The 113,623-nt window shown below is 50.7% G+C and overlaps 3 protein-coding genes across 4 annotated transcripts; all 3 read left to right on the top strand.

Annotated features, from left to right (window-relative positions):
• Positions 1-54,705: 54,705 nt before the first annotated feature.
• LOC308186578 (ubiquitin carboxyl-terminal hydrolase 42-like) lies at positions 54,706-68,550 on the top strand (the record flags this gene model as incomplete). Its single annotated transcript, XM_080608705.1, has 12 exons — positions 54,706-54,784; positions 54,945-55,047; positions 55,211-55,278; positions 55,435-55,505; positions 56,040-56,122; positions 57,352-57,463; positions 57,824-57,964; positions 58,158-58,258; positions 59,764-59,821; positions 60,613-60,707; positions 61,036-61,190; positions 68,483-68,550. 12 exons carry the CDS (start codon positions 54,706-54,708, stop codon positions 68,548-68,550), a joined length of 1,134 nt encoding a protein of 377 aa, XP_080464831.1.
• A 4,657-nt stretch (positions 68,551-73,207) lies between these two features.
• On the top strand, positions 73,208-80,948 carry LOC308186577 (ubiquitin carboxyl-terminal hydrolase 42-like). The gene is made up of 12 exons (XM_080608704.1): positions 73,208-73,688; positions 74,540-74,777; positions 75,485-75,685; positions 76,773-76,883; positions 77,044-77,146; positions 77,310-77,377; positions 77,534-77,604; positions 78,139-78,214; positions 79,227-79,257; positions 79,451-79,562; positions 79,882-80,022; positions 80,863-80,948. Exons 1-12 carry the CDS (start codon positions 73,221-73,223, stop codon positions 80,887-80,889), a joined length of 1,647 nt encoding a protein of 548 aa, XP_080464830.1. The 5' UTR covers positions 73,208-73,220; the 3' UTR covers positions 80,890-80,948.
• Positions 80,949-87,109: 6,161 nt separating this feature from the next.
• Positions 87,110-103,099, top strand: LOC308186576 (ubiquitin carboxyl-terminal hydrolase 42-like). 2 transcript variants are annotated; one of them, XM_080608703.1, is made up of 11 exons: positions 89,256-89,766; positions 90,247-90,484; positions 91,190-91,390; positions 92,476-92,586; positions 92,747-92,849; positions 93,013-93,080; positions 93,237-93,307; positions 93,842-93,924; positions 95,157-95,268; positions 95,588-95,728; positions 96,067-103,099. In XM_080608703.1, the coding sequence occupies exons 1-11, from the start codon at positions 89,761-89,763 to the stop codon at positions 96,145-96,147; spliced, it is 1,215 nt and encodes a 404-aa protein (XP_080464829.1). In that variant the 5' UTR covers positions 89,256-89,760; the 3' UTR covers positions 96,148-103,099. The 2 variants fall into 2 exon arrangements, 1 of the variants encoding a protein (XP_080464829.1); XR_013944116.1 differs by lacking the exons at positions 95,588-95,728; positions 96,067-103,099 and having other exon boundaries at positions 87,110-89,395; positions 92,747-93,681; positions 95,157-95,193.
• Positions 103,100-113,623: the final 10,524 nt, after the last annotated feature.

The raw sequence follows: 113,623 nt of genomic DNA, 5'->3' as shown, positions 1-113,623 counted from the left end.
TCCAGAGAGTGCACTAGCACCACTGGGGATGCAGTGCCGTGAGTCCAGAGTGTGCACTGTCACCACTGGGGATGCAGTGCAGTGAGTCCAGAGAGTGCACTGGCACCACTGGGGATGCAGTGCTGTGAGTCCAGAGAGTGCACTGGCAGCACTGGGGGTGCAGTGCAGTGAGTCCAGAGAGTGCACGGGCACCAGTGGGGTCACTTCAGTGAGTCCAGAGAGTGCACTGGCACCACTGGGGATGCACTGCCGTGAGTCCAGAGAGCGCACTGGCACCACTGGGGATGCCGTGCAGTGAGTCCAGAGAGTGTACTGGCACCACCGGGGATGCAGTGCCGTGAGTCCAGAGAGTGCACTGGCACCACTGGGGATGCAGTGCAGTGAGTCCAGAGAGTGCACTGGCACCACTGGGGATGCACTGCAGTGAGACCAGAGATTGCACTGGTACGATTGGGGATGCACTGCAGTGAGTCCAGAGAGTGCACTGGCACCAGTGGGGATGCAGTGCAGTGAGTCCAGAGAGTGCACTGGCACCACTGGGGATGCAGTGCAGTGACTCAAGAGAGCGCACTGGCACCACTAGGGATGCAGTGCAGTGAGTCCAGAGAGTTCACTGGCACCACTGGGGATGCAGTGCAGTGAGTGCAGAGAGTGCACTGGCCCTACTGGGGATGTAGTGCAGTGAGTCCACAGAGGGCACTGGCACCACTTGGGATGCACTGCAGTGAGTCCAGAGATTGCCCCGGCACCACTGGGGATGCAGTGCAGTGAGTCCAGAGAGTGCAGTGGCACCACTCGGGATGCACTGCAGTGAGTCCAAAGAGTGCACTGGCACCATTGGGGATGCACCCCGGCAAGTCCAGAGAGTGCACTGGCACCACAGGGGATGCAGTGCAGTGAGTCCAGAGAGTGCACTGGCACCACTGGGGATGCAGTGCAGTGAGTCCAGAGAGTGCACTGGCACCACTGGGGATGCAGTGCCGTGAGTCCAGAGAGTGCACTGGCACCAGTGGGGATGCAGTGCAGTGAGTCCAGAGAGTGCACGGGCACCACTGGGGATGCAGTGCGGTGAGTCCAGAGAGTGCACTGGCACCACTGGGGATGCAGTGCAGTGAGTCCAGAGTGTGCACTGGCACCACTGGGGATGCAGTGCAGTGAGTCCAGAGAGTGCACTGGCACCACTGGGGATGCACCCCGGTGAGTCCAGAGAGTGCACTGGCACCACTGGGGATGCACCCCGGCAAGTCCAGAGAGTGCACTGTCACCACTGGGGATGCAGTGCAGTGAGTCCAGAGAGTGCACTGGCCCCACTGGGCATGCAGTGCAGTGAGTCCACAGAGGGCACTGGCACCACTGGGGATGCAGTGCAGTGAGTCCAGAGAGTGCCCAGGCACTACTGGGGATGCAGTGCAGTGAGTCCAGAGAGTGCAGAGACACCACTGGGGATGCAGTGCAGTGAGTCCAGAGAGTGTACTGGCACCATTGGGGATGCACTGCAGTGAGTCCAGAGAGTGCACTGGCAATAGTGGAGATGCAGTGCAGTGAGTCCAGAGAGTGCACTGTCAGCACTGGGGATGCAGTGCAGTGAGTCCAGAGAGTGCACTGGCACCATTGGGGATGAACTGCAGTGAGTCCAGAGAGTACCCTGGCACTATTGGGGATGCAGTGCAGTGAGTCCAGAGAGTACACTGGCACCACTGGGGATGCAGTGCCTTGAGTCCAGAGTGTGCACTGGCACCACTGGGGATGCAGTGCAGTGAGTCCACAGAGTGCAGTGGCACCACTGGGGATGCAGTGAAGTGAGTCCAGAGAGTGCACTGGCACCACTGGGGATGCACCCCGGTGAGTCCAGAGAGTGCACTGGCACCACTGGGGATGCAGTGCAGTGAGTCCAGAGAGTGCACTGGTACGATTGGGGATGCAGTGCAGTGAGTCCAGAGATTGCACTGGCACCGCTGGGGATGCAATGCAGTGAGTCCAGAGAGTGCACTGGCACCACTGGGGATGCACTTCAGTGACTCAAGAGAGTGCACTGGCACCACTGGCGATGCAGTGCAATGAGTCCAGAGAGTGCACTGGCACCACTGGGGATGCAGTGCAGTGAGCTCAGAGAGTGCACTGGCACCACTGGGGATGCAGTGCAGTGAGTCCAGAGAGTGCACTGGCACCACTGGGGATGCAGTGCAGTGAGTCCAGAGAGTGCAGTAGCACCACTGGGGATGCACTGCAGTGAGTCCAGAGAGTGCACTGGCACCACTGGGGATGCAGTGCGGTGAGTCCAGAGAGTGCACTGGCACCACTGGGGATGCAGTGCAGTGAGTCCAGAGAGGTCAGTGGCACCACTGGGTATGCAGTGCAGTGAGTCCAGAGAGTGCACTGGCACCACTGGGGATGCAGTGCAGTGACTCCAGAGTGTGCACTGGCACCACTGGGGATGCACCCCGGCAAGTCCAGAGAGTGCACTGGCACCACTGGGGATGCAGTGCAGTGAGTCCAGAGAGTGCACTGGCACCACTGGCGATGCAGTGCAGTGACTCAAGAGAGTGCACTGGAACCACTGGGGATGCAGTGCAGTGAGTCCAGAGAGTTCACTGGCACCACTGGGGATGCAGTGCAGTGAGTCCATAGAGTGCATTGGCACCACTGGGGATGCAGTGCAGTGAGTCCAGAGAGTGCAGTGGCACCACTGGGTATGAAGTGCAGTGAGTCCAGAGAGTGCACTGGCACCACTGGGGATGCAGTGCAGTGACTCCAGAGTGTGCACTGGCACCACTGGGGATGCACCCCGGCAAGTCCAGAGAGTGCACTGGCACCACTGGGGATGCAGTGCAGTGAGTCCAGAGAGTGCACTGGCACCACTGGCGATGCAGTGCAGTGACTCAAGAGAGTGCACTGGAACCACTGGGGATGCAGTGCAGTGAGTCCAGAGAGTTCACTGGCACCACTGGGGATGCAGTGCAGTGAGTCCATAGAGTGCATTGGCACCACTGGGGATGCAGTGCAGTGAGTCCAGAGAGTGCAGTGGCACCACTGGGGATGCAGAGCAGTGAGTCCAAAAAGTGCACTGGCACCATTGGGGATGCAGTGCAGTGAGTCCAGAGAGTGCACTTGCACCACTAGGGATGCAGTGCAGTGAGTCCAGAGAGTGCTCTGGTACCACTGGGGATGCAGTGCAGTGAGCTCAGAGAGTGCACTGGCACCACTGGTGATGCAGTGCAGTGAGTCCAGAGAGTGCACTGGCACCACTGGGGATGCACTGCAGTGAGTCCAGAGAGTGCACGGGCACCACTGGGGATGCAGTGCGGTGAGTCCAGAGAGTGCACTGGCACCACTGGGGATGCAGTGCCGTGAGTCCAGAGAGTGCACTGGCACCACTGGGGATGCAGTGCAGTGAGTCCAGAGAGTGCACTGGCACCACTGGGGATGCACCCCGGTGAGTCCAGAGAGTGCACTGGCACCACTGGGGATGCACCCCGGCAAGTCCAGAGAGTGCACTGTCACCACTGGGGATGCAGTGCAGTGAGTCCAGAGAGTGCACTGGCCCCACTGGGCATGCAGTGCAGTGAGTCCACAGAGGGCACTGGCACCACTGGGGATGCAGTGCAGTGAGTCCAGAGAGTGCCCAGGCACTACTGGGGATGCAGTGCAGTGAGTCCAGAGAGTGCAGTGACACCACTGGGGATGCAGTGCAGTGAGTCCAGAGAGTGTACTGGCACCATTGGGGATGCACTGCAGTGAGTCCAGAGAGTGCACTGGCAATAGTGGAGATGCAGTGCAGTGAGTCCAGAGAGTGCACTGGCACCATTGGGGATGAACTGCAGTGAGTCCAGAGAGTGCACTTGTACCACTGGGGATGCACTGCAGTGAGTCCAGAGAGTGCACTGGCACCACTGGGGATGCAATGCAGTGAGTCCAGAGAGTGCACTGGCACCAGTGGGGATGCACTGCAGTGAGTCCAGAGAGTGCACTGGCACCACTGGGGATGCAGTGCGGTGAGTCCAGAGAGTGCACTGGCACCACTGGTGGTGCAGTGCAGTGAGTCCAGAGAGGTCACTGGCACCACTGGGGATGCAGTGCAGTGAGTCCAGAGAGTGCACTGGCACCACTGGGGATGCACTGCAGTGAGTCCAGAGAGATTGCACTGGTACGATTGGGGATGCAGTGCAGTGAGTCCAGAGAGTGCACTGGCACCACTGGGGATGCAGTGCAGTGAGTCCAGAGAGTGCACTGGCACCACTGGGGATGCAGTGCAGTGACTCAAGAGAGTGCACTGGCACCACTAGGGATGCAGTGCAGTGAGTCCAGTGAGTTCACTGGCACCACTGGGGATGCAGTGCAGTGAGTGCAGAGAGTGCACTGGCCCTACTGGGGATGTAGTGCAGTGAGTCCACAGAGGGCACTGGCACCACTGGGGATGCACTGCAGTGAGTCCAGAGAGTGCCCCGGCACCACTGGGGATGCAGTGCAGTGAGTCCAGAGAGTGCAGTGGCACCACTCGGGACGCACTGCAGTGAGTCCAAAGAGTGCACTGGCACCATTGGGGATGCAGTGCAGTGAGTCCAGAGAGTGCACTGGCACCACTGGGGATGCAGTGCAGTGAGTCCAGAGAGTGCACTGGCACCACTGGGGATGCAGTGAAATGAGTCCAGAGAGTGCACTGGCACCACTGGGGATGCACTGCAGTGAGTCCAGAGAGTGCACTGGCACCACTGGGGATGCAGTGCGGTGAGTCCAGAGAGCGCACTGGCACCACCGGGGATGCAGTGAAATGAGTCCAGAGAGCGCACTGGCACCACCGGGGATGCAGTGCCGTGCTTCCAGAGTGTGCACTGGCACCACTGGGGATGCAGTGCAGTGAGTCCAGAGAGTGCACTGGCACCACTGGGGATGCACTGCAGTGAGTCCAGAGAGTGCACTGGCACCACTGGGGATGCAGTGCAGTGAGTCCAGAGAGTGCACTGGCACCACTGGGGATGCAGTGCAGTGAGTCCAGAGAGGTCACTGGCACCAATGGGGATGCAGTGCAGTGAGTCCAGAGAGTGCACTGGCACCAGTGGGGATGCAGTGCAGTGAGTCCAGAGAGTGCACTGGGACCACTGGGGATGCAGTGCAGTGAGCTCAGAGAGTGCACTGGCACCACTGGGGATGCAGTGCAGTGAGTCCAGAGAGGGCACTGGCACTATTGGGGATGCACCCCAGTGAGTCCAGAGAGTGCACTGGCACCACTGGGGATGCACTGCAGTGAGACCAGAGATTGCACTGGTACGATTGGGGAGGCACTGCAGTGAGTGCAGAGAGTGCACTGGCACCACTGGGGATGCAGTGCAGTGAGTCCAGAGAGTGCACTGGCACCACTGGGGATGCAGTGCAGTGACTCAAGAGAGTGCACTGGCCCCACTGGGGATGTAGTGCAGTGAGTCCAGAGAGTGCCTTGGCACCACTGGGGATGCAGTGCAGTGACTCCAGAGAGTGCACTGGCACCACTGGGGATGCAGTGCAGTGAGTCCAAAGAGTACACTGGCACCATTGGGGATGCAGTGCAGTGAGTCCAGAGAGTGCACTGGCACCACTGGGGATGCAGTGCCGTGAGTCCAGAGAGTGCACTGGCACCAATGGCAATGCAGTGCAGTGAGTCCAGAGAGTGCCTTGGCACCACTAGGGATGCACTGCAGTGAGTCCAGAGAGTACCCTGGCACTATTGGGGATGCAGTGCAGTGAGTCCAGAGAGTGCACTGGCACCACTGGGGATGCAGTGCCGTGAGTCCAGAGTGTGCACTGGCACCACTGGGGATGCAGTGCAGTGAGTCCACAGAGTGCAGTGGCACCACTGGGGATGCAGTGAAGTGAGTCCAGAGAGTGCACTGGCACCACTGGGGATGCCACCCGGTGAGTCCAGAGAGTGCACTGGCACCACTGGGGATGCAGTGCAGTGAGTCCAGAGAGTGCACTGGTACGATTGGGGATGCAGTGCAGTGAGTACAGAGATTGCACTGGCACCGCTGGGGATGCAATGCAGTGAGTCCAGAGAGTGCACTGGCACCACTGGGGATGCACTTCAGTGACTCAAGAGAGTGCACTGGCACCACTGGGGATGCAGTGCAATGAGTCCAGAGAGTGCACTGGCACCACTGGGGATGCACTGCAGTGAGCTCAGAGAGTGCACTGGCACCACTGGGGATGCAGTGCAGTGAGTCCAGAGAGTGCACTGGCACCACTGGGGATGCAGTGCAGTGAGTCCAGAGAGTGCAGTGGCACCACTGGGGATGCACTGCAGTGAGTCCAGAGAGTGCACTGGCACCACTGGGGATGCAGTGCGGTGAGTCCAGAGAGTGCACTGGCACCACTGGGGATGCAGTGCAGTGAGTCCAGAGAGTGCACTGGCACCACTGGGTATGTAGTGCAGTGAGTCCAGAGAGTGCACTGGCACCACTGGGGATGCAGTGCAGTGACTCCAGAGTGTGCACTGGCACCACTGGGGATGCACCCCGGCAAGTCCAGAGAGTGCACTGGCACCACTGGGGATGCAGTGCAGTGAGTCCAGAGAGTGCACTTGCACCACTGGGGGTGCAGTGCAGTGTGTCCAGAGAGTGCACTGGCACCAGTGGGGATGCACTGCAGTGAGTCCAGAGAGTGCACTGGCACCACTGGGGATGCAGTGCCGTGAGTCCATAGAGTGCATTGGCACCACCGGGGATGCACTGCAGTGAGACCACAGATTGCACTGGTACGATTGGGGATGCACTGCAGTGAGTCCAGAGAGTGCACTGGCACCACTGGGGATGCAGTGCAGTGAGTCCAGAGAGTGCACTGGCACCACTGGGGATGCAGTGCAGTGACTCAAGAGAGTGCACTGGAACCACTGGGGATGCAGTGCAGTGAGTCCAGAGAGTTCACTGGCACCACTGGGGATGCAGTGCAGTGAGTGCAGAGAGTGCACTGGCACCACTGGGGATGTAGTGCAGTGAGTCCAGAGAGTGCATTGGCACCACTGGGGATGCAGTGCAGTGAGTCCAGAGAGTGCAGTGGCACCACTGGGGATGCAGTGCAGTGAGTCCAAAAAGTGCACTGGCACCATTGGGGATGCAGTGCAGTGAGTCCAGAGTGTGCACTTGCACCACTGGGGATGCAGTGCAGTGAGTCCAGAGAGTGCTCTGGTACCACTGGGGATGCAGTGCAGTGAGTCCACAGAGTGCACTGGCACCACAAGGGATGCAGTGCCGTGAGTCCAGAGAGTGCACTGGCACCACTGGGGATGCACTGCAGTGAGTCCACTAAGTGCACGGGCACCACTGGGGATGCAGTGCGGTGAGTCCAGAGAGTGCACTGGCACCACTGGGGATGCAGTGCAGTGAGTCCAGAGTGTGCACTGGCACCACTGGGGATGCAGTGCAGTGAGGCCAGAGAGTGCAGTGGCACCACTGGGGATGCACCCCGGTGAGTCCAGAGAGTGCACTGGCACCACTGGGGATGCACCCCGGCAAGTCCAGAGAGTGCACTGTCACCACTGGGGATGCAGTGCAGTGAGTCCAGAGAGTGCACTGGCCCCACTGGGCATGCAGTGCAGTGAGTCCACAGAGGGCACTGGCACCACTGGGGATGCAGTGCAGTGACTCCAGAGTGTGCACTGGCACCACTGGGGATGCACACCGGCAAGTCCAGAGAGTGCACTGGCACCACTGGGGATGCAGTGCAGTGAGTCCAGAGAGTGCACTTGCACCACTGGGGGTGCAGTGTGTCCAGAGAGTGCACTGGCACCAGTGGGGATGCACTGCAGTGAGTCCAGAGAGTGCACTGGCACCACTGGGGATGCAGTGCCGTGAGTCCATAGAGTGCATTGGCACCACCGGGGATGCACTGCAGTGAGACCAGAGATTGCACTGGTACGATTGGGGATGCACTGCAGTGAGTCCAGAGAGTGCCCTGGCACCACTGGGGATGCAGTGCAGTGAGTCCAGAGAGTGCACTGGCACCACTGGGGATGCAGTGCAGTGACTCAAGAGAGTGCACTGGAACCACTGGGGATGCACTGCAGTGAGTCCAGAGAGTGCACTGGCACCACTGGGGATGCAGTGCAGTGAGTGCAGAGAGTGCACTGGCCCCACTGGGGATGTAGTGCAGTGAGTCCACAGAGGGCACTGGTACCACTGGGGATGCAGTGCAGTGAGTCCATAGAGTGCATTGGCACCAGTGGGGATGCAGTGCAGTGAGTCCAGAGAGTGCACTGGCACCACTGGGGATGCAGTGCAGTGAGTCCAAAAAGTGCACTGGCACCATTGGGGATGCAGTGCAGTGAGTCCAGAGAGTGCACTTGCACCACTGGGGATGCAGTGCAGTGAGTCCAGAGAGTGCTCTGGTACCACTGGGGATGCAGTGCAGTGAGCTCAGAGAGTGCACTGGCACCACAGGGGATGCAGTGCAGTGAGTCCAGAGAGTGCACTGGCACCACTGGGGATGCACTGCAGTGAGTCCAGAGAGTGCACGGGCACCACTGGGGATGCAGTGCGGTGAGTCCAGAGAGTGCACTGGCACCACTGGGGATGCAGTGCAGTGAGTCCAGAGTGTGCACTGGCACCACTGGGGATGCAGTGCAGTGAGTCCAGAGAGTGCACTGGCACCACTGGGGATGCACCCCGGTGAGTCCAGAGAGTGCACTGGCACCACTGGGGATGCACCCCGGCAAGTCCAGAGAGTGCACTGTCACCACTGGGGATGCAGTGCAGTGAGTCCAGAGAGTGCACTGGCCCCACTGGGCATGCAGTGCAGTGAGTCCACAGAGGGCACTGGCACCACTGGGGATGCAGTGCAGTGAGTCCAGAGAGTGCCCAGGCACTACTGGGGATGCAGTGCAGTGAGTCCAGAGAGTGCAGTGACACCAGTGGGGATGCAGTGCAGTGAGTCCAGAGAGTGTACTGGCACCATTGGGGATGCACTGCAGTGAGTCCAGAGAGTGCACTGGCAATAGTGGAGATGCAGTGCAGTGAGTCCAGAGAGTGCACTGGCACCACTGGGGATGCAGTGCAGTGAGTCCAGAGAGTGCACTGGCACCACTGGGGATGCACCCCGGTGAGTCCAGAGAGTGCACTGGCACCACTGGGGATGCACCCCGGCAAGTCCAGAGAGTGCACTGTCACCACTGGGGATGCAGTGCAGTGAGTCCAGAGAGTGCACTGGCCCCACTGGGCATGCAGTGCAGTGAGTCCACAGAGGGCACTGGCACCACTGGGGATGCAGTGCAGTGAGTCCAGAGAGTGCCCAGGCACTACTGGGGATGCAGTGCAGTGAGTCCAGAGAGTGCAGTGACACCACTGGGGATGCAGTGCAGTGAGTCCAGAGAGTGTACTGGCACCATTGGGGATGCACTGCAGTGAGTCCAGAGAGTGCACTGGCAATAGTGGAGATGCAGTGCAGTGAGTCCAGAGAGTGCACTGTCAGCACTGGGGATGCAGTGCAGTGAGTCCAGAGAGTGCACTGGCACCATTGGGGATGAACTGCAGTGAGTCCAGAGAGTGCACTTGTACCACTGGGGATGCACTGCAGTGAGTCCAGAGAGTGCACTGGCACCACTGGGCATGCACTGCAGTGAGTCCAGAGAGTACCCTGGCACCACTGGGGATGCAGTGCAATGAGTTCAGAGAGTGCACTGGCACCACTGGGGATGCGCTGCAGTGAGACCAGAGATTGCAGTGGCACCACTGAGGATGCAGTGCAGTGAGTCCAGAGAGTGCACTGGCACCACTGGGGATGCACTGCAGTGACTCAAGAGAGTGCACTGGCACCACTGGGGATGCAGTGCAGTGAGTCCAGAGAGTGCACTGGTACGATTGGGGATGCACTGCAGTGAGTCCAGAGAGTGCACTGGCACCACTGGTGATGCACTGCGGTGACTCCAGAGAGTGCACTGGCACCAGTGGGGATGCAGTGCAGTGAGTCCAGAGAGTGCACTGGCACCACTCGGGATGCAGTGCAGTGAGTCCAGAGAGTGCACTGGCACCACTGGGGATGCACCCCGGCAAGTCCAGAGAGTGCACTGGCACCACAGGGGATGCAGTGCAGTGAGTCCAGAGAGTGCACTGGCACCACCGGGTATTCAGTCCAGTGAGTCCAGAGAGTGCACTGGCACCACTGGGGATGCAGTGCAGTGAGTCCAGAGAGTGCACTGGCACCACTGGGGATGCAGTGCAGTGACTCAACAGAGTGCACTGGCCCCACTGGGGATGTAGTGCAGTGAGTCCAGAGAGTGCCTTGGCACCACTGGGGATGCAGTGCAGTGACTCCAGAGAGTGCACTGGCACCACTGGAGATGCAGTGCAGTGAGTCCAAAGAGTACACTGGCACCATTGGGGATGCAGTGCAGTGAGTCCAGAGAGTGCACTGGCACCACTGGGGATGCAGTGCCGTGAGTCCAGAGAGTGCACTGGCACCAACGGCAATGCAGTGCAGTGAGTCCAGAGAGTGCCTTGGCACCACTAGGGATGCACTGCAGTGAGTCCAGAGAGTACCCTGGCACTATTGGGGATGCAGTGCAGTGAGTCAAGAGAGTGCACTGGCACCACTGGGGATGCAGTGCCGTGAGTCCAGAGTGTGCACTGGCACCACTGGGGATGCAGTGCAGTGAGTCCACAGAGTGCAGTGGCACCACTGATGATGCAGTGAAGTGAGTCCAGAGAGTGCACTGGCACCACTGGGGATGCCACCCGGTGAGTCCAGAGAGTGCACTGTCACCACTGGGGATGCAGTGCAGTGAGTCCAGAGAGTGCACTGGTACGATTGGGGATGCAGTGCAGTGAGTCCAGAGATTGCACTGGCACCGCTGGGGATGCAATGCAGTGAGTCCAGAGAGTGCACTGGCACCACTGGGGATGCACTTCAGTGACTCAAGAGAGTGCACTGGTACCACTGGCGATGCAGTGCAATGAGTCCAGAGAGTGCACTGGCACCACTGGGGATGCATTGCAGTGAGCTCAGAGAGTGCACTGGCACCACTGGGGATGCAGTGCAGTGAGTCCAGAGAGTGCACTGGCACCACTGGGGATGCAGTGCAGTGAGTCCAGAGAGTGCAGTGGCACCACTGGGGATGCACTGCAGTGAGTCCAGAGAGTGCACTGGCACCACTGGGGATGCAGTGCGGTGAGTCCAGAGAGTGCACTGGCACCACTGGGGATGCAGTGCAGTGAGTCCAGAGAGTGCACTTGCACCACTGGGGGTGCAGTGCAGTGTGTCCAGAGAGTGCACTGGCACCAGTGGGGATGCACTGCAGTGAGTCCAGAGAGTGCACTGGCACCACTGGGGATGCAGTGCCGTGAGTCCATAGAGTGCATTGGCACCACCGGGGATGCACTGCAGTGAGACCAGAGATTGCACTGGTACGATTGGGGATGCACTGCAGTGAGTCCAGAGAGTGCATTGGCACCACTGGGGATGCAGTGCAGTGAGTCCAGAGAGTGCACTGGCACCACTGGGGATGCAGTGCAGTGACTCAAGAGAGTGCACTGGAACCACTGGGGATGCAGTGCAGTGAGTCCAGAGAGTGCACTGGCACCACTGGGGATGCAGTGCAGTGAGTGCAGAGAGTGCACTGGCCCCACTGGGGATGTAGTGCTGTGAGTCCACAGAGGGCACTGGTACCACTGGGGATGCAGTGCAGTGAGTCCATAGAGTGCATTGGCACCACTGGGGATGCAGTGCAGTGAGTCCAGAGAGTGCACTGGCACCACTGGGGATGCAGTGCAGTGAGTCCAAAAAGTGCACTGGCACCATTGGGGATGCAGTGCAGTGAGTCCAGAGAGTGCACTTGCACCACTGGGGATGCAGTGCAGTGAGTCCAGAGAGTGCTCTGGTACCACTGGGGATGCAGTGCAGTGAGCTCAGAGAGTGCACTGGCACCACAAGGGATGCAGTGCAGTGAGTCCAGAGAGTGCACTGGCACCACTGGGGATGCACTGCAGTGAGTCCACAGAGTGCACGGGCACCACTGGGGATGCAGTGCGGTGAGTCCAGAGAGTGCACTGGCACCACTGGGGATGCAGTGCAGTGAGTCCAGAGTGTGCACTGGCACCACTGGGGATGCAGTGCAGTGAGTCCAGAGAGTGCACTGGCACCACTGGGGATGCACCCCGGTGAGTCCAGAGAGTGCACTGGCACCACTGGGGATGCACCCCGGCAAGTCCAGAGAGTGCACTGTCACCACTGGGGATGCAGTGCAGTGAGTCCAGAGAGTGCACTGGCCCCACTGGGCATGCAGTGCAGTGAGTCCACAGAGGGCACTGGCACCACTGGGGATGCAGTGCAGTGACTCCAGAGTGTGCACTGGCACCACTGGGGATGCACCCCGGCAAGTCCAGAGAGTGCACTGGCACCACTGGGGATGCAGTGCAGTGAGTCCAGAGAGTGCACTTGCACCACTGGGGGTGCAGTGCAGTGTGTCCAGAGAGTGCACTGGCACCAGTGGGGATGCACTGCAGTGAGTCCAGAGAGTGCACTGGCACCACTGGGGATGCAGTGCCGTGAGTCCATAGAGTGCATTGGCACCACCGGGGACACTGCAGTGAGACCAGAGATTGCACTGGTACGATTCGGGATGCACTGCAGTGAGTCCAGAGAGTGCACTGGCACCACTGGGGATGCAGTGCAGTGAGTCCAGAGAGTGCACTGGCACCACTCGGGATGCAGTGCAGTGTCTCAAGAGAGTGCACTGGAACCACTGGGGATGCAGTGCAGTGAGTCCAGAGAGTTCACTGGCACCATTGGGGATGCAGTGCAGTGAGTGCAGAGAGTGCACTGGCCCCACTGGGGATGTAGTGCAGTGAGTCCACAGAGGGCACTGGTACCACTGGGGATGCAGTGCAGTGAGTCCATAGAGTGCATTGGCACCAGTGGGGATGCAGTGCAGTGAGTCCAGAGAGTGCAGTGGCACCACTGGGGATGCAGTGCAGTGAGTCCAAAAAGTGCACTGGCACCATTGGGGATGCAGTGCAGTGAGTCCAGAGAGTGCACTTGCACCACTGGGGATGCAGTGCAGTGAGTCCAGAGAGTGCTCTGGTACCACTGGGGATGCAGTGCAGTGAGCTCAGAGAGTGCACTGGCACCACAGGGGATGCAGTGCAGTGAGTCCAGAGAGTGCACTGGCACCACTGGGGATGCACTGCAGTGAGTCCAGAGAGTCCACGGGCACCACTGGGGATGCAGTGCGGTGAGTCCAGAGAGTGCACTGGCACCACTGGGGATGCAGTGCAGTGAGTCCAGAGTGTGCACTGGCACCACTGGGGATGCAGTGCAGTGAGTGCAGAGAGTGCACTGGCCCCACTGGGGATGTAGTGCTGTGAGTCCACAGAGGGCACTGGTACCACTGGGGATGCAGTGCAGTGAGTCCATAGAGTGCACTGGCACCACTGGGGATGCAGTGCAGTGAGTCCAAAAAGTGCACTGGCACCATTGGGGATGCAGTGCAGTGAGTCCAGAGAGTGCACTTGCACCACTGGGGATGCAGTGCAGTGAGTCCAGAGAGTGCTCTGGTACCACTGGGGATGCAGTGCAGTGAGCTCAGAGAGTGCACTGGCACCACAAGGGATGCAGTGCAGTGAGTCCAGAGAGTGCACTGGCACCACTGGGGATGCACTGCAGTGAGTCCACAGAGTGCACGGGCACCACTGGGGATGCAGTGCGGTGAGTCCAGAGAGTGCACTGGCACCACTGGGGATGCAGTGCAGTGAGTCCAGAGTGTGCACTGGCACCACTGGGGATGCAGTGCAGTGAGTCCAGAGAGTGCACTGGCACCACTGGGGATGCACCCCGGTGAGTCCAGAGAGTGCACTGGCACCACTGGGGATGCACCCCGGCAAGTCCAGAGAGTGCACTGTCACCACTGGGGATGCAGTGCAGTGAGTCCAGAGAGTGCACTGGCACCACTGGGCATGCAGTGCAGTGAGTCCACAGAGGGCACTGGCACCACTGGGGATGCAGTGCAGTGACTCCAGAGTGTGCACTGGCACCACTGGGGATGCACCCCGGCAAGTCCAGAGAGTGCACTGGCACCACTGGGGATGCAGTGCAGTGAGTCCAGAGAGTGCACTTGCACCACTGGGGGTGCAGTGCAGTGTGTCCAGAGAGTGCACTGGCACCAGTGGGGATGCACTGCAGTGAGTCCAGAGAGTGCACTGGCACCACTGGGGATGCAGTGCCGTGAGTCCATAGAGTGCATTGGCACCACCGGGGACACTGCAGTGAGACCAGAGATTGCACTGGTACGATTCGGGATGCACTGCAGTGAGTCCAGAGAGTGCACTGGCACCACTGGGGATGCAGTGCAGTGAGTCCAGAGAGTGCACTGGCACCACTCGGGATGCAGTGCAGTGACTCAAGAGAGTGCACTGGAACCACTGGGGATGCAGTGCAGTGAGTCCAGAGAGTGCACTGGCCCCACTGGGCATGCAGTGCAGTGAGTGCAGAGAGTGCACTGGCCCCACTGGGGATGTAGTGCAGTGAGTCCAGAGAGTGCCCAGGCACTACTGGGGATGCAGTGCAGTGAGTCCAGAGAGTGCAGTGACACCACTGGTGATGCAGTGCAGTGAGTCCAGAGAGTGTACTGGCACCATTGGGGATGCACTGCAGTGAGTCCAGAGAGTGCACTGGCAATAGTGGAGATGCAGTGCAGTGAGTCCAGAGAGTGCACTGGCACCACTGGGGATGCAGTGCAGTGAGTCCAGAGAGTGCACTGGCACCATTGGGGATGAACTGCAGTGAGTCCAGAGAGTGTACTTGTACCACTGGGGATGCACTGCAGTGAGTCCAGAGAGTGCACTGGCACCACTGGGGATGCACTGCAGTGAGTCCAGAGAGTACCCTGGCACCACTGGGGATGCAGTGCAATGAGTTCAGAGAGTGCACTGGCACCACTGGGGATGCGCTGCAGTGAGACCAGAGATTGCAGTGGCACCACTGAGGATGCAGTGCAGTGAGTCCAGAGAGTGCACTGGTACTATTGGGGATGCACTGAGGTGAGTCCAGAGAGTGCACTGGCACCACTGGGGATGCAATGCAGTGAGTCCAGAGAGTGCAGTGGCACCACTGGGGATGCAGTGCAGTGACTCAAGAGAGTGCACTGGCACCACTGGGGATGCACTGCAGTGAGTCCACAGAGTGCACGGGCACCACTGGGGATGCAGTGCGGTGAGTCCAGAGAGTGCACTGGCACCACTGGGGATGCAGTGCAGTGAGTCCAGAGTGTGCACTGGCACCACTGGGGATGCAGTGCAGTGAGTCCAGAGAGTGCACTGGCACCACTGGGGATGCACCCCGGTGAGTCCAGAGAGTGCACTGGCACCACTGGGGATGCACCCCGGCAAGTCCAGAGAGTGCACTGTCACCACTGGGGATGCAGTGCAGTGAGTCCAGAGAGTGCACTGGCCCCACTGGGCATGCAGTGCAGTGAGTCCACAGAGGGCACTGGCACCACTGGGGATGCAGTGCAGTGACTCCAGAGTGTGCACTGGCACCACTGGGGATGCACCCCGGCAAGTCCAGAGAGTGCACTGGCACCACTGGGGATGCAGTGCAGTGAGTCCAGAGAGTGCACTTGCACCACTGGGGGTGCAGTGCAGTGTGTCCAGAGAGTGCACTGGCACCAGTGGGGATGCACTGCAGTGAGTCCAGAGAGTGCACTGGCACCACTGGGGATGCAGTGCCGTGAGTCCATAGAGTGCATTGGCACCACCGGGGACACTGCAGTGAGACCAGAGATTGCACTGGTACGATTCGGGATGCACTGCAGTGAGTCCAGAGAGTGCACTGGCACCACTGGGGATGCAGTGCAGTGAGTCCAGAGAGTGCACTGGCACCACTCGGGATGCAGTGCAGTGACTCAAGAGAGTGCACTGGAACCACTGGGGATGCAGTGCAGTGAGTCCAGAGAGTTCACTGGCACCATTGGGGATGCAGTGCAGTGAGTGCAGAGAGTGCACTGGCCCCACTGGGGATGTAGTGCAGTGAGTCCACAGAGGGCACTGGTACCACTGGGGATGCAGTGCAGTGAGTCCATAGAGTGCATTGGCACCAGTGGGGATGCAGTGCAGTGAGTCCAGAGAGTGCAGTGGCACCACTGGGGATGCAGTGCAGTGAGTCCAAAAAGTGCACTGGCACCACTGGGGATGCAGTGCAGTGAGTCCAGAGAGTGCACTTGCACCACTGGGGATGCAGTGCAGTGAGTCCAGAGAGTGCTCTGGTACCACTGGGGATGCAGTGCAGTGAGCTCAGAGAGTGCACTGGCACCACAGGGGATGCAGTGCAGTGAGTCCAGAGAGTGCACTGGCACCACTGGGGATGCACTGCAGTGAGTCCAGAGAGTGCACGGGCACCACTGGGGATGCAGTGCGGTGAGTCCAGAGAGTGCACTGGCACCACTGGGGATGCAGTGCAGTGAGTCCAGAGTGTGCACTGGCACCACTGGGGATGCAGTGCAGTGAGTCCAGAGAGTGCACTGGCACCACTGGGGATGCACCCCGGTGAGTCCAGAGAGTGCACTGGCACCACTGGGGATGCACCCCGGCAAGTCCAGAGAGTGCACTGTCACCACTGGGGATGCAGTGCAGTGAGTCCAGAGAGTGCACTGGCCCCACTGGGCATGCAGTGCAGTGAGTCCACAGAGGGCACTGGCACCACTGGGGATGCAGTGCAGTGAGTCCAGAGAGTGCCCAGGCACTACTGGGGATGCAGTGCAGTGAGTCCAGAGAGTGCAGAGACACCACTGGGGATGCAGTGCAGTGAGTCCAGAGAGTGTACTGGCACCATTGGGGATGCACTGCAGTGAGTCCAGAGAGTGCACTGGCAATAGTGGAGATGCAGTGCAGTGAGTCCAGAGAGTGCACTGTCAGCACTGGGGATGCAGTGCAGTGAGTCCAGAGAGTGCACTGGCACCATTGGGGATGAACTGCAGTGAGTCCAGAGAGTGTACTTGTACCACTGGGGATGCACTGCAGTGAGTCCAGAGAGTGCACTGGCACCACTGGGGATGCACTGCAGTGAGTCCAGAGAGTACCCTGGCACCACTGGGGATGCAGTGCAATGAGTTCAGAGAGTGCACTGGCACCACTGGGGATGCGCTGCAGTGAGACCAGAGATTGCAGTGGCACCACTGAGGATGCAGTGCAGTGAGTCCAGAGAGTGCACTGGTACTATTGGGGATGCACTGAGGTGAGTCCAGAGAGTGCACTGGCACCACTGGGGATGCAATGCAGTGAGTCCAGAGAGTGCACTGGCACCACTGGGGATGCAGTGCAGTGACTCAAGAGAGTGCACTGGCACCACTGGGGATGCAGTGCAGTCAGTCCAGAGAGTGCACTGGCACCACTGGGGATGCAGTGCAGTGAGTCCAGAGAGTGCTCTGGCCCCACTGGGGATGTAGTGCAGTGAGTCCACAGAGGGTACTGGCACCACTGGGGATGCAGTGCAGTGAGTCCAGAGAGTGCAGTGGCACCACTGGGGATGCAGTGAAGTGAGTCCAGAGAGTGCACTGGCACCACTGGGGATGCAGTGCAGTGAGTCCAGAGAGTGCACTGGCACCACTGGGGATGCAGTGCAGTGAGTCCAGAGAGTGCACTGGTACGATTGGGGATGCAGTGCAGTGAGTCCAGAGAGTGCACTGGCACCACTGGGGATGCAATGCAGTGAGTCCAGAGAGTGCACTGGCACCACTGGGGATGCACTGCAGTGACTCAAGAGAGTGCACTGGCACCACTGACGATGCAGTGCAATGAGTCCAGAGAGTGCACTGGCACCACTGGGGATGCAGTGCAGTGAGCTCAGAGAGTGCACTGGCACCACTGGGGATGCAGTGCAGTGAGTCCAGAGAGTGCACTGGCACCACTGGGGATGCACTGCAGTGAGTCCAGAGAGTGCACTGGCACCACTGGGGATGCAGTGCAGTGAGTCCAGAGAGTGCACTGGCACCACTGGGGATGCACTGCAGTGACTCAAGAGAGTGCACTGGCACCACTGGGGATGCAGTGCAGTGAGTCCAGAGAGTGCACTGGTACGATTGGGGATACACTGCAGTGAGTCCAGAGAGTGCACTGGCACCACTGGTGATGCACTGCGGTGACTCCAGAGAGTGCACTGGCACCACTGGGGATGCACTGCAGTGAGTCCAGAGAGTGCACTGGCACCACTGGGGATGCAGTGCAGTGAGTCCAGAGAGTGCACTGGCACCACTGGGGATGCACCCCGGCAAGTCCAGAGAGTGCACTGGCACCACAGGGGATGCAGTGCAGTGAGTCCAGAGAGTGCACTGGCACCACCGGGAATTCAGTCCAGTGAGTCCAAAGAGTGCACTGGCACCACTGGGGATGCAGTGCAGTGAGTCCAGAGAGTGCACTGGCACCACCGGTAATTCAGTCCAGTGAGTCCAAAGAGTGCACTGGCACCACTGGGGATGCAGTGCAGTGAGTCCAGAGAGTGCACTGGCACCACTGGGGATGCACTGCAGTGAGTCCAGAGAGGGCACTGGAACCACTGGGGATGCAGTGCAGTGAGTCCAGAGAGTGCACTGGCACCACTGGGGATGCAGTGCAGTGAGTTCAGAGAGTGCACTGGCACCACTGGGGATGCAGTGCCGTGAGTCCAGAGAGTGCACTGGCACCACTGGGGATGCAGTGCAGTGAGTCCAGAGAGTGCACTGGCACCACTGGGGATGCACTGCAGTGAGTCCAGAGAGTGCACTGGCACCACTGGGGATGCAGTGCCGTGAGTCCAGAGAGTGCACTGGCACCGCTGGAGATTCAGTGCAGTGAGTCCAGAGAGTGCACTGGCACCACCTGGGATGCACTGCAGTGAGTCCAGAGAGTGCACTGGCACCACTGGGGGTGCAGTGCAGTGAGTCCAGAGAGTGCACTGGCACCGCTGGAGATGCAGTGCAGTGAGTCCAGAGAGTGCACTGGCACCACTGGGGATGCACTGCAGTGAGTCCAGAGAGTGCACTGGCACCACTGGGGATACAGTGCAGTGAGTCCAGAGAGTGCACTGGCACCACTGGGGATGCAGCGCAGTGAGTCCAGAGAGTGCACTGGCACCACTGGGGATGCACTGCCGTGAGTCCAGAGAGTGCACTGGCACCACTGGGGATTCACTGCCGTGAGTCCAGAGAGTGCACTGGCACCACTGGGGATGCAGTGCAGTGAGTCCAGAGAGTGCACTGGCACCACTGGGGATGCACTGCAGTGAGACCAGAGATTGCACTGGTACGATTGGGGATGCACTGCAGTGAGTCCAGAGGGTGCACTGGCACCACTGGGGATGCAGTTCAGTGAGTCCAGAGAGTGCACTGGCACTGCTGGGGATGCAGTGCAGTGACTCAAGAGAGTGCCCTGGCACCACTGGGGATGCACTGCTGTGAGTCCAGAGCGTGCACTGGCACCACTGGGGATGCAGTGCAGTGACTCAAGAGAGTGCACTGGCACCACTGGGGATGCACTGCAGTGAGTCCAGAGAGTACCCTGGCACCGCTGGGGATGCAGTGCAGTGAGTCCAGAGAGTGCACTGGCACCACTGGGGATGCAGTGCCGTGAGTCCAGAGTGTGCACTGGCACCACTGGGGATGCAGTGCAGTGAGTCCAGAGAGTGCACTGGCACCACTGGGGATGCAGTGCTGTGAGTCCAGAGAGTGCACTGGCACCACTGGGGGTGCAGTGCAGTGAGTCCAGAGAGTGCACTGGCACCACTGGGGATGCACTGCAGTGAGTCCAGAGAGTGCACTGGCACCACTGGGGATGCAGTGCCGTAAGTCCAGAGAGCGCACTGGCACCACCGGGGATGCAGTGAAATGAGTCCAGAGAGCGCACTGGCACCACCGGGGATGCAGTGCCGTGCTTCCAGAGAGTGCACTGGTACCACTAGGGATGCAGTGCAGTGAGTCCAGAGAGTGCACTGGCACCACTGGGGATGCACTGCAGTGAGACCAGAGATTGCACTGGTACGATTGGGGATGCCCTGCAGTGAGTCCAGAGAGTGCACTGGCACCACTGGGGATGCAGTGCAGTGAGTCCAGACAGTGCACTGGCACTACTGGGGATGCAGTGCAGTGACTCAAGAGAGTGCACTGGCACCACTGGGGATGCACTGCAGTGAGTCCATAGAGTGCACTGGCACCACTGGGGATGCAGTGCAGTGACTCAAGAGAGTGCACTGGCACCACTGGGGATGCACTGCAGTGAGTCCAGAGAGTGCACTGGCCCCACTGGGGATGTAGTGCAGTGAGTCCACAGAGGGCACTGGCACCACTGGGGATGCAGTGCAGTGAGTCCAGAGAGTGCACTGGCCCCACTGGGGATGCAGTGCAGTGAGTCCAGAGAGGTCACTGGCACCACTGGGTATGCAGTGCAGTGAGTCCAGAGAGTGCACTGGCACCACTGGGGATGCAGTGCAGTGAGTCCAGAGAGGTCACTGGCACCAATGGGGATGCAGTGCAGTGAGTCCAGAGAGTGCACTGGCACCAGTGGGGATGCAGTGCAGTGAGTCCAGAGAGTGCACTGGCACCACTGGGGATGCAGTGCAGTGAGCTCAGAGAGTGCACTGGCACCACTGGGGATGCAGTGCAGTGAGTCCAGAGAGGGCACTGGCACTATTGGGGATGCACCCCGGTGAGTCCAGAGAGTGCACTGGCACCACTGGGGTTGCACTGCAGTGAGACCAGAGATTGCACTGGTACGATTGGGGATGCAGTGCAGTGAGTCCAGAGAGTGCACTGGCACCACTGGGGATGCAGTGCAGTGAGTCCAGAGAGTGCACTGGCACCACTGGGGATGCAGTGCAGTGACTCAAGAGAGTGCACTGGCCCCACTGGGGATGTAGTGCAGTGAGTCCACAGAGGGCACTGGCACCACTGGGGATGCAGTGCAGTGAGTCCAGAGAGTGCACTGGCACCACTGGGGATGCAGTGCAGTGAGTCCAAAGAGTGCACTGGCACCATTGGGGATGCAGTGCAGTGAGTCCAGAGAGTGCACAGGAACCACTGGGGATGCAGTGCAGTGAGTCCAGAGAGTGCACTGGCACCACTGGGGATGCAGTGCAGTGAGCTCAGAGAGTGCACTGGCACCACTGGGGATGCAGTGCAGTGAGTCCAGAGAGTGCACTGTCACCACTAGGGATGCAGTGCAGTGAGTCCAGAGAGGTCACTGGCAACACTGGGGATGCAGTGCAGTGAGTCCAGAGAGTGCACTGGCACCACTGGGGATGCAGTGCCGTGAGTCCAGAGAGTGCCCTGGCACCACCGGGGATGCACTGCAGTGAGTCCAGAGAGGGCACTGGCACCACTGGGGATGCAGTGCAGTGAGTCCAGACAGTGCACTGGCACCACTGGGGATGCACTGCAGTGAGTCCAGAGAGTGCACTGGCACCACTGGGGATGCAGTGCAGTGACTCAAGAGAGTGCACTGGCACCACTGGGGATGCACTGCAGTGAGTCCAGAGAGTGCACTGGCCCCACTGGGGATGTAGTGCAGTGAGTCCACAGAGGGCACTGGCACCACTGGGGATGCAGTGCAGTGAGTCCAGAGAGTGCACTGGCACCACTGGGGATGCAGTGCAGTGAGTCCAAAGAGTGCACTGGCACCATTGGGGATGCAGTGCAGTGAGTCCCGAGAGTGCACTGGCACCACTGGGGATGCAGTGCAGTGAGTCCAGAGAGGTCACTGGCACCACTGGGGATGCAGTGCAGTGAGTCCAGAGAGTGCACTGGCACCACTGGGGATGCAGTGCCGTGAGTCCAGAGAGTGCACTGGCACCACCGGGGATGCACTGCAGTGAGTCCAGAGAGGGCACTGGCACCACTGGGGATGCAGTGCAGTGACTCAAGAGAGTGCACTGGCCCCACTGGGGATGTAGTGCAGTGAGTCCACAGAGGGCACTGGCACCACTGGGGATGCAGTGCAGTGAGTCCAGAGAGTGCACTGGCACCACTGGGGATGCAGTGCAATGAGTCCAGAGAGTGCCCTGGCACCACCGGGGATGCACTGCAGTGAGTCCAGAGAGGGCACTGGCACCACTGGGGATGCAGTGCAGTGACTCAAGAGAGTGCACTGGCCCCACTGGGGATGTAGTGCAGTGAGTCCACAGAGGGCACTGGCACCACTGGGGATGCAGTGCAGTGAGTCCAGAGAGGGCACTGGCACCACTGGGGATGCAGTGCAATGAGTCCAGAGAGTGCACTGGCACCACGAGTGATGCACTACAGTGAGTCCAGAGAGTGCACTGGCACCACTGGGGATGCAGTGCAGTGAGTCCAGAGAGTGCACTGGCACCACTGGGGATGCAGTGCAGTGAGCTCAGAGAGTGCACTGGCACCACTGGTGATGCACTGCAATGAGTCCAGAGAGTGCACTGGCACCACTAGTGATGCAGTGCAGTGAGTCCAGAGAGGTCACTGGCACCACTGGGGATGCAGTGCAGTGAGTCCAGAGAGTGCACTGGCACCACTGGGGATGCAGTGCGGTGAGTCCAGAGAGTGCACTAGCACCACTGGGGATGCACTGCAGTGAGTCCAGAGAGGTCACTGGCACTATTGGGGATGCACCCCTGTGAGTCCAGAGAGTGCACTGGCACCACTGGGAATGCAGTGCACTGAGTCCAGAGAGGTCACTGGCACCACTGGGGATGCAGTGCAGTGAGTCCAGAGAGTGCCCTGGCACCACTGGGGATGCAGTGCAGTGAGTCCAGAGAGTGCACTGGCACCACTGGGGATGCAGTGCAGTGAGTCCAGAGAGTGCACTGGCACCACTGGGAGTGCAGTGCAGTGAGTCCAGAGAGTGCACTGGCACCAGTGGGGATGCACTGCTGTGAGTCCAGAGAGTGCACTGGCACCACTGGGGATGCACCCCGGTGAGTCCAGAGAGTGCACTGGCTCCACTGGGGATGCATCCCGGCAAGTCCAGAGAGTGCACTGGCACCACCGGGGATGCAGTGCCGTGAGTCCAGAGAGTGCACTGGCACCACTGGAGATGCAGCGCAGTGAGTCCAGAGAGTGCTCTGGCACCCCTGGGGATGCACTGCAGTGAGACCAGAGATTGCACTGGTACGATTGGGGATGCACTGCAGTGAGTCCAGAGAGTGCACTGGCACCACTGGGGATGCAGTGCAGTGAGTCCAGAGAGTGCACTGGCACCACTGGGGATGCAGTGCAGTGACTCAAGAGAGTGCACTGGCACCACTGGGGATGCAGTGTAGTCAGTCCAGAGAGTTCACTGACACCACTGGGGATGCAGTGCAGTGAGTGCAGAGAGTGCACTGGCCCCACTGGGGATGTAGTGCAGTGAGTCCACAGAGGGTACTGGCACCACTGGGGATGCAGTGCAGTGAGTCCAGAGAGTGCCCCGGCACCACTGGGGATGCAGTGCAGTGAGTCCAGAGAGTGCACTGGCACCACTGGGGATGCAGTGCAGTGAGTCCAGAGAGTGCACTGGCACCACTGGGGATGCAACCCGGTGAGTCCAGAGAGTGCACTGTCACCACTGGGGATGCAGTGCAGTGAGCTCAGAGAGTGCACTGTCACCACTGTGTATGCAGTGCAGTGAGTCCAGAGAGTGCACTGTCACCACTGGGGATGCAGTGCAGTGAGTCCAGAGAGTGCACTGGCACCACTGGGGATGCAGTGCAGTGAGTCCACAGAGTGCACTGGCACCACTGGGGATGCAGTGCAGTGAGCTCAGAGAGTGCACTGGCACCACTGGGGATGCAGTGCAGTGAGTCCAGAGAGTGCACTGGCACCACTGGGGGTGCAGTGCAGTGAGTCCAGAGAGGTCACTGGCACCACTGGGGATGCACCCCGGTGAGTCCAGAGAGTGCACTGGCACCACTGGGGATGCACCCCGGCAGGTCCAGAGAGTGCACTGTCACCACTGGGATGCAGTGCAGTGAGTCCAGAGAGTGCACTGGCACCACTGGGGATGCAGTGCAGTGAGTCCAGAGAGTGCACTGGCACCACTGGGGATGCACTGCAGTGAGTCCAGAGAGTGCACTGGTACCACTGGGGATGCACTGCAGTGAGTCCAGAGAGTGCACTGGCACCCCTGGGGATGTGGTGCAGTGAGTCCAGAGAGTGCACTGGCACCACTGGGGATGCACTGCAGTGAGACCAGAGATTGCAGTGGCACCACTGGGGATGCAGTGCAGTGAATCCAGAGAGTGCACTGGAACGATTGGGGATGCACTGCAGGGAGTCCAGAGAGTGCACTGCCACCACCTGGGATGCAATGCAGTGAGTCCAGGGAGTGCACTGGCACCACTGGGGATGCACTGCAGTGACTCAAGAGAGTGCACTGGCACCACTGGGAATGCAGTGCAGTGAGTCCAGAGAGTGCACTGGCACCACTGGGGATGCAGTGCAGTGAGTGCAGAGAGTGCACTGGCACCACTGGGGATGCAGCGCAGTGAGTCCAGAGAGTGCACTGGCACCACTGGGGATGCACTGCAGTGAGTCCAGAGAGTGCACTGGCACCACTGGGGATTCACTGCAGTGAGTCCAGAGAGTGCACTGGCACCACTGGGGATACACTGCAGTGAGTCCAGAGAGTGCACTGGCACTACTGGGGATGTAATGGAGTGAGTCCAGAGAGTGCACTGGCACCACTGGGGATGCACTGCAGTGACTCAAGAGAGTGCACTGGCACCACTGGGGATGCAGTGCAGTGAGTCCAGAGAGTGCACTGGCACCACTGGGGATGCAGTGCAGTGAGTCCAGAGAGTGCACGGGCACCCCTGGGGATGCAGTGCAGTGAGTCCAGAGAGTGCCCTGGGACCACTGGGGATGCAGTGCAGTGAGTCCAGAGAGTGCACTTGCACCACTGGGTATGGGTGCAGTGCAGTGAGTCCAGAGAGTGCACTGGCACCACTGGGGATGCAGTGCAGTGAGTCCAGAGAGTGCACTGGCACCGCTGGAGATGCAGTGCAGTGAGTCCAGAGAGTGCACTGGCACCACCTAGGATGCAGTGCAGTGAGTACAGAGAGTGCACTGGCACCACTGGGGATGCAGTGCAGTGAGTCCAGAGAGTGCACTGGCACCACTGGGGATGCACTGCAGTGAGTCCAGAGAGGGCACTGGCACTATTGGGGATGCACCCCGGTGAGTACAGAGAGTGCACTGACACCACTGGGAATGCAGTGCACTGAGTCCAGAGAGGTCACTGGCACCACTGGGGATGCAGTGCAGTGCATCCAGAGAGTGCCCTGGCACCACTGGGGATGCAGTGCAGTGAGTCCAGAGAGTGCACTGGCACCACTGGGGATGCAGTGCAGTGAGTCCAGAGAGTGCACTGGCACCACTGGGGATGCGCTGCAGTGAGTCCAGAGAGTGCACTGGCAGCACTAGGGATGCAGTGCAGTGAGTCCAGAGAGTGCACTGGCACCACTGGGGATGCACTGCAGTGAGTCCAGAGAGTGCACTGGCACCACTGGGGATGCAGTGCCGTGAGTCCAGAGAGTGCACTGGCACCACTGGGGATGCACTGCAATGAGTCCAGAGAGTGCACTGGCACCAATGGCAATGCAGTGCAGTGAGTCCAGAGAGTGCCTTGGCACCACTGGGGATGCAGTGCAGTGAGTCCAGAGAGTACCCTGGCACCACTGGGGATGCAGTGCAGTGACTCCATAGAGTGCATTGGCACCACTGGGGAGGCAGTGCCGTTGGTCCAGAGAGTGCACTAGCACCACTGGGGATGCAGTGCCGTGAGTCCAGAGTGTGCACTGTCACCACTGGGGATGCAGTGCAGTGAGTCCAGAGAGTGCACTGGCACCAGTGGGGATGCAGTGCTGTGACTCCAGAGAGTGCACTGGCAGCACTGGGGGTGCAGTGCAGTGAGTCCAGAGAGTGCACGGGCACCAGTGGGGTCACTTCAGTGAGTCCAGAGAGTGCACTGGCACCACTGTGGATGCACTGCCGTGAGTCCAGAGAGCGCACTGGCACCACTGGGGATGCCGTGCAGTGAGTCCAGAGAGTGTACTGGCACCACCGGGGATGCAGTGCCGTGAGTCCAGAGAGTGCACTGGCACCACTGGGGATGCAGTGCAGTGAGTCCAGAGAGTGCACTGGCACCACTGGGGATGCACTGCAGTGAGACCAGAGATTGCACTGGTACGATTGGGGATGCACTGCAGTGAGTCCAGAGAGTGCACTGGCACCAGTGGGGATGCAGTGCAGTGAGTCCAGAGAGTGCACTGGCACCACTGGGGATGCAGTGCAGTGACTCAAGAGAGCGCACTGGCACCACTAGGGATGCAGTGCAGTGAGTCCAGAGAGTTCACTGGCACCACTGGGGATGCAGTGCAGTGAGTGCAGAGAGTGCACTGGCCCTACTGGGGATGTAGTGCAGTGAGTCCACAGAGGGCACTGGCACCACTTGGGATGCACTGCAGTGAGTCCAGAGATTGCCCCGGCACCACTGGGGATGCAGTGCAGTGAGTCCAGAGAGTGCAGTGGCACCACTCGGGATGCACTGCAGTGAGTCCAAAGAGTGCACTGGCACCATTGGGGATGCACCCCGGCAAGTCCAGAGAGTGCACTGGCACCACAGGGGATGCAGTGCAGTGAGTCCAGAGAGTGCACTGGCACCACTAGGGATGCAGTGCAGTGAGTCCAGAGAGTGCACTGGCACCACTGGGGATGCAGTGCCGTGAGTCCAGAGAGTGCACTGGCACCAGTGGGGATGCAGTGCAGTGAGTCCAGAGAGTGCACGGGCACCACTGGGGATGCAGTGCGGTGAGTCCAGAGAGTGCACTGGCACCACTGGGGATGCAGTGCAGTGAGTCCAGAGTGTGCACTGGCACCACTGGGGATGCAGTGCAGTGAGTCCAGAGAGTGCACTGGCACCACTGGGGATGCACCCCGGTGAGTCCAGAGAGTGCACTGGCACCACTGGGGATGCACCCCGGCAAGTCCAGAGAGTGCACTGTCACCACTGGGGATGCAGTGCAGTGAGTCCAGAGAGTGCACTGGCCCCACTGGGCATGCAGTGCAGTGAGTCCACAGAGGGCACTGGCACCACTGGGGATGCAGTGCAGTGAGTCCAGAGAGTGCCCAGGCACTACTGGGGATGCAGTGCAGTGAGTCCAGAGAGTGCAGAGACGCCACTGGGGATGCAGTGCAGTGAGTCCAGAGAGTGTACTGGCACCATTGGGGATGCACTGCAGTGAGTCCAGAGAGTGCACTGGCAATAGTGGAGATGCAGTGCAGTGAGTCCAGAGAGTGCACTGTCAGCACTGGGGATGCAGTGCAGTGAGTCCAGAGAGTGCACTGGCACCATTGGGGATGAACTGCAGTGAGTCCAGAGAGTGTACTTGTACCACTGGGGATGCACTGCAGTGAGTCCAGAGAGTGCACTGGCACCACTGGGGATGCACTGCAGTGAGTCCAGAGAGTACCCTGGCACCACTGGGGATGCAGTGCAATGAGTTCAGAGAGTGCACTGGCACCACTGGGGATGCGCTGCAGTGAGACCAGAGATTGCAGTGGCACCACTGAGGATGCAGTGCAGTGAGTCCAGAGAGTGCACTGGTACTATTGGGGATGCACTGAGGTGAGTCCAGAGAGTGCACTGGCACCACTGGGGATGCAATGCAGTGAGTCCAGAGAGTGCACTGGCACCACTGGGGATGCAGTGCAGTGACTCAAGAGAGTGCACTGGCACCACTGGGGATGCAGTGCAGTCAGTCCAGAGAGTGCACTGGCACCACTGGGGATGCAGTGCAGTGAGTGCAGAGAGTGCTCTGGCCCCACTGGGGATGTAGTGCAGTGAGTCCACAGAGGGTACTGGCACCACTGGGGATGCAGTGCAGTGAGTCCAGAGAGTGCAGTGGCACCACTGGGGATGCAGTGAAGTGAGTCCAGAGAGTGCACTGGCACCACTGGGGATGCAGTGCAGTGAGTCCAGAGAGTGCACTGGCACCACTGGGGATGCAGTGCAGTGAGTCCAGAGAGTGCACTGGTACGATTGGGGATGCAGTGCAGTGAGTCCAGAGAGTGCACTGGCACCACTGGGGATGCAATGCAGTGAGTCCAGAGAGTGCACTGGCACCACTGGGGATGCACTGCAGTGACTCAAGAGAGTGCACTGGCACCACTGACGATGCAGTGCAATGAGTCCAGAGAGTGCACTGGCACCACTGGGGATGCAGTGCAGTGAGCTCAGAGAGTGCACTGGCACCACTGGGGATGCAGTGCAGTGAGTCCAGAGAGTGCACTGGCACCACTGGGGATGCAGTGCAGTGAGTCCAGAGAGTGCACTGGCACCACTGGGGATGCAGTGCAGTGAGTCCAGAGAGTGCACTGGCACCACTGGGGATGCACTGCAGTGACTCAAGAGAGTGCACTGGCACCACTGGGGATGCAGTGCAGTGAGTCCAGAGAGTGCACTGGTACGATTGGGGATGCACTGCAGTGAGTCCAGAGAGTGCACTGGCACCACTGGTGATGCACTGCGGTGACTCCACAGAGTGCACTGGCACCACTGGGGATGCACTGCAGTGAGTCCAGAGAGTGCACTGGCACCACTGGGGATGCAGTGCAGTGAGTCCAGAGAGTGCACTGGCACCACTGGGGATGCACCCCGGCAAGTCCAGAGAGTGCACTGGCACCACTGGGGATGCAGTGCAGTGAGTCCAGAGAGTGCACTGGCACCACCGGGAATTCAGTCCAGTGAGTCCAAAGAGTGCACTGGCACCACTGGGGATGCAGTGCAGTGAGTCCAGAGAGTGCACTGGCACCACCGGGAATTCAGTCCAGTGAGTCCAAAGAGTGCACTGGCACCACTGGGGATGCAGTGCGGTGAGTCCAGAGAGTGCACTGGCACCACTGGGGATGCACTGCAGTGAGTCCAGAGAGGGCACTGGAACCACTGGGGATGCAGTGCAGTGAGTCCAGAGAGTGCACTGGCACCACTGGGGATGCAGTGCAGTGAGTTCAGAGAGTGCACTGGCACCACTGGGGATGCAGTGCCGTGAGTCCAGAGAGTGCACTGGCACTATTGGGGATGCAGTGCAGTGAGTCCAGAGAGTGCACTGGCACCACTGGGGATGCACTGCAGTGAGTCCAGAGAGTGCACTGGCACCACTGGGGATGCAGTGCCGTGAGTCCAGAGAGTGCACTGGCACCGCTGGAGATTCAGTGCAGTGAGTCCAGAGAGTGCACTGGCACCACCTGGGATGCACTGCAGTGAGTCCAGAGAGTGCACTGGCACCACTGGGGGTGCAGTGCAGTGAGTCCAGAGAGTGCACTGGCACCACTGGAGATGCAGTGCAGTGAGTCCAGAGAGTGCACTGGCACCACTGGGGATGCACTGCAGTGAGTCCAGAGAGTGCACTGGCACCACTGGGGATACAGTGCAGTGAGTCCAGAGAGTGCACTGGCACCACTGGGGATGCAGCGCAGTGAGTCCAGAGAGTGCACTGGCACCACTGGGGATGCAGTGCAGTGAGTCCAGAGAGTGCACTGGCACCACTGGGGATTCACTGCCGTGAGTCCAGAGAGTGCACTGGCACCACTGGGGATGCAGTGCAGTGAGTCCAGAGAGTGCACTGGCACCACTGGGGATGCAGTGCAGTGAGTCCAGAGAGTGCACTGGCACCACTGGGGATGCACTGCAATGAGTCCAGAGAGTGCACTGGCACCACTGGGGATGCAGTGCAGTGAGTCCAGAGAGTGCACTGGCACCACTGGGGATGCAGTGCAGTGAGTCCAGAGAGTGCCCTGGCACCACTGGGGATGCAGTGCAGTGAGTCCAGAGAGTGCCCTGGCACCACTGGGGATGCAGTGCAGTGAGTCCAGAGAGTGCACTGGCACCACTGGGGATGCAGTGCAGTGAGTCCAGAGAGTGCACTGGCACCACTGGGGATGCAGTGCAGTGAGTCCAGAGAGTGCACTGGCACCACTGGGGATGCACTGCAATGGTCCAGAGAGTGCACTGGCACCAATGGCAATGCAGTGCAGTGAGTCAAGAGAGTGCCTTGGCACCAATGGCAATGCAGTGCAGTGAGTCCAGAGAGTACCCTGGCACCACTGGGGATGCAGTGCAGTGAGTCCAGAGAGTGCACTGGCACCACTGGGGATGCAGTGCCGTGAGTCCAGAGTGTGCACTGGCACCACTGGGGATGCAGTGCAGTGAGTCCAGAGAGTGCACTGGCACCACTGGGGATGCAGTGCTGTGAGTCCAGAGAGTGCACTGGCACCACTGGGGGTGCAGTGCAGTGAGTCCAGAGAGTGCACTGGCACCACTGGGGATGCACTGCAGTGAGTCCAGAGAGTGCACTGGCACCACTGGGGATGCAGTGAAGTGAGTCCAGAGAGCGCACTGGCACCACCGGGGATGCAGTGAAATGAGTCCAGAGAGCGCACTGGCACCACCGGGGATGCAGTGCTGTGCTTCCAGAGAGTGCACTGGCACCACCGGGGATGCAGTGCAGTGAGTCCAGAGAGTGCACTGGCACCACTGGGGATGCACTGCAGTGAGACCAGAGATTGCACTGGTACGATTGGGGATGCACTGCAGTGAGTCCAGAGAGTGCACTGGCACCACTGGGGATGCAGTTCAGTGAGTCCAGAGAGTGCACTGGCACTACTGGGGATGCAGTGCAGTGACTCAAGAGAGTGCACTGGCACCACTGGGGATGCACTGCTGTGAGTCCAGAGCGTGCACTGGCACCACTGGGGATGCAGTGCAGTGACTCAAGAGAGTGCACTGGCACCACTGGGGATGCACTGCAGTGAGTCCAGAGAGTACCCTGGCACCACTGGGGATGCAGTGCAGTGAGTCCAGAGAGTGCACTGGCACCACTGGGGATGCAGTGCCGTGAGTCCAGAGTGTGCACTGGCACCACTGGGGATGCAGTGCAGTGAGTCCAGAGAGTGCACTGGCACCACTGGGGATGCAGTGCTGTGAGTCCAGAGAGTGCACTGGCACCACTGGGGGTGCAGTGCAGTGAGTCCAGAGAGTGCACTGGCACCACTGGGGATGCACTGCAGTGAGTCCAGAGAGTGCACTGGCACCACTGGGGATGCAGTGCCGTGAGTCCAGAGAGCGCACTGGCACCACCGGGGGTGCAGTGAAATGAGTCCAGAGAGCGCACTGGCACCACCGGGGATGCAGTGCCGTGCTTCCAGAGAGTGCACTGGTACCACTAGGGATGCAGTGCAGTGAGTCCAGAGAGTGCACTGGCACCACTGGGGATGCACTGCAGTGAGACCAGAGATTGCACTGGTACGATTGGGGATGCACTGCAGTGAGTCCAGAGAGTGCACTGGCACCACTGGGGATGCACTGCAGTGAGTCCAGAGAGTGCACTGGCCCCACTGGGGATGTAGTGCAGTGAGTCCACAGAGGGCACTGGCCCCACTGGGGATGCAGTGCAGTGAGTCCAGAGAGGTCACTGGCACCACTGGGTATGCAGTGCAGTGAGTCCAGAGAGTGCACTGGCACCACTGGGGATGCAGTGCAGTGAGTCCAGAGAGGTCACTGGCACCACTGGGGATGCAGTGCAGTGAGTCCAGAGAGTGCACTGGCACCAGTGGGGATGCAGTGCAGTGAGTCCAGAGAGTGCACTGGCACCACTGGGGATGCAGTGCAGTGAGCTCAGAGAGTGCACTGGCACCACTGGGGATGCAGTGCAGTGAGTCCAGAGAGGGCACTGGCACTATTGGGGATGCACCCCGGTGAGTCCAGAGAGTGCACTGGCACCACTGGGGTTGCACTGCAGTGAGACCAGAGATTGCACTGGTACGATTGGGGATGCAGTGCAGTGAGTCCAGAGAGTGCACTGGCACCACTGGGGATGCAGTGCAGTGAGTCCAGAGAGTGCACTGGCACCACTGGGGATGCAGTGCAGTGACTCAAGAGAGTGCACTGGCCCCACTGGGGATGTAGTGCAGTGAGTCCACAGAGGGCACTGGCACCACTGGGGATGCAGTGCAGTGAGTCCAGAGAGTGCACTGGCACCACTGGGGATGCAGTGCAGTGAGTCCAAAGAGTGCACTGGCACCATTGGGGATGCAGTGCAGTGAGTCCAGAGAGTGCACTGGAACCACTGGGGATGCAGTGCAGTGACTCCAGAGAGTGCACTGGCACCACTGGGGATGCAGTGCAGTGAGCTCAGAGAGTGCACTGGCACCACTGGGGATGCAGTGCAGTGAGTCCAGAGAGTGCACTGTCACCACTAGGGATGCAGTGCAGTGAGTCCAGAGAGGTCACTGGCAACACTGGGGATGCAGTGCAGTGAGTCCAGAGAGTGCACTGGCACCACTGGGGATGCAGTGCCGTGAGTCCAGAGAGTGCCCTGGCACCACCGGGGATGCACTGCAGTGAGTCCAGAGAGGGCACTGGCACCACTGGGGATGCAGTGCAGTGAGTCCAGACAGTGCACTGGCACCACTGGGGATGCAGTGCAGTGAGTCCAGAGAGTGCACTGGCACCACTGGGGATGCAGTGCAGTGACTCAAGAGAGTGCACTGGCACCACTGGGGATGCACTTCAGTGAGTCCAGAGAGTGCACTGGCCCCACTGGGGATGTAGTGCAGTGAGTCCACAGAGGGCACTGGCACCACTGGGGATGCAGTGCAGTGAGTCCAGAGAGTGCACTGGCACCACTGGGGATGCAGTGCAGTGAGTCCAAAGAGTGCACTGGCACCATTGGGGATGCAGTGCAGTGAGTCCCGAGAGTGCACTGGCACCACTGGGGATGCAGTGCAGTGAGTCCAGAGAGGTCACTGGCACCACTGGGTATGCAGTGCAGTGAGTCCAGAGAGTGCACTGGCACCACTGGGGATGCAGTGCAGTGAGTCCAGAGAGTGCACTGGCACCACTGGGGATGCAGTGCAGTGAGTCCAGAGAGTGCACTGGCACCACTGGGGATGCAGTGCAGTGACTCAAGAGAGTGCACTGGCCCCACTGGCGATGTAGTGCAGTGAGTCCACAGAGGGCACTGGCACCACTGGGGATGCAGTGCAGTGAGTCCAGAGAGTGCACTGGCACTACTGGGGATGCAGTGCAGTGAGTCCAAAGAGTGCACGGGCACCACTGGGGATGCAGTGCAGTGAGTCCAGAGAGTGCACTGGCACCACTGGGGATGCAGTGCAGTGAGCTCAGAGAGTGCACTGGCACCACTGGGGATGCAGTGCAGTGAGTCCAGAGAGTGCACTGTCACCACTAGGGATGCAGTGCAGTGAGTCCAGAGAGGTCACTGGCAACACTGGGGATGCAGTGCAGTGAGTCCGGAGAGTGCACTGGAACCACTGGGGATGCAGTGCAGTGAGTCCAGAGAGTGCACTGGCACCACTGGGGATGCAGTGCAGTGAGTCCAGAGAGTGCCCTGGAACCACCGGGGATGCACTGCAGTGAGTCCAGAGAGGGCACTGGCACCACTGGGGATGCAGTGCAGTGACTCAAGAGAGTGCACTGGCCCCACTGGGGATGTAGTGCAGTGAGTCCACAGAGGGCACTGGCACCACTGGGGATGCAGTGCAGTGAGTCCAGAGAGTGCACTGGCACCACTGGGGATGCAGTGCAATGAGTCCAGAGAGTGCACTGGCACCACGAGTGATGCACTACAGTGAGTCCAGAGAGTGCACTGGCACCACTGGGGATGCAGTGCAGTGAGTCCAGAGAGTGCACTGGCACCACTGGGGATGCAGTGCAGTGAGCTCAGAGAGTGCACTGGCACCACTGGTGATGCACTGCAGTGAGTCCAGAGAGGTCACTGGCACTATTGGGGATGCACCCCTGTGAGTCCAGAGAGTGCACTGGCACCACTGGGAATGCAGTGCACTGAGTCCAGAGAGGTCACTGGCACCACTGGGGATGCAGTGCAGTGAGTCCAGAGAGTGCCCTGGCACCACTGGGGATGCAGTGCAGTGAGTCCAGAGAGTGCACTGGCACCACTGGGGATGCAGTGCAGTGAGTCCAGAGAGTGCACTGGCACCACTGAGAGTGCAGTGCAGTGAGTCCAGAGAGTGCACTGGCACCAGTGGGGATGCACTGCTGTGAGTCCAGAGAGTGCACTGGCACCACTGGGGATGCACCCCGGTGAGTCCAGAGAGTGCACTGGCTCCACTGGGGATGCATCCCGGCAAGTCCAGAGAGTGCACTGGCACCACCGGGGATGCAGTGCCGTGAGTCCAGAGAGTGCACTGGCACCACTGGAGATGCAGCGCAGTGAGTCCAGAGAGTGCTCTGGCACCCCTGGGGATGCACTGCAGTGAGACCAAAGATTGCACTGGTACGATTGGGGATGCACTGCAGTGAGTCCAGAGAGTGCACTGGCACCACTGGGGATGCAGTGCAGTGAGTCCAGAGAGTGCACTGGCACCACTGGGGATGCAGTGAAGTGACTCAAGAGAGTGCACTGGCACCACTGGGGATGCAGTGTAGTCAGTCCAGAGAGTTCACTGACACCACTGGGGATGCAGTGCAGTGAGTGCAGAGAGTGCACTGGCCCCACTGGGGATGTAGTGCAGTGAGTCCACAGAGGGTACTGGCACCACTGGGGATGCAGTGCAGTGAGTCCAGAGAGTGCCCCGGCACCACTGGGGATGCAGTGCAGTGAGTCCAGAGAGTGCACTGGCACCACTGGGGATGCAGTGCAGTGAGTCCAGAGAGTGCACTGGCACCACTGGGGATGCAACCCGGTGAGTCCAGAGAGTGCACTGTCACCACTGGGGATGCAGTGCAGTGAGCTCAGAGAGTGCACTGTCACCACTGTGTATGCAGTGCAGTGAGTCCAGAGAGTGCACTGTCACCACTGGGGATGCAGTGCAGTGAGTCCAGAGAGTGCACTGGCACCACTGGGGATGCAGTGCAGTGAGTCCACAGAGTGCACTGGCACCACTGGGGATGCAGTGCAGTGAGCTCAGAGAGTGCACTGGCACCACTGGGGATGCAGTGCAGTGAGTCCAGAGAGTGCACTGGCACCACTGGGGGTGCAGTGCAGTGAGTCCAGAGAGGTCACTGGCACCACTGGGGATGCACCCCGGTGAGTCCAGAGAGTGCACTGGCACCACTGGGGATGCACCCCGGCAGGTCCAGAGAGTGCACTGTCACCACTGGGATGCAGTGCAGTGAGTCCAGAGAGTGCACTGGCACCACTGGGGATGCAGTGCAGTGAGTCCAGAGAGTGCACTGGCACCACTGGGGATGCACTGCAGTGAGTCCAGAGAGTGCACTGGTACCACTGGGGATGCACTGCAGTGAGTCCAGAGAGTGCACTGGCACCCCTGGGGATGTGGTGCAGTGAGTCCAGAGAGTGCACTGGCACCACTGGGGATGCACTGCAGTGAGACCAGAGATTGCAGTGGCACCACTGGGGATGCAGTGCAGTGAATCCAGAGAGTGCACTGGAACGATTGGGGATGCACTGCAGGGAGTCCAGAGAGTGCACTGGCACCACCTGGGATGCAATGCAGTGAGTCCAGGGAGTGCACTGGCACCACTGGGGATGCACTGCAGTGACTCAAGAGAGTGCACTGGCACCACTGGGAATGCAGTGCAGTGAGTCCAGAGAGTGCACTGGCACCACTGGGGATGCAGTGCAGTGAGTGCAGAGAATGCACTGGCACCACTGGGGATGCAGCGCAGTGAGTCCAGAGAGTGCACTGGCACCACTGGGGATGCACTGCAGTGAGTCCAGAGAGTGCACTGGCACCACTGGGGATTCACTGCAGTGAGTCCAGAGAGTGCACTGGCACCACTGGGGATACACTGCAGTGAGTCCAGAGAGTGCACTGGCACTACTGGGGATGTAATGGAGTGAGTCCAGAGAGTGCACTGGCACCACTGGGGATGCACTGCAGTGACTCAAGAGAGTGCACTGGCACCACTGGGGATGCAGTGCAGTGAGTCCAGAGAGTGCACTGGCACCACTGGGGATGCAGTGCAGTGAGTCCAGAGAGTGCACGGGCACCCCTGGGGATGCAGTGCAGTGAGTCCAGAGAGTGCCCTGGGACCACTGGGGATGCAGTGCAGTGAGTCCAGAGAGTGCACTTGCACCACTGGGGATGGGTGCAGTGCAGTGAGTCCAGAGAGTGCACTGGCACCACTGGGGATGCAGTGCAGTGAGTCCAGAGAGTGCACTGGCACCGCTGGAGATGCAGTGCAGTGAGTCCAGAGAGTGCACTGGCACCACCTAGGATGCAGTGCAGTGAGTACAGAGAGTGCACTGGCACCACTGGGGATGCAGTGCAGTGAGTCCAGAGAGTGCACTGGCACCACTGGGGATGCACTGCAGTGAGTCCAGAGAGGGCACTGGCACTATTGGGGATGCACCCCGGTGAGTCCAGAGAGTGCACTGACACCACTGGGAATGCAGTGCACTGAGTCCAGAGAGGTCACTGGCACCACTGGGGATGCAGTGCAGTGCATCCAGAGAGTGCCCTGGCACCACTGGGGATGCAGTGCAGTGAGTCCAGAGAGTGCACTGGCACCACTGGGGATGCAGTGCAGTGAGTCCAGAGAGTGCACTGGCACCACTGGGGATGCGCTGCAGTGAGTCCAGAGAGTGCACTGGCAGCACTAGGGATGCAGTGCAGTGAGTCCAGAGAGTGCACTGGCACCACTGGGGATGCACTGCAGTGAGTCCAGAGAGTGCACTGGCACCACTGGGGATGCAGTGCCGTGAGTCCAGAGAGTGCACTGGCACCACTGGGGATGCACTGCAATGAGTCCAGAGAGTGCACTGGCACCAATGGCAATGCAGTGCAGTGAGTCCAGAGAGTGCCTTGGCACCACTGGGGATGCAGTGCAGTGAGTCCAGAGAGTACCCTGGCACCACTGGGGATGCAGTGCAGTGAGTCCATAGAGTGCATTGGCACCACTGGGGAGGCAGTGCCGTTGGTCCAGAGAGTGCACTAGCACCACTGGGGATGCAGTGCCGTGAGTCCAGAGTGTGCACTGTCACCACTGGGGATGCAGTGCAGTGAGTCCAGAGAGTGCACTGGCACCAGTGGGGATGCAGTGCTGTGACTCCAGAGAGTGCACTGGCAGCACTGGGGGTGCAGTGCAGTGAGTCCAGAGAGTGCACGGGCACCAGTGGGGTCACTTCAGTGAGTCCAGAGAGTGCACTGGCACCACTGTGGATGCACTGCCGTGAGTCCAGAGAGCGCACTGGCACCACTGGGGATGCCGTGCAGTGAGTCCAGAGAGTGTACTGGCACCACCGGGGATGCAGTGCCGTGAGTCCAGAGAGTGCACTTGCACCACTGGGGATGCAGTGCAGTGAGTCCAGAGAGTGCACTGGCACCACTGGGGATGCAGTGCAGTGAGACCAGAGATTGCACTGGTACGATTGGGGATGCACTGCAGTGAGTCCAGAGAGTGCACTGGCACCAGTGGGGATGCAGTGCAGTGAGTCCAGAGAGTGCACTGGCACCACTGGGGATGCAGTGCAGTGACTCAAGAGAGCGCACTGGCACCACTAGGGATGCAGTGCAGTGAGTCCAGAGAGTTCACTGGCACCACTGGGGATGCAGTGCAGTGAGTGCAGAGAGTGCACTGGCCCTACTGGGGATGTAGTGCAGTGAGTCCACAGAGGGCACTGGCACCACTTGGGATGCACTGCAGTGAGTCCAGAGATTGCCCCGGCACCACTGGGGATGCAGTGCAGTGAGTCCAGAGAGTGCAGTGGCACCACTCGGGATGCACTGCAGTGAGTCCAAAGAGTGCACTGGCACCACTGGGGATGCACCCCGGCAAGTCCAGAGAGTGCACTGGCACCACAGGGGATGCAGTGCAGTGAGTCCAGAGAGTGCACTGGCACCACTGGGGATGCAGTGCAGTGAGTCCAGAGAGTGCACTGGCACCACTGGGGATGCAGTGCCGTGAGTCCAGAGAGTGCACTGGCACCAGTGGGGATGCAGTGCAGTGAGTCCAGAGAGTGCACTGGCACCACTGGGGATGCAGTGCAGTGAGCTCAGAGAGTGCACTGGCAACACTGGGGATGCAGTGCAGTGAGTCCAGAGAGGGCACTGGCACTATTGGGGATGCACCCCGGTGAGTCCAGAGAGTGCACTGGCACCACTGGGGTTGCACTGCAGTGAGACCAGAGATTGCACTGGTACGATTGGGGATGCAGTGCAGTGAGTCCAGAGAGTGCACTGGCACCACTGGGGATGCAGTGCAGTGAGTCCAGAGAGTGCACTGGCACCACTGGGGATGCAGTGCAGTGACTCAGGAGAGGTCACTGGCACCACTGGGGATGTAGTGCAGTGAGTCCACAGAGGGCACTGGCACCACTGGGGATGCAGTGCAGTGAGTCCAGAGAGTGCACTGGCACCACTGGGGATGCAGTGCAGTGAGTCCAAAGAGTGCACTGGCACCATTGGGGATGCAGTGCAGTGAGTCCAGAGAGTGCACTGGCACCACTGGGGATGCAGTGCCGTGAGTCCACAGAGTGCACTGTCACCACTGGGGATGCAGTGCAGTGAGTCCAGAGAGTGCACTGGCACCACTGGGGATGCAGTGCCGTGAGTCCAGAGAGTGCACTGGCACCACTGGGGATGCACTGCAATGAGTCCAGAGAGTGCACTGGCACCAATGGCAATGCAGTGCAGTGAGTCCAGAGAGTGCCTTGGCACCACTGGGGATGCAGTGCAGTGAGTCCAGAGAGTACCCTGGCACCACTGGGGATGCAGTGCAGTGAGTCCAGAGAGTGCACTGGCACCACAGGGGAGGCAGTGCCGTTGGTCCAGAGAGTGCACTAGCACCACTGGGGATGCAGTGCTGTGAGTCCAGAGTGTGCACTGTCACCACTGGGGATGCAGTGCAGTGAGTCCAGAGAGTGCACTGGCACCAGTGGGGATGCAGTGCTGTGACTCCAGAGAGTGCACTGGCAGCACTGGGGGTGCAGTGCAGTGAGTCCAGAGAGTGCACGGGCACCAGTGGGGTCACTTCAGTGAGTCCAGAGAGTGCACTGGCACCACTGGGGATGCACTGCCGTGAGTCCAGAGAGCGCACTGGCACCACTGGGGATGCCGTGCAGTGAGTCCAGAGAGTGTACTGGCACCACCGGGGATGCAGTGCCGTGAGTCCAGAGAGTGCACTTGCACCACTGGGGATGCAGTGCAGTGAGTCCAGAGAGTGCACTGGCACCACTGGGGATGCACTGCAGTGAGACCAGAGATTGCACTGGTACGATTGGGGATGCACTGCAGTGAGTCCAGAGAGTGCACTGGCACCAGTGGGGATGCAGTGCAGTGAGTCCAGAGAGTGCACTGGCACCACTGGGGATGCAGTGCAGTGACTCAAGAGAGTGCACTGGCACCACTAGGGATGCAGTGCAGTGAGTCCAGAGAGTTCACTGGCACCACTGGGGATGCAGTGCAGTGAGTGCAGAGAGTGCACTGGCCCTACTGGGGATGTAGTGCAGTGAGTCCACAGAGGGCACTGGCACCCCTGGGGATGCACTGCAGTGAGTCCAGAGATTGCCCCGGCACCACTGGGGATGCAGTGCAGTGAGTCCAGAGAGTGCAGTGGCACCACTCGGGATGCACTGCAGTGAGTCCAAAGAGTGCACTGGCACCATTGGGGATGCAGTGCAGTGAGTCCAGAGAGTGCACTGGCACCACTGGGAATGCAGTGCAGTGAGTCCAGAGAGTGCACTGGCACCACTGGGGATGCAGTGCAGTGAGTCCAGAGAGTGCACTGGCACCACTGGGGATGCAGTGCCGTGAGTCCAGAGAGTGCACTGGCACCAGTGGGGATGCAGTGCAGTGAGTCCAGAGAGTGCACTGGCACCACTGGGGATGCAGTGCAGTGAGCTCAGAGAGTGCACTGGCAACACTAGGGATGCAGTGCAGTGAGTCCAGAGAGGGCACTGGCACTATTGGGGATGCACCCCGGTGAGTCCAGAGAGTGCACTGGCACCACTGGGGTTGCACTGCAGTGAGACCAGAGATTGCTCTGGTACGATTGGGGATGCAGTGCAGTGAGTCCAGAGAGTGCACTGGCACCACTGGGGATGCAGTGCCGTGAGTCCAGAGAGTGCACTGGCAGCATTGGGGATGCAGTGCAGTGACTCAGGAGAGGTCACTGGCACCACTGGGGATGTAGTGCAGTGAGTCCTCAGAGGGCACTGGCACCACTGGGGATGCAGTGCAGTGAGTCCAGAGAGTGCACTGGCACCACTGGGGATGCAGTGCAGTGAGTCCAAAGAGTGCACTGGCACCATTGGGGATGCAGTGCAGTGAGTCCAGAGAGTGCACTGGCACCACTGGGGATGCAGTGCAGTGAGTCCAGAGAGTGCACTGGCACCACTGGGGATGCAGTGCAGTGAGCTCAGAGAGTGCACTGGCACCACTGGGGATGCAGTGCAGTGAGTCCAGAGAGTGCACTGGCACCACTAGGGATGCAGTGCAGTGAGTCCAGAGAGGTCACGGGCAACACTGGGGATGCAGTGCAGTGAGTCCAGAGAGTGCACTGGAACCACTGGGGATGCAGTGCAGTGAGTCCAGAGAGTGCACTGGCACCACTGGGGATGCAGTGCGGTGAGTCCAGAGAGTGCACTGGCACCACTGGGGATGCAGTGCAGTGAGTCCAGAGAGGGCACTGGCACCACTGGGGATGCAGTGCAGTGAGTCCAGAGAGTGCACTGGCACCACTGGGGATGCAGTGCAGTGACTCAAGAGAGTGCACTGGCCCCACTGGGGATGTAGTGCAGTGAGTCCACAGAGGGCACTGGCACCACTGGGGATGCAGTGCAGTGAGTCCAGAGAGGTCACTGGCACCACTGGGGATGCAGTGCAATGAGTCCAAAGAGTGCACTGGTACCATTGGGGATGCAGTGCAGTGAGTCCAGAGAGTGCACTGGCACCACTGGTGATGCAGTGCAGTGAGTCCAGAGAGTGCACGGGCACCACTGGAGATGCAGTGCAGTGAGCTCAGAGAGTGCACTGGCACCACTGGTGATGCACTGCAATGAGTCCAGAGAGTGCACTGGCACCACTAGTGATGCAGTGCAGTGAGTCCAGAGAGGTCACTGGCACCAGTGGGGTCACTTCAGTGAGTCCAGAGAGTGCACTGGCACCACTGTGGATGCACTGCCGTGAGTCCAGAGAGCGCACTGGCACCACTGGGGATGCCGTGCAGTGAGTCCAGAGAGTGTACTGGCACCACCGGGGATGCAGTGCCGTGAGTCCAGAGAGTGCACTTGCACCACTGGGGATGCAGTGCAGTGAGTCCAGAGAGTGCACTGGCACCACTGGGGATGCACTGCAGTGAGACCAGAGATTGCACTGGTACGATTGGGGATGCACTGCAGTGAGTCCAGAGAGTGCACTGGCACCAGTGGGGATGCAGTGCAGTGAGTCCAGAGAGTGCACTGGCACCACTGGGGATGCAGTGCAGTGACTCAAGAGAGCGCACTGGCACCACTAGGGATGCAGTGCAGTGAGTCCAGAGAGTTCACTGGCACCACTGGGGATGCAGTGCAGTGAGTGCAGAGAGTGCACTGGCCCTACTGGGGATGTAGTGCAGTGAGTCCACAGAGGGCACTGGCACCACTTGGGATGCACTGCAGTGAGTCCAGAGATTGCCCCGGCACCACTGGGGATGCAGTGCAGTGAGTCCAGAGAGTGCAGTGGCACCACTCGGGATGCACTGCAGTGAGTCCAAAGAGTGCACTGGCACCACTGGGGATGCACCCCGGCAAGTCCAGAGAGTGCACTGGCACCACAGGGGATGCAGTGCAGTGAGTCCAGAGAGTGCACTGGCACCACTGGGGATGCAGTGCAGTGAGTCCAGAGAGTGCACTGGCACCACTGGGGATGCAGTGCCGTGAGTCCAGAGAGTGCACTGGCACCAGTGGGGATGCAGTGCAGTGAGTCCAGAGAGTGCACTGGCACCACTGGGGATGCAGTGCAGTGAGCTCAGAGAGTGCACTGGCAACACTGGGGATGCAGTGCAGTGAGTCCAGAGAGGGCACTGGCACTATTGGGGATGCACCCCGGTGAGTCCAGAGAGTGCACTGGCACCACTGGGGTTGCACTGCAGTGAGACCAGAGATTGCACTGGTACGATTGGGGATGCAGTGCAGTGAGTCCAGAGAGTGCACTGGCACCACTGGGGATGCAGTGCAGTGAGTCCAGAGAGTGCACTGGCACCACTGGGGATGCAGTGCAGTGACTCAGGAGAGGTCACTGGCACCACTGGGGATGTAGTGCAGTGAGTCCACAGAGGGCACTGGCACCACTGGGGATGCAGTGCAGTGAGTCCAGAGAGTGCACTGGCACCACTGGGGATGCAGTGCAGTGAGTCCAGAGAGTGCACTGGCACCACTGGGGATGCAGTGCAGTGAGTCCAGAGAGTGCACTGGCACCACTGGGGATGCAGTGCCGTGAGTCCACAGAGTGCACTGGCACCACTGGGGATGCAGTGCAGTGACTCAGGAGAGGTCACTGGCACCACTGGGGATGCAGTGCCGTGAGTCCAGAGAGTGCACTGGCACCACTGGGGATGCAGTGCCGTGAGTCCAGAGAGTGCACTGGCACCACTGGGGATGCACTGCAATGAGTCCAGAGAGTGCACTGGCACCAATGGCAATGCAGTGCAGTGAGTCCAGAGAGTGCCTTGGCACCACTGGGGATGCAGTGCAGTGAGTCCAGAGAGTACCCTGGCACCACTGGGGAGGCAGTGCCGTTGGTCCAGAGAGTGCACTAGCACCACTGGGGATGCAGTGCTGTGAGTCCAGAGTGTGCACTGTCACCACTGGGGATGCAGTGCAGTGAGTCCAGAGAGTGCACTGGCACCAGTGGGGATGCAGTGCTGTGACTCCAGAGAGTGCACTGGCAGCACTGGGGATGCCGTGCAGTGAGTCCAGAGAGTGTACTGGCACCACCGGGGATGCAGTGCCGTGAGTCCAGAGAGTGCACTTGCACCACTGGGGATGCAGTGCAGTGAGTCCAGAGAGTGCACTGGCACCACTGGGGATGCACTGCAGTGAGACCAGAGATTGCACTGGTACGATTGGGGATGCACTGCAGTGAGTCCAGAGAGTGCACTGGCACCAGTGGGGATGCAGTGCAGTGAGTCCAGAGAGTGCACTGGCACCACTGGGGATGCAGTGCAGTGACTCAAGAGAGTGCACTGGCACCACTAGGGATGCAGTGCAGTGAGTCCAGAGAGTTCACTGGCACCACTGGGGATGCAGTGCAGTGAGTGCAGAGAGTGCACTGGCCCTACTGGGGATGTAGTGCAGTGAGTCCACAGAGGGCACTGGCACCCCTGGGGATGCACTGCAGTGAGTCCAGAGATTGCCCCGGCACCACTGGGGATGCAGTGCAGTGAGTCCAAAGAGTGCACTGGCACCATTGGGGATGCAGTGCAGTGAGTCCAGAGAGTGCACTGGCACCACTGGGAATGCAGTGCAGTGAGTCCAGAGAGTGCACTGGCACCACTGGGGATGCAGTGCAGTGAGTCCAGAGAGTGCACTGGCACCACTGGGGATGCAGTGCCGTGAGTCCAGAGAGTGCACTGGCACCAGTGGGGATGCAGTGCAGTGAGTCCAGAGAGTGCACTGGCACCACTGGGGATGCAGTGCAGTGAGCTCAGAGAGTGCACTGGCAACACTAGGGATGCAGTGCAGTGAGTCCAGAGAGGGCACTGGCACTATTGGGGATGCACCCCGGTGAGTCCAGAGAGTGCACTGGCACCACTGGGGTTGCACTGCAGTGAGACCAGAGATTGCTCTGGTACGATTGGGGATGCAGTGCAGTGAGTCCAGAGAGTGCACTGGCACCACTGGGGATGCAGTGCCGTGAGTCCAGAGAGTGCACTGGCAGCATTGGGGATGCAGTGCAGTGACTCAGGAGAGGTCACTGGCACCACTGGGGATGTAGTGCAGTGAGTCCTCAGAGGGCACTGGCACCACTGGGGATGCAGTGCAGTGAGTCCAGAGAGTGCACTGGCACCACTGGGGATGCAGTGCAGTGAGTCCAAAGAGTGCACTGGCACCATTGGGGATGCAGTGCAGTGAGTCCAGAGAGTGCACTGGCACCACTGGGGATGCAGTGCAGTGAGTCCAGAGAGTGCACTGGCACCACTGGGGATGCAGTGCAGTGAGCTCAGAGAGTGCACTGGCACCACTGGGGATGCAGTGCAGTGAGTCCAGAGAGTGCACTGGCACCACTAGGGATGCAGTGCAGTGAGTCCAGAGAGGTCACGGGCAACACTGGGGATGCAGTGCAGTGAGTCCAGAGAGTGCACTGGAACCACTGGGGATGCAGTGCAGTGAGTCCAGAGAGTGCACTGGCACCACTGGGGATGCAGTGCGGTGAGTCCAGAGAGTGCACTGGCACCACTGGGGATGCACTGCCGTGAGTCCAGAGAGCGCACTGGCACCACTGGGGATGCCGTGCAGTGAGTCCAGAGAGTGTACTGGCACCACCGGGGATGCAGTGCCGTGAGTCCAGAGAGTGCACTTGCACCACTGGGGATGCAGTGCAGTGAGTCCAGAGAGTGCACTGGCACCACTGGGGATGCACTGCAGTGAGACCAGAGATTGCACTGGTACGATTGGGGATGCACTGCAGTGAGTCCAGAGAGTGCACTGGCACCAGTGGGGATGCAGTGCAGTGAGTCCAGAGAGTGCACTGGCACCACTGGGGATGCAGTGCAGTGACTCAAGAGAGTGCACTGGCACCACTAGGGATGCAGTGCAGTGAGTCCAGAGAGTTCACTGGCACCACTGGGGATGCAGTGCAGTGAGTGCAGAGAGTGCACTGGCCCTACTGGGGATGTAGTGCAGTGAGTCCACAGAGGGCACTGGCACCCCTGGGGATGCACTGCAGTGAGTCCAGAGATTGCCCCGGCACCACTGGGGATGCAGTGCAGTGAGTCCAGAGAGTGCAGTGGCACCACTCGGGATGCACTGCAGTGAGTCCAAAGAGTGCACTGGCACCATTGGGGATGCAGTGCAGTGAGTCCAGAGAGTGCACTGGCACCACTGGGAATGCAGTGCAGTGAGTCCAGAGAGTGCACTGGCACCACTGGGGATGCAGTGCAGTGAGTCCAGAGAGTGCACTGGCACCACTGGGGATGCAGTGCCGTGAGTCCAGAGAGTGCACTGGCACCAGTGGGGATGCAGTGCAGTGAGTCCAGAGAGTGCACTGGCACCACTGGGGATGCAGTGCAGTGAGCTCAGAGAGTGCACTGGCAACACTAGGGATGCAGTGCAGTGAGTCCAGAGAGGGCACTGGCACTATTGGGGATGCACCCCGGTGAGTCCAGAGAGTGCACTGGCACCACTGGGGTTGCACTGCAGTGAGACCAGAGATTGCTCTGGTACGATTGGGGATGCAGTGCAGTGAGTCCAGAGAATGCACTGGCACCACTGGGGATGCAGTGCCGTGAGTCCAGAGAGTGCACTGGCAGCATTGGGGATGCAGTGCAGTGACTCAGGAGAGGTCACTGGCACCACTGGGGATGTAGTGCAGTGAGTCCTCAGAGGGCACTGGCACCACTGGGGATGCAGTGCAGTGAGTCCAGAGAGTGCACTGGCACCACTGGGGATGCAGTGCAGTGAGTCCAAAGAGTGCACTGGCACCATTGGGGATGCAGTGCAGTGAGTCCAGAGAGTGCACTGGCACCACTGGGGATGCAGTGCAGTGAGTCCAGAGAGTGCACTGGCACCACTGGGGATGCAGTGCAGTGAGCTCAGAGAGTGCACTGGCACCACTGGGGATGCAGTGCAGTGAGTCCAGAGAGTGCACTGGCACCACTAGGGATGCAGTGCAGTGAGTCCAGAGAGGTCACGGGCAACACTGGGGATGCAGTGCAGTGAGTCCAGAGAGTGCACTGGAACCACTGGGGATGCAGTGCAGTGAGTCCAGAGAGTGCACTGGCACCACTGGGGATGCAGTGCGGTGAGTCCAGAGAGTGCACTGGCACCACTGGGGATGCAGTGCAGTGAGTCCAGAGAGGGCACTGGCACCACTGGGGATGCAGTGCAGTGAGTCCAGAGAGTGCACTGGCACCACTGGGGATGCAGTGCAGTGACTCAAGAGAGTGCACTGGCCCCACTGGGGATGTAGTGCAGTGAGTCCACAGAGGGCACTGGCACCACTGGGGATGCAGTGCAGTGAGTCCAGAGAGGTCACTGGCACCACTGGGGATGCAGTGCAATGAGTCCAAAGAGTGCACTGGTACCATTGGGGATGCAGTGCAGTGAGTCCAGAGAGTGCACTGGCACCACTGGTGATGCAGTGCAGTGAGTCCAGAGAGTGCACGGGCACCACTGGAGATGCAGTGCAGTGAGCTCAGAGAGTGCACTGGCACCACTGGTGATGCACTGCAATGAGTCCAGAGAGTGCACTGGCACCACTAGTGATGCAGTGCAGTGAGTCCAGAGAGGTCACTGGCACCACTGGGGATGCAGTGCAGTGAGTCCAGAGAGTGCACTGGCACCACTGGGGATGCAGTGCGGTGAGTCCAGAGAGTGCACTAGCACCACTGGGGATGCACTGCAGTGAGTCCAGAGAGGGCACTGGCACTATTGGGGATGCACCCCTGTGAGTCCAGAGAGTGCACTGGCAGCATTGGGGATGCAGTGCAGTGACTCAGGAGAGGTCACTGGCACCACTGGGGATGTAGTGCAGTGAGTCCACAGAGGGCACTGGCACCACTGGGGATGCAGTACAGTTAGTCCAGAGAGTGCACTGGCACCACTGGGGATGCAGTGCAGTGAGTCCAAAGAGTGCACTGGCACCATTGGGGATGCAGTGCAGTGAGTCCAGAGAGTGCACTGGCACCACTGGGGATGCAGTGCAGTGAGTCCAGAGAGTGCACTGGCAGCATTGGGGATGCAGTGCAGTGACTCAGGAGAGGTCACTGGCACCACTGGGGATGTAGTGCAATGAGTCCACAGAGGGCACTGGCACCACTGGGGATGCAGTGCAGTGAGTCCAGAGAGTGCACTGGCACCACTGGGGATGCAGTGCAGTGAGTCCAAAGAGTGCACTGGCACCATTGGGGATGCAGTGCAGTGAGTCCAGAGAGTGCACTGGCACCACTGGGGATGCAGTGCAGTGAGTCCACAGAGTGCACTGGCACCACTGGGGATGCAGTGCAGTGAGCTCAGAGAGTGCACTGGCACCACTGGGGATGCAGTGCAGTGAGTCCAGAGAGTGCACTGTCACCACTAGGGATGCAGTGCAGTGAGTCCAGAGAGGTCACTGGCAACACTGGGGATGCAGTGCAGTGAGTCCAGAGAGTGCACTGGAACCACTGGGGATGCAGTGCAGTGAGTCCAGAGAGTGCACTGGCACCACTGGGGATGCACTGCAGTGAGTCCAGAGAGGGCACTGGCACGACTGGGGATGCAGTGCAGTGAGTCCAGAGAGTGCACTGGCACCACTGGGGATGCAGTGCAGTGAGTCCAGAGAGTGCACGGGCACCACTGGAGATGCAGTGCAGTGAGCTCAGAGAGTGCACTGGCACCACTGGTGATGCACTGCAATGAGTCCAGAGAGTGCACTGGCACCACTAGTGATGCAGTGCAGTGAGTCCAGAGAGGTCACTGGCACCACTGGGGATGCAGTGCCGTGAGTCCAGAGTGTGCACTGGCACCACTGGGGATGCAGTGCAGTTAGTCCAGAGAGTGCACTGGCACCAGTGGGGATGCAGTGCAGTGAGTCCAGAGAGTGCACTGGCACCACTGGGAGTGCAGTGCAGTGAGTCCAGAGAGTGCACTGGCACCAGTGGGGATGCACTGCAGTGAGTCCAGAGAGTGCACTGGCACCACTGGGGATGCACCCCGGTGAGTCCAGAGAGTGCACTGGCACCACTGGGGATGCATCCCGGCAAGTCCAGAGAGTGCACTGGCACCTCCGGGGATGCAGTGCCGTGAGTCCAGAGAGTGCACTGGCACCAATGGGGATGCAGTGCAGTGAGTCCAGAGAGTGCTCTGGCACCACTGGGGATGCACTGCAGTGAGACCAGAGATTGCACTGGTACGATTGGGGATGCACTGCAGTGAGTCCAGAGAGTGCACTGGCACCACTGGGGATGCACCCCGGTGAGTCCAGAGAGTGCACTGGCACCACTGGGGATGCACCCCGGTGAGTCCAGAGAGTGCACTGTCACCACTGGGGATGCAGTGCAGTGAGCTCAGAGAGTGCACTGGCACCACTGGGGATGCACTGCAGTGAGTCCAGAGAGTGCACTGGCACCACTGGGGATGCAGTGCAGTGAGTCCAGAGAGTGCACTGGCACCACTGGGAGTGCAGTGCAGTGAGTCCAGAGAGTGCACTGGCACCAGTGGGGATGCACTGCAGTGAGTCCAGAGAGTGCACTGGCACCACTGGGGATGCACCCCGGTGAGTCCAGAGAGTGCACTGGCACCACTGGGGATGCATCCCGGCAAGTCCAGAGAGTGCACTGGCACCTCCGGGGATGCAGTGCCGTGAGTCCAGAGAGTGCACTGGCACCAATGGGGATGCAGTGCAGTGAGTCCAGAGAGTGCTCTGGCACCACTGGGGATGCACTGCAGTGAGACCAGAGATTGCACTGGTACGATTGGGGATGCACTGCAGTGAGTCCAGAGAGTGCACTGGCACCACTGGGGATGCACCCCGGTGAGTCCAGAGAGTGCACTGTCACCACTGGGGATGCAGTGCAGTGAGCTCAGAGAGTGCACTGGCACCACTGGGGATGCAGTGCAGTGAGTCCAGAGAGTGCACTGGCACCACTGGGGATGCACTGCAGTGAGTCCAGAGAGTGCACTGGCACCACTGGGGATGCAGTGCAGTGAGTCCAGAGAGTGCACTGGCACCACTGGGGATGCAGTGCAGTGAGCTCAGAGAGTGCACTGGCACCACTGGGGATGCAGTGCAGTGAGTCCAGAGAGTGCACTGGCACCACTGGGGATGCAGTGCAGTGAGTCCAGAGAGTGCACCTGCACCAGTGGGGATGCAGTGCAGTGAGTCCAGAGAGTGCACTGGCACCACTGGGGGTGCATTGCAGTGAGTCCAGAGAGGTCACTGGCACCACTGGGAATGCAGTGCAGTGAGTCCAGAGAGTGCACTGGCACCACTGGGGATGCACCCCGGTGAGTCCAGAGAGTGCACTGGCACCACTGGGGATGCACCCCGGCAGGTCCAGAGAGTGCACTGTCACCACTGGGATGCAGTGCAGTGAGTCCAGAGAGTGCCCTGGCACCACTGGGGATGCAGTGCAGTGAGTCCAGAGAGTGCACGGGCACCACTGGGGATGCAGTGCAGTGAGTCCAGAGAGTGCACCTGCACCAGTGGGGATGCAGTGCAGTGAGTCCAGAGAGTGCACTGGCACCACTGGGGGTGCATTGCAGTGAGTCCAGAGAGGTCACTGGCACCACTGGGGATGCACTGCAGTGAGACCAGAGATTGCAGTGGCACCACTGGGGATGCAGTGCAGTGAATCCAGAGAGTGCACTGGAACGATTGGGGTTGCACTGCAGGGAGTCCAGAGAGTGCACTGGCACCACCTGGGATGCAATGCAGTGAGTCCAGGGAGTGCACTGGCACCACTGGGGATGCACTGCAGTGACTCAAGAGAGCGCACTGGCACCACTGGGGATGCAGTGCAGTGAGTCCAGAGAGTGCACTGGCACCACTGGGGATGCAGTGCAGTGAGTCCAGAGAGTGCACTGGCACCACTGGGGATGCAGCGCAGTGAGTCCAGAGAGTGCACTGGCACCACTGGGGATGCACTGCAGTGAGTCCAGAGAGTGCACTGGCACCACTGGGGATTCACTGCAGTGAGTCCAGAGAGTGCACTGGCACCACTGGGGATACACTGCAGTGAGTCCAGAGAGTGCACTGGCACTACTGGGGATGCAATGGAGTGAGTCCAGAGAGTGCACTGGCACCACTGGGGATGCACTGCAGTGACTCAAGAGAGCGCACTGGCACCACTGGGGATGCAGTGCAGTGAGTCCAGAGAGTGCACTGGCACCACTGGGGATGCCGTGCGGTGAGTCCAGAGAGTGCACTGGCACCACTGGGGGTGCAGTGCAGTGAGTCCAGAGAGGTCACTGGCACCACTGGGTATGCAGTGCAGTGAGTCCAGAGAGTGCACTGGCACCACTGGGGATGCACCCCGGTGAGTCCAGAGAGTGCACTGGCACCACTGGGGATGCACCCCGGCAGGTCCAGAGAGTGCACTGTCACCACTGGGATGCAGTGCAGTGAGTCCAGAGAGTGCCCTGGCACCACTGGGGATGCAGTGCAGTGAGTCCAGAGAGTGCACGGGCACCACTGGGGATGCACTACAGTGAGTCCAGAGAGTGCACTGGTACCACTGGGGATGCACTGCAGTGAGTCCAGAGAGTGCACTGGCACCACTGGGGATGTGGTGCAATGAGTCCAGAGAGTGCACTGGCACCACTGAGGATGCACTGCAGTGAGACCAGAGATTGCAGTGGCACCACTGGGGATGCAGTGCAGTGAATCCAGAGAGTGCACTGGAACGATTGGGGATGCACTGCAGGGAGTCCAGAGAGTGCACTGGCACCACCTGGGATGCAATGCAGTGAGTCCAGGGAGTGCACTGGCACCACTGGGGATGCACTGCAGTGACTCAAGAGAGCGCACTGGCACCACTGGGGATGCAGTGCAGTGAGTCCAGAGAGTGCACTGGCACCACTGGGGATGCAGCGCAGTGAGTCCAGAGAGTGCACTGGCACCACTGGGGATGCAGCGCAGTGAGTCCAGAGAGTGCACTGGCACCACTGGGGATGCACTGCAGTGAGTCCAGAGAGTGCACTGGCACCACTGGGGATTCACTGCAGTGAGTCCAGAGAGTGCACTGGCACCACTGGGGATACACTGCAGTGAGTCCAGAGAGTGCACTGGCACTACTGGGGATGCAATGGAGTGAGTCCAGAGAGTGCACTGGCACCACTGGGGATGCACTGCAGTGACTCAAGAGAGCGCACTGGCACCACTGGGGATGCAGTGCAGTGAGTCCAGAGAGTGCACTGGCACCACTGGGGATGCCGTGCGGTGAGTCCAGAGAGTGCACTGGCACCACTGGGGGTGCAGTGCAGTGAGTCCAGAGAGGTCACTGGCACCACTGGGTATGCAGTGCAGTGAGTCCAGAGAGTGCACTGGCACCACTGGGGATGCACCCCGGTGAGTCCAGAGAGTGCACTGGCACCACTGGGGATGCACCCCGGCAGGTCCAGAGAGTGCACTGTCACCACTGGGATGCAGTGCAGTGAGTCCAGAGAGTGCAATGGCACCACTGGGGATGCAGTGCAGTGAGTCCAGAGAGTGCACTGGCACCACTGGGGATGCACTACAGTGAGTCCAGAGAGTGCACTGGTACCACTGGGGTGCACTGCAGTGAGTCCAGAGAGTGCACTGGCACCACTGGGGATGTGGTGCAATGAGTCCAGAGAGTGCACTGGCACCACTGAGGATGCACTGCAGTGAGACCAGAGATTGCAGTGGCACCACTGGGGATGCAGTGCAGTGAATCCAGAGAGTGCACTGGAACGATTGGGGATGCACTGCAGGGAGTCCAGAGAGTGCACTGGCACCACCTGGGATGCAATGCAGTGAGTCCAGGGAGTGCACTGGCACCACTGGGGATGCACTGCAGTGACTCAAGAGAGCGCACTGGCACCACTGGGGATGCAGTGCAGTGAGTCCAGAGAGTGCACTGGCACCACTGGGGATGCAGCGCAGTGAGTCCAGAGAGTGCACTGGCACCACTGGGGATGCAGTGCAGTGAGTCCAGAGAGTGCACTGGCACCACTGGGGATTCACTGCAGTGAGTCCAGAGATTGCCCCGGCACCACTGGGGATGCAGTGCAGTGAGTCCAGAGAGTGCAGTGGCACCACTCGCGATGCACTGCAGTGAGTCCAAAGAGTGCACTGGCACCATTGGGGATGCAGTGCAGTGAGTCCAGAGAGTGCACTGGCACCACTGGGAATGCAGTGCAGTGAGCTCAGAGAGTGCACTGGCACCACTGGGGATGCAGTGCAGTGAGCTCAGAGAGTGCACTGGCACCACTGGTGATGCAGTGCAGTGAGTCCAGGGAGTGCACTGGCACCACTGGGGATGCAGTGCTGTGAGTCCAGAGAGTGCACTGGCACCACTAGGGATGCAGTGAAATGAGTCCAGAGAGTGCACTGGCACCACTGGGGATGCAGTGCAGTGAGTTCAGAGAGTGCACTGGCACCACTGGGGATGCAGTGCGGTGAGTTCAGAGAGCGCACTGGCACCACTGGGGATGCACTGCAGTGAGTCCAGAGATGGCACTGGCACTATTTGGGATGCACCCCGGTGAGTCCAGAGAGTGCACTGGCACCACTGGGAATGCACTGCACTGAGTCCAGAGAGGTCACTGGCACCACTGGGGATGCAGTGCAGTGAGTCCAGAGAGTGCCCTGGCACCACTGGGGATGCAGTGCAGTGAGTCCAGAGAGTGCACTGGCACCAGTGGGGATGCAGTGCAGTGAGTCCAGAGAGTGCACTGGCACCACTGGGGATGCAGTGCAGTGAGTCCAGAGAGTGCACTGGCACCACTGGGGATGCAGTGCCGTGAGTCCAGAGAGTGCACTGGCACCACTGGGGATGCACTGCAGTGAGTCCAGAGAGTGCACTGGCACCACTGGGGATGCAGTGCAGTGAGTCCAGAGAGTGCCTTGGCACCACTGGGGATGCAGTGCAGTGAGTCCACAGAGGGCACTGGCACCACTGGGGATGCAGTGCAGTGAGTCCAGAGAGTGCACTGGCACCACTGGGGATGCAGTGCCGTGAGTCCAGAGTGTGCACTGGCACCACTGGGGATGCAGTGCAGTGAGTCCAGAGAGTGCACTGGCACCAGTGGGGATGCAGTGCTGTGAGTCCAGAGAGTGCACTGGCACCACTGGGGGTGCAGTGCAGTGATTCCAGAGAGTGCACTGGCACCAGTGGGGATGCACTGCAGTGAGTCCAGAGAGTGCACTGGCACCACTGGGGATGCAGTGCGGTGAGTCCAGAGAGCGTACTGGCACCACCGGGGATGCAGTGAAATGAGTCCAGAGAGCGCACTGGCACCACCGGGGATACAGTGCCGTGCTTCCAGAGAGTGCACTGGCACCACTGGGGATGCAGTGCAGTGAGTCCAGAGAGTGCACTGGCACCACTGGGGATGCACTGCAGTGAGTCCAGAGAGTGCACTGGCACCATTGGGGATGCAGTGCAGTGAGTCCAGAGAGTGCACTGGCACCACTGGGGATGCAGTGCAGTGAGTCCAGAGAGTGCACTGGCACCACTGGGGATGCAGTGCAGTGAGCTCAGAGAGTGCACTGGCACCACTGGGGATGCAGTGCAGTGAGTCCAGAGAGTGCACTGTCACCACTAGGGATGCAGTGCAGTGAGTCCAGAGAGGTCACAGGCAACACTGGGGATGCAGTGCAGTGAGTCCAGAGAGTGCACTGGCACCACTGGGGATGCAGTGCCGTGAGTCCAGAGAGTGCCCTGGCACCACCGGGGATGCACTGCAGTGAGTCCAGAGAGGGCACTGGCACCACTGGGGATGCAGTGCAGTGAGTCCAGACAGTGCACTGGCACTACTGGGGATGCAGTGGAGTGAGTCCAGAGAGTGCACTGGCACCACTGGGGATGCACTGCAGTGAGTCCAGAGAGTGCACTGGCACCACTGGGGATGCAGTGCAGTGACTCAAGAGAGTGCACTGGCACCACTGGGGATGCACTGCAGTGAGTCCAGAGAGTGCACTGGCCCCACTGGGGATGTAGTGCAGTGAGTCCACAGAGGGCACTGGCACCACTGGGGATGCAGTGCAGTGAGTCCAGAGAGTGCACTGGCACCACTGGGGTTGCAGTGCAGTGAGTCCAAAGAGTGCACTGGCACCATTGGGGATGCAGTGCAGTGAGTCCCGAGAGTGCACTGGCACCACTGGGGATGCAGTGCAGTGAGTCCAGAGAGGTCACTGGCACCACTGGGTATGCAGTGCAGTGAGTCCAGAGAGTGCACTGGCACCACTGGGGATGCAGTGCAGTGAGTCCAGAGAGTGCACTGGCACCACTGGGGATGCAGTGCAGTGAGTCCAGAGAGTGCACTGGCACCACTGGGGATGCAGTGCAGTGACTCAAGAGAGTGCACTGGCCCCACTGGGGATGTAGTGCAGTGAGTCCACAGAGGGCACTGGCACCACTGGGGATGCAGTGCAGTGAGTCCAGAGAGTGCACTGGCACTACTGGGGATGCAGTGCAGTGAGTCCAAAGAGTGCACGGGCACCACTGGGGATGCAGTGCAGTGAGTCCAGAGAGTGCACTGGCACCACTGGGGATGCAGTGCAGTGAGTCCAGAGAGTGCACTGGCACCACTGGGGATGCAGTGCAGTGAGCTCAGAGAGTGCTGAAAATAACCCACGTTCTCTTAATGCTGTATCATCAAGGTCAAATATTCTTTCCTCATACATTTTGCAACCTGTGGAGTTCACATTCCTGTCAGCCTTTACAAACGTGACTTTGCAGTAGTCTTTTAGATTTCTCATCACAAAATGCACTTGAATACAGGCTTAATGGATATTTTTATTCTATAAAGTTGTGTGAAATGAAATGTTAGGAGACTGTTGGGACAAGGAGAGTGGATATTGTATCTATAGTTTAAATGTTACTTATATGTTTGTTTGTAGTTATGTCTGTTTCGCTAGACTGGGATGCTTTCTTCTTTCACTCTTCAGGTCGTGAACAAGATTTTTGCATGATGTGCACGATGGAGACTCACATTAACCAGGCCCTGCGTTGCACTGTTGATGCCATCGAGCCTACGCGTGTTATCAATAATCTCAGTCGTAAGTGGCTTCAGATGTGTTTCTTTTTCAGCATCTTGTAATCTTCAAATAATTATTTGATGTGTATAAATGGTTTTAACACTGTAAAGAAGAGAGATTTTAGAAACAGGAGAATTACTTCATTTTTAAATGAGGTGAATACTATCATCTTCTTATTTAGGAATAGGACAACATTTCCGTTTTGGCAGTCAAGAAGACACACACGAGTTCTTGCGCTATACTGTTGATGCTATGCAGGAAGCGTGCTTGAATGGAAGCACCAAGTAAGCATAAACAAATTCACTTTTATACGTTCTCTAGCACCTTTTAGGCCTTTATTTACTATCAAAACTGAAAGTCTAGGTCATCCTTGGTTTTCATAAAACTCTTTGAAGAGTTAACTGTGTGCCTTAAATCTTCTGAGGTCTGATTATAATTTATTTCCAGATTGGACAGATCTTCTCAAGCTACCACCATCATTCATCAAATATTTGGAGGATTTCTAAGATCAAGAGGTACTTTTAAAAATATTCCTGTCCTTAGAACTGATCTGTGTCTTTTGTCGGTAGTAAAGCAGTCTGTAGTTTGTCTGAAGTAGTATCTATCGACAACTTGAATGTGGACAGTTAGTCTCCTTCACGTGTTGTTAAGCATTTATATTTTGCTTCCAGTGAAGTGCTTGAATTGCAAAGCAGTTTCGGATACGTATGAGGCATTTCTTGATATCACTTTGGATGTAAAGGTAGGAGGTTTTGTAAATATAATTCATGATGTTTAAGTACATGTATAACTTTCTAAATTAAACTTGTTTAACTTAAAAAACCAAACCACGTACAATGTTAAAATATAAGAGCTTGGTGGTGGTTAGAAAGTGGATTGGACTTTGTCCTTCTGTGGAACCCCTGTAAATAGTCTCCACGTCTGCATTGGGTTTAAGGGGAAAGAATTTTATTGCTGCGCAAAGTATAATACTGTCACACTTCTTTGTTGTTCTACCTCAATATACGTCTAATTGTTAGACTGTTGGATTTGTTGCCAGTATTGATGACAAAGCACACTATAGATGCTGTCTGCGTTACTGGAAAATGATTTGTTTCAAAGTAGAATGACTTCCAGGTGAGGTAAACGCTGAGCATGCTCTTTCTGCCTCCTTCTTGACAGTGCTCATAGTAGATCGCTTAAGTATGTGTTAGTCAGGTTCTCTTATAAACTCCTAGTGCGTCTCTGGAATTTTGAATTTACAGTGACTTTACGCTCTTCTCTCTCGCTCCTCTAGGCGGTTTCATCTGTTACCAGAGCTCTAGAACTATTTGTGAAACCTGAAGAGCTGGATGGAGAGAATTGCTATAAATGTAGCGAGTAAGATTATTACTAATTATGTCTTAATACTAGATATTAGTTTTATATATTACATGACTTAGAGCGTAAGTTATCCTTTAACTTCATTTAGAAATAAGGAGACGCAGCTTTGTTGTTGTTGTTGTTGCTTCATTTTCTAGTAGTGGTGAGCTGAAGCAAGGAGCTATGGAGAATGATTTGGAGTGGAAGGCAGCAGCAGGTTCCTACAGGTCCTAGCGTTCACTGTGAAACAAAGTTAGATTGAGTGTCAGGGAATGTGAGCTGGCTCTGTGGTAATGAATGTTAGCAGCCTGTGCTGGCTCACTAAACAGCGTCTTGCACAGCTCTTGAACTGTGAAACCTGTCGATGTGGACTAATGTCCGAAATGAGCTCCCTTAAGCCTAACCCGTGCACAGGGAAAGCCTGTTGAGTTCAGGCGCTCTCTGTGCTGATCAATATGTAAGATGTTTCTACGTATGTGAGAAACAATTGAACATTTGCATAAGATGGTTTGGCAAAACAAGCTGTTAGTCAAACGTCCCCTCAGAAAAGCACAGAGTGCCCGGCTCAGTTCTGTAGAATTCATGCCTGACCCCTCTAAATGAAAAATGCAGTATCCACTTCTTGTTGTTGGATACTAAGGAAATTAGGGTGTCGAATCAAGAGCGTCCAATAGGTTATTAAAGCAATTTAATCCCAGGTTCGTCTTGGCCTGCGGATCCTAGAAAGCAACATGCAGCGTATTCAGGATTCTCATAAGTGATGTCTGAGGAAGAGAAAGAACTGTAATAGCACCTCACATCTGAATTGCATGGTCCTTCCTTAATGTGCTCTTTGAGGTGTGATCGGTTCAGTCACACTTAAAGCCAGAATTTTCCGTCTTTTTGTGAGCTTAAAAGGAAAGGCCTTGCACATGTACAGTACTTTTTCCATTGCTGATAACTGTTATTAGTCTTATATATAACTCATTTTTACTATTTTTTGTTTATATTTTATAACTCCCTGGTAATACGCTTTCGTGAGAGATTCCTGTTCCCGCTGTGCTCTGAGTTGTTGGTAAAACTTACCTTCTTCTCTGTATTAACAAACGTGACATGCAGTGCATGGGTTTATGAAAAGAAAAAACCAAACATATGATGCAAGTAAATATCATTCAAATAGCATAAGCATGCATGAGACATTAAAACGAGTTTGTTTTGGGGGCAAAAAAGATGATGCTTTCAAACACTTGTCTCTGCTTGTTTTTAAGGTGTAAAAAGATGGTTCCTGCATCCAAGAGATTTACCATACACCGTTCTTCCAACGTTCTCACAATATCACTGAAAAGATTTGCAGATTTCACAGGTGGAAAGATCAACAAGGTATATTTCCCGCTGTAATGCAACTTTGTCATCATGTAATGGGACATCCCCCAAAGCTGAAAGTTGTTAATATTTTCAGACAATAATTGTAGACTAACGACTATGGCTTATTCTTTCTCTTAATATCAGTAAAGTTCCTGCTTGACAAGAAGCATATACTTTCCTCTGAGAAGGCTAATTCATCAGAAAACAGTTGTCTGCAACTTCTAGTATTAAACGTTGCTTATGGGAAGACTTATTTTTAGTGAATCAAGAGATATATTCATATAATTCCAGTCTCTGTTTTTTGGAAGTGTTTTTCTCTGGCTAGTCCGCGAAGTACTCTGATATAATTTTTCTATCTTCTTGGTCTCTCTTTAGGAAGTAAAATATCCTGAGTATTTGGACCTCCGAGCCTACATGTCTCAATCAAGTGGAGAACCACTCATCTATGCCTTATATGCGGTGCTGGTGCATCATGGTATCAACTGTCGCTCAGGACACTATGTATGCTACATAAAGGTAGAAGTCAACATCATTTCTAACAGGGTAAAGGTTGTGCTGGCAAACCAGTTCAAGTGTTACTAGTAGTACTGTTTCTAGGGAAAAAGATTTCATTATATGTTTATTTGACACGTGTGTATTTTATTGCTATCTGTGATTTCATTTGGAAAACATGCAATTCATCTGAAGATATCGTTGTCTTTATTTGCAGGCTGGTAATGGACTTTGGTATCAGATGAATGATGCAAAAGTAGTCCGTACTGACATTAAAAGAGTTCTTGGTCAGCAAGCTTACTTACTTTTTTATATCAGGTAATAACAAGTATTCAAATGTGTTCAGAAGAGATTTACTCTCCTGTTATTGATACTTTTCTTTTTGCAAGTGTTTTTCTTTCTCTCCCAGGAAAAGATGATTATTTCTCTAATTCAGTTCTGTCTAACCTGAAATTCTCTGTCATTTATTATCTTTTGTTGCTTGGCCTTAAACTGCAGCACTTGTGTAAATTGCTGTATATGTGTTATCTGTAGCTGGCTAATTTAGAGAAGGAGAGAAATGAAGGCCATCTGTGGTGTAAGAATGAATTATTGCTCTGAAAGTGATAGTCATAGTAGGAAGACTGTTACCTACTTTTCAGTTTGTAGTCTTGGCTAAGTCTTCTGTAGAGAAGGCTTCCATATCGTATGAACTGTTCCTATAAAATTATAGGATGGGATTTAATCCAAGAGTAGGCCGAAAGAAAAACTAAACTGAGATCACTGCTCTTTTCTGAAGGCGCTATGATTTGACGCTCGGAGAACGTGCTTTTTACTTAGCAGCACCGTCTTATCCCTGTTCATTCCCCCCTGGTCAGCGGGGGGCTAACAGTAAGCAGGCTGGATTTCTGGGACCACGACTTCCTCCTCATATGATTAAGGTAATTTAGGGAAGCGGGAGGGCAGATAATGGCACCAAACGGACAGTGGGTTTGGGGTTTGGTGTGGGGTTTTTTGTTTGGTTTTTGGCATCTTTGTTTTGTTTTCCTTCCCACGCTGCAGCTGTCTTCACAGCCCTCATGCTACAGCCAGAGTCATTCAAACAGTGGTTACTGCTGAATTGCGCAGCCATGCGACTCCATTGTTTATACCTCCTAGACAGCTTTGTAAAGCACAGAGAGCTACGCTCTTTGACAATTTAAGTAGAGTGTACTAATCCTCGAATCATTTAAAAGAGGACTTGTTTTTCCTATCGACGTCACTTTAGCTAAGACAGGGAAACCAAATTGTCTTATTCCTGAGCACCAGAACAATTATTCCAGGCTTTTTGGGGTATGTTTAAAGGGGAAACTAAATATATTTGGGAATAGCTTTAGGCAATGTTAAGTTGTTTGGATGGTTTTCAAAAATGATGTTAATTTGATATCAATATGCAGTAAACCAAAAGCAGGAATTAAATACACTTATGGGACTTGCATTTATCTTTTAAGGGCAGTGTTTTTTGCTTTTTAGGTGTTAAGACCATTTGTAGAAATACTTAGTAGGAGAATGACATGTTTAAAAATGTTAAATGGAGTGTTTCCATTAACCCGTCTTGCAATTTCTTCTTTTTAAATACAGAATTCAAGTCGTTTAAATGGAAATGGATCCATAAAAGAGGATGCAAATACCACTGGTGTCACCCTAAAAAGGCCATCTTCAGCACCACCAATGGCCTGTGTTCAAGAACAGGCGATTACCAGGCCTTCAATTACTGATACGTCAAAAAACCAGAAGATCACCATCAGTATTCACAATAAATTGCCTGCTCGTCAGACTGTGTCACAGCCTGACTGTCTTAGCAGTGCTGTGGAGGATGAAGATCTCTACAAGGCTGTTCCTTCATCCACAATCACAAATTCGGTAAAGCAAATGAAGCAAATACAAATACAAAAAAAAAAAAAAAGAGTTTCTGCTGAAATTTTTGTGGAGCCAAAGGTGAATGGAAATCCTAAACTCAGCTCTGATAACACAGTCCCTTACGGTGCAGAATCTTCAGGAAAATCTGAGGAGGAGTCAAAGGGCTTATTTAAAAGGAATTGCAATGCAATGTGGAATTTTGGTTGGAAAGGTAGTCCGTACATTGCAGAATTCCCATTCTTCCTGTCAGAATGCTGATGAAGGAAGATCCCAGCATGAGCTGCCAAACACTGATTCACTGAATGGTGCTATTAGTTTAGTTCATGAATCTAAAGAAAACGGACTGAAACTTGATGATTCCACTTGCCAAGTTGAACCTGTTAAACCTTGTGAGATGTTCTTTTCTAAAACAAACGGATTGCTTGAAACATAGTAGTTTGCTCCATCGAGAATTTCTCACCCACGATGTATTCGGGAGTGTTTATCATGTTCCTAATTCAGGCGAAATGCTGAGAAAACACAGCACAAATTTGATCGTAACCCTTTGTGATACTATGCCATTAGAATTTGCAGAGCTGAGCTGACATTAGAACTTGTCAGCTTAAGCTGAGCTGAGATAAAAATTCTTAAGTTTCATAAAGTAGATTTTGGGAGGTGAGTTGGCGTTATCTTTGAAGTGTAGATAATGCATACAACACAAAGCGATCTTGCTTAGCATTTAATGTAGAAATTCTGAGAAGACTAGTCCTCAGCACAAATGGTATTTTTTCTGTCTGCTGACTTGTGCGTTTTAGTTGCAGATGCCTGGAGCTATGCCTCCAGTCCCTCGAGAAGTCATCATGGAATCCCTCACGGCCAGCCAGCTGAACAGCTTGTCAGAGGAAAGAAGGTAAAATGAGCACAGTCTGATTAAGACAAGATTTTATGGAAGTTCATGGCGGTTTTATCTGTCTACTAATACTATTTAATGGAAGGATTTAAATCAGTAGAATTCCGTACTGTATGGCCAGTGTTGCGAACAGAACTAATGATCGACACTGTGCATAGCACTCTGATGCAGGCTGGTGCCTCGCGGAGAACTTGTGTTTCTTCATAGAATGTTTTTCCATTTTTCTCCATTATCTGGAGAAACATTGGCTGTTCCCCCGTCGCCCCCACCCCTTTTTTCTCAGAGCAGCAGGTGGAGGGAGACGGAAACGTGTTTTTATTTTGTGCAGTGTCCCGGGACCTCCGAAATCTACTGAGAATGATGAATACCTTGAACAGTACCAATGTGATGACCGTGGAGACAAGGAGAAACCAAGAAGATCAAAAGAACATGAACTGATTTCAGAAGAAAATGTTTTCTACATCAAAGAGTCTTCTGAGACTGGTGAGAAATTGCGGCAAACTTCCCCTCTAAAGTCTGACAGTGAATGTAGTTCTAAAAACCTTTCCTCCTTAGCTGTTACAGATAGATGCCAAGATACAAAGGACGAGACTAAAAAATCTGACAAAGAGCGTTACCAGAGAAAGAGGGAACATTCTCCTACTGAAGAGAAGGAGAGTCAAAAAGATGGTCATTCCAGCAAGAGAAGGTGCTCTCGGAGTGTGGAAGTTGTTAAGCAAAAGCGTCACAAGCAGGAGTATTGGGAGGGAAGCAGGTACAGATCTTCCCATAGTGAAAGGAACAGCCCTGATAATGGCAGAAGACCAGTAAAATATTCAAAGTACAGATCTCGAAGCAGAGGAAGATCAGAACAAGATAGCGCTAGATATTACCATTCCAAAGGGGAAAGAAGTTGGAGCAGAGAAAGATACTATCAAGATGAACCACGGAAATGGGAAAAATGTAGCTATTACAAGGATTACTATTCACCTCATGCAGCAGGAGACAGTAGAGAGAGAAAGTTCTCTCACGGTGATAAAGACTTTGACAAATTGACTCAGACTTACTCCAGCAGGTCACATAAGCGTTATCATTACAAAAGCAGATGGCCTCACGGTTCCCTCTTGAGAGAGGAAGATGTACATCACTTTAGCACACCCAGAGCAGACTCACATCGTTGCTCAGTAGCTCAGCAACATTCTGGAAAACATTCGCGTGAGAGACATGCACTTCCACCTGTGTCAGCTCATTTGGAGAACTGTCGCCAGAAAAAGGCAAAAGAAGGAAACAGAAAAAGACAATATACTCGTGCAGAAGGTAGTGAAAGTGAAATAGAAAGGCAACGCAGAAAGGTAGAAAAGGAGGTTTTAGGTGGTGAAAACATGAAAAAATATAAGAAGTTCTAGAAGAAAAAGAAGTCTGAAGATAAACAGGGAGAGAAGGATTCCAAGTAAGCAGGGATTCCAGCCTAATCAGCATTTTTTTTCCTAATTCTTTTCTGGGTGCTTCTCATGTTTTGTTTTTTTTTTCATAGTTTCTGAGTTATTTAGATAGCATAATCTGGCTGGGGATCATGACTGGGGATCATTAGGTTGATCAGTGAAGACAGGAAAGGTATTGCTGAATTGTGTCAGAGCACTAGCTTTGGACCACGTAGTTCGAATCACATCTGCACACCATTCTGGATTAGGTTAAAATATTTTTTTTTTTTTACTTGCACATATTCCAGAGCTAACCATTGTTAATGATCTGTGTACCAACCAGGACCTATGGTCCTTCAATCTGAGGGCTTAAGTTTGCTGCATCTAAAGGAAGTTACATGTGCACAAAGTACCACAAAATAGCTGACATGCGGCAAATCATCGCCTGTGGTAAAATAAATAAAGTTTTCTGTATGCAACAAGTGCCACATCTTTTTTTCTCTTTTTAACTTGCATGTTTCTTTCAGACTTTATGATTTGTATTTCTCTGCGCTCCACTTTGACAATGCCAATCGCAAGCGTAACAAAAAGAAGAAAAAGGAGAAACATCAGGAAAGTGAAAGGCTTCTTGGAACACTTAGATCCTCGTTTCCAGAAGAAAACCCGGGAGAAGAAGGAAGAATCCCATCCTCCAGATGGCTCTTTATGAGAGCAATGCAGAAGTGAGGGCAGTAAACAACCTCACAAGGAAGGGAAGCCTTCCAGTGCAGGTGAAAGGAAGAAACATCGCATCCAGCGAGTATATTAAAGGTAAGCGGCTGCAGCATGTTTATGGGATTCCTTTTAGATTAATCTAGAGATTATCTAAAACAGTCTTTAAATGCTTGATGACTGAACAGTCTGCTGGATATTAAAATATGTTTTGAAAAATATGTTTCAAATGTTGTTTTTTCAGCTGTGTGGGGAGAACAAATACAGTGGCTATGAATATTTTGGCTATTATTCAGAACAGCATGTGGAGGGATATGTAAACTATGTAATATGTAAAAATATGTACTATGTAAAAATCCTGCTTTTTTTCTCCTTTTTGTTTTTTTTTTTGTCTTTTTCTTTTTTTCCCTGCTATTATAGGTTTAAGAATATAGAGGAATGCGCTGATGGAAGCCATGTAAAGAGTCTCCAAATTTGCATTGGGTTTAAGCGGAAAGAATTTTATGTCTGCACAAATTATGATACTGTCAAAACTTCTTTGTTGTTCTACCTCAATATACATCTAATTGTTAGACTGCTGGATTTGTTGCCAGTATTGATGACAAAGCACACTATAGATGCTGTCTGCGTTACTGGAAAATGATTTGTTTCAAAGTAAAATGACTTCCAGGTGAGGTAAACGCTGAGCATGCTCTTTCTGCCTCCTTCTTGACAGTGCTCATAGTAGATCGCTTAAGTATGTATTAGTCAGGTTCTCTTATAAACTCCTAGTGCGTCTCTGGAATTTTGAATTTACAGTGACTTTACGCTCTTCTCTCTCGCTCCTCTAGGCGGTTTCATCTGTTACCAGAGCTCTAGAACTATTTGTGAAACCTGAAGAGCTGGATGGAGAGAATTGCTACAAATGTAGCGAGTGAGATTATTAACTAATTATGTCTTAATGCTAGATATTAGTTTTATGTATTGCATGACTTAGAGCATAAGTTATCTTTTAACTTCATTTAGAAATAAGGAGACGCAGCTTCGTTGTTGTTGTTGTTGCTTCATTTTGTTTAAACAACTGGTGCACGGAAATAATCCCAAACTTGAAAACGTTACATCTGTTTTGGAAATCTAAGAAGAGTGGCTATTAGCTGATATTGGACTTTTCTCGTAGCATTGTCTGCACCATGGCTTGTCAAGCTTCCTAGGCGTGTAGCTGCATGCTGAAATATTCATATTGGCAGAAGTGAAAAGACATGCCCAGTAAGTAGTGGTGAGCTGAAGCAAGGAGCTGTGGAGAATGATTTGGAGTGGAAGGCAGCAGCAGGTTGCTGCAGGTCCTAGCGTTCACTGTGAAACAAAGTTAGATTGAGTGTCAGGGAATGTGAGCTGGCTCTGTGGTAATGAATGTTAGCAGCCTGTGCTGGCTCACTAAACAGCGTCTTGCACAGCTCTTGAACTGTGAAACCTGTCGATGTGGACTAATGTCCGAAATGAGCTCCCTTAAGCCTAACCCGTGCACAGGGAAAGCCTGTTGAGTTCAGGCGCTCTCTGTGCTGATCAATATGTAAGATGTTTCTACGTATGTGAGAAACAATTGAATATTTGCATAAGATGGTTTGGCAAAACAAGCTGTTAGTCAAACATCCCCTCAGAAAAGCACAGAGTGCCCGGCTCAGTTCTGTAGGATTCATGCCTGACCCCTCTAAATGAAAAATGCAGTATCCACTTCTTGTTGTTGGATACTAAGGAAATTAAGGTGTCGAATCAAGAGCGTCCAATAGGTTATTAAAGCAATTTAATCCCAGGTTCGTCTTAGCCTGCGGATCCTAGAAAGCAACATGCAGCGTATTCAGGATTCTCATAAGTGATGTCTGAGGAAGAGAAAGAACTGTAATAGCACCTCACATCTGAATTGCATGGTCCTTCCTTAACGTGCTCTTTGAGGTGTGATCGGTTCAGTCACACTTAAAGCCAGAATTTTCTGTCTTTTTGTGAGCTTAAAAGGAAAGGCCTTGCACATGTACAGTACTTTTTCCATTGCTGATAACTGTTATTAGTCTTATATATAACTCATTTTTACTATTTTTTGTTTATATTTTATAACTCCCTGGTAATACGCTTTCGTGAGAGATTCCTGTTCCCGCTATGCTCTGAGTTGTACCTACGTGTACCTACTGAGAAGCTAGGTGATAAGTGTTTTTGTACACTTATAAGTGGTCATTTTGTAAAGAGACTGCTGAAAAATCTGAACAGTGCTGCTGCAGAACTCTGAATGGGGGGCTAGCAACTGTCTTAACTGATCTGGAATCTTGAGTTTACTTTTCAGTGGACAGGAGGAGAGTCTCTCAAGGCAAACAGAGAGAGAAATAACACCCGATACTCATGTCAACATAAATTTATGCTCAGAGTGTAGGTGTAGGAACAGCGTCGGTATGTATATGGAACATCGGGAGAGGAAACTATATCGGTATTTACAGCTTTTCTACTTCCTTGTCAGAGAGACGTTGTCTCCAAATTAGAAATTGATGTATTTTGAATAAGGGCTGGCGGATCGGATTTATTCTTACTAGTGTTAATATTTGCTCTTGATTAGTACTTAATATCTGGTAACGCATCAATCAATCGTCAAAAATAAACTTAAAAATGTGTAAGGCTTATCTCGTTGGTCGATACAAAGACCAAGGTCTTTTCTCTTTTCTCTTTTTTTTTTTTTTTCCCAGTATTGTTTTTCTGTTTTCCTTCTCACTGCAGTCTTGATTTTGTTTCTTGTCCCTTAAGTATGTTTTCAATGTGTTGTTGAAACATTTTCCCTTTCAATGCAAAAAAAGGAGCTGTCACTGGTGTCTGCAAGTTGAAGACTGGAGCTTACCTGAAAATCACTGAGCCCAAGAGCTGTCACCTTAGTCTTCCAATAGGACAAGGATGTCTTCGTTTCTCAGTTAAATGCATTTTTCAGGTTTGTGTATTATTTTCTCAGGAATGGAAAGTGTGCGCACAATTTGCCAGTTGTGGGACTAGGAGTTCTCTTATTTCCTGTGCTTTGTTTAACCTGTCTTAAGTTTAATGGATAGCAATCAAGGTGTACTAGAAATCTGAAAACACTTTATGCTTTGTTCTCTCAGTCATTTTGGTATAACAAACTAGCTTATGGTTTAAACCCTCCATTAGGTTAGCATTTTCCCTAAACGTAACAAGTCCCTGTGTGCTACAGGAAGACAGTAACAAAAAATTAAGTATAGATATTCATCCTGCCATTATTCAGCTTCTGCCTATGGACAGACAATTACACTTATTTAAAGCGGTATCCTCTTGAAACCTAATCAGCATGTTAGAAAGCACTTAGTTATCGGCTTTTGTCCTGGAGGGCTGAGGTTTGTTTTGTTTTGTTTTACATTCAGCATTTCCTTTTCTAGCTTCCATTCCCCTGTTGTTTTGCATGAGGAAAACATGCAGCTTTACAAAGTAGAACGGAAAGAGATGCTTTTCAGTCTAACTTTTCAGTTTTTTGTAGGAGTTTTAAATGTGGTAGGTGCAAAACAGCATAAGTACTGCTGCCAAAGTTATATTCAAACAAGTATTTCTTGGAGAAGCAGAAGAAGCCCAGGGAGAAATAAATTTACAAACATGCTCTTCATGCTCTCCTTTCCCAAGATTTCTCTGAGATATATCCCATAGTCTGTGGGTTTTGAGGTATGTGGTTCCCAGGAGTGAAAAGGAGGGCCAAACAGCTCTCCTCTCGGATCTCCACGTGCCAGGGCTTTAGTGTACTGCCACTTATGGCTCTGCTTTTCACCTGGAAAAAGGGACCTCATGCTGTAAACTGAGGAGCCCTGCAATTGTTCTACTTGGGTTTTTTTTGTTTTTTTTTTTTTTTCCCCTGCTCGTATAGGCTTAGAAATGTGCTGATGAAACAATAAAAAAGCCAGCTTGGTACATCTCCTTACAAAAAAATAAGTACAAACTTGAGCTCCTGATCGGCTTCATGCTGAACTCTGTGCTGTTCTTGTCGTAATCTTGGTCTCTCAGTAGATAATATGGTTTAATTACGAATAGAATCATGTGATGAAGAAGATCTCACACTGCAACAAATTCAGCATCTCAAATGAAATTTTACATTTTCCGTGATTTTCTTTCTGAGCAGAAGTGTGTAGTATTAAATATATATATATATATATCTGTGATGAAGCCACGGTCGCAGTTACTCAGATATCTTAATAAGCACTTGCAGGAAGATAAATTGCTGCATCTTTTAGCATTATTTAATTGTAGGGTTAGAGACATGTTGATTCAACAGTGCTGTAAAGTTTCTAAGAGGTCACTTTGAAAAATACCAGCTAAATTACTGGCAAGACTGCACCCGTTCTTAAAAACAAACAACCCCCCCAAATCATCTGTTTTCCTCTTACAGGTAACTGAAGTAATCCCCAAAGAAGACAGTTCACTATCCAAAGGCAAGTTTTATTTTTAAACATTTTCTACATTTTATACCTAGCCACAACTTAACAACCAGTTAACGGTCGGTGACAATCCTGTTCAGTGTTGAAAATGTCATTCTGGCATAGGAAACAAAGGACTTCATCTTCTTGCTTTACAGCTGAATGTCTTCTACATAATGTTTGGAGAAGTGAAATCTTGCAAGAGGTTTTCAAAAATTCTGCCCGGTTTGGATGATGAAGTAAATTGCCATAGTCAGTAGATTCTGGCACTGACAAGTTCCTTCAAGCTAAAGAGGGAGTGCGATTGTTGCAAAGCATGACTGTGTTTTGAGACAGGGACGACCACAAGTTTTAATCTTAAAATACGACATGGAGGGGAGGCTGGTTGTTCACACATTCTTGCAAACATTAATACAATCTGTCCCATTATCAAGAACAAAATTAGGGACTGAACGGAGGTCTTTCAAATACCAGTGTTGCAAAAATAGACTTTTTATGCTACTAATGTCAAAAGAATCCTGATTGTACTAAACTGTGTCTCTTCTAGCTGATAAATCAGGAATAGCACAGAAGAAAATGCGTCTGCTCTAATGCTCTTTGGGTTTCGGTGAATTCTCTGGCCAGCAGATGGCGAACTCGCTTATTCTAAACCAGTCAAAAGTATAGGGAGAAAGTAAATGTCTTGCACACATTACACAAGTCCAGGGCATTGGGATCACTGGGCTACATGAGTGAAAGAGATGTACCCCAACAGTACCCCACTTAGATACGCTGCTTGCAACATAAGCAGGATGGGAGGGCTGTGCAAAGCAATTTTGGTAAATTGAGGAATTCATGTATTTCATCAAGCCTAAAGATACTAATTAGTTTCATGTGGGGGAAGGTCAGTCTTTCAAAGAAAAGAAAAAACATCTCTTAAGCAGGATTTTCTGAATGGTGGAATCTAATCTGAAAAAAGGCCACTTCAGCAGGTTATTTATTTATTTATTTATTTCTTACTGTATTGAACCTCTCAAGTAAGCTAGGAGCAGACTAGGAACAACTGAGGACTTGTTAGAGTGTGCCTTTTCACCTGGACTCATGTTACTTTGAATAAATTAACAAGGATAGCTAGTGATAATTTGTGATTTAAGGAAATTCCAGATACGTGAGAGAAAGAGCAGCGTTAAAGCAGTTAAATTCCTGCTCTCTCTAATAAGTGCTCTCTCTAGCCAGTTTCTGAACGCTTCTGTTCTGTGGCTAGGATTTGGTCAGCTTGACCACAAGATCACTAGTAAAACAAGGATGCCGTCCAGTCAAACCTTCAAATGAATGCAACTTACCTAAGGTCTACCGTTTGCTATCAAAACAGGTAGCTTTGTCCTAATATTCTGTACAGTTGACCAATTTTAGCATGGAACTGAAATGCAGTCAGTTTAATGGGAGGGCTTTGGAAGCTGCCTTCTCCAGTCAGTTCAGCCCTGTAGTCAGAGAGCAGATCAAGCTGTGTGCAGGCTTGTGACTTCTCTCTTTAGAAAGAAAACCACTGAGCCAGACAGTTCCATGTTGAGTATCACAACAGGGAATGACATTTCTTCCCTTTGTCTTTCAGATGCAGAGCTTACTGATGGAAGCCTTCAATACTCAGACTAAACCTACCATCAAAACGGACGACCTTTTTACCATCCAAACCAACCATTTTTCCATCAAACCCAACACCTTGGGTTTTGAAATGAAACTGGTAAGCCACAAGTCTTTATTGAATCTATTTTGCAGTGAAAGGGTTTTCTCTGTAACCTGATCATTTAAACTGTTGTGCTTAAAAGAAGGTCACTTGCAAGAGCGGTTATAATCCATGCTATAAAATTGAATCATCCTCTAGAAAGAAAAAAAAAAGGAGCAATTATCTTGCATGTACTCTTGATAAAGGAGGAGCTACACAATGGTATATAGTTTCACACTTTATTTTTGAGAATGTCCAGGCTTAAGTAACAGCTCTTGATGATAAATGAAAAGATTAATACGCAGTGGATTTACACAGAACATTGCGTTTTTAACAATGATCGATACAGAGTATTTGTCATGCAAATCACCTGTGTACACCAAGAAATACTTATTTCAATATATATCTGTACAGTATTTACATTTTATATTTAAACTCTAACTCGAAACATTTTCCAAGAAAATACAGAAATGGAACTGGTAAGCCACAAGTCTTAATCTGCAGCATTTGGTCTACAACAGACCTGGCTTTTCCAGCAAGCGTATCTACATAGATATGTAACAAATCTTAAAAATAGGCATTGTTTTTATATATGAAGCATTATAAATGCTGCTTGGTTTATAAAGCTTCGGTTTTGTACCCGTTTAAAACTGTTCAAAATGTCAAGTGATTTAGAGCTTACTTTGTCAGAATATTTTAAAATTTAAGTCAGTCCAGGGGAGTTTAACTATTATATACAGTTCTCTCCCTAGATTGCACTGGCAACGGGGCAGCAATTTAATGCTAGAAATAATATACTTCCTGCTACGATCTCCTCAGTTACATGTTACTCTAAATAATTATTTCTGCAGGGTATAAGAACTTCAAATACAGCAAACGAACTCTCAAGGCGTTTCCTTTGTGCTTACAGGTAGACACCGTCGCCTGGCTGGATAAACAGATTTTCTTGAAGGTGTTATTTCAGCATATAAGAATTGATTAAAAAAAAAAAAAAAAAGTGCTTCATGGCTTATTGGTTTTGTAATCTCACAGTTCTCCAGGAACACTTGATTTGCTGCATTTCACCATTACACTCGTCAGTAGCACTGATTCTGGTTTATCACTATTTGCATTACAAATCTCCTTGTCCAAAGCCTAAACTGATGTATGCACTGCTTGAAAACAAAACGTGGTTGCAGAGCAGAAGACTCAAGTCATTAGGTTAGCAGCTGCGTAACCATACTGCTTTCCAAACATAAGATGTAGAGCTTATTGAGTTTCTATGAAGAGTTTAAACGGCTCCCATTAAGCAAAGATGTCCCCACACTGCTACTTCCTCTTAAGCAAGGATTCTACCTCCTTTGGCTGAGGCTTGCTCCCTTACATTCGAACATTCATCCAAGTAGCCTGCAATTCCACATTCGTGGGGGAAAGTCTATAGAATAGAAAAGGTTCCTCCAGTCTCTTCCTCTCAGCCTTTTTTTGAAGCATGCAATAAAGCAAAACATTCACAGGCTGACCTTCCATGCAAAACAAGGCAACTTAGTAAGACAGGAACCGCAAAACTGATTGCTCTTTAAAGTTAAAATGAGATTTGAAATAGATCAAGTTAGCAAGTGGTGTTAAGTCTGTAAGTAAGTCTGTTTTTGCCAGTGCAGCACAGTTCCCTATCATGTAGCCAGAGCTGCTTCTGTAGCTCCAAGAAGCAAAACTGCTTTGACAAAATACTGTGTCATGAAAGCATTCGTTGGTGCGGTAGGCACAGCTCAGGTTCAACAACTGAAAGACCATCAGAGTGGGACTGCAGAAAGATCTTTCAGAAGTTCCAAAAAGACATGTGGGGGTGGGAGTTTAGTTGTGTTAGATAACACAATCTTAGATAAAGATTTTGGTCTTAACGTAAAAGTAAGGGCGTCTACCAATTTCTTCAACTCCAACAACTGAAGCACAAGTCTGAAAAATCGCCTTTAAGAATGCAATGAAAATATTTAACTCTTCTGTATGTTCATAGTTTGTTGTCAAGCAAAGGAATGAATGCTGATGCCTTAACTATCTAGGGCTGTAGCTTACAGAAAGACTACACCTTCCTGTTTTTTTCCCTTTAAAAACGTTAAATCCATGTGAAATTATTTGGGGATGTTTTCACATGCAAAGCCTAATGCAACTCGTGCCTAATGCAAGCCCTGTCATCTTCTTCCTTTAGTAGTGTCGCATTAAGGGGTGTAGCCGATTGACCGTTACGGGTCCGGTCGGCTTCAGGGTACTGAACTATCACGGCCACGGATCCACCAACAACGCAGCACGCCCTCGCTCTAGTCGCGTTCAAGGAGAACTGTCACGGCCAGGAACAATGCAATTAAGTGCAGTTTATTACGGCAACAGATACACAGGTCCTTTGGATTGCCAGTGATAAATTCACTGTCTGCAAAAGCAAGCTAGCATGCATGAAATGCACAGGTACACGGCCTAGGTATTAAGATGTTAAAAAGCATAAAGACGCTAGAGATTTCTAAGTTTCCGTGGAGACGCCTGGTATAACCAAGCGTTCAGATCTTACCTCGCAGCATCCCAGTGGGCGGGGGGGGGGAGGGGTGAGAGGCTCAGCCTGTCGACTGATGTCAGAAGGTATCCTTCGTGACAGTATCTTCCCCAACATTCCCTTTCTCTTAAGCCAATTGATATTATTTTCTATCTTTTAGGTGGAGCTTGAGTGACTCCAGTCATGCGTATCTTGGTTGTGATTGGTAGAAATTACCTCGCATGCGTTTAAAGGCACAGGCTCCGAGAAATTCAGAGGATGTGCTCAGTGAGGGGTGGTTGCCCCTTGGAGGCGGGTAGCTTTTGGGATGGAGGGGTGCTTATAATGCCTAGTCACTTAAGGCAATTACTCCACAAGGAGTAACTTTACTCCTTTAACTTAACTACTTGAACTACTTTAAGCTTTAACTACAGCATATCTAAAACATAAGGAGGATGTTACTATGTAAAAAGCAGATGAAACCAGTCCTTAACTCTTACTGCTTATTGTGCGTGAGCAGACTGGCATGAGTTTTAGCTATACTGGCAAATATCAAAGCACACCTGTGTAGTCCCAAAGCTGGGAGAAAAGCAAGGAAACCTTGAAGAAAATAGGGAGGCCTGTAGCTTGTGTAGTCTTTTAGCTGAGAAAATAAGGAAGGAGAGAGACAGGTAGCCTTGAGCTAGCAGAAGCAAGGAAGAGAAGGGATAAAAGGGAAAAAACAAGAAGGAGAAAACCAGCTCCAGACTGGCCTGTAGTAACCTTTTGCTCATTAAGGGTCATTAACACATTAGAAATCACACCTGTCAAAATGATAATCCTTGCTAATGTGGGATTCGGTGTGTGTCCCCCTCCTCCTGTACCCCCCCCCCCCCCCGGAACGAGCTGAAGGAACAGGTACAGCACGTTAGCCTGGAATGCCTTCCCTCCCAACCAAAGTAAACTGGAGCTGTAACTAACACAAGCAGAAACAAGGCTTCCACGTTTTCAGCTGAATAAAGTTCCAACAAAATCATCCTCTGGGATTTGAAGCTTACTTCAAATTACATGCCAACAGCTCTTTTCCCTGAAAGGTCTTGCCCAGTTCTTACGTCATAGTAAAGTGTATACCTATAAAATTTACAGTTAACGTCTTCTCTTAGTTTGTCCAATTTTTGCATTATCGCTCAGCTGTGTGCTCATTTATAAGCTGATGCATGTATACAAGCTGCTGCTCAAGTCCTACGTCTTGTTTGCAATTCTTCGTTTCCTTGTTGCCAGCATATTGTAAAGCGGATCCCTGCTGCTACTCGCTCTAGAAGAAAAGGAATCATCGGTTTGGTTACCAAATACCCGCTTCTGGAAACCAGAAGTGTTTTGGTCTCTCTTCCCTTCGAATGACTCCACACCTCTCATCAGATAATGGATTGCTGACCTAGAATCAGAGAACATCCCAAGGTGGAAAGGGCTCACAATAATGAGCGAGTCCAACTCCTGGCTCCACACAGGACCACCCCAAAAGCAGAGCCTATGTCTGAGAGCATTGTTCAAACACTTCTGGACCCCCGTCAGGCTCGGTGCCACGACCACTGCCCTGGGCAGCTGTCCCAGTGCCCGAGCGCCCTCTCAGGGCAGCACCTGAGGCGCACGGGGCTCGGCGGGGCGGCCCGGGAGGGGAGGAGGACGGCGGGGCGAAGCGGCCGCTCCCTCAGAGCCGTGTCCCCGCCGCCTCGCCCGCACGTCGGGGCTTTTTCGTGTCGGGGCTTTTTCGTGTCGCGCCCTCGGGCTCTCGCCGCGGGCGACATGCCGCTCCCCAGCGCGGACAGCTTGCGCGCGGGGCCTGCCCGCGGCGGCGGCGGGAGGGAAACCCCAACCGCAAAGCCCTCCCGGCAGGGAGAGCTCGGGGTGAGGGCCGGTCCGGCACCGACAGTAAAGACACGCCGGAGGAAACGCTCTGCTTTTAGCCGTGAGCACCGCGGCCAGGTTGAAAAGGCGTCACGCTGGAGCTCCGAGTTGGGCGGCGTTCCGAGGCCGTTGTGGCAGTTGTGGAGACGGCCTCGGCTGAGGTGGCGGCTGCTGTCGCTGCTGTCCCCTCTGTCCCCGCTGTTGCCGCTGTTCCCGGCGCCTGGAGACCCCCGGCAGCCCCCTGTGACAGGACCTGTGGCCCCGGGGAGCAGGTCCTGTGGCCCCCTGTGCCCGCCGCCTCGTCGGCCATCCCGGCAGCAATCCTGCCAGCACAGAATAGCTCACCGGCTTTACGTGCGTTTCAGGGTAAAGTGACGATTAACTTCTATTTCCTGGCTTGGGTGCTGCTTTATTCTTTAACGGAGCTTCAGGTTTAAAGGTTAAACTCAGTTCTGTCAAGGTTAAACTCAGTTTCGTGAATGGCATCTTGGACAAAATCTTAAGCTGTGATTGACTCTCTGCTTAACAGAGGCCAAACGTGTACCTACTGAGAAGCAGGTCATAGGTGATAAGCCCTCACAAATTAACTTGCTATCACAAAGTGACGCCCAGAAAAAGTGTATTCAAAAGCTAGGCTCATTATAGAATCACAACCAAGCCATCATGACTGGTGCAGTAGACAGTGAGGTAGAGGGTGAGCCCTGGAAAGACAGAAGTAAAGTAGCAGCGAAATGCAGGTACCTTTGTGCACACGAAGCAGAAAAGCGCAGGCAGTAAAGTAATAGTGCTCCATTACTAGCGTGAGCAACAATTATATATAAATCGCAACCATTATCTATTAGATAATAGGTAATAATTAATAGATAATTGCAAAGCTCCAAAAATGCAATAAATAACTGATTCCCCTCAGAGAATGTCATTTGCATTTTTATATTAAAAAGACTCCAGAGTTGTAATGGATTAAAATCCTACGAAAGTGAAAGAAATGGCATCAGCCACTAGTTCTGCAGAAGCTAAAAGTAATACTGATAGAGTTTTGATGGAAATTTTTCCTTTGTGTGTTTAGTTTGGGGATTCCTTTTAAATCATTCATACCAGCAAGTTAGTTCTTCAAGGCCGTTTCTTTGAGATTAAGTGACAGGACTTCTACTACTCTTTTCTTCTTGGAATGCTTCTTGGTATTCTTACGTCAGCCAGAACATTTGTCTCTGTCGCAGATGAGAACAATGACCATAGTTAACAAGCCCAAATCTTCAAAGTCTAAAAAGCCATCTTCAAGGCGGTCTGGCAAATCCAAGAAACCGAGTACTAAAAAACTGATGTCACGCACCGCAAACTGGGGCCGGATACCACCTGCAGAAGATTCAAGCCAAGTCTCTGTGGCCCAAGGATGTGGAGGTGCTATTTATTGTAGATCCTCTGAAAAATCTAAGCCTTTTGCCCAAAGAGATCTAAGTAAGTGTGCGCTTTATCCTGCCTCCGTTTTCTTCAAAACAAAAGTAGAAAGTGGTAGTTCTTGCTTGTTGCACTGATAGAGAACAGGACTACTGTGAATAAAGACTTCCAAAGCGATTCTCCTAAGGCAACTGAAGTGACTGACGTTACAGAAATTAATTTTGATATATTTACAGTCGACAGAGAAATGTGGGGAGCATTTTGTAATGCACTGATTCATCCATATCTTTTCTGTTTTGCAAAGAAAAGTGTTTGATTGTTGCTATTCACAGGTTCCATTATTCACAGGTTTTTGAATGTTAAGATTGCTCAGGAAAAGATCTGATATTTGTAGGGGTACCGTCATTCCTAGTTATTTGTTTTTACATTGTCCTTGCATTTATTACCATATAATTTCAAGTCTAAGTTTGTGGTTGAAGTTATAATAAGGAAAAAAGCATATAATAAGGAAGAAATTAAAATGGTTGACTAAACTTTTTTTTCCCAAAACGTTGTGTTGACCAGCCAATTTGAAGATGGCGGTATTAAAGGTGTCTGCAATAAGTTTTTCTGTTTTGGATTGTAGCTAGTTCCTCTAGGTGCTCCCGCAGAATAGTATTTTTACTATGCCTATATATACTTTATATATTCACTATACCTATATATACTTAATACCTTTCTTAGAAACAAACAAACAAAATCTCTTTTTAAATATAACTTTCTTGCAGTTGTTAATGATGGAATTGCTCCGCCACAAAGGATTCTTTTTCCACCTGAGAAGATACGTATGGATTGGCAAGAAACACAAAGTGTTGGAGTTGGCCTGTACAATCTTGGCAACACGTGTTTTCTTAATGCTACTCTACAGTGTTTGACCTACACCCCCCCACTTGCCAATTACATGCTTTCTCTTGAGCACAGCCAGTCATGTGAGTACTTTCTAACAGTATTTTAAATCTGTTGGATAGCTGTGAAGGTGAAAGAACAGCAGTGATTCTGTGAGACAAACTTACTTGTCTGATTTTACCTGTAGACGCTGGCTTTGAGCATTGTATTAGCAGTGGGCTCGGAATAGCATATGGAGTGCGTTTAATGCACCATGTGTTTTTTTTGTTTGTTTGTTTGTTTGTTTTTTTAAAAGGATCTTTTCTTGCTTCATGGGAATAATGAAGTGCATTGGACAGTAATGCATTTAATGAACATTTGGCATTTGGGCTATTTGGGCTTCCTGCTGCTAGAAAGGCAATAAAATTTAGGATGTTGGCATCATAGGTCTTTAGTCTGCACAGCCGAGGTTCCATAATGCACTACAATAAAGGGTCTGTTCGTTGTTGAACCAATTAAAAAAAAAAAAAAAACAAAAAAAACCTAGAAAGCAATATGAGCTGTTATGAACACGACTAGATTTTTTTGTGGGACTGTATTAAAATCTAGACTGATTTTGTCCTAAATAAAATGTTGTACTATAAAGTAAATGTTGTACTAAACCTGTATGCTTTTTAGGCTGGTATCTTTGTATCAATACCTAGAAATTTAACTGTTTTCTTCCTGTATATAGAAATCGTTTCAGTTAAGAATCCTGTTGAAAAAAGGAGGGCAGAAGTACTATTACATACATTACTGTAATTTTTCCTTTCTCCCAAAGGACTCGTAGCTCTGTATCATGAAGCTCACCTGACAGCACTGTGCTGAAAATAACCCACGTTCTCTTAATGCTGTATCATCAAGGTCAAATATTCTTTCCTCATACATTTTGCAACCTGTGGAGTTCACATTCCTGTCAGCCTTTACAAACGTGACTTTGCAGTAGTCTTTTAGATTTCTCATCACAAAATGCACTTGAATACAGGCTTAATGGATATTTTTATTCTATAAAGTTGTGTGAAATGAAATGTTAGGAGGCTGTTGGGACAAGGAGAGTGGATATTGTATCTATAGTTTAAATGTTACTTATATGTTTGTTTGTAGTTATGTCTGTTTCGCTAGACTGGGATGCTTTCTTCTTTCACTCTTCAGGTCGTGAACAAGATTTTTGCATGATGTGCACGATGGAGACTCACATTAACCAGGCCCTGCGTTGCACTGTTGATGCCATCGAGCCTACGCGTGTTATCAATAATCTCAGTCGTAAGTGGCTTCAGATGTGTTTCTTTTTCAGCATCTTGTAATCTTCAAATAATTATTTGATGTGTATAAATGGTTTTAACACTGTAAAGAAGAGAGATTTTAGAAACAGGAGAATTACTTCATTTTTAAATGAGGTGAATACTATCATCTTCTTATTTAGGAATAGGACAACATTTCCGTTTTGGCAGTCAAGAAGACGCACACGAGTTCTTGCGCTATACTGTTGATGCTATGCAGGAAGCGTGCTTGAATGGAAGCACCAAGTAAGCATAAACAAATTCACTTTTATACGTTCTCTAGCACCTTTTAGGCCTTTATTTACTATCAAAACTGAAAGTCTAGGTCATCCTTGGTTTTCATAAAACTCTTTGAAGAGTTAACTGTGTGCCTTAAATCTTCTGAGGTCTGATTATAATTTATTTCCAGATTGGACAGATCTTCTCAAGCTACCACCATCATTCATCAAATATTTGGAGGATTTCTAAGATCAAGAGGTACTTTTAAAAATATTCCTGTCCTTAGAACTGATCTGTGTCTTTTGTCGGTAGTAAAGCAGTCTGTAGTTTGTCTGAAGTAGTATCTATCGACAACTTGAATGTGGACAGTTAGTCTCCTTCACGTGTTGTTAAGCATTTATATTTTGCTTCCAGTGAAGTGCTTGAATTGCAAAGCAGTTTCGGATACGTATGAGGCATTTCTTGATATCACTTTGGATGTAAAGGTAGGAGGTTTTGTAAATATAATTCATGATGTTTAAGTACATGTATAACTTTCTAAATTAAACTTGTTTAACTTAAAAAACCAAACCACGTACAATGTTAAAATATAAGAGCTTGGTGGTGGTTAGAAAGTGGATTGGACTTTGTCCTTCTGTGGAACCCCTGTAAATAGTCTCCACGTCTGCATTGGGTTTAAGGGGAAAGAATTTTATTGCTGCGCAAAGTATAATACTGTCACACTTCTTTGTTGTTCTACCTCAATATACGTCTAATTGTTAGACTGTTGGATTTGTTGCCAGTATTGATGACAAAGCACACTATAGATGCTGTCTGCGTTACTGGAAAATGATTTGTTTCAAAGTAGAATGACTTCCAGGTGAGGTAAACGCTGAGCATGCTCTTTCTGCCTCCTTCTTGACAGTGCTCATAGTAGATCGCTTAAGTATGTGTTAGTCAGGTTCTCTTATAAACTCCTAGTGCGTCTCTGGAATTTTGAATTTACAGTGACTTTACGCTCTTCTCTCTCGCTCCTCTAGGCGGTTTCATCTGTTACCAGAGCTCTAGAACTATTTGTGAAACCTGAAGAGCTGGATGGAGAGAATTGCTATAAATGTAGCGAGTAAGATTATTACTAATTATGTCTTAATACTAGATATTAGTTTTATATATTACATGACTTAGAGCGTAAGTTATCCTTTAACTTCATTTAGAAATAAGGAGACGCAGCATTGTTGTTGTTGTTGTTGCTTCATTTTCTAGTAGTGGTGAGCTGAAGCAAGGAGCTATGGAGAATGATTTGGAGTGGAAGGCAGCAGCAGGTTCCTGCAGGTCCTAGCGTTCACTGTGAAACAAAGTTAGATTGAGTGTCAGGGAATGTGAGCTGGCTCTGTGGTAATGAATGTTAGCAGCCTGTGCTGGCTCACTAAACAGCGTCTTGCACAGCTCTTGAACTGTGAAACCTGTCGATGTGGACTAATGTCCGAAATGAGCTCCCTTAAGCCTAACCCGTGCACAGGGAAAGCCTGTTGAGTTCAGGCGCTCTCTGTGCTGATCAATATGTAAGATGTTTCTACGTATGTGAGAAACAATTGAATATTTGCATAAGATGGTTTGGCAAAACAAGCTGTTAGTCAAACATCCCCTCAGAAAAGCACAGAGTGCCCGGCTCAGTTCTGTAGAATTCATGCCTGACCCCTCTAAATGAAAAATGCAGTATCCACTTCTTGTTGTTGGATACTAAGGAAATTAGGGTGTCGAATCAAGAGCGTCCAATAGGTTATTAAAGCAATTTAATCCCAGGTTCGTCTTGGCCTGCGGATCCTAGAAAGCAACATGCAGCGTATTCAGGATTCTCATAAGTGATGTCTGAGGAAGAGAAAGAACTGTAATAGCACCTCACATCTGAATTGCATGGTCCTTCCTTAATGTGCTCTTTGAGGTGTGATCGGTTCAGTCACACTTAAAGCCAGAATTTTCCGTCTTTTTGTGAGCTTAAAAGGAAAGGCCTTGCACATGTACAGTACTTTTTCCATTGCTGATAACTGTTATTAGTCTTATATATAACTCATTTTTACTATTTTTTGTTTATATTTTATAACTCCCTGGTAATACGCTTTCGTGAGAGATTCCTGTTCCCGCTATGCTCTGAGTTGTTGGTAAAACTTACCTTCTTCTCTGTATTAACAAACGTGACATGCAGTGCATGGGTTTATGAAAAGAAAAAACCAAACATATGATGCAAGTAAATATCATTCAAATAGCATAAGCATGCATGAGACATTAAAACGAGTTTGTTTTGGGGGCAAAAAAGATGATGCTTTCAAACACTTGTCTCTGCTTGTTTTTAAGGTGTAAAAAGATGGTTCCTGCATCCAAGAGATTTACCATACACCGTTCTTCCAACGTTCTCACAATATCACTGAAAAGATTTGCAGATTTCACAGGTGGAAAGATCAACAAGGTATATTAAGAATATACCTTAAGAATATAGAGAAATGGTCTGCTTTTATTTTCATTTTCTCTTTTTTTCATTTTTCTCTTAATATCAGTAAAGTTCCTGCTTGACAAGAAGCATATACTTTCCTCTGAGAAGGCTAATTCATCAGGAAACAGTTGTCTGCAACTTCTAGTATTAAACATTGCTTATGGGAAGACTTATTTTTAGTGAATCAAGAAATATATTCATATAATTCCAGTCTCTGTTTTTTGGAAGTGTTTTTCTCTGGCTAGTCCGCGAAGTACTCTGATATAATTTTTCTATCTTCTTGGTCTCTCTTTAGGAGGTAAAATATCCTGAGTATTTGGACCTCCGAGCCTACATGTCTCAGTCAAGTGGAGAACCACTCCTCTACGCCTTATATGCGGTGCTGGTGCATCATGGAATCAACTGTCGCACAGGACACTATGTATGCTACATGAAGGTAGAAGTCAACATCATTTCTAACACGGTAAAAGGTTGTGCTGGCAAACCAGTTCAAGTGTTACTAGTAGTACTGTTTCTAGGCAAAAAGATTTTCTGAAATAACCCCAAACTTGAAAATGGGATCTTGTATAAAATCTTAAGCTGTGATTGACTCTCTGCTTAAGAGAGGCCAAACGTGTACCTACTGAGAAGCTAGGTGATAAGTGTTTTTGTACACTTATAAGTGGTCATTTTGTAAAGAGACTGCTGAAAAATCTGAACAGTGCTGCTGCAGAACTCTGAATGGGGGGCTAGCAACTGTCTTAACTGATCTGGAATCTTGAGTTTACTTTTCAGTGGACAGGAGGAGAGTCTCTCAAGGCAAACAGAGAGAGAAATAACACCCGATACTCATGTCAACATAAATTTATGCTCAGAGTGTAGGTGTAGGAACAGCGTCGGTATGTATATGGAACATCGGGAGAGGAAACTATATCGGTATTTACAGCTTTTCTACTTCCTTGTCAGAGAGACGTTGTCTCCAAATTAGAAATTGATGTATTTTGAATAAGGGCTGGCGGATCGGATTTATTCTTACTAGTGTTAATATTTGCTCTTGATTAGTACTTAATATCTGGTAACGCATCAATCAATCGTCAAAAATAAACTTAAAAATGTGTAAGGCTTATCTCGTTGGTCGATACAAAGACCAAGGTCTTTTCTCTTTTCTCTTTTTTTTTTTTTTTCCCAGTATTGTTTTTCTGTTTTCCTTCTCACTGCAGTCTTGATTTTGTTTCTTGTCCCTTAAGTATGTTTTCAATGTGTTGTTGAAACATTTTCCCTTTCAATGCAAAAAAAGGAGCTGTCACTGGTGTCTGCAAGTTGAAGACTGGAGCTTACCTGAAAATCACTGAGCCCAAGAGCTGTCACCTTAGTCTTCCAATAGGACAAGGATGTCTTCGTTTCTCAGTTAAATGCATTTTTCAGGTTTGTGTATTATTTTCTCAGGAATGGAAAGTGTGCGCACAATTTGCCAGTTGTGGGACTAGGAGTTCTCTTATTTCCTGTGCTTTGTTTAACCTGTCTTAAGTTTAATGGATAGCAATCAAGGTGTACTAGAAATCTGAAAACACTTTATGCTTTGTTCTCTCAGTCATTTTGGTATAACAAACTAGCTTATGGTTTAAACCCTCCATTAGGTTAGCATTTTCCCTAAACGTAACAAGTCCCTGTGTGCTACAGGAAGACAGTAACAAAAAATTAAGTATAGATATTCATCCTGCCATTATTCAGCTTCTGCCTATGGACAGACAATTACACTTATTTAAAGCGGTATCCTCTTGAAACCTAATCAGCATGTTAGAAAGCACTTAGTTATCGGCTTTTGTCCTGGAGGGCTGAGGTTTGTTTTGTTTTGTTTTACATTCAGCATTTCCTTTTCTAGCTTCCATTCCCCTGTTGTTTTGCATGAGGAAAACATGCAGCTTTACAAAGTAGAACGGAAAGAGATGCTTTTCAGTCTAACTTTTCAGTTTTTTGTAGGAGTTTTAAATGTGGTAGGTGCAAAACAGCATAAGTACTGCTGCCAAAGTTATATTCAAACAAGTATTTCTTGGAGAAGCAGAAGAAGCCCAGGGAGAAATAAATTTACAAACATGCTCTTCATGCTCTCCTTTCCCAAGATTTCTCTGAGATATATCCCATAGTCTGTGGGTTTTGAGGTATGTGGTTCCCAGGAGTGAAAAGGAGGGCCAAACAGCTCTCCTCTCGGATCTCCACGTGCCAGGGCTTTAGTGTACTGCCACTTATGGCTCTGCTTTTCACCTGGAAAAAGCGACCTCATGCTGTAAACTGAGGAGCCCTGCAATTGTTCTACTTGGGTTTTTTTTGTTTTTTTTTTTTTTCCCCTGCTCATATAGGCTTAGAAATGTGCTGATGAAACAATAAAAAAGCCAGCTTGGTACATCTCCTTACAAAAAAATAAGTACAAACTTGAGCTCCTGATCGGCTTCATGCTGAACTCTGTGCTGTTCTTGTCGTAATCTTGGTCTCTCAGTAGATAATATGGTTTAATTACGAATAGAATCATGTGATGAAGAAGATCTCACACTGCAACAAATTCAGCATCTCAAATGAAATTTTACATTTTCCGTGATTTTCTTTCTGAGCAGAAGTGTGTAGTATTAAATATATATATATATATATATATCTGTGATGAAGCCACGGTCGCAGTTACTCAGATATCTTAATAAGCACTTGCAGGAAGATAAATTGCTGCATCTTTTAGCATTATTTAATTGTAGGGTTAGAGACATGTTGATTCAACAGTGCTGTAAAGTTTCTAAGAGGTCACTTTGAAAAATACCAGCTAAATTACTGGCAAGACTGCACCCGTTCTTAAAAACAAACAACCCCCCCAAATCATCTGTTTTCCTCTTACAGGTAACTGAAGTAATCCCCGAAGAAGACAGTTCACTATCCAAAGGCAAGTTTTATTTTTAAACATTTTCTACATTTTATACCTAGCCACAACTTAACAACCAGTTAACGGTCGGTGACAATCCTGTTCAGTGTTGAAAATGTCATTCTGGCATAGGAAACAAAGGACTTCATCTTCTTGCTTTACAGCTGAATGTCTTCTACATAATGTTTGGAGAAGTGAAATCTTGCTAGAGGTTTTCAAAAATTCTGCCCGGTTTGGATGATGAAGTAAATTGCCATAGTCAGTAGATTCTGGCACTGACAAGTTCCTTCAAGCTAAAGAGGGAGTGCGATTGTTGCAAAGCATGACTGTGTTTTGAGACAGGGACGACCACAAGTTTTAATCTTAAAATACGACATGGAGGGGAGGCTGGTTGTTCACACATTCTTGCAAACATTAATACAATCTGTCCCATTATCAAGAACAAAATTAGGGACTGAACGGAGGTCTTTCAAATACCAGTGTTGCAAAAATAGACTTTTTATGCTACTAATGTCAAAAGAATCCTGATTGTACTAAACTGTGTCTCTTCTAGCTGATAAATCAGGAATAGCACAGAAGAAAATGCGTCTGCTCTAATGCTCTTTGGGTTTCGGTGAATTCTCTGGCCAGCAGATGGCGAACTCGCTTATTCTAAACCAGTCAAAAGTATAGGGAGAAAGTAAATGTCTTGCACACATTACACAAGTCCAGGGCATTGGGATCACTGGGCTACATGAGTGAAAGAGATGTACCCCAACAGTACCCCACTTAGATACGCTGCTTGCAACATAAGCAGGATGGGAGGGCTGTGCAAAGCAATTTTGGTAAATTGAGGAATTCATGTATTTCATCAAGCCTAAAGATACTAATTAGTTTCATGTGGGGGAAGGTCAGTCTTTCAAAGAAAAGAAAAAACATCTCTTAAGCAGGATTTTCTGAATGGTGGAATCTAATCTGAAAAAAGGCCACTTCAGCAGGTTATTTATTTATTTATTTATTTCTTACTGTATTGAACCTCTCAAGTAAGCTAGGAGCAGACTAGGAACAACTGAGGACTTGTTAGAGTGTGCCTTTTCACCTGGACTCATGTTACTTTGAATAAATTAACAAGGATAGCTAGTGATAATTTGTGATTTAAGGAAATTCCAGATACGTGAGAGAAAGAGCAGCGTTAAAGCAGTTAAATTCCTGCTCTCTCTAATAAGTGCTCTCTCTAGCCAGTTTCTGAACGCTTCTGTTCTGTGGCTAGGATTTGGTCAGCTTGACCACAAGATCACTAGTAAAACAAGGATGCCGTCCAGTCAAACCTTCAAATGAATGCAACTTACCTAAGGTCTACCGTTTGCTATCAAAACAGGTAGCTTTGTCCTAATATTCTGTACAGTTGACCAATTTTAGCATGGAACTGAAATGCAGTCAGTTTAATGGGAGGGCTTTGGAAGCTGCCTTCTCCAGTCAGTTCAGCCCTGTAGTCAGAGAGCAGATCAAGCTGTGTGCAGGCTTGTGACTTCTCTCTTTAGAAAGAAAACCACTGAGCCAGACAGTTCCATGTTGAGTATCACAACAGGGAATGACATTTCTTCCCTTTGTCTTTCAGATGCAGAGCTTACTGATGGAAGCCTTCAATACTCAGACTAAACCTACCATCAAAACGGACGACCTTTTTACCATCCAAACCAACCATTTTTCCATCAAACCCAACACCTTGGGTTTTGAAATGAAACTGGTAAGCCACAAGTCTTTATTGAATCTATTTTGCAGTGAAAGGGTTTTCTCTGTAACCTGATCATTTAAACTGTTGTGCTTAAAAGAAGGTCACTTGCAAGAGCGGTTATAATCCATGCTATAAAATTGAATCATCCTCTAGAAAGAAAAAAAAAAGGAGCAATTATCTTGCATGTACTCTTGATAAAGGAGGAGCTACACAATGGTATATAGTTTCACACTTTATTTTTGAGAATGTCCAGGCTTAAGTAACAGCTCTTGATGATAAATGAAAAGATTAATACGCAGTGGATTTACACAGAACATTGCGTTTTTAACAATGATCGATACAGAGTATTTGTCATGCAAATCACCTGTGTACACCAAGAAATACTTATTTCAATATATATCTGTACAGTATTTACATTTTATATTTAAACTCTAACTCGAAACATTTTCCAAGAAAATACAGAAATGGAACTGGTAAGCCACAAGTCTTAATCTGCAGCATTTGGTCTACAACAGACCTGGCTTTTCCAGCAAGCGTATCTACATAGATATGTAACAAATCTTAAAAATAGGCATTGTTTTTATATATGAAGCATTATAAATGCTGCTTGGTTTATAAAGCTTCGGTTTTGTACCCGTTTAAAACTGTTCAAAATGTCAAGTGATTTAGAGCTTACTTTGTCAGAATATTTTAAAATTTAAGTCAGTCCAGGGGAGTTTAACTATTATATACAGTTCTCTCCCTAGATTGCACTGGCAACGGGGCAGCAATTTAATGCTAGAAATAATATACTTCCTGCTACGATCTCCTCAGTTACATGTTACTCTAAATAATTATTTCTGCAGGGTATAAGAACTTCAAATACAGCAAACGAACTCTCAAGGCGTTTCCTTTGTGCTTACAGGTAGACACCGTCGCCTGGCTGGATAAACAGATTTTCTTGAAGGTGTTATTTCAGCATATAAGAATTGATTAAAAAAAAAAAAAAAAAGTGCTTCATGGCTTATTGGTTTTGTAATCTCACAGTTCTCCAGGAACACTTGATTTGCTGCATTTCACCATTACACTCGTCAGTAGCACTGATTCTGGTTTATCACTATTTGCATTACAAATCTCCTTGTCCAAAGCCTAAACTGATGTATGCACTGCTTGAAAACAAAACGTGGTTGCAGAGCAGAAGACTCAAGTCATTAGGTTAGCAGCTGCGTAACCATACTGCTTTCCAAACATAAGATGTAGAGCTTATTGAGTTTCTATGAAGAGTTTAAACGGCTCCCATTAAGCAAAGATGTCCCCACACTGCTACTTCCTCTTAAGCAAGGATTCTACCTCCTTTGGCTGAGGCTTGCTCCCTTACATTCGAACATTCATCCAAGTAGCCTGCAATTCCACATTCGTGGGGGAAAGTCTATAGAATAGAAAAGGTTCCTCCAGTCTCTTCCTCTCAGCCTTTTTTTGAAGCATGCAATAAAGCAAAACATTCACAGGCTGACCTTCCATGCAAAACAAGGCAACTTAGTAAGACAGGAACCGCAAAACTGATTGCTCTTTAAAGTTAAAATGAGATTTGAAATAGATCAAGTTAGCAAGTGGTGTTAAGTCTGTAAGTAAGTCTGTTTTTGCCAGTGCAGCACAGTTCCCTATCATGTAGCCAGAGCTGCTTCTGTAGCTCCAAGAAGCAAAACTGCTTTGACAAAATACTGTGTCATGAAAGCATTCGTTGGTGCGGTAGGCACAGCTCAGGTTCAACAAGTTTCTGAAAAAATGAGTACTAACAGAAGCAGCAGCGTCCAAAGAAACACTTTATGTCCCCACTGCAAAATGAGGGGCTTTACCTTGAGTGTTATGCACACTGTCAATAGAAAAGCACCGTAACAGAATCTGCCACGGCAGTTTGTATGTTACTGAAAGACCATCAGAGTGGGACTGCAGAAAGATCTTTCAGAAGTTCCAAAAAGCATGTGGGGGTGGGAGTATAGTTGTGTTAGATAACACAATCTTAGATAAAGATTTTGGTCTTAACGTAAAAGTAAGGGCGTCTACCGATTTCTTCAACTCCAACAACTGAAGCACAAGTCTGAAAAATCGCCTTTAAGAATGCAATGAAAATATTTAACTCTTCTGTATGTTCATAGTTTGTTGTCAAGCAAAGGAATGAATGCTGATGCCTTAACTATCAAGAGCTGTAGCTTACAGAAGGACTACACCTTCCTGGTTTTTTCCCTTTAAAAACGTTAAATGCATGTGAAATTATTTGGGGGTGTTTTCACATGCAAAGCCTAATGCGATGCGTGCAAGCCCTGTCATCTTCTTCCTTTAGTAGTGTCGCATTAAGGGGTGTAGCCGATTGACCGTTACGGGTGCGGTCGGCTTCAGGGTACTGAACTATCACGGCCACGGATCCACCACCAACGCAGCACGCCCTCGCTCTAGTCGCGTTCAAGGAGAACTGTCACGGCCAGGAACAATGCAATTAAGTGCAGTTTATTACGGCAACAGATACACAGGTCCTTTGGATTGCCAGTGATAAATTCACTGTCTGCAAAAGCAAGCTAGCATGCATGAAATGCACAGGTACACGGCCTAGGTATTAAGACGTTAAAAAGCATAAAGACGCTAGAGATTTCTAAGTTTCCGTGGAGACGCCTGGTATAACCAAGCGTTCAGATCTTACCTCGCAGCATCCCAGTGGGCGGGGGGGGGGGGGGGGGGGATGAGAGGCTCAGCCTGTCGACTGATGTCAGAAGGTATCCTTCGTGACAGTATCTCCCCCAACATTCCCTTTCTCTTAAGCCAATTGATATTATTTTCTATCTTTTAGGTGGAGCTTGAGTGACTCCAGTCATGCGTATCTTGGTTGTGATTGGTAGAAATTACCTCGCTTGCGTTTAAAGGTACAGGCTCCGAGAAATTCAGAGGATGTGCTCAGTGAGGGGTGGTTGCACCTTGGAGGCGGGTAGCTTTTGGGATGGAGGGGTGCTTATAATGCCTAGTCATTTAAGGCAATTACTCCACAAGGAGAAGCAAGGAAGAGAAGGGATAAAAGGGAAAAAACAAGAAGGAGAAAACCAGCTCCAGACTGACCTATAGTAACCTTTTGCTCATTAAGGGTCATTAAGGGTTAACACATTAGAAATCACACCTGTCAAAATGCTAATCCTTGCTAATGTGGGATTCGGTGTGTGTCCCCCTCCTCCTGTACCCCCTCCCCCCCGGTGTTCCTCTGTAATGCGCAAGCTCAGTAGAGATAAGTTAGGTGAGCTGTAATAACCAATCAAAAGGAGCCAAAGAGAGAGTTTTCACAAATTTCCTGTGTATGAATGACAGTGATTCGAGTCAGAGGTGTGCTTGCTTCGCGAAAGATAGCCAAGTACCTGACTCTGCAGAGTTCTGTAATTAATTATGTAATTAAAAGACCTTGGTGTGCATTCCAACTCTGGGTGAATAATTGGCGCGGTGCACTGGGCACGAACCTGCGGATAACATCTGTACTCAGTGTGATGCCTACAGACAATCCTTTACTGTTGGGACCTGCATATTTTTCTGTGCGTTCAACACAAACCCTTTGGCACAACTAGTTCCCTACGTAGCTGCCAGTTCACCACTCAGTTGCACTTCTGAAGAGGAAAAGCTATTTCCATCTAATGTAGGAGCACATACTCTAAATGCAAGCTTCACTCAGCTGGTCATTTACTGCAGGACAAGATTTGAAAACTGTTGTGGAGATTCTGTTGGGTTTTCTGCTTACAGAAAAATTAAGTGCTAGATCGCCCTCTACTCCACTTTGTAGTGCTGCGTTTAATGGAGATTCAAAGAATTTCATTTGCTCCTCCGTTTATGGACAATGAGCTGAAGGAACAGGTACAGCACGTTAGCCTGGAATGCCTTCCCTCCCAACCAAAGTAAACTGGAGCTGTAACTAACACAAGCAGAAACAAGGCTTCCACGTTTTCAGCTGAATAAAGTTCCAACAAAATCATCCTCTGGGATTTGAAGCTTACTTCAAATTACATGCCAACAACTCTTTTCCCTGAAAGGTCTTGCCCAGTTCTTACGTCATAGTAAAGTGTGTACCTATAAAATTTACAGTTAACGTCTTCACTTAGTTTGTCCAATTTTTGCATTATCGCTCAGCTGTGTGCTCATTTATAAGTTGATGCATGTATACAAGCTGCTGCTCAAGTCCTACGTCTTGTTTGCAATTCTTTGTTTCCTTGTTGCCAGCATATTGTAAAGCGGATCCCTGCTGCTACTTGCTCTAGAAGAAAAGGAATCATCGGTTTGGTTACCAAATACCCGCTTCTGGAAACCAGAAGTGTTTTGGTCTCTCTTCCCTTCGAATGACTCCACACCTCTCATCAGATAATGGATTGCTGACCTAGAATCAGAGAACATCCCAAGGTGGAAAGGGCTCACAATAATGAGCGAGTCCAACTCCTGGCTCCACACAGGACCACCCCAAAAGCAGAGCCTATGTCTGAGAGCATTGTTCAAACACTTCTGGACCCCCGTCAGGCTCGGTGCCATGACCATTGCCCTGGGCAGCTGTCCCAGTGCCTGAGCACCCTCTCAGGGCAGCACCTGAGGCGCACGGGTCTCGGCGGGGCGGCCCGGGAGGGGAGGAGGACGGCGGGGCGAAGCGGCCGCTCCCTCAGAGCTGTCTCCCCGCCGCCTCGCCCGCACGTCGGGGCTTTTTCGTGTCGGGGCTTTTTCGTGTCGCGCCCTCTGGCTCTCGCCGCGGGCGACATGCCGCTCCCCAGCGCGGACAGCTTGCGCGCGGGGCCTGCCCGCGGCGGCGGCGGGAGGGAAACCCCAACCGCAAAGCCCTCCCAGCAGGGAGAGCTCGGGGTGAGGGCCGGTCCGGCACCGACAGTAAAGACACGCCGGAGGAAACGCTCTGCTTTTAGCCGTGAGCACCGCGGCCAGGTTGAAAAGGCGTCACGCTGGAGCTCCGAGTTGGGCGGCGTTCCGAGGCCGTTGTGGCAGTTGTGGAGACGGCCTCGGCTGAGGTGGCGGCTGCTGTCGCTGCTGTCCCCTCTGTCCCCGCTGTTGCCGCTGTTCCCGGCGCCTGGAGACCCCCGGCAGCCCCCTGTGACAGGACCTGTGGCCCCGGGGAGCAGGACCTGTGGCCCCCTGTGCCCGCCGCCTCGTCGGCCATCCCGGCAGCAATCCTGCCAGCACAGAATAGCTCACTGGCTTTACGTGCGTTTCAGGGTAAAGTGACGATTAACTTCTATTTCCTGGCTTGGGTGCTGCTTTATTCTTTAACGGAGCTTCAGGTTTAAAGGTTAAACTCAGTTCTGTCAAGGTTAAACTCAGTTTCGTGAATGGCATCTTGGACAAAATCTTAAGCTGTGATTGACTCTCTGCTTAACAGAGGCCAAACGTGTACCTACTGAGAAGCAGGTCATAGGTGATAAGCCCTCACAAATTAACTTGCTATCACAAAGTGACGCCCAGAAAAAGTGTATTCAAAAGCTAGGCTCATTATAGAATCACAACCAAGCCATCATGACTGGTGCAGTAGACAGTGAGGTAGAGGGTGAGCCCTGGAAAGACAGAAGTAAAGTAGCAGCGAAATGCAGGTACCTTTGTGCACACGAAGCAGAAAAGCGCAGGCAGTAAAGTAATAGTGCTCCATTACTAGCGTGAGCAACAATTATATATAAATCGCAACCATTATCTATTAGATAATAGGTAATAATTAATAGATAATTGCAAAGCTCCAAAAATGCAATAAATAACTGATTCCCCTTAGAGAATGTCATTTGCATTTTTATATTAAAAAGACTCCAGAGTTGTAATGGATTAAAATCCTACGAAAGTGAAAGAAATGGCATCAGCCACTAGTTCTGCAGAAGCTAAAAGTAATACTGATAGAGTTTTGATGGAAATTTTTCCTTTGTGTGTTTAGTTTGGGGATTCCTTTTAAATCATTCATACCAGCAAGTTAGTTCTTCAAGGCCGTTTCTTTGAGATTAAGTGACAGGACTTCTACTACTCTTTTCTTCTTGGAATGCTTCTTGGTATTCTTACGTCAGCCAGAACATTTGTCTCTGTCGCAGATGAGAACAATGACCATAGTTAACAAGCCCAAATCTTCAAAGTCTAAAAAGCCATCTTCAAGGCGGTCTGGCAAATCCAAGAAACCGAGTACTAAAAAACCGATGTCACGCACCGCAAACTGGGGCCGGATACCACCTGCAGAAGATTCAAGCCAAGTCTCTGTGGCCCAAGGATGTGGAGGTGCTATTTATTGTAGATCCTCTGAAAAATCTAAGCCTTTTGCCCAAAGAGATCTAAGTAAGTGTGCGCTTTATCCTGCCTCTGTTTTCTTCAAAACAAAAGTAGAAAGTGCAGTTCTTACTTGTTGCACTGATAGAGAACGGGACTACTGTGAATAAAGACTTCCAAAGCGATTCTCCTAAGGCAACTGAAGTGACTGACGTTACAGAAATTAATTTTGATATATTTACAGTCGACAGAGAAATATGGGGAGCATTTTGTAATGCACAGATTCATCCATATCTTTTCTGTTTTGCAAAGAAAAGTGTTTGATTGTTGCTATTCACAGGTTCCATTATTCACAGGTTTTTGAATGCTAAGATTGCTCAGGAAAAGATCTGATATTTGTAGGGGTACCGTCATTCCTAGTTATTTGTTTTTACATTGTCCTTGCATTTATTACCATATAATTTCAAGTCTAAGTTTGTGGTTGAAGTTATAATAAGGAAAAAAGCATATAATAAGGAAAAAATTAAAATGGTTGACTAAACTTTTTTTCCCAAAACGTTGTGTTGACCAGCCAATTTGAAGATGGCGGTATTAAAGGTGTCTGCAATAAGTTTTTCTGTTTTGGATTGTAGCTAGTTCCTCTAGGTGCTCCCGCAGAATAGTATTTTTACTATGCCTATATATACTTTATATATTTACTATACCTATATATACTTAATACCTTTCTTAGAAACAAACAAACAAAATCTCTTTTTAAATATAACTTTCTTGCAGTTGTTAATGATGGAATTGCTCCGCCACAAAGGATTCTTTTTCCACCTGAGAAGATACGTATGGATTGGCAAGAAACACAAAGTGTTGGAGTTGGCCTGTACAATCTTGGCAACACGTGTTTTCTTAATGCTACTCTACAGTGTTTGACCTACACCCCCCCACTTGCCAATTACATGCTTTCTCTTGAGCACAGCCAGTCATGTGAGTACTTTCTAACAGTATTTTAAATCTGTTGGATAGCTGTGAAGGTGAAAGAACAGCAGTGATTCTGTGAGACAAACTTACTTGCCTGATTTTACCTGTAGAAGCTGGCTTTGAGCATTGTATTAGCAGCGGGCTCGGAATAGCATATGGAGTGCGTTTAATGCACCATGTGTTTTTTTTGTTTGTTTGTTTGTTTGTTTTTTTAAAAGGATCTTTTCTTGCTTCATGGGAATAATGAAGTGCATTGGACAGTAATGCATTTAATGAACATTTGGCATTTGGGCTATTTGGGCTTCCTGCTGCTAGAAAGGCAATAAAATTTAGGATGTTGGCATCATAGGTCTTTAGTCTGCACAGCCGAGGTTCCATAATGCACTACAATAAAGGGTCTGTTTGTTGTTGAACCAATTAAAAAAAAAAAAAAAAAAAAAAACCTAGAAAGCAATATGAGCTGTTATGAACACGACTAGATTTTTTTGTGGGACTGAATTAAAATCTAGACTGATTTTGTCATAAATAAAATGTTGTACTATAAAGTAAATGTTGTACTAAACCTGTATGCTTTTTAGGCTGGTATCTTTGTATCGATACCTAGAAATTTAACTGTTTTCTTCCTGTATATAGAAATCGTTTCAGTTAAGAATCCTGTTGAAAAAAGGAGGGCAGAAGTACTATTACATACATTACTGTAATTTTTCCTTTCTCCCAAAGGACTCGTAGCTCTGTATCATGAAGCTCACCCGACAGCACTGTGCTGAAAATAACCCACGTTCTCTTAATGCTGTATCATCAACGTCAAATATTCTTTCCTCATACATTTTGCAACCTGTGGAGTTCACATTCCTGTCAGCCTTTACAAACGTGACTTTGCAGTAGTCTTTTAGATTTCTCATCACAAAATGCACTTGAATACAGGCTTAATGGATATTTTTATTCTATAAAGTTGTGTGAAATGAAATGTTAGGAGGCTGTTGGGACAAGGAGAGTGGATATTGTATCTATAGTTTAAATGTTACTTATATGTTTGTTTGTAGTTATGTCTGTTTCGCTAGACTGGGATGCTTTCTTCTTTCACTCTTCAGGTCGTGAACAAGATTTTTGCATGATGTGCACGATGGAGACTCACATTAACCAGGCCCTGCGTTGCACTGTTGATGCCATCGAGCCTACGCGTGTTATCAATAATCTCAGTCGTAAGTGGCTTCAGATGTGTTTCTTTTTCAGCATCTTGTAATCTTCAAATAATTATTTGATGTGTATAAATGGTTTTAACACTATAAAGAAGAGAGATTTTAGAAACAGGAGAATTACTTCATTTTTAAATGAGGTAAATACTATCATCTTCTTATTTAGGAATAGGACAACATTTCCGTTTTGGCAGTCAAGAAGACGCACACGAGTTCTTGCGCTATACTGTTGATGCTATGCAGGAAGTGTGCTTGAATGGAAGCACCAAGTAAGCATAAACAAATTCACTTTTATACGTTCTCTAGCACCTTTTAGGCCTTTATTTACTATCAAAACTGAAAGTCTAGGTCATCCTTGGTTTTCATAAAACTCTTTGAAGAGTTAACTGTGTGCCTTAAATCTTCTGAGGTCTGATTATAATTTATTTCCAGATTGGACAGATCTTCTCAAGCTACCACCACCATTCATCAAATATTTGGAGGATTTCTAAGATCAAGAGGTACTTTTAAAAATATTCCTGTCCTTAGAACTGATCTGTGTCTTTTGTCGGTAGTAAAGCAGTCTGTAGTTTGTCTGAAGTAGTATCTATCGACAACTTGAATGTGGACAGTTAGTCTCCTTCACGTGTTGTTAAGCATTTATATTTTGCTTCCAGTGAAGTGCTTGAATTGCAAAGCAGTTTCGGATACGTATGAGGCATTTCTTGATATCACTTTGGATGTAAAGGTAGGAGGTTTTGTAAATATAATTCATGATGTTTAAGTACATGTATAACTTTCTAAATTAAACTTGTTTAACTTAAAAAACCAAACCACGTACAATGTTAAAATATAAGAGCTTGGTGGTGGTTAGAAAGTGGATTGGACTTTGTCCTTCTGTGGAACCCCTGTAAATAGTCTCCACGTCTGCATTGGGTTTAAGGGGAAAGAATTTTATTGCTGCACAAAGTATAATACTGTCACACTTCTTTGTTGTTCTACCTCAATATACATCTAATTGTTAGACTGCTGGATTTGTTGCCAGTATTGATGACAAAGCACACTATAGATGCTGTCTGCGTTACTGGAAAATGATTTGTTTCAAAGTAGAATGACTTCCAGGTGAGGTAAACGCTGAGCATGCTCTTTCTGCCTCCTTCTTGACAGTGCTCATAGTAGATCGCTTAAGTATGTATTAGTCAGGTTCTCTTATAAACTCCTAGTGCGTCTCTGGAATTTTGAATTTACAGTGACTTTACGCTCTTCTTTCTCGCTCCTCTAGGCGGTTTCATCTGTTACCAGAGCTCTAGAACTATTTGTGAAACCTGAAGAGCTGGATGGAGAGAATTGCTATAAATGTAGCGAGTAAGATCATTACTAATTATGTCTTAATACTAGATATTAGTTTTATATATTACATGACTTAGAGCGTAAGTTATCCTTTAACTTCATTTAGAAATAAGGAGACGCAGCTTTGTTGTTGTTGTTGTTGTTGCTTCATTTCGTAGTAGTGGTGAGCTGAAGCAAGGAGCTATGGAGAATGATTTGGAGTGGAAGGCAGCAGCAGGTTCCTGCAGGTCCCAGCGTTCACTGTGAAACAAAGTTAGATTGAGTGTCAGGGAATGTGAGCTGGCTCCGTGGTAATGAATGTTAGCAGCCTGTGCTGGCTCACTAAACAGCGTCTTGCACAGCTCTTGAACTGTGAAACCTGTCGATGTGGACTAATGCCTGAAATGAGCTCCCTTAAGCCTAACCTGTGCACAGGGAAAGCCTATTGAGTTCAGGCGCTCTCTGTGCTGATCAATATGTAAGATGTTTCTACGTATGTGAGAAACAATTGAACATTTGCATAAGATGGTTTGGCAAAACAAGCTGTTAGTCAAACATCCCCTCAGAAAAGCACAGAGTGCCCGGCTCAGTTCTGTAGGATTCATGCCTGACCCCTCTAAATGAAAAATGCAGTATCCACTTCTTGTTGTCGGATACTAAGGAAATTAGGGTGTCGAATCAAGAGCGTCCAATAGGTTATTAAAGCAATTTAATCCCAGGTTCGTCTTGGCCTGCGGATCCTAGAAAGCAACATGCAGCGTATTCAGGATTCTCATAACTGATGTCTGAGGAAGAGAAAGAACTGTAATAGCACCTCACATCTGAATTGCATGGTCTTTCCTTAATGTGCTCTTTGAGGTGTGATCGGTTCAGTCACACTTAAAGCCAGAATTTTCTGTCTTTTTGTGAGCTTAAAAGGAAAGGCCTTGCACATGTACAGTACTTTTTCCATTGCTGATAACTGTTATTAGTCTTATATATAACTCATTTTTAATATTTTTTGTTTATATTTTATAACTCCCTGGTAATACGCTTTCATGAGAGATTCCTGTTCCCGCTGTGCTCTGAGTTGTTGGTAAAACTTACCTTCTTCTCTGTATTAACAAACGTGACATGCAGTGCATGGGTTTATGAAAAGAAAAAACCAAACATATGATGCAAGTAAATATCATTCAAATAGCATAAGCATGCGTGAGACATTAAAAGGAGTTTGTTTTGGGGGCGAAAAAGAAGATGCTTTCAAACACTTGTCTCTGCTTGTTTTTAAGGTGTAAAAAGATGGTTCCTGCATCCAAGAGATTTACCGTACACCGTTCTTCCAACGTTCTCACAATATCACTGAAAAGATTTGCAGATTTCACAGGTGGAAAGATCAACAAGGTATATTAAGAATATACCTTAAGAATATAGAGAAATGGTCTGCTTTTATTTTCATTTTCTCTTTTTTTCACTTTTCTCTTAATATCAGTAAAGTTCCTGCTTGACAAGAAGCATAAACTTTCCTCTGAGAAGGCTAATTCATCAGGAAACAGTTGTCTGCAACTTCTAGTATTAAACGTTGCTTATGGGAAGACTTATTTTTAGTGAATCAAGAGATATATTCATATAATTCCAGTCTCTGTTTTTTGGAAGTGTTTTTCTCTGGCTAGTCTGCGAAGTACTCTGATATAATTTTTCTATCTTCTTGGTCTCTCTTTAGGAGGTAAAATATCCTGAATATTTGGACCTCCGAGCCTACATGTCTCAATCAAGTGGAGAACCACTCCTCTATGCCTTATATGCGGTGCTGGTGCATCATGGAATCAACTGTCGCACAGGACACTATGTATGCTACATGAAGGTAGAAGTCAACATCATTTCTAACACGGTAAAAGGTTGTGCTGGCAAACCAGTTCAAGTGTTACTAGTAGTACTGTTTCTAGGCAAAAAGATTTTCTGAAATAATCCCAAACTTGAAAATGGGATCTTGTATAAAATCTTAAGCTGTGATTGACTCTCTGCTTAAGAGAGGCCAAACGTGTACCTACTGAGAAGCTAGGTGATAAGTGTTTTTGTACACTTATAAGTGGTCATTTTGTAAAGAGACTGCTGAAAAATCTGAACACTGCTGCTGCAGAACTCTGAATGGGGGGCTAGCAACTGTTTTAACTGATCTGGAATCTTGAGTTTACTTTTCAGTGGACAGGAGGAGAGTCTCTCAAGGCAAACAGAAATAACACCCGATACTCATGTCAACATAAATTTATGCTCAGAGTGTAGGTGTAGGAACAGCGTCGGTATGTATATGGAACATCGGGAGAGGAAACTATATCGGTATTTACAGCTTTTCTACTTCCTTGTCAGAGAGACGTTATCTCCAAATTAGAAATTGATGTATTTTGAATAAGGGCTGGTGGATCGGATTTATTCTTACTAGTGTTAATATTTGCTCTTGAATAGTACTTAATATCTGGTAACGCATCAATCAATCGTCAAAAATAAACTTAAAAATGTGTAAGGCTTATCTCGTTGGTCGATACAAAGACCAAGGTCTTTTCTCTTTTCTCTTTTTTTTTTTTTCCCCAGTATTGTTTTTCTGTTTTCCTTCTCACTGCAGTCTTGATTTTGTTTCTTGTCCCTTAAGTATGTTTTCAATGTGTTGTTGAAACATTTTCCCTTTCAATCCGAAAAAAGGAGCTGTCACTGGTGTCTGCAAGTTGAAGACTGGAGCTTATCCGAAAATCACTGAGCCCAAGAGCTGTCACCTTAGTCTTCCAATAGGACGGGGATGTCTTCATTTCTCAGTTAAATGCATTTTTCAGGTTTGTGTATTATTTTCTCAGGAACGGAAAGTGTGCGCACAATTTGCCAGTTGTGGGACTAGGAGTTCTCCTATTTCCTGTGCTTTGTTTAACCTGTCTTAAGTTTAATGGATAGCAATCAAGGTGTACTAGAAATCTGAAAACACTTTATGCTTTGTTCTCTCAGTCATTTTGGTATAACAAACTAGCTTATGGTTTAAACCCTCCATTAGGTTAGCATTTTCCCTAAACGTAACAAGTCCCTGTGTGCTACAGGAAGACAGTAACAAAAAATTAAGTATAGATATTCATCCTGTCATTATTCAGCTTCTGCCTATGGACACACAATTACGCTTATTTAAAGCGGTATCCTCTTGAAACCTAATCAGCATGTTAGAAAGGACTTAGTTATCGGCTTTTGTCCTGGAGGGCTGAGGTTTGGTCTGTTTTGTTTTACATTCAGCATTTCCTTTTCTAGCTTCCATTCCCCTGTTGTTTTGCATGAGGAAAACATGCAGCTTTACAAAGTAGAACGGAAAGAGATGCTTTTCAGTCTAACTTTTCAGTTTTTTGTAGGAGTTTTAAATGTGGTGGGTGCAAAACAGCATAAGTACTGCTGCCAAAGTTATATTCAAACAAGTATTTCTTGGAGAAGCAGAAGAAGCCCAGGGAGAAATAAATTTACAAACATGCTCTTCATGCTCTCCTTTCCCAAGATTTCTCTGAGATATATCCCATAGTCTGTGGGTTTTGAGGTATGTGGTTCCCAGGAGTGAAAAGGAGGGCCAAACAGCTCTCCTCTTGGATCTCAACGTGCCAGGGCTTTAGTGTACTGCCACTTATGGCTCCGCTTTTCACCTGGAAAAAGCGACCTCATGCTGTAAACTGAGGAGCCCTGCAATTGTTCTACTTGTTGTTCACTTGTGGTCACTTTGAAAAATACCAGCTAAATTACTGGCAAGACTGCACCCGTTCTTAAAAACAAACAACCCCCCCAAATCATCTGTTTTCCTCTTACAGGTAATTGAAGTAATCCCCAAAGAAGACAGTTCACTATCCATAGGCAAGTTTTATTTTTAAACATTTTCTACATTTTATACCTAGCCACAACTTAACAACCAGTTAACAGTTGGTGACAATCCTGTTCAGTGTTGAAAATGTCATTCTGGCATAGGAAACAAAGGACTTCATCTTCTTGCTTTACAGCTGAATGTCTTCTACATAATGTTTGGAGAAGTGAAATCTTGCAAGAGGTTTTCAAAAATTCTGCCCGGTTTGGATGATGAAGTAAATTGCCATAGTCAGTAGATTCTGGCACTGACAAGTTCCTTCAAGCTAAAGAGGGAGTGCGATTGTTGCAAAGCATGTCTGTATTTTGAGACAGGGACGACCACAAGTTTTAATCTTAAAATACGACATGGAGGGGAGGCTGGTTGTTCACACATTCTTGCAAACATTAATACAATCTGTCCCATTATCAAGAACAAAATTAGGGACTGAACGGAGGTCTTTCAAATACCAGTGTTGCAAAAATAGACTTTTTATGCTACTAATGTCAAAAGAATCCTGATTGTACTAAACTGTAAGTGTCTCTTCTAGCTGATAAATCAGGAACAGCACAGAAGAAAATGCGTCTGCTCTAATGCTCTTTGGGCTTCGGTGAATTCTCTGGCCAGCAGATGGCGAACTCGCTTTTTCTAAACCAGTCAAAAGTATAGGGAGAAAGTAAATGTCTTGCACACATTACACAAGTCCAGGGCATTGGGATCACTGGGCTACATGAGTGAAAGAGATGCACCCCAACAGTACCCCACTTAGATACGCTGCTTGAAACATAAGCAGGATAGGAGGGCTGTGCAAAGCAATTTTGGTAAATTGAGAAATTCATGTATTTCATCAAGCCTGAAGATACTAATTAGTTTCATGTGGGGGAAGGTCAGTCTTTCAAAGAAAAGAAAAAACGTCTCTTAAGCAGGATTTTCTGAATGGTGGAATCTAATCTGAAAAAAGGCTACTTCAGCAGGTTATTTATTTATTTATTTATTTTTAACTGTATTGAACCTCTCAAGTAAGCTAGGAGCAGACTAGGAACAACTGAGCACTTGTTAGAGTGTGCCTTTTCACCTGGACTCATGTTACTTTGAATAAATTAACAAGGATAGCTAGTGATAATTTGTGATTTAAGGAAATTCCAGATACGTGAGAGAAAGAGCAGCGTTAAAGCAGTTAAATTCCTGCTCTCTCTAATAAGTGCTCTCTCTAGCCAGTTTCTGAACGCTTCTGTTCTGTGGCTAGGATTTGGTCAGCTTGACCACAAGATCACTAGTAAAACAAGGATGCCGTCCAGTCAAACCTTCAAATGAATGTAACTTACCTAAGGTCTACCATTTGCTATCAAAGCAGGTAGCTTTGTCCTAATATTCTGTACAGTTGACCAATTTTAGCACGGAACTGAAATGCAGTCAGTTTAATGGGAGGGCTTTGGAAGCTGCCTTCAACAGTCAGTTCAGCCCTGTAGTCAGAGAGCAGATCAAGCCATGTGCAGGGTTGTGACTTCTCTCTTTAGAAAGAAAACCACTGAGCCAGACAGTTCCATGTTGAGTATCACAACAGGGAATGACATTTCTTCCCTTTGTCTTTCAGATGCAGAGCTTACTGATGGAAGCCTTCAATACTCAGACTAAACCTACCATCAAAACGGACGACCTTTTTACCATCCAAACCAACCATTTTTCCATCAAACCCAACAACTTGGGTTTTGAAACGAAACTGGTAAGCCACAAGTCCTTATTGAATCTATTTTTCAGTGAAAGGGTTTTCTCTGTAACCTGATCATTTAAACTGTTGTGCTTAAAAGAAGGTCACTTGCAAGAGCGGTTATAATCCATGCTAATCCATGCTCCGTGCTGTTCCTTACAGTCAGCACACCAGGTTCCCCCAGTGCGGTAACATGTAAGGGTGGAAGCCTAGGGAACACTCAGGTAATGCTGCTATAGCATACCCTGAAAGCCTCCTCAATGCTCTACAGTTTCTTTAAAATGTGAATGTTAGTTTAATTTTCCTAGTCACTTTAAGCAATTACTCCACAAGACCTTATTGTTCTCCACAACTCCCTCTTAGAGGTTGTAGCAGCGTGGGGGTTGGTCTTTCTCCCAAGCAGCAAGCAACAGGAGAAGAGGAATTGGCCTCAAGTTTCACCCAGGAAGGCATGGGGTGGATATGAGGAAAAAATTCTTCCCTGAAAGGATTGTGAGTCCTTGGAAGAGGCTGCCCAGGGAAGGAGTTGAATCACCGTCCCTGCAGCTCTGCAAAAGACGTGTAGATGTGGTGCTTGGGGACGTGGTTTAGTGGTAGACTTGGCAGGGCTGGGTTAGCGCTTGGACTTGATGACCTCAGAGCTCTTTTCCAGCCTAAAGGATTTGACAATTCTATGGTAATAAGCACAAGTGCTGAGACACAGAGCTGACCAAGCAAACATAGAGACAAGGACAAGACATGAACCATGAGGATTCTTAACAGAAGAGTAGAGAAAGCAGCTAGAAATAGAAGATCTTTTTAGAAGAGAACTTTCCAAGCTAGAGAAAGAGGAAAGCATATGTGTGTAACTTCAAACTTGAACAAGAAAGGAAAAGCATGCTAAACACTGACAAGAAAAACACAAAGAAATATAAACACCAACACTTCAGACTAAAACTTCAAGAATGATTTGGCATTTGTTATCTTGTTGAGGTTTACGGAAGTTGCCAGAAATATTTTTTTTCTGGGGGTGAATCTGATAAATTATCTTAAATTTAACTGTCACTGACAAACCTGTGAGTCCGAGGAAATAGATACTGAGTGGTGTCCCAGTAGGCAGGAGGGCAGCGGTGGCTGTGTCACCCAGGTGTCACAATGGGCAGCGGTGGCTGTGTCATCCAGGCGTCACAGTGGGGCCGTGACATGGCAGCCCAGTCAGGATAAAAGGCCCCTGGTTGCAGGCAGGCCCCAGTCGGGATGGAAGCCCCTGGCAGCAGGCAGCAGAGGGCAGAGCAGGGCAGGACAGGGAGGTGAGTGCGCGATGGAGCAGGGGCTGAAGTGCAGTGCGAGCCTGAATGGTCCAGGAACCAATGTGGGGAGGAGATGCTTGTGTGCTCATCCCAGTGCAGAGATGATGCCTGGGTGCCTGAGAAGGTGCCCGCGGGACTCAGGAGCTGCTTTCTTGCTTGATGGAAGTTCTTGGCTATGGCAAGAAGAATCTGGGTGCTCCCCAGGCTTCTTAGCTGCTGTGTCCAGATACTCCCTGGGTGTGCAGGGAGATGCTTGGTTTCTCCAAGAAGACAGCTGGGTGATGCAGAGATTTTTTTGGATGTCTCAGGAAGATGGATTGGTGATCCTGGCTGTTTCTTGGTGGCTCCAGAGAAATGCTTGAGTGCTATTTGGGGATGCTTGTGTACCCTAGGAGATGTGGTTGTGTGCCCAAGGGAGAGGCTAGTTTGATCCAGGGTAAAGCTGTGTTTCTCCAGGGAGGATTTTGGGTGCTCCAGGGAGATGGTTGGGTGCTTTTTGTGTGATGCTTGGCTCCAGGGAGATGCTGGAGTGCTGTGGGGAGATGCTTAGTTCCTGCTCTTTGGTATCTGTGTCCCCTGGGGGGGTGCGTGCATGAGCACGGGGACATACTTGAATGACCCTGGTAGGTACTTGTGCAGCCCTCAGAAGCTCTTGGGTGCCAAGGGAGGTGCTTCCCATGTCCAGTGGGATGTTTGTGTGCCCCAGGTGGTGTTTTGGTGCCCTGGGGAGATGCTTGGGTTCTCCAGTCAGATGTAGGACTGTGGTGGGAAGGTTCCTGTGTGAGGTGCAATGAGGTGCTTGGGTATTGCAGGGAGGTGCTTCTGTGCTGCAGGGAGATGCTTGGGTGCCTGGGGCAGAGCTTTGTGTGATTAGGGGATAGATTTTTGTGCTCTAAGGTGCAGCCAAACATTCCCCAGACCATTCCCCATCTTGGGAGCACCCAAGCATCTCCCCAGAGCACCCAACCATATTGTACTAGGAGTACCCAAGCAGCTCCCCAGAGTACACGAGCATGTCCAAGGAGCATTCAGGCACCTCCCTAGAGAAGACATGAACCTCCCTAGGGAAAGAACCAGTCTCCCTTGGGAATACAAGCATCTTCCTGGAGCACTCTCCACGACACCCAAGCCTCTCGCCAAGGAACATAAGCACCTCTTGAAATCACCGAGATTTTCCCCAGGGCACACAAGCCTTGTGTTGGAGTAGACAAGCATCTCCCCAGGACACCTAAGCACTACATTCTACCTGTGAGGCATCATCCAAGAGCATTCCAGCACCTTCCAGGAGATCCCAACATCACCCTGAGCTCACAAGGTTCTGCCGGGCTCAGCCAGGCATCTCTCTGGAGCACCCAAGCATCATTGTAGGGCATCCAAACATGACCCTTTTAAGGACCCAAGCATTTTGGGTAGACCTGTGCGGTGCCAGGGGTTGGACTTGATCATCCTTATGGGTCCCTTCCAACTCGGGCTATTCTATGATTCTACGATTCCCCAGCAGCAGCAAAGCATTTCCCCAGGAACACGGCTATTTCCCTGAGGCACACAAGCATAACCCCCCGAGAACGCAAGCATCTTCCTGGAGAACCCACGCATCTCCCCACAGCACTCAGGCACCCCACTGCAGCATTATTGAAACATCTCCCCAGGGAACCCAAGCACATCCCAAGGTACTTTGACATCCGTCCAGAGCTCCCAAGCAAGTTCTTTCAGCATCTCGGTCGTTCAAAAAGCACCTCTGTGAAGCATGCAGAGACCTCTGTGGAGTACCCTAACTTGTCCCTGGGGTAGGAGAGGTAGATACCCAGGATCCCCAAGCATCACTCTGGTACACCCATCACATCCTTGGTACGCAAAAGCACCTCCCCGTGCTGCACAAGCAATTTGCTGAGGCAGCCAAAGATCTCCCCAGAGCACCCAGTCACCTGCGTGGGATATTCAAAAAGCAAAGCGCGGACAGAAAAGCAAAGCAAAAAAGGTCCAAAAATAAAACAAAGCAATGCAATGAATATGTACCTATAAAAAAAAAAAAAAAAAAGGACAAAAAAACCCAAGGAAAGCAGGGCCAGGAAAAGCAAAGTAAAGCATGTCCAGGAAAGGCAAAGCAGTGCAAGGCAGAGCAAAGAAAAGCAGAGCAGAGAAAGTAAAGCAAAGCCATGGCAGGAATACAAAGCAAAGCAAACCAAAGGAAAGCACGGCCTGAAAAAGCATGGTCAGGAAAGGCAACGCAGAGCAAGGCAAAGCGAAGCAGTGCAAAGCGAAGCAGTGTAAACTTGTACAAGGAAAGTCCCAGCAGTGCCAGGAAACGTATAGCAAAGTAAAGAAAGCAGTTTGAGGCAAGGCAAAGCAGAGCAGAGACAGTAAAACCAAGAGGTGCCAGGAATAGGAAGCGAAGCAAAGCATGACAAAAGAAAGTGTGGCCTGAAAAAGCAAAAGAAAACATGGCCAGTGGAGGCAAAGCAGAGCAAGGCAAAGCAAAGCAAAGCAAAGTAGCACGAGGAAAAGCAAAGCATTGCCAGGAAAGACAAAGCAAACAAAGCAAAGCAAAGCAATCTGAGGCAAAGCAAAGCAAAGCAGGGGCAGGAACAGCAGAGGAAAGCAGAGAAGGAAAACCAAAAGTGTGCCCGGAAGAGCAGAGCAGAGCAAAGCAAAGCAGAGCAAGGAAAAACAAAGAGAAGCGAAGCAAATGTAAGGAGCTGGCGGCCAGCCCTCTTGCCGGTTCCCAGTGTCTGCGGGGCAAAGACCGCAAGGCCCTCATGCCGGGTAGAGCTGGCGGCCAGACTCGGACGGTGGCTATACCCTGCTCGCCCGCTCCCCGGCCTCCTTGACACCTCATAGTCCGCCGTGGCAGTGGGCAAGAACCATGTCTTGCTTTACCTGGGTTTACATTTACTTATTTATTGATTGATTGATTGATTTATTGCTGCCTTTCTTCCACTGTACTTATCGTCGTTGAAAACCTCACCCAAAAGCGTCCCCGGAAGGGTAACTGTGGGGACCGCCTAGCGGCAGGCCACACGGCTGGGGCCACAGAACTGATAATGTCGGGTGGCCAGGCCTGCTGCCCCCACCCTCGAGTTGCGAGGGGACAGTGTCCGGGCTGCGGGGAGGCCCAGCTGTGTGTCTGAGGGTTTATGCGTTCCGAAATATACCGATAGCCTCATCGGCAAAATCGTCGGGACAGTCTGCAAAGGAAGCCTAGCGCAGCACAGGAGAGCAGAGAAATGAAGAGGAAAGCAGAGCAAGGCAAAGCAAAGCAGTGCAAACTGGTACAAGGAAAGTCCCAGCAGTGCCAGGAAACGTAGAGCAGAGTAAAGAAAGCAGTTTGAGGCGAGGCAAAGCACAGCAGGAGTAGGAAAAGCAAAGCAGAGCAGAGAAGGTAAAGCAAAGCTGTGGCAGGAAAACAAAGCGAAGCAAGACAAAGGAAAGCGTGGCCTGAAAAAGCAAAAGAAAACATGGCCAGTGGAGGCAAAGCAGTGCAAGGCAAAGCAAAGCAGTGCAAACTTGTACAAGGAAAGTCCCAGCAGGGCCAGGAAACGTAGAGCAAAGTAACGAAAGCAGTTTGAGGCAAGGCAAAGCAGAGCAGGGGTAGGACAAGCAGAGCAGAGAAAGTAAAACCAAGAGGTGCCAGGAATACAAAGCGAAGCAAGACAAAGGAAAGCGTGGCCTGAAAAAGCATGGCCAGGAAAGGCAACGCAGAGCAAGGCAAAGCGAAGCAGTGCAAACTTGTACAAGGAAAGTCCCAGCAGTGCCAGGAAACATAGAGCAAAGTAAAGAAAGCAGTTTGAGGAGGCAAGACAAAGCACAGCAGGGGTAGGAAAAGCAAAGCAGAGCAGAGAAGGTAAAGCAAAGCCGTGGCAAGTATACGAAGCAAAGGAAAACAAAGGAAAGCGTGGCCTGAAAAAGCATGGCCAGGAAAAGCAAAGCGCGGCGAGGAAAACCAAAGCCAAAAGGTCCAAAAATAAAACAAAGCAATGCAATGAATATGTATCTAAAGTAAAAAAAATAAAATAAAATAAAAGGCAAAAAAAACCAACAAGCAAAGCAGGGCCAGGAAAAGCAAAGTAAAGCGTGTCCAGGAAAGGCAAAGCAGTGCAAGGCAGAGCAAAGCAAAGGAAAGTAGCACAAGGAAAAGCAAAGCAGTGCCAGGAAATGTAGAGCAAAAGAAAGAAAGCAGTTTGAGGAGGCAAGGCAAAGCACAGCAGGGGTAGGAAAAGAAAGCAACGTAGAGAAGGAAAAGCAAAGCAGTGCCAGGAATAGAAAGCAAAGCAAAACAAAGGAAAGCATGGCCTGAAAAAGCATGGCCCGGAAAGGCAACGCAGAGCAAGGCAAAGCGAAGCAGTGCAAACTCGTACAAGGAAAGTCCCAGCAGGGCCAGGAAACGTAGAGCAAAGTAAAGAAAGCAGTTTGAGGTGAGACAAAGCACAGCAGGGGTAGGAAAAGCAAAGCAGAGCAGAGAAGGTAAAGCAAAGCCGTGGCAGGAATACGAAGCAAAGGAAAACAAAGGAAAGCATGGCCTGAAAAAGCATGGCCAGGAAAGGCAAAGCAGAGCAAGGCAAAGCAAAGCAGTGCAAACTCGTACAAGGAAAGTCCCAGCAGGGCCAGGAAACGTAGAGCAAAGTAACGAAAGCAGTTTGAGGCGAGGCAAAGCAGAGCAGAGAAAGTAGAACCAAGAGGTGCCAGGAATACAAAGCGAAGCGAAGCAAGACAAAGGAAAGCATGGCCTGAAAAAGCATGGCCAGGAAAAGCAAAGCGCGGCCAGGAAGACCAAAGCAAAAAGGTCCAAAAATAAAACAAAGCAATGCAATGAAAATGTATCTATATTAAAATAAAACAAACAAACAAACAAACAAACAAAACAAAAAAACGCAAAAAAAAAGACCAAGCAAAGCAGGGCCAGGAAAAGCAAAGAAAAGCGTGTCCAGGAAAGGCAAAGCGGTGCAAGGCAGAGCAAAGCAAAGGAAAGTAGCACAAGGAAAAGCAAAGCAGGGCCAGGAAATGTAGAGCAAAAGAAAGAAAGCAGTTTGAGGAGGCAAAGCAAAGCACAGCAGGGGTAGGAAAAACAGAGCAGAGCAGAGAAAGTAAAACCAAGAGGTGCCTGGAATAAAAAGCAAAGCAAAACAAAGGAAAGCGTGGCCGGAAAAAGCACGGCCAGGAAAGGCAAAGCAGAGCAAGGCAAAGCAAAGCAGTGCAAACTCGTACAAGGAAAGTCCCAGCAGGGCCAGGAAAGGTAGAGCAAAGTAACGAAAGCAGTTGGAGGCAAGGCAAAGCAGAGCAGAGAAAGTAAAACCTAGAGGTGCCAGGAATACAAAGCGAAGCGAAGCAAGACAAAGGAAAGCGTGGCCTGAAAAAGCAAAAGAAAACATGGCCAGTGGAGGCAAAGCAGAGCAAGGCAAAGCAAAGCAGTGCAAACTCGTACAAGGAAAGTCCCAGCAGTGCCAGGAAACGTAGAGCAAAGTAAAGAAAGCAGTTTGAGGCAAGGCAAAGCACAGCAGGGGTAGGAAAAGCAAAGCAGAGCAGAGAAGGTAAAACCAAGAGGTGCCAAGAATACGAAGCAAAGGAAAACAAAGGAAAGCATGGCCTGAAAAAAGCATGGCCAGGAAAGGCTACGCAGAGCAAGGCAAAGCAAAGCAGTGCAAACTCGAACAAGGAAAGTCCCAGCAGTGCCAGGAAACGTAGAGCAAAGTAACGAAAGCAGTTTGAGGCAAGGCAAAGCACAGCAGGGGTAGGAAAAGCAAAGCAGAGCAGAGAAGGTAAAGCAAAGCCGTGGCAGGAATACAAAGCAAAGCAAAACAAAGGAAAGCATGGCCTGAAAAAGCAAAAGAAAACATGGCCAGTGGAGGCAAAGCAGAGCAAGGCAAAGCAAAGCAAAGCAAAGCGAAGTAGCACGAGGAAAAGCAAAGCATTGCCAGGAAAGACAAAGCAAACAAAGCAAAGCAAAGCAATCTGAGGCAAAGCACAGCAGGGGCAGGAACAGCAGAGGAAAGTAGAGAAGGAAAACCAAAAGTGTGCCCGGAAGAGCAGAGCAGAGCAAAGCAAAGCAGAGCAAGGAAAAACAAAGAGAAGCGAAGCAAATGTAAGGAGCTGGCGGCCAGCCCTCCTGCCGGTTCCCAGTGTCTGCGGGGCAAAGACCGCAAGGCCCTCATGCTGGGTAGAGCTGGCGGCCAGACTCGGACGGTGGCTGTACCCTGCTCGCCCGCTCCCCGGCCTCCCTGACACCTCATAGTCCGCCGTGACAGCGGGCAAGAACCATGTCTTGCTTTACCTGGTTTTATCTTTATTTATTTATTTATTTATTTATTTATTGTTGGCTTCCATCCAATGTAGTTGTGGGAATCATGTAGTTACTTACCGTCGTTGAAAACCTCACCCAACGCCGTCCCCAGACAAATAGCAGTGGGGCCCGCCTAGCGGCAGGCCACACGGCTGGGGCCACAGAACTGACCATGTCGGGTGGCCGGGCCTGCTGCCCCCACCCTCGAGTTGCGAGGGGACAGTGTCCGGGCTGCGGGGAGGCCCAGCTGTGTGTCTGAGGGTTTATGCGTTCCGAAATATACCGATAGCCTCATCGGCAAAATCGTCGGGACAGTCTGCAAAGGAAGCCTAGCGCAGCACAGGAGAGCAGAGAAACGAAGAGGAAAGCAGAGCAAGGCAAAGCAAAGCAGTGCAAACTGGTACAAGGAAAGTCCCAGCAGTGCCAGGAAACGTAGAGCAGAGTAAAGAAAGCAGTTTGAGGCGAGGCAAAGCACAGCAGGAGTAGGAAAAGCAAAGCAGAGCAGAGAAGGTAAAGCAAAGCTGTGGCAGGAAAACAAAGCGAAGCAAGACAAAGGAAAGCGTGGCCTGAAAAAGCAAAAGAAAACATGGCCAGTGGAGGCAAAGAAGTGCAAGGCAAAGCAAAGCAGTGCAAACTTGTACAAGGAAAGTCCCAGCAGTGCCAGGAAACGTAGAGCAAAGTAACGAAAGCAGTTTGAGGCAAGGCAAAGCAGAGCAGGGGTAGGACAAGCAGAGCAGAGAAAGTAAAACCAAGAGGTGCCAGGAATACAAAGCGAAGCAAGACAAAGGAAAGCGTGGCCTGAAAAAGCATGGCCAGGAAAGGCAACGCAGAGCAAGGCAAAGCGAAGCAGTGCAAACTTGTACAAGGAAAGTCCCAGCAGTGCCAGGAAACATAGAGCAAAGTAAAGAAAGCAGTTTGAGGAGGCAAGACAAAGCACAGCAGGGGTAGGAAAAGCAAAGCAGAGCAGAGAAGGTAAAGCAAAGCCGTGGCAAGTATACGAAGCAAAGGAAAACAAAGGAAAGCGTGGCCTGAAAAAGCATGGCCAGGAAAAGCAAAGCGCGGCGAGGAAAACCAAAGCCAAAAGGTCCAAAAATAAAACAAAGCAATGCAATGAATATGTATCTAAAGTAAAAAAAATAAAATAAAATAAAATGCAAAAAAAACCAACAAGCAAAGCAGGGCCAGGAAAAGCAAAGTAAAGCGTGTCCAGGAAAGGCAAAGCAGTGCAAGGCAGAGCAAAGCAAAGGAAAGTAGCACAAGGAAAAGCAAAGCAGTGCCAGGAAATGTAGAGCAAAAGAAAGAAAGCAGTTTGAGGAGGCAAGGCAAAGCACAGCAGGGGTAGGAAAAGAAAGCAACGTAGAGAAGGAAAAGCAAAGCAGTGCCAGGAATAGAAAGCAAAGCAAAACAAAGGAAAGCATGGCCTGAAAAAGCATGGCCCGGAAAGGCAACGCAGAGCAAGGCAAAGCGAAGCAGTGCAAACTCGTACAAGGAAAGTCCCAGCAGGGCCAGGAAACGTAGAGCAAAGTAAAGAAAGCAGTTTGAGGTGAGACAAAGCACAGCAGGGGTAGGAAAAGCAAAGCAGAGCAGAGAAGGTAAAGCAAAGCCGTGGCAGGAATACGAAGCAAAGGAAAACAAAGGAAAGCATGGCCTGAAAAAGCATGGCCAGGAAAGGCAAAGCAGAGCAAGGCAAAGCAAAGCAGTGCAAACTCGTACAAGGAAAGTCCCAGCAGGGCCAGGAAACGTAGAGCAAAGTAACGAAAGCAGTTTGAGGCGAGGCAAAGCAGAGCAGAGAAAGTAGAACCAAGAGGTGCCAGGAATACAAAGCGAAGCGAAGCAAGACAAAGGAAAGCATGGCCTGAAAAAGCATGGCCAGGAAAAGCAAAGCGCGGCCAGGAAGACCAAAGCAAAAAGGTCCAAAAATAAAACAAAGCAATGCAATGAAAATGTATCTATATTAAAATAAAACAAACAAACAAACAAACAAACAAAACAAAAAAACGCAAAAAAAAAGACCAAGCAAAGCAGGGCCAGGAAAAGCAAAGAAAAGCGTGTCCAGGAAAGGCAAAGCGGTGCAAGGCAGAGCAAAGCAAAGGAAAGTAGCACAAGGAAAAGCAAAGCAGGGCCAGGAAATGTAGAGCAAAAGAAAGAAAGCAGTTTGAGGAGGCAAAGCAAAGCACAGCAGAGGTAGGAAAAACAGAGCAGAGCAGAGAAAGTAAAACCAAGAGGTGCCTGGAATAAAAAGCAAAGCAAAACAAAGGAAAGCGTGGCCGGAAAAAGCACGGCCAGGAAAGGCAAAGCAGAGCAAGGCAAAGCAAAGCAGTGCAAACTCGTACAAGGAAAGTCCCAGCAGGGCCAGGAAAGGTAGAGCAAAGTAACGAAAGCAGTTGGAGGCAAGGCAAAGCAGAGCAGAGAAAGTAAAGCCTAGAGGTGCCAGGAATACAAAGCGAAGCGAAGCAAGACAAAGGAAAGCATGGCCTGAAAAAGCAAAAGAAAACATGGCCAGTGGAGGCAAAGCAGAGCAAGGCAAAGCAAAGCAGTGCAAACTCGTACAAGGAAAGTCCCAGCAGTGCCAGGAAACGTAGAGCAAAGTAAAGAAAGCAGTTTGAGGCAAGGCAAAGCACAGCAGGGGCAGGAAAAGCAAAGCAGAGCAGAGAAGGTAAAACCAAGAGGTGCCAAGAATACGAAGCAAAAAAAAGACCAAGCAAAGCAGGGCCAGGAAAAGCAAAGTAAAGCGTGTCCAGGAAAGGCAAAGCAGTGCAAGGCAGAGCAAAGCAAAGGAAAGTAGCACAAGGAAAAGCAAAGCAGTACCAGGAAATGTAGAGCAAAAGAAAGAAAGCAGTTAGAGGAGGCAAGGCAAAGCACAGCAGGCGTAGGAAAAGCAAAGCAGAGCAGAGAAGGTAAAGCAAAGCCGTGGCAGGAATACAAAGCGAAGCAAAACAAAGGAAAGCGTGGCCTGAAAAAGCATGGCCCGGAAAGGCAACGCAGAGCAAGGCAAAGCAAAGCAGTGCAAACTGGTACAAGGAAAGTCTCAGCAGTGCCAGGAAACGTAGAGCAAAGTAAAGAAAGCAGTTTGAGGCAAGGCAAAGCACAGCAGGGGTAGGAAAAGCAAAGCAGAGCAGAGAAGGTAAAACAAAGCCGTGGCAGGAATACAAAGCAAAGCAAAACAAAGGAAAGCGTGGCCTGAAAAACAAAAGAAAACATGGCCAGTGGAGGCAAAGCAGAGCAAGACAAAGCAAAGCAAAGCAAAGTGAAGTAGCACGAGGAAAAGCAAAGCATTGCCAGGAAAGACAAAGCAAACAAAGCAAAGCAAAGCAATCTGAGGCAAAGCACAGCAGGGGCAGGAACAGCAGAGGAAAGTAGAGAAGGAAAACCAAAAGTGTGCCCGGAAGAGCAGAGCAGAGCAAAGCAAAGCAGAGCAAGGAAAAACAAAGAGAAGCGAAGCAAATGTAAGGAGCTGGCGGCCAGCCCTCCTGCCGGTTCCCAGTGTCTGCGGGGCAAAGACCGCAAGGCCCTCATACTGGGTAGAGCTGGCGGCCAGACTCGGACGGTGGCTGTACCCTGCTCGCCCGCTCCCCGGCCTCCCTGACACCTCATAGTCCGCCGTGACAGCGGGCAAGAACCATGTCTTGCTTTACCTGGTTTTATCTTTATTTATTTATTTATTTATTTATTTATTGTTGGCTTCCATCCAATGTAGTTGTGGGAATCATGTAGTTACTTACCGTCGTTGAAAACCTCACCCAACGCCGTCCCCAGACAAATAGCAGTGGGGCCCGCCTAGCGGCAGGCCACACGGCTGGGGCCACAGAACTGACCATGTCGGGTGGCCGGGCCTGCTGCCCCCACCCTCGAGTTGCGAGGGGACAGTGTCCGGGCTGCGGGGAGGCCCAGCTGTGTGTCTGAGGGTTTATGCGTTCCGAAATATACCGATAGCCTCATCGGCAAAATCGTCGGGACAGTCTGCAAAGGAAGCCTAGCACAGCACAGGAGAGCAGAGAAATGAAGAGGAAAGCAGAGCAAGGCAAAGCAAAGCAGTGCAAACTGGTACAAGGAAAGTCCCAGCAGTGCCAGGAAACGTAGAGCAGAGTAAAGAAAGCAGTTTGAGGCGAGGCAAAGCACAGCAGGAGTAGGAAAAGCAAAGCAGAGCAGAGAAGGTAAAGCAAAGCTGTGGCAGGAAAACAAAGCGAAGCAAGACAAAGGAAAGCGTGGCCTGAAAAAGCATGGCCAGGAAAGGCAACGCAGAGCAAGGCAAAGCGAAGCAGTGCAAACTTGTACAAGGAAAGTCCCAGCAGTGCCAGGAAACATAGAGCAAAGTAAAGAAAGCAGTTTGAGGAGGCAAGACAAAGCACAGCAGGGGTAGGAAAAGCAAAGCAGAGCAGAGAAGGTAAAGCAAAGCCGTGGCAAGTATACGAAGCAAAGGAAAACAAAGGAAAGCGTGGCCTGAAAAAGCATGGCCAGGAAAAGCAAAGCGCGGCGAGGAAAACCAAAGCCAAAAGGTCCAAAAATAAAACAAAGCAATGCAATGAATATGTATCTAAAGTAAAAAAAATAAAATAAAATAAAAGGCAAAAAAAACCAACAAGCAAAGCAGGGCCAGGAAAAGCAAAGTAAAGCGTGTCCAGGAAAGGCAAAGCAGTGCAAGGCAGAGCAAAGCAAAGGAAAGTAGCACAAGGAAAAGCAAAGCAGTGCCAGGAAATGTAGAGCAAAAGAAAGAAAGCAGTTTGAGGAGGCAAGGCAAAGCACAGCAGGGGTAGGAAAAGAAAGCAACGTAGAGAAGGAAAAGCAAAGCAGTGCCAGGAATAGAAAGCAAAGCAAAACAAAGGAAAGCATGGCCTGAAAAAGCATGGCCCGGAAAGGCAACGCAGAGCAAGGCAAAGCGAAGCAGTGCAAACTCGTACAAGGAAAGTCCCAGCAGGGCCAGGAAACGTAGAGCAAAGTAAAGAAAGCAGTTTGAGGTGAGACAAAGCACAGCAGGGGTAGGAAAAGCAAAGCAGAGCAGAGAAGGTAAAGCAAAGCCGTGGCAGGAATACGAAGCAAAGGAAAACAAAGGAAAGCATGGCCTGAAAAAGCATGGCCAGGAAAGGCAAAGCAGAGCAAGGCAAAGCAAAGCAGTGCAAACTCGTACAAGGAAAGTCCCAGCAGTGCCAGGAAACGTAGAGCAAAGTAAAGAAAGCAGTTTGAGGCAAGGCAAAGCACAGCAGGGGCAGGAAAAGCAAAGCAGAGCAGAGAAGGTAAAACCAAGAGGTGCCAAGAATACGAAGCAAAAAAAAGACCAAGCAAAGCAGGGCCAGGAAAAGCAAAGTAAAGCGTGTCCAGGAAAGGCAAAGCAGTGCAAGGCAGAGCAAAGCAAAGGAAAGTAGCACAAGGAAAAGCAAAGCAGTACCAGGAAATGTAGAGCAAAAGAAAGAAAGCAGTTAGAGGAGGCAAGGCAAAGCACAGCAGGCGTAGGAAAAGCAAAGCAGAGCAGAGAAGGTAAAGCAAAGCCGTGGCAGGAATACAAAGCGAAGCAAAACAAAGGAAAGCGTGGCCTGAAAAAGCATGGCCCGGAAAGGCAACGCAGAGCAAGGCAAAGCAAAGCAGTGCAAACTGGTACAAGGAAAGTCTCAGCAGTGCCAGGAAACGTAGAGCAAAGTAAAGAAAGCAGTTTGAGGCAAGGCAAAGCACAGCAGGGGTAGGAAAAGCAAAGCAGAGCAGAGAAGGTAAAACAAAGCCGTGGCAGGAATACAAAGCAAAGCAAAACAAAGGAAAGCGTGGCCTGAAAAACAAAAGAAAACATGGCCAGTGGAGGCAAAGCAGAGCAAGACAAAGCAAAGCAAAGCAAAGTGAAGTAGCACGAGGAAAAGCAAAGCATTGCCAGGAAAGACAAAGCAAACAAAGCAAAGCAAAGCAATCTGAGGCAAAGCACAGCAGGGGCAGGAACAGCAGAGGAAAGTAGAGAAGGAAAACCAAAAGTGTGCCCGGAAGAGCAGAGCAGAGCAAAGCAAAGCAGAGCAAGGAAAAACAAAGAGAAGCGAAGCAAATGTAAGGAGCTGGCGGCCAGCCCTCCTGCCGGTTCCCAGTGTCTGCGGGGCAAAGACCGCAAGGCCCTCATACTGGGTAGAGCTGGCGGCCAGACTCGGACGGTGGCTGTACCCTGCTCGCCCGCTCCCCGGCCTCCCTGACACCTCATAGTCCGCCGTGACAGCGGGCAAGAACCATGTCTTGCTTTACCTGGTTTTATCTTTATTTATTTATTTATTTATTTATTTATTGTTGGCTTCCATCCAATGTAGTTGTGGGAATCATGTAGTTACTTACCGTCGTTGAAAACCTCACCCAACGCCGTCCCCAGACAAATAGCAGTGGGGCCCGCCTAGCGGCAGGCCACACGGCTGGGGCCACAGAACTGACCATGTCGGGTGGCCGGGCCTGCTGCCCCCACCCTCGAGTTGCGAGGGGACAGTGTCCGGGCTGCGGGGAGGCCCAGCTGTGTGTCTGAGGGTTTATGCGTTCCGAAATATACCGATAGCCTCATCGGCAAAATCGTCGGGACAGTCTGCAAAGGAAGCCTAGCACAGCACAGGAGAGCAGAGAAATGAAGAGGAAAGCAGAGCAAGGCAAAGCAAAGCAGTGCAAACTGGTACAAGGAAAGTCCC

This window comes from Anser brachyrhynchus, assembly GCF_964034855.1.
Source record: "Anser brachyrhynchus genome assembly, contig: SCAFFOLD_334, whole genome shotgun sequence".
Lineage (NCBI taxonomy): Eukaryota > Metazoa > Chordata > Aves > Anseriformes > Anatidae > Anser > Anser brachyrhynchus.
This window is presented reverse-complemented; position numbering and strand designations above follow the sequence as displayed.

Bases quoted from the DNA above. Each gene is read 5' to 3' on its own strand.
- LOC308186577 (XM_080608704.1), top strand. From the start codon at position 73,221: ATGCCGCTCCCCAGCGCGGACAGCTTGCGCGCGGGGCCTGCCCGCGGC. The intron at 75,686-76,772 runs GTGAGTACTTTC...TTCACTCTTCAG, and splicing joins TCTTGAGCACAGCCAGTCAT to GTCGTGAACAAGATTTTTGC. The intron at 79,563-79,881 runs GTATATTAAGAA...GTCTCTCTTTAG, and splicing joins CAGGTGGAAAGATCAACAAG to GAGGTAAAATATCCTGAGTA.
- LOC308186576 (XM_080608703.1), top strand. The intron at 92,587-92,746 runs GTAAGTGGCTTC...CTTCTTATTTAG, and splicing joins TGTTATCAATAATCTCAGTC to GAATAGGACAACATTTCCGT. The intron at 93,308-93,841 runs GTAGGAGGTTTT...TCGCTCCTCTAG, and splicing joins ATATCACTTTGGATGTAAAG to GCGGTTTCATCTGTTACCAG.